At 41.6% G+C, this 144,179-nt stretch overlaps 2 protein-coding genes and 2 long non-coding RNA genes across 16 annotated transcripts; 2 read left to right on the top strand and 2 right to left on the bottom strand.

Annotated features, from left to right (window-relative positions):
* Window positions 1–5,137: 5,137 nt before the first annotated feature.
* On the bottom strand, window positions 5,138–13,817 carry LOC309693741. Its single transcript, XR_014272698.1, has 3 exons — window positions 13,583–13,817; window positions 11,476–11,569; window positions 5,138–7,400 (listed from the first exon to the last, which is right to left on the bottom strand). It is a non-coding gene; the product is annotated as an uncharacterized lncRNA (long non-coding RNA).
* Window positions 13,818–36,910: 23,093 nt separating this feature from the next.
* Window positions 36,911–45,513, bottom strand: inhbab (inhibin subunit beta Ab). 3 transcript variants are annotated; one of them, XM_082513245.1, is made up of 5 exons: window positions 45,081–45,513; window positions 44,049–44,172; window positions 41,933–42,092; window positions 40,063–40,772; window positions 36,911–38,296 (listed from the first exon to the last, which is right to left on the bottom strand). In XM_082513245.1, the coding sequence occupies exons 4-5, from the start codon at window positions 40,460–40,462 to the stop codon at window positions 37,521–37,523; spliced, it is 1,176 nt and encodes a 391-aa protein (XP_082369371.1). In that variant the 5' UTR covers window positions 40,463–40,772; window positions 41,933–42,092; window positions 44,049–44,172; window positions 45,081–45,513; the 3' UTR covers window positions 36,911–37,520. The 3 variants fall into 3 exon arrangements, with proteins under 3 accessions (XP_082369371.1, XP_082369373.1, XP_082369372.1); XM_082513247.1 differs by having other exon boundaries at window positions 40,063–40,425; XM_082513246.1 differs by lacking the exons at window positions 44,049–44,172; window positions 45,081–45,513 and adding an exon at window positions 42,465–42,911.
* A 2,376-nt stretch (window positions 45,514–47,889) lies between these two features.
* amph (amphiphysin) lies at window positions 47,890–96,867 on the top strand. 11 transcript variants are annotated; one of them, XM_082513233.1, is made up of 22 exons: window positions 47,890–48,030; window positions 48,466–48,546; window positions 49,571–49,625; window positions 52,697–52,791; window positions 52,882–52,977; window positions 53,055–53,162; window positions 53,288–53,373; window positions 66,234–66,309; window positions 66,402–66,484; window positions 71,844–71,982; window positions 80,426–80,536; window positions 80,618–80,701; window positions 81,119–81,145; window positions 81,267–81,290; window positions 85,853–87,679; window positions 88,815–88,847; window positions 91,661–91,951; window positions 92,508–92,552; window positions 93,072–93,122; window positions 95,136–95,324; window positions 95,444–95,545; window positions 95,653–96,867. In XM_082513233.1, the coding sequence occupies exons 1-22, from the start codon at window positions 47,962–47,964 to the stop codon at window positions 95,755–95,757; spliced, it is 3,777 nt and encodes a 1,258-aa protein (XP_082369359.1). In that variant the 5' UTR covers window positions 47,890–47,961; the 3' UTR covers window positions 95,758–96,867. The 11 variants fall into 11 exon arrangements, with proteins under 11 accessions (XP_082369359.1, XP_082369366.1, XP_082369365.1 ...); XM_082513240.1 differs by having other exon boundaries at window positions 80,417–80,536; window positions 85,853–86,095; XM_082513239.1 differs by having other exon boundaries at window positions 80,417–80,536.
* A 3,701-nt stretch (window positions 96,868–100,568) lies between these two features.
* Window positions 100,569–119,057, top strand: LOC309693451. Its single transcript, XR_014272649.1, has 2 exons — window positions 100,569–101,530; window positions 102,710–119,057. It is a non-coding gene; the product is annotated as an uncharacterized lncRNA (long non-coding RNA).
* The last annotated feature ends 25,122 nt before the right edge of the window (window positions 119,058–144,179 follow it).

Genomic DNA, 144,179 nt, shown 5'->3' with positions numbered 1-144,179 from the left:
CAGCAAACGCCCTCTCTCCCTTTGTCTTTAACTTATACCTGGGAACATCTAAAAGCATCAGATCGGCTGACCTCAAAGATCTCCTGGGGCGATAAGTACTAAGGAGTTCTGACAGGTAAGAAGGTGCAGTGCCATTTAAAACCTTAAAAGCCAGCAGTAAGATTTTAAAATCAATCCTAAAAGCAACTGGGAGCCAGTGGAGAGAGCAGAGAACCGGTAAGACTTGACTTTGGCTAAAATCCGTAAATGATAAAAAGATCCCTTAACTACAGAGCTGATTAAGTGAAAATAACACTGTATATGTTGTTATTTTTACCTTTATGCTTTGTGTGAACAACTAAAGTAAGTAAGTAAAGTTTATTCATTAAGCGCTTTTCACAGACAGGCAGTCACAAAGCGCTGCACACAAATATTAAAATAAACAATACAATCAATAGACATTATACACAATGTAAAAGATCAAATGTAAATAATGTAAAGAATATAAAATACGTACAACAAAAGGCTTGTTTGAAAAGAAAAGTTTTTAACTGCTTTTTAAAAGAATCCACGGAGCAACTAAGGTGTGTTGCTTATGAAATCCACGAAGTGCTACAGAGAAAATTACCTTTTATTTATGTAATTAACACATTTTGAACTCTTAAAGAAATATAACCAAAGGAAAGACGCTGAACTAAAATGATCCAGCAGACAAAAGCTGCTGTGAGCCACCCTCATATCGCCTTTGTGCTTTTGGAGCCTTGACCTGACTTTTAAAAAATAACTGGAAAAAAGTACTATGCTGCTAAAAATGAAAAATGGATATTTGCAAAATTCTACCTAAATATGTATTTTACCTGGTTAATGTGTGTGGCGGGGCGTGGTCTGCAGTGCCGCTGCATGGAAGTCGGACGCACCTGAGCGGCACCCGCAATCACGCCTCGCCGCCTTAAAGTCTGTGCTCTCTCTGCTGTTGTGTTGGTGTGTGTCGGGCTGTGAGCTGCAAAGCTACAGCCGGCTGTATGTGTACAGCAACCGTGTGTGAAAAGCGGTCAATAAAGAGATGCTGAAAAGCTTGTTCATGCAAGCATCGTCGGGTCTGCTGTGATATGTTTACAATGAGACTTGTGGTCCTGAACCTCTGCGCACAGCGTCTGCAAAACGAGGCTTTCATCTTCACGCAGGACTGTAAGCTGTCATCTGTGAGGCGTGAGCGGTGTTTGTTTTTAACGTAGTTCACGGTGGAGAACAGCTGCTGACATAATGTGGATCCGAAGATCCATAACTGGCCCACCTGGGGTTGAAAGTCTCGATAAATGCACAGCGTTTCGGCGGCTACACCGGCTTCCGCGAGTGTGACGCTTATTTTGAGCGATGAAAAAAATAATACGATATAATTTTATTTTTATATTTCAAAATCACAGTAATCTCCCAATTTAGAACTACAAGTTAAAAAGAACTAAACACAAATAAAATACACTTCAGCTAAATACTTCTAATTTATTTTCCCAAACCACCCGGAGCCGCAAAATAAGGACTAAAGAGCCGCGGGTTTCCGACCCCTGGTGTAAAGCAAAGCAAGTTTATTTATATAGCACAACACAGCAAGGTGATTCAAAGTACTTTACAGAGACATTAAAAAACAAAAACAAATAAAAAGCATTTAAAATGGGATAAAAGAAGAAGAAAGGAGCAGTAGATAGAATCAGTAGTTAAAATGTAAGTTTTGAAATTTAAGCTTAAAAGTAGAACAGTGCAGATTTGGTGCTTTATTCAAATGTAGCTGAGAACAGGTGAGTCTTCAACCTGGATTTAAATAAACTGAGTGTTTCAGCTGATCTGAGGCTTTCTGGGAGTTTGTTAGGGGGAGCTATTGACAAGCTCATTGACTGAACCTTTGGGCAGGCCAGATGCTAATGGGAAGACCTGGTTAAAGATCTCACTACTGTATTCAGTTATACACCGTTTTGTGATCACTGCTGCTGACATATTTGTGTGGGCTGAAATTTTACTTTCAACAAAAACACAGTAGCCTAATGGTCAGACAGGCCCACATCAGACACAGTAACCTTTGAAATGCTCAGGCCCTTGGAGATCAGTAGGTCAACAGTGTGTCCTCTATTATTATATTATTATACTATTAGTATTTCACTATTAATCACAGTGTTACTAAATAAAAGGATCTGGCTTGCATCAGTCACATGACTAACATTAACCAATGATCACCCTTGACGTCAGCGCACACTGGTTAACTGGGAACGCGCTCACAAAGAGCATGCGCATTTCCATACTGCCTGATTGGTGTAGAGCTGTGAACTGGGAGACTGGTCCGATTAGCCCTTATCTTTTTTTACTTTGCACCCAAATTCTTGCCTCTCATATTTCGAATAGCCCTGTGAAAGGTATAAACATAGCAGACAGAGAGATTGTCATCAGTCAATTGGCAGATGATACCACAATTTTTCTTAAAAATGCCAGCCAAGTGCCAATTGCTTTACGTGTAATAGAGGATTTCTCAAAAGGGTCTGGATTGGTCCTAAACTTAAATAAATGTCAGTTATTACCTGTCAAAGAGTGTAATGTTCAGAGTATTTGTAATATAACAGTTAAAAATGAAGCAACATATTTAGGTCTGATTATCTGCAAAGATCCAAAAGACAGAATTTTACTAAATTTTCCCCCAATTATTAAAAAATCTCAAACCAAATTAAATCAATGGTTGCAGAGACATTTAAGTTTAAGAGGAAGGGTATTGCTCTCAAAAGCAGAAGGTCTGTCTCGACTGACTTATGCAGCAATTTCTCTGCATGTGGACGGCAAAACTTGTAAGGATATCGACCGAATGCTCTTCAACTTCCTTTGGAAAAACGGGACACATTACATCAGAAAAAGTGTATTGATGAATGACTATGAACACGGTGGTCTCAATGTTTTGGATTTTACTACTCTAAACAATACATTTAAGATTAATTGGGCTAAACATTTTCTTAAAAATCAGGTATCCATCTGGAATTTTATTCCTCACTACATTTTCTCTAAGTTTGGGGGTCTAAGTTTTGTCTTAGGTTGTGATTGTAATATAGATAAGCTTCCAGAAAAGCTGTCGACGTTTCACAAACAAGTTCTATTAGCTTGGTCCCTTATATATAAACACAACTTTACACCCCATACGTGTCCAATTTGGAATAACAGGAACATAGTGCATAAAAATAAATCATTATTTTTTTCTAGGTGGGTTGAGAAACGGATTGTTTTAGTGAATCAGCTGTTTAATCCTAATGAGCAGCTTATGTCTTATTCAGAATTTTTAAACACCTATAAATTTCCAGCCACACCCAAAGAATATGTTGTATTATTTGATGCAATACCTCCGCGTATTATAATGCTTTTTAAAGGTATTCAACCTTGCATATCATTGTTTCTCTCCCCAACCCTTTAGATTCACACATAGGAAGAATCTGTCTAACAAACCACAGTAAAAGTAATAAGAATATTCGTGCTTTGTTCCAGACAGAATCTCTAACTATCCCACATGTGGTCTCTTACTGGGATTCCTTTGTCAGTGACATTAACTGGAAAAGAGTATGGACAATTCCTAACAAGTATCTGGTAACGAATAAAGTGAAGGAAGTCTCATTTAAAATACTGCATAAATGTTATCCTGCTAATCATTACATGACGAAGTTCAAAAGGGACATAAATGTGAACTGTGGATTTTGTGGAAGCCATCCTGAGACTGTGCAGCACCTCTTCTGGATCTGTTCATACACTGGAACATTTTGGAAAGACTTCAGTAGATTCATTGCTGGACATCTCTACAAAGACTTTACTGTGAAATGGGAAAATGTTGTATTTTGTTTCTTTTGAAGGCAAAAAAAAGAAGATGTTTACTTTATAATACACTTGTTAGTTATCTTAGCTAAATTTTATTTTCACAAATGCAAATACAGTAACAAAAAACCTAATTTTAAACATTACTATAATGATGTTTTATGTTACATAAAATTGATTCGTGGATCAATTAACGAAAAGGCTGTGAAAACTATTACTGTTTGTAGTAATTACAAATTATTGAATGTATGTAATTCTTTGTATTACACCCCCTGGCATATGTTAATTTTGTTCTGATTGTATACATGTTCTGTATACTGTTTCTTAATAAAGTTTAATATTTAAAAAAAAACCCAAAAAAACCCCAAAAAAAAAAAAACTGGGAGACTGGTGCGACACAAACCAGTCAACACTGTAGCCTATAGCACACAGCAGTATCAGCTTATTATGGCCACGTTGTGTTGTGTAGACTGACGAATTGACTCAAATGAGCGTGCTGTGTGTGCAACAGCGCGACAAACATTACCTGTTACCTTTTATTAGCTGCACAGGTGTCTGGGTCATTAGCTGCTAGCTAACTGGGTAAGCCTGTCATGTCTCAGGAACATATTTAGTTTTAAAGTAAGTTACAGGGCTTTCCCTGACTTTCTGGGGGGGGGGGGCTTATATTACACTAAAAACTATCTAATATCCTCATCAATATAATTATGAACTATTAAAAAAACACTATTTTTAAAGAAAATACATTACGATTTATATTAGATTTATATTTCAAATATGACAAAATGCTGATTTTACAGCAGCCACATGATCGCTACAGTTTAAACATTTAATCAGCTTTCTGCCTATGTTCAACTATTTTATATTTAACACTTTAGTTGTTTTATTCTTATGACTTTATTATTACAGCAGTAGGAATAAAGGGAAGGATTCTGGATCAGCACCATGATGCAAACTTGTGGCTACAGTATATACAGTATACTGGATTGTGTGTGTGTGTGTGTATACTATGACCATCCCTACTAATATTCCAGTTTCAGTTTATTTCCCACAGTTTTCTAATCTTTATGTTTCCGAGCGCTGTCACCAACCTTTGCATGTTATTGTCTGACAGCTCGCGTCTCTCCTGTGGAATCGGCCTCAGATCAACACAGCCTGCCCTCCAACAGTGTACCAACCAGGTAAAACACACCTGATGACAGTGATACAGTGTGATCTGATTCATGTTAGAGTCTTGATGAATGTGTGTTGTTGTTCTTCAGCCTGGGTCGAGCACCCACCCCTCAAACATCTCTGCACGGCCCTGCTGAAAACTGATTTAATGAGGCCACACTCGGCAGGTTAATTATAAACAACAATCAATTCCTGACTGATGACTCGAGTTTTAAAATGTGTCACCTCTATAAAGGTGAAAAATAAATTTAACTGCAGTCACACCACGAGGAAGCTGCTGCAAACACACTGCATGAAACTGTTTCTTCATGTTTAGAGAATTCGAAAATGACTCCAGCCTGACCATGGCAAACTCAACAAATGGCCTCCAGGCTTACAGACCAATGACTGTAGAAAACATGGACGACGCGACAGCGCCCCAAAAATGAAGCCAAAACGTCTCTATCGCCCCCTGGTGTCTGGCTGCAGTATAGGTCATAAACCCCGCCTTCTCCATGTTAGCGGATGGGACTGGGGTCAGACTAAAATTAATTTATTCTCCTCAGATAATTTTTTTCAAAAGTTTCTTTCTTTTGTTTTCAATAGTTCTCATCATGCTGATTTATGTCCAAGAGGTCTCCTTTCCCATAAGTTTGATTCTAATTCCTACCGCTGTGATGTTAAATTGGGGTCAGCGTTTACTTTACGAAAACACGACCGAGTGTTTTTACCTGACAGCCTGAGGTGTTCTTCAGTAAACTGGACTACCCGACAGAAGGACCCGAGACCTCGCTGCACTTTTTCGGTAAGTTAAACATGTTTGTAAGCTAATCCGTAACTACCGTCCTTAGCTCGGTCCTCAGACCTAGCTAGCTAAGATGAGCACTCGGCTGTCAGGGTTCGTTTCAAGAGCATCTGGCTGCAGCCACTGGGGAGCGCCATATTGCGACCTCCACACTAACCGGAAACACGTAATTCAGTTAAATCGACTTTGACAGCTAAAATGAAATTGTGTATTTTTTACTATTCATGCTGCTGATAAATAAATTTGTTTCTAAGTGTTTTTTTTAACACTCTGGGTTTATTAAAAAAAAAAATCACCATCCCTTCAGCTTGTTTGTGGCAAAAGTGTCCATGTGTTATGTTTTTGTTTGTTTGCTACTTTTTCTGCATAAAGGTTTTTTCATAAATATAAACTAGTCATTACTTTTTACATTTTTAATCCTTCAAACACTTTTTTCTAGTACAATGCACGTGTTTGAAGACAACCTCAAAACTCACCATTTCATATATCAGCAGTGCTACTAGAAATTATTGTACAGTGGTCCCTCACTATAACCCGGTTCACCTTTTGCGGACTGTTTCACTGATTTATTTTATTTTATTTTATTTTTTTACAGTACATTGTGTTGTACGTTCTGATTGCTGTAGACCAACCTAGTACAGTGTCTCCTGTACACCGTTGAGTCGGTTTCCCTGGGTCTTTTCCCGTGTTGTGGTCGAGTGTCTAATTTTGAAAGAACTATTTACGCGTTACCATAGCGACCAGAGAGCATCAAGAAGCAGAGAGGAGGACGTTACTCACAATGTTTTTAGCGCATTTCAGGAGGACGCTGCTCATAAAGTTTCACAATGACACAGTCCTCTTTTCAAGGAAAGAGGGTCACCAAGAGAGGGAGCGTGGGGATTAGAGAAATATTTTGCTGCTATTGTTTATAATCATCATCATTACCATTGCATTAATAATTAATATTGATATTGCATTCAGATGTTTAAACATATTGGTACCCAATTAGCCTTTATTACAGGTGCAGTTATAACCACTTTAAACTGTTGAGTTAAATCTATAATCTTAAATGTTTATATGCAGATTATATTGCATTATAAAAGAAAGGCCTAACTCTGAGTACACTCTGTGCCGCAGTAGACAGGAAGCGCAGGCTTTTGCAGAGCGTGCTTGTGAAAGTGAAACTAACGCAGAGTCTAAGTGTAAGTTACTTTGAGGAGCTGTTGGGAGGATGCTATTTGAATAACCAGGTTATTCATTATTGTCTTTTATTCATTTATATCTTTTGATTAAGCTTTTAGTAGAGATTCTTGATTAAAACATTTATTCAGTATATTACACATATAGTTTCAGTTAGGTTGTTACACATAAGGATGAGCCTCTGGTCTGGTGGAAAGGTTACAAGGTTTAGCTGGTGAGGTGAGAGGTGAAACTGAGTGCATTTCAGGTTAGAGAGATACTCCCATACAGCTTATGACAAAATTTGATCCGATTTGATTGATGACCCAAATCATGACCTTTTGACCTCCCCCCTCCCCCCAGAAGTGTATAATTTAATCCCCTAAGCGTGGCGAATTGCATCCGGAGAAGGGAGGGGGAAATCCCCGGTGCATCCGGAGAAGGGAGGGGGAAATCCCCAGAAGCGCGCCACCTGTTGTTGGAAAAAAAGAAAAACGTTTTTAGAGGGAGGAGAATAAAAGCAGAGAGGAGGCCGTCACATTTTCTAAGGCAGAGACGCAAGATGGATTCTTTCATTCTGCAGCCCAGCAGCAGTTGACTCTGTGCTGTATAGAGAGACAGAGCGGCAGTTAGTTTTCCGCAAACTCATAGTTTGAATTCTGTTTCAATATTATGACAATTTTCTCTGTATTTTTTTTTTTTTTTTTACAATAGCGGATGTAATTTTACTTTCTTAAGCTGCACCGGCGCTTGTAATGGGAATAAAGAGTGACTTCCTGTAGAGAACCGTTTCTTTCAATAGTATTTTATTTTCCTATAATACAGACGCAGTAAAAAACCTTTAAGATGATCAGCCTAGCAACAAATTGCATTTTTAGGCTACACCATAGCTTGTGATGAAAAGAAGAACTTTCTATCCGCTTGTAACCTACAGGCTGCCTACCCCGTATGTGTAAAAATGAATAAATATCCCTTAGTGAATACTTTTCTTTGAATACTACTTTTCCTTTTGAGAGTCCCTTTTACAAGGGACTGAAAAACAAACCATAATTACCGTGACAGGCGATCTTGTTTCACACACACACACACACACACACAGCGGGTCAAGGAGGAATGAGACAGCGGTAGAGTTTTTTTCTTCAATACTTTTACAATGGGTTTTCTCAATAGACAGAAAATGATGACGCTGAGGAGTCAACAGTCGATATTATCGTTGCTTGTAACCCGGTAAATAATTTCGTACATCTCCCCATAAAATAAGCCTTAGTGGAAAAAAGCTCATATTCGAATAAGTTTATTCCCCTCTGTGGGAAAGAGTTTTTTTTCTCAGAGTCAACCATGAGGCGAGTTTTGTCAACAGCAAGAACAACTGTTGCCCATAAAGTAAAACAAATATCCGCCTCTAAGTCGTATTTTACCGTTGCAGAATGTGGAAAACAGACAGCCCTCACAGGAGGCACCATAGTTAAAATATTTAAATTTCAACTAAATTTGTAGTAATGATCGGATTTCCTCACTTATCTACACCACACTCCTTGTCCTTGATTTCTTATCGTTTCTTATCGTTCCTCTGTCCCTTAATAGAAACCACATATATAGAAACTATCCTCCCTTTCAGTTGTCTTTTGCACTTCCATATCGCAAAGCAGTTACTGTAGGTTATTTTCTGCTTATGCATTAATGTAATTAATTAACTTATTTATCCTTAAGTAAGGTAATGACTTGAGTTCTAATGCTTTTTGTCTCTTGAGTTAGCTGTCAATGTGGGATTTTTTTTCCCCTTTTGTCCAGTTAAAGCTGCCTTTCATTCTTCAACACAGTTTAAACTCTAATAGGTAAGCTTTCTTGTAATTTCTTAGTTCTGCAGGCTTCTTGAAAGACATCCGAGACTCTTCTTTGGATGCTGGCTGCCTTTTGTTTTGTTTTCTGTCAAGATGATCCCACACTGCTTCGATTATCTTGAGGTTCGAACCCTGGAGAGATCAATCCATGACTGATGCGTTGTTTCATCCAGGCATACTTTGACTACATTGGCAGTATGTTTGCGATCATTGTCGTACTGAAAAATGAAGTTGAAGCCAATCAGACACTACGTGGTATTACATGGTCGATCAAAATCTGGTGGAACTTTTCTACATTCATAATTTGATTAATTTGGATAAGAGCTCCAACAACACTGGCTGAAATCCAGCCTCAAAGCACGGTAGAGTATCCACGCTGTGTTAAAGACGGCTATAGACATTCACTGTTGTATCTCTCTTCGGACCTCTTCCATGCATATTTCAAATTTGGATTCATTACTCCATAAGACATATTACAGCTGATTTCTTTTTCCAGTCAATTTCTTGTGTAATTTGGCACACCTCAGCCTTATTTTTCTCTGTTCTCCTTCCTTAAGAATGGCTTATTAACAGCCACCCTTCCAACTCAGATAACTTTTGATGAGGTTTCATGAAATGTTTACAGCACTTGAGTTACTCGCCACGGCCATCCTAAATGCTAAAAACACTAAACTTTAATTCTAAATTACGTAATTAACGTTAACCAGAAAAAACAAGCCAAAGTCGAAATGTTGCTGAGCTGACCTGTGGTATGCTATGTCTTCTAAAGCACGTATAATGTAAACAGAACTGGTCTTTGCACAGAAGCCTGTGGAGCTTCATAATTAACCTCAGTGTGTGAAGAGGACTCTCCATTTAATAATAGCTGTAATAAAATGTTATGGCCGACGGTGTTAAACGCTGCACTTGGGTCTAGCAGGGAAGATTTCAACTTTTCAATATGAATGAAGGCTGAAAACCAGTGGCGTGTCTAGAAAATTTTTGTTGGGGGGGCCAGGTAGGGGCACAGATTTGGAGAAGGGTGGCAGATGTAATTGGCAGATAATGTTAAAAACAATTCTATTAACCATAATTCAATAACCCTGTAAACCTAATAACCGAATGCGCTTTTAACTCTTATTAGAATGAGATTTTAACCACTACGGTGCAAAGTTTTTAGATACTGCGTTGCTAAAGGACAAGAGATACAATCAGTGTTTTGTCAGTGTTTACTCAGCATTCAAGGACATCAATATTTGCATAGTATTTTTACTGACATATAGTACACATATGTTTTGGGCAAAAACATTTTTTAATATTAAAATATGAACATTTGTAACAAACAATTGACAAATTAGCCAATGCAAAACTTTCTCTGCCTGTTAAAAAAAGAAGATAATCTTCTCACAAACTGGTGTTTGATTGTGAAACAGGAAAAAAGTGGGGAAACAACTGAAAAGACTAACATTTGAATAAAACCTAAAGGCAAGTAAATACTTTCTATGCTGCCTTATGGTAAACTTTGGTAATATTGATCAAGAACAACACTGGCTGATGATGAAATACAGTCAGCTGGCATGGTGACACTGCCAGTATTAACCTGCAGGGCTGGACTGGGACAGAAAATCGGGCATTTTGACTACAGACCGGCCCACCAGGTATTAAAGCCATAAAGCCTTTGACTGAAAACAAATGCTGTTGTGACAGTGATGTACAGTCTTGTTGGTATATGTATGATTTCTATACATTTTACATCAGATAAAAACTTTGGTTGTAAGATTTAGATAATTATTTAATAAAAGCTAGACATTTTAAATGAGAATAAGAAAGAAAAGTATTTCTTTGTGCCCCACCTTTCCCTGTTAATGCCCTACCTGGCCCCCTGGCAACACTTTGCTAGATCCGCCCCTGCACAGTTACCAGCTGTCAGCTACTTAGAAAAGGATCCTGGTGTTATTTGTCTCTCAGAAACAGTTCATAACTTCAACTCATTCATGTCACCTAAAGGGTAAACCTGTTTCTCCATCACCTGTTCAGCTCTGATGATTCAGTAAGGACATCTCCTGGTTTCATCTTCATGTTTCCCTCTCACCACATATCCAAACCGACATCATGACCAGCAGCTTTACAGCTGTGGCTCCAGCAAACATCAGCTGATACTAGAAATTAATATTAAATAAATTCTAACAACAGCTGATCAAGCTTAAACGTGCTGCTGTTGTTTAGCGCGACATCTGCTGGTTTCCTCTTTCTGGTGCAAAGTGGGCGGTAAACAAACAAGAGAGACGATCAGCTGATCATTGATCAGTTTCATGATTGAAGTAGCAACAGGAGAGGGAGGGGGAGAATGAGAGAAGAAGAGGCAGCTGTGCAGCATAAACACACAGAATAAATCCAGCTTTGTGTCTTTTTCCATTCTAGCTAAAGTTCGGGACAAACTGCGTCTCTTCTCAGCTCAATACGAAACGCGTAATATTTTCTCTGATTGAGGGACCATTCCATTTTTTTAAGGAGCCGTTGGCAACTCTACTAACTAACCTTATGAATAAAATAAAGTTCACTATCAGTAACATCATAGCACCCACCCACCTAAAAACTCCATCAAGCTGGCTAGAACGCAGTACGAGTTATTGCAACTGAGGGTAAAAAGTCAGGATAACGAAAATAAACTCCACCTAAACTTGGTTCATATCTGACCCAGATAGACTGCAGGTTATAACTTCTTACCTGAAGTTCAGTTCACCTGACACTCGGACTGGCGGCTGCCTCGGGGCTCTCCTCCTGCCTCCCCTTCCCTCATCCACCTAGGGTTGCCAACTTCCTGAAAAATAAATAAGGGACACCTCGTGGCCAGGGCCAGGCGACCCAGTTGTCTTCACCCTTCCCAGTGTGGTGAATTTTCTAGCTCTTTTTTTTAACCATTTGACTTGAAGTTGATTTAAGTAGATATGTTCTACTTAAATCCTATTCTATTCTTTGTGATATGAACACATGTGAAACAAATGATCATTTAGCCATTTATTTTTAGCTCAAAATGACAACATTAACACAGTAAAACAGGTCTCTTTCTTAAACAGAAGCCTGTCATGCTTAACTTTTGAGAATATAAGTAAATCTTTCTTTAAAAGAACTCTGTCCTGCTTAACTTAAAATTATATAAATTAATAGAAAACAATAGAACAAAAATATTCTTGTAACTGTGCACATTTAGTGCATTTAGTACAATTGGCTTCAGCTGAGGTATTATTTCAGCTTTTCTAAAGCTAATCAGCTGCTCCTGTTTGTAAACCCGCTTGTTCCTATGATTACGCATCTTAACTCATCATCATTATTCATCGATGTATTACTTTTATGTATTAGTGATCTATTTGTTGTAATCATCTATCCTTGCAGTTGTTTCTTACACAAAATAAGTTATATTATCACACTTCTGGCCACATAGCGCTGATATTCACTGCACATGCCCATATTAACTTTTTCCAGCCAGGTGTTTTCCTTTTCCCATTCTTCCCTTTCTCTGAGGGGAACAAACATTGCTGCTCTAATGCTGGGCTCACACTGTGCGGTTTTAGGCCCATTTTGAGCCGATTTTTGAGTCGTGCGACCGTTTTGGTGATCGGTCCGTTTTTTGGCCTTCGTCGTGCGTCGTGTAGTATACGCGGGGTAACGAGAAGCGATTAACACCTCGAGCAGCTCCCGATCATCAATCGCTCGTGAGCCGCTCACACTGCTCACGCGCAAACACGTAAACGTCGGTGAAAAAGACGGAGCAGCACGGCTGTGCAGCGTGTGATCTGGACACAAGCGATGGAGGCACAACTTGTAGAACTTTGGAAAGCTCATCCGAGCCTTTTCGATGTGGCCTCACAAAATTATCACGACCACAACAACCGTGAAAATAGTTGGATTTACACTGCTGCTCAATCACAGCTGCCTGATCATGTTTTTCATTAGCAATTTAGCAAAGTTGATGGTGGTGGTGTGTCTGTGTGAGTGAAAGACAGAGAGCGACAGATTTTCTGCTATAACCTTCATTTTATGGAGGCACAGTGTGAGCACTCAGGTCGCATCAGAGCATCGGGCGGTATAGTGTGAGACCTGCATCGTGACCTATGAACTTCTAACCCCTGCGAGTCAATCGTGCAGTTTGAGCAGGAGCTGAATAACGTGACTGAAAAAAAAAATCGCACACTGTTTGCCCAGCATAAAGCTGGGCAAACAGTGTGCGATAAGTGTGCTGTCAGCTCATTGGTCACAAAGCAGGAGAGGGGCTGGGAATTATGTTTTCAAACAAAGTGTTAATTCCATTAAAAGTTATAGACTACTTTTGAGTCTCACTGTATTACGGGACAAAGTGCGTCCCTTATTAGCTCAATACGGGACGTGTACTTTTGTTTCGAAATACGGGACGATTCCGTATTTTAAGGGACGGTTGGCAACCCTACATCCACCTGCTGGCCTCTGTGGAAGCCCCGCCATAGCCACCACCAAACAACTGAGTCATTTTTACACATCGACCTGCATCTGGCCAATCCACCACCTCTCATTGTTCATGCCATTACAAAAAAAAAATAATAATAAGTCACCGGGCATATGCCCGGTATGCCCGATGGCCAGTCCAGCTATGTTAACCTGCAACCAAATCTGCAGCTCCATACAGCAATGTTACGACTTAGATTATATCTTATAACTCATAACTCTTATGTTAGCTGCCCTCTGTAGCAAACTGTCTGAAATATTCCACAGCTGCAATAATTCTTTAAGTGTTATTTTTTTCCTTGGTATTCTAATTTCACCGAAGTTTACTAAACTCAACAAACTTGATATTACTTACCGGGACATTTATTCTGTCCTCATTTTCTTTCACCGAAAAATTGTTTCCTGCAGTGCCGTCTTTCTGCTTGGCTCTCCTACCTTTGCTAACGTGATGCACATAGCGCAGAAGCCGATGCTGCATTCATTTACACTCGGATATCTGAGCTTCACCGTGAAAACATAATCGTACATTTGATATTTGATTGAATTTTATTGTTTTGCCTTTGGGGTGGCACCTGGGGTGGCCAGTCTGGTTGGGGGGGTGGCCTGTGCCCCCCCAGGCCACCCCGCTGGACACGCCATTGCTGAAAACTGATTAGATTAATGTCTGATGATCTTTTCCGTGCTTCTTCAAGTTTGTAACACCAAACATATTAAAGGATGATGTAAGGCTCACAGGAAGAGTTTAATTAGACACACATTTACTATTTTTCTTTATACTCTTTCTTTCTTGACATGTTTAATATGATTACTATCAGAGGAGAAAATGAACCTTGTGTAGTCTAAAAACTTTTTTATTTAATCAAACTGTAATGTTGTTGAACTCTGACGGACGTGTCTTTTAATCTTGTCAACAAATCCTTAATCATCTAAATCTGCCATTTATCATCTTGTAAAATGTTCCCTCTGCTTCTGTTGCACATCTCCCCCCGACACTCTCTGCTTCACCAGCCCTGTGCAGGTGGTCCAACCCCTGCCTGCCTCCTTAAACTGGGGTGTTTAAATCTCTTTACCTCTGTTGTGAACTTCACACAAAGTTTGTGGTAACAAAATCAAACTGACGAGGATCTCGTTTGAAAAACACACACTCACGAGACAAAATAAAAACAGACTGCTCAAAGCAAAAGCAGAGCCCTCACAGCTGGTAGTACAAACACAGTGACAACATGCGTATTAGATACCCTCAGTGCCAAAAGCATAAATATGAAAAAATGTGATCACCAAGAATATCCTAAAAATGGCATTGAGGTGCGTGTTACAGTAAAGAAAAAAAAAAAGTAGCCAAATTTTCATCGGAAAATGTTGAATTTTAGTAAAAACAATGCTCTGTAGTTTGATACTGTCGTTACAGACAAAGCAGATGTTTAAAGCCTTTGGACGCTCATTTGAAATGCACTCATTCTCCTTATCAGCTGGAAACATTAAAGCCGTAAAATGACTTTTTCAAACGGATAAAAACTATTGAACAGCAGCAATGTTGAGCCTGTTCCAAAATTTGAATGTACATGTGTTGAAGGTGCGGGTCTTGTTGAATTATTAAACATACTTTCTTTAATTTTTCGAGCCACAAAAACAACAACTTTTAATTTTCTTCTGCTTGAGTATCGGCCTCGGGTAGCTCTACTTATCATTGCTCAGTCAGTCGTTTGTTTGTGCTACTTTTTTTCAAGGAGCAGTGGATTATTGGTAAGGGTGACTTTATGTGTTTAGCTTCTTAAGTGGAAGTACTGTGGAAAGTTTTACCTTACATACATAGATCTACCAGTACAGCTTCTGAGGTATCTGTTTACAAAATGTTATAATCTATTCAAAGGTTCTTTGCAATTTTACATTGATAAACATTATCCTTAACACATTTGGCCCACATAAAGTACTATGGCCATCACACGGTCATTTAGAATTGTTTAAATAACTCGTGTCTTAAGTCTTTCCATCAAACAGAAAATTTAAAAAAAAAAAAAAAAAAAAAACATGGTTCACTTTTATATCACAAAATGTTAGAAATATAAGCCGTTCATAACAACCTGAAAGGTTGGGAGTTTAAAATGCAAACCGATGGAAGCAGAAGTAGAAGACTATAATGTCTCAGAGCACACGGTGTCTATTAATGTGTAGACATGTATAAATAAGAGCTTAATAAAGATGCTTAATTTCTTAAGAAATAAACAGGTGGAGTGATCTTTATCAAAAGTGGATGTTGCATCTGTGGCTAAACCACTGTACCCCAAAAAACTTTAAAAATCTACTGTGTGTGAGGCTGTGTAAGTAAAGCTTGCCCTTCACACCTGCGTGTAATAAACCATTTGTTGGGGGTTGTGGATTTGGCACCTCAGCATTGTGAAAGTGGGGAAACATGTTTCTGGCTGTGCATAAGATTTCTGCTTACAACTTAGAATCTCAGTTCTAAATGTAATTCAGATGTTTTTTTAAGTATGGCTAATGTATTATTTGACTTCTAAGGCACACACACACACACACACACACACACACACACACACACACACACACAAGAACAACACAGAGAAGAAGAAGAGGGGGTCGTTTTACTACACATCATAAAAACGCAATCATTCATCTTCCAACTGTATCTTTCTGTTCTGGCTTTAGAATCATTGGTTGTTTACTGAGCCGTACTTTGGGAGTCATACTATTGTGATACTGGGGAGAAAAGGGTAAGGTTTGATAGACTAAACCATTACACACACAAAACTTGAAAAACCTAAAGAGTGTGTAGACTGCTAGCTGTGTTGTTCAGCATTAAACTCATCTACAAATGTGTTAGTAAAGAGCGACTTGTACTTCTGTCCCATTAAGCAACGGTTTAACAAATTTCACTGCAAACTATAAAAGGAATCTGGATTTATATAGAACATAGTAGTGATGGATTAAGTGCAGGAAACACTAGTATAAGGTGTCTATGGAACAAATCTCCTTCAGCGTTCAAAATGACCAAAGTGAGGCCTACAGGCGTTTCTCTCGGTTGGTTGTGTTCAGGGAAAAAGCAGCTAAATACACTGAGACTGCTCCACATTGTTAGTGAGTTAACTCTGGATATCTGTAGGTTTTGTCAAACTTGGAGTGAACAAAAGCAGAAAAACAGTAAAAGATGCAGACAGTGAAAGTCTGGTTTATTTCATGAACACAATGAAACATTTTACAGTCCACAGAGCAAAGTAGCATACATGATAAATAGATACACATAACATGAGAAGTAAAACTCGTCGTCTTACCACATGTTATATTCTGTAAACTTAAAATAACCACAGAAATCAGAGTTTAGTGTTTTAAGTCATCTATTAAAAAACATGAGTCAACATTACTGAAGTGACGCTTTAACGATGCGTCTTATCACCGTGTTTATGATGATAAAACATGTTCTCTCGTTAGTAGATGTCAGCGCTGTCACTTGTCATGAAAATGTCCAGAGCCAGGGTTCCTCTTTAATCACCATTGATCATTAATAGGGTCACAAAAGATTTGTCACATTATCCCCATAAACAAAATGCTTTTATAGAAATCATTGTGATACAAATATTTAGATTCTTGATTCACAATGTGCACGAACTCAAAATCTTTAGCTTCATATTTATAAAGTATCGCAAATAATACATTTATACCATTGTATGAGCTACACTTCTTGTAAAAAACTGATTGAAAAAAGCTCCTGTCGTGACCTTCCTTCTGTGAGGACACACACACACACAGAGAGAGAGAGAGAGGGGGAAGATCATTAGGGTTGGAGGCATTTTTGGATTTTCACTTATTGTTGGCTTTACAGTCACATAAAATTCATTCCAATTTTTTTGCCTTTGCTTCAATTAAGGTGTTTCTTTAAATCTACAGCAGCTTCCTTTTCAAAAAGTTTACTGACATAGTAAGGAAGTAGCTAGGGAACTCAGTAAGTATGAGCAACAACAGCTTAGGGACTGTTTCTACAATAAAGAGGAATTCATCATCATCTGCAGTTCATCAAAAAAAAAAAGCGCCATTAAAAACAATTCAGCAGATCCTCAAAGTATGGATACAATCTGTTTTCAGCTGTAGAGGTACGCTTCATGTACTTATCAACATGCAGTTTAGAGGCTTGCATTAGAGTGCTTTGGTACTTGGGCCTCTTTTATTTAGCACGGTTATACCATTGTGTATTTAGCTATATAAATATGCTCAAGAGTCTATTGTATGTTTGTCATGCAATTAAAAATTCAAAAATATAATTTTTTAATTGCAAAGTTACTGATTTAAAAATTATATTTTTGAATGCTTAGGGACAGGTGGCGCGCTTCCGGGGTTCCCCCTCCCTTCTCCGGATGCAATTCGTCACGCTTAGGGGATTAAATTATACACTTCCGGGGGGGAGGGGGGAGGTCAAAAGGTCATGATTTGGGTCATCAATCAAATCGGATCAAATTTTGTCATAAGCTGTATGGGAGTATCTCTCTCAGGTTGACACATACACACACTGTAGATAGACTCACTTATAGGTGAAAGTGTAATCATATTTTGCTTGTGACTGAAAAATTGTCCTTGCATGTTATGGCCCGTCTAGGTGCGGCCAGACCACAACATAAAGGGTGATCCATCCCCGTCCAACCCCAAGCAGCACGTCACACACTTAACATTTTGTGACAGTGATTTATTTACCACAAGTGCAGTTAAACAAAGGAAGGGAGCATCATAACTTCAGGGTGAACCCAAGGCCAAAACAACAAACAAAAGGTAACCTATCTCAGGAATAAACACAACTTACCTACTCAAAAGAACTAAACCAAACCACAATCACTTTCCTCCCTGCCTAACAAAAACAGGAGAAAACCGATCAAACAAAAAGGTGGTCCACCCCTACATAGAATAGAATAGAATTCAACTTTATTGTCATTGCACATGCACAGGTACAGGGCAACGAAATGCAGTGTGCATCCATCCAGAAGTGCTTTAGTGATATAGATATATTACAATATATATTAGCAATAATATAGATATGTGAGTATATTACAGCAATGGGTCTATTATGGTATGTTATAATGTACACGGTATGAAGTATGTTGTGAATATTCTATAACTATAAGTATGAACAACAGACTGGACTGGACTCATAACTCAGACGCCCTCTACAGGAAAGGGCAGAGCAGGCTGTACCTGCTGCGGAGACTCAGGTCGTTTGGGGTGGAGGGCCCACTCCTGAAGACCTTCTATGACTCTGTTGTGGCTTCTGCTATCTTTTATGGTGTGGTCTGCTGGGGCGGCAGCATCTCTGCTGGGGACAGGAAGAGACTGAACAGGGTGATCCGAAGGGCCAGCTCTGTTCTAGGATGCCCTCTGGACCCAGTGGAGGTGGTGAGTGACAGGAGAACGGCGGCTAAGCTGTCATCCCTGTTGGACAACGTCTCCCACCCCATGCAGCAGACTGTGACAGCACTGAGCAGCTCCTTCAGTGGGAGACTGCGGCACCCACGGTGTGGGACGGAGAGATTTCGCAGGTCTTTCCTCCCCACTGCTGTCAGACTCCACAACAAAGACTTTAACTGAAAAACATACACATCCACACATATGCAATAATACTAAGTGCAATAATCTTTTCTGGCATCGTTGTATTTTTACTCAGTTGTATATAGCATTCGTATTCTATTTTTATCTTATTGTATATTTTTATTCTATTTTATTCTACTGTATATAGTATATTTTTTTATTCTATTCTGTACAGCTGTGTACTGTATTTATTCTTATTGTATTCTAATTTTTGCCTCATAACTTTTGCACTGTCCACTTCCTGCTGTGACAAAACAAATTTCCCACGTGTGGGACTAATAAAGGTTATCTTATCTTATCTTATCTTATCTTATCTTATCTTATGTACAGGCTGTAGTGAGTACAAGCTATGTACAGGCTATGAACAGGATATAAATATGAAAAACTATACAGAATATGAAATAAATAACTTTACAGAATATGAGATATACAGTTATACAGAAATGGGAACTATGCAAGTTGTAAACAGTTGTAGGATTAAAGATTATCGAATGTACAGAATGATTATTTACACAGAGCTATACAGTAGTGCAGTTAAGATAAGTGAGGGTGTAGATAGTTTCTACAGAGGTATATAAAGTGCTGGTGGTTGTGAGTGGTGGTTCAGTCCATGTTATTATTGTGTGTTTGAGGGTACAGTTGTCCATTGTGTGTGTGTGTGTATGTTCAGTCCATGAGTTAACGTGGGTCAGATGTCAGGAGGCAGAGTTCAGGAGTCTGACAGCTGTGGGGAAGAAGCTGTTCCGGTACCTGGTGGTCTTAGTCCGGAGGCTCCTGTAGCGCCTCCCAGAGGGCAGGAGGGTGAAGAGTCCATGTGATGGGTGACTGGGGTCTCTGATGATTTTCCCAGCCCTTTTCAGACACCGCTTCCTGTAGATGTCTTTTATGGCAGGAAGTGGTGCTCCGGCGATGCGCTGGGCAGTTTTCACGACCCTCTGCAACGCCTTCCGGTCCGAGGCAGAGCAGTTCCCGTACCAGACTGTTATACAGTTGGTCAGGATGCTCTCGATGGTGCAGCGATAGAAGTTCACCAGGATGTCTGAGGACAGGTGGTTCTTCCTCAGAGTCCTCAAGAAGAAGAGGCGCTGGTGAGCCTTCTTGACCAGCTTGGAGCAGTTGGTCGTCCAGGTGAGATCCTCGGAGATGTGGACTCCCAGGAACTTGAAGCTGCTCACACGCTCCACAGCCGTCCCCTTAATGTGGATGGGTGGATGTGGGTCAGCATTCCTCCTGTAGTCCACGATGAGCTCCTTGGTCTTCTCGGTGTTAAGCAGCAGGTTGTTTGTGTCGCACCACTCAGCCAGACGATCCACCTCCTCCCTGTAGGCCTCATCGTTGTCACTGATGAGGCCATGCTCTTACATTAACATAATATAGTGACACAGTGAATGGTCTGCCGGTTGGGTTGGGCCAAGGATGAATGAATTGGCAGTCCCTGGCGGTCTCTTTTTATCCGCTGCCTCCCAGTCCTCAGCCAATCGGTGTGAGCCATCCACCCTGGATGCACCAATCCCGGAGGAGCACCTGGACACTCAAATTCACACATGATTACGATCACAGTCGTAACACTGCAAAAGAACAGTTTGTTGCAGAATGTGTGCCTGATGTTCCAGACGATAAGCGAGTGTCCGGCAGCGACAGGAAGACACCTGGGATGAGGCGATGTTGCTTTTTCAAACTGTGCTAAAAGTCATTGTGGTTTTGATTTGACGTATGCATATATTGTATCTGCTTAACGCATGAAGGGGCGTTATAAATTTCCCTGATGATATAAAATAACTGTTTTGTGTATTGTTAAGAGAGATCTACAGCTGATGTTTTGCAGTGTACATCTCCCACACGTGTGTTCATTAAAATCATCGTTTGACTCCACCCGGCCGGATCAGTGTTGTTATTTGGATTGCCTCCTGTATCCCTCCTCAATATTTGAATCCTTAACACGGCTAATCTAGCAAACGAATTAACAACAGAGCGATTTTAGATGTTTTAGAGCTATAAGATGATAAGCTGTGTGTCTTTTTTTATAACAGTGACATGGTTGTATTTACCTTAATTAAACGAGTCGTGGTAAACCAGCAAAAAACTCAAGCCGCCAGGCTACGTAAAAAGTGTAGGGGGGCGTGTTTGCGGTCACGTCCAGCAGGTGCGTGGGCGGGAGCGTTACACAGTCGCCCCACCTCAAGTCATTACTGCGCAGACTCTGGCTCCAAATTTGCAAGATGGCAGCCTCCACAAGAGGGATATTTTGGCTTCATTTTTGCACAATGGTAGGAGGTGCTGTCGCGTCGTCCATGTTTTCTACAGTCATTGTTACAGACACTGTGGTCGTGGTTCGTGAGGCAAACCGTGTGCAGACACATGGAGGTGGGGGTGGGATAAACAAAAGGCAAGCCTTTATTGTTTGGCTGAAAAAAACACAAACAAAAGGTGAGGAATAACTAGAAAGGAACTAACAAAACTTAAAATAAAGAACACGAGGAACAGTGGAAAATGTTTCCAAAAACCTCACAAGCGGGAATGAAGAGACAGAGACACAAAACACCGGGAACGACAAACAGACGATCCGACGAGGGACGCAGGGAACGAGGAAATAGCAAACGGGAGGGAGACACAGCTGCGACTTACCAGACATGACGAGACAGGGAGGAAGCAAAACAGAAAACTTCGACGTAGGACACAGACTGTCAAAGTAAAACAGGAAGTTGACCGGGGAGACAGAGGGAGTGAGTTACATGGAGCACAGGAACACAGGAACAAAAACCAAAAGACAAATATTGAAGTCAAAGACGATGATTCAGAAAAACAGTGCATCAAAGACCCGGGACCGCCTGCATCACCTCAGAGCGACTCTCTGTAGAGACAGAGCTCTACAGGTGTGATGTTTGCTCTGACAGCTGATGGAGAAGGTCAGGAGGAATGTTACTGTCTTTGTCGATCAGAGAAAGCAGATGATTGGCTGCTGAGAGAGGAACCGTAGTAATGCATGAGGAAGTCAGGAGTGGCAAACAAGTCTGTGAGGAGTGACACATGGCTTCAAGGTGGGATTACATCAGGGATCTGTCCTTCTCATTTGCAGTGCTGACGGACAGACTGAAGGCGTCTCTGTGGTGAGAGCGGGTGGAGGAGAGCCTGCAGAGGTGGAGGTGTGCTCTGAAGAGAAGAAGACTGAAAGTCAGTAGAAAGAAGACAGAATACGGGTGGACAGGTGAAGCTACAGGTAGCAAAGAGAGGCAAATACGTCGGGTCAAGCAGAGAGGAGAAGAAGAGAGTGCAGGCAGGGTGGGTTATAAAATCCTTTACACATATTAAACTCATATTAGACTCGGGAATTCATCTGACTGTGGCACAAACAAACAGTGACTACCAAAGATGACTTTAAAATATGAACAAAGTCAGTATGTACACGAGTATTTAAGAAGAGTAATTATTTAAAATGATGCTCCAGTTATAGAAGTGTGTATAAAATGGCCGTAATTCCTGAAGAGTTCATTTAACATTAACTGATCCCGGGAGGTTGATTCTGTTCATCTGGATGTTTTCAGTGGGAGAAACCTTTGTCTGTCACAGTCGTGGATCCTTCAGTCTCAGCTGACTGCAGGTTTCTAACCTTATAAACAGGACAACCAGCCCACTGTTCATTCAGTGGAGCAGTCATTGTGCAAATGTCCTGTTTCTAAGGTTGGGGAAACCTGCAGGCAGCTGAGACTGAAGACGTCACCTGATGATGATGAAACGTTTCTCCCACTGAAAACATCCAGATGAACAGAATCAACGTTGGGATTTACTCACCTGATTGAACGAGTATTAAGACATTTACTGTTTTATTGATAAAAACTGAAAGTGTGCACATCAGTCTCAGCTTGATTGATCAGTTTAAAATCCCCTGTGGTGGATCACAGAGGCAAAACTACAAATAATGTGTCGTTCAACTGGATGAGAAGCTGGAGAGGTCTGCCGGCCGGACGCTGCCTACAGAAAGAGTCTGAGCCGGCTCAGATCCTTCAGTGTGTGCAGCTCTGAAGCTCCCAGCCTGGAGGAGGTGATCAGTGACTCCCAGTTTCAGCAACAGGTTCCTTCAGCCTGGCTGTGTGAGGGAACAGGAGCTCGTTCCTTCTGCTGCTGTCATTCATCCACTGGTGTCAGATCCACACATGTGGAACGGGATTAGTCACACCTCATAGTTATCTATCAATATCTCTGCTTCTACGCTCGTTTTATACGAGCGCTTGTTGTTGGTTATATATTTGTTGCTATGACAACTCAATTTCCCTCTGGGATTGATAGTCTCTCTGATTCGGACTCTGTTATCCAAAAACGAATGGCCCTGACTCAGTATAACACCAACCCATCAATCATTCGATCTGATCTACTTACTGTGGAGGTTTTAAATGCAGAAACATTTAAAACAATAAAAAAAAAAGGATTAAAAAGCTGAAACGCTGGTTTCTAACCGGAACTCTTCAGTGGGGTAGAAGCATACAAGCAGACAGCTCACTCTGTTGGTGAGATCTTTATGAAGTGAAGCACGGGACCCACGTCCTCGCTGTTTACTAACGTGCTTCAGCGACCTTTAAAATGTTAGGCTGTTGTAATGAGCAGGTTTGTCCTCTGGGTGGTGCTCTCGTTGTTTGGGTGCAGGTGTGGAGTTCAGAAACAGCACAGGCTCATAAAGCCCGTTCCTATCCAAGACCTGCCTGCTGATAACATCCTCCAGTCCTGTGACGATGAGGAGCGACTGCAGCAGGTGTCTGGTGATGAAGACCCGATGATATCACAGAGCCTGATATTTCTCCCAAACGTTGGTGCTCCATATGTGGTCCCCACAGTCACCTGTTCACAGGTGTCATCTGTCATCCTCTCTTTCAATGCAGCCTTAAACCAAATGTGCAGTGAATCCGTGACGGCAGAGCTGACACCTGAATCTGTTCTAACAGACTGAGCATGTGCGCAGCAGCACTGACCTCAAACATGAGATTCACTCTTTGATGCACGGCCGAGCTCTCAGGCCTGAGTCTGCTTAGAAAGGAGTGCAGAGGTCTCGCCGAGGCTCAGGGATTAAAGCTGGCACCGTGTAATCTGAGACGCGCTGCAGCCCACCTGCACACTTCACACACTCTTCACCAGAACTGGGAAGTAACAAAGTACAAATACTTACTGTACTTAAGTAGAATTCTCAGGTATCTGTTCTTAAGTAATTTTTCCTGACTACTTGTTACTTTTTTAAACTAGTAGCTGTACTTTCTACTCCTTACCAGAGGTGGGTCGAGTATCCAAAAATTGTACTCAAGAGTAGCGTCACTTTAAAATATTACTACTCAAGTAAAAGTGACAGGTAGTTGGTGAAAAGACTACTCAAGCACTGAGTAACTGGTTGTAATGTCTGATTTATTTTTTTTAAATAAACAAAAATAAATAAAAATACAAATTGTAGTATTTTCAAAAGGAACATACGTAAAAACATCCAGATTAAGTTTTTCACAACCTAAAGCTTTTATAACCAATAGCTACAGTAAATGACATACAGTGGCTTGCAAAAGTATTCTGCCCCCTTGAACTTTTCCACATGTTGTCACATTACAGCCACAAACATGAATCAATGTTATTGGAATTCCACGTCAAAGACCAACACAAAGTGGTGCACACGTGAGAAGTGGAACGAAAATCAGACATGATTCCAAACATTTTTTTACAAATAAATAACTGCAAAGTGGGGTGTGCGTAATTATTCACCCCCTGAGTCAATACTTTGTAGAACCACCTTTTGCTGCAGTTCCAGCTGCCAGTCTTTTAGGGTCTGTCTCTACCAGCTTTGCACATCTACAGACTGAAATCTTTGCACATTCTTCTTTGCAAAATAGCTCCAGCTCAGTCAGATTAGATGGACAGCGTTTGTGAACAGCAGTTTTCAGATCTTGCCACAGATTCTCGATTGGCCCACCTCCACCTTTCCATGGAACACCAGCTTCCTGATGGACAGGCAACAGCAGGTGAGACTGAGGAGTATCACATCCCACACCAGACCATCAGCTCTTCTCCCTCTACACCAGAGGTGGGCAACTCCAGGCCTCAAGGGCCGGTGTCCCTGCAGGTTTTAGAAGTGTCCTTGAACCAACACAGCTTATTTAAATGGCTAAATTAGCTCCTCAACATGTCCTGAAGTTCTCCAGAGGCCTGGTAAGGAACTAATCATGTGATTCAGGTGTGTTGACCCAAGGTGAGATCTAAAACCTGCAGGACACCGGCCGTTGTGGACTGAGATTGCCCACCTCTGGTCTAGCCTCCTAACGCAGGCTGTTTAAACCTAATAAGCTGCTGTTTGACATAATAAACCCTGTCAACCGCAGTATTGCCTTCTGTTTTAACAGTTAGAGCAGTAGAGACGAGCTGTGCTTACATGTGTGTGGAACTTTAGCTTCATTAACCAGGCTAGCTGTTAGCTTGTAGCTCATGCTAGCTAACCAGTGAGAGGTTAAAAGGACGGCCAAAGCTGCGGACACAACACCCAGAAACGTATCTCACCACAACGTAGCGCCGAAAATATGATGTGATTCTAGCTCAATCAAACTGATTGCAGGAGGAAAACCGCCTCCATATCCTCACAGTCATGTGACAGACCTCTCCACATGAGAGAGGTGGACAGGGTCCAATCCTTGAGGCCCAGTGTCCTGAAACTATTAAATGTCCTCACCACAACACACCAGAATAAAATTATTAGGTCATTAGTGGGACTCTATAGTACTTGACTGCATGCTGAGGTGGCAATTCAGCCATTTAATTCATGTGTGTTGGACTACGGCAACATGAAAACACAACATTAGACTGACATCCACCTAACCACAGTTAAAAAGAAATTTAGAGTAAACTTACCGTGACGCGGTTAGACGAGTTTTTTCATGCTGAAATGTCGGTTTGTTTTGGCTCACACTGAAGACGCGTTATATAGCTGTTCTTTTGTTCTACATTTAAGTGAAACATGCTTTGTATTTGAGGCCAAGGGTGTTCATCCTCTTCAGTTCTAGTGGAGACGGTTGCCTCTGCCATGTTTTTATGTGTTTCTTCTTTCTTGGGTCGCTCTGCCCGCCATAGTGTATAACTGGTCGTGTAACTGCATGGCTACATCTGATTGGTGAAACTGCACTGGTGGCATGATCTATTATTAGTAGCATTATCTAATGTGTGAAATTAATTATTTTAACAAGTTGAATATTGCCAAATATAGTGGAGTAAAAGTAATGTTTCTTCTTCACAAATGTACTCAAGTAAACGTAAAAAGTATGGTGCAATAAAAGTACTTTTAGAAGTACTTAAAAAAAACTTTTTATAGGAATTCATTCATATGAATTTTACATTTGCTCAAATCTGGATGAATCCAGGTGTGTACATCCACAGAGAGCAGCAGGTCAGCTGATCACAGCCTGCACACTAAGAAACTACTGGAGCTCTCAGTGGAAATGACTTTCAGTCTTTCCCCCACACTGAGACATGACAGCTGATTTAAAGGTTCCTCCACCTGCTGAATCCACGTTAACCTCTGACTGTACACATATTCCTGTTTGGAGACAAAGTCCCCCTCTACAATGTAGGCAACAGGAAATAGAGACTTGTTTTTATTTCTATGCTTTTTATTCTGATTCAAGCTGAGAACAATTAGAATAAACAAAGATAGACTAAAGTTTGTATTCCCATCTATCTATCATTTAATAATTATGTTAATGTAGCACAAGGTTCAGTTAGCTTTGCACAGTAAGATCCTCCAGAGAACTACTTTTTACTTTGTTACTCTGAGTACATTTCAGAGCCAGTTCCTTTTTATTTTTACTGGAGTAAAGAAGTTGAATCAGTACTTCAGCCTTTACTGGAGTATTTTTCAACAGTAGTATTTCTGCTTCAAGTTAATTAGAAAGGTACTCTTTGTCTCAGCTGGAGCCCCCCACACATGTATGTACGTACGTACGTCTGGTGTTGCTTTGCTGCTTACCCTAACCATAAAAATGAATGCTTAAGCCTGAGCCTAACCACAGTCATAACCCAGCTGTAGCCCTGAAATCACATTTCATTGTGAAAAAGCCTTCAGCTCTCATGGGGACCTGGGTTATGGTCCCCGTGAGTAGAGTACATTTCAGATTTTGGTTCCCACCATGACAGGGAAAACCAGTTAACAGATACAAACACACACACAGTATTTTCATGGCTCTGCTGTTTATATGCGCTCAGGCCAATTAAAGGCTCCTTCTGCAGAATTTCAAACATCTCTGAAATGCTAAAGTCAGACGGCTTCTCTCCTCCTCCTGACGCTCGTGAGTCATCTGTCACTCTGTTCTGTGGGCGTCTGAACAAACTGACTCGCTGCTGAGGCCAATTTGAGGCGAGAAGAAAGATTCTCGCCATCTGAATGAAAACACGGATCTGAGCGGAGTCGGTAGACCAATCAGTGAGTCTATGAGCGGGAGAGCCCGCACACCACACCTCCGACCTCTACAGCCAAGTCAGGTCACGTTAGTGGACTCGTGTAGCACGACTTAGAGGGCCAGGCTCGAGACCGTCACACATGTTCGTTTAAATCCTGCAGATGCGATCGTCACCTCAAACCCAGCGTCAGAGCAGTGGGGAAATAGTCCCCTGTGACAGCTGTTTGACTCCACCCTGTAAGGACTCATCTTCAGACCATGTGAGAACACGCAACATTAAAAAGTTAAGAGGTCACAAACATGATTTATGGATAAACCTCTTCCATTAATAAAGTTCTGACGCTCCATTTAAATGAGAGTCTCAGGTGAGCTCAGGTGTTCAGGAAGTTTACTCTGTACAGGAACATGCTCGTTGATTTGGTAAAATCCCAGTTGCAGGTTTTTGTATCAGGTCTAAACTGCTCAAAAGAAACACATGAACAAGTAATGTAATGTAGACAGACATCCTTTTATTGTTGATGTATTTTTAATAGATATTCAGTCAAATTCAGTGTTATTTATGTTACATAAATAACTAATAATAATTATAATATAAATAATAATTATGTAGCACTCGCCTCAAGGTGCTTTATATTATAAAAGAAGTGATCCACAGTGGGTACTGGTACTGTACTGTTGAGGATGGTGAGCCGGGGTTCTCCTAAAGTCAGCCGCCATCTCCACAGTCTTGAGTGGGTTCAGCTCCAGGTGGTTCTGACTGCACCAGTGGACCAGCTGCTCCACCTCCTGTCTGTATGCAGATTGCATCGTTCTGGACCAGACCAGTAACAGTGGTCTCCCTAACCCTTCACGAACTTCAGGTATTCTCAGATGGTTCTTCTGAGGTGCAGTCGTCAGTGTAGAGCAGGGGTGGGCAATTCCAGGCCTCGAGGGCCGGTGTCCTGCAGGTTTTAGATCTCACCTTGGATCAACACACCTGAATCACATGATTAGTTCCATACCAGGCCTCTGGAGAACTTCAGGACATGTTGAGGAGCTAATTTAGCCATTTAAATCAGCTGTGTTGGTTCAAGGACACTTCTAAAACCTGCAGGGACACCGGCCCTTGAGGCCTGGAGTTGCCCACCCCTGGTGTAGAGGGAGAAGAGCTGATGGTCTGGTGTGGGATGTGATACTCCTCAGTCTCACCTGCTGTTGCCTGTCCAGCAGGAAGCTGGTGTTCCATGGAAAGGTGGAGGTGGGCACAGTGAGATGGGTGAGCTTTCGATGGAGGATATCTGGGATTACGGTGTTGAAGGCCGAGCTGAAGTCCAGGAACAGTATCCCAGGTTGGTTGGGGCGATGCAGTTGTGTGTGTTGGAGTCCCAAACTAACTGCATACTCGGCCAACCACTGTGCCCAGTTTCTCCTCGGGGTTGGCTTCCAGCTTCCTGGTTGGGTTGTTATTCCTGAATGTGGAAACAGTCTTGATCTGCACACACAAGTCCTCAAAAACATGGTTTCATGATGTCACAGTTCTATACCTCCACCCTGTACGCTGTCTCATCCCCATCAGAGATGAGCCCAAACATGGCGGTGTCATCGGCATACTTGACGATGAAGTTGGTTGGGTGGGTAGGTGTACAGGGTGTACATCAGGGGCTGAGAACGCAGCCCTGTGGGGATCCGGTGCTGACAGTGGGGGGAGGTGGGGGCCAAGTACTTACAAATAATTAGTAATGCATATTAATATCATCATTATCAACATGATGACTAGGATAATGAAAGACACCAGGTACAGCGATTGTCTGAATCCACTGTTATTTGTACAATCTCATCATCAAGTTTGCTGATGACACCACAGACTCATCTCCCTTTGAGATGAGGCAGCCTACAGAGAAGAAGTCCTGAAGTTGGCAGCCTGGTGTTCAGAGAACAACCTGGCACTGAACACCAAGAAAACCAAAGAGGTCATTGTCAACTTCAGGAGGTACAGCACTGACTTAACCCCCTTTACATCAACAGGGAGTGTGTGGAGAGGCTCCACAGCTTCCGGTTCCTTGGTGTCCTCATCTCCACTGACATCTCCTGGACAGACAACATCTCAGTGGTCGTTAAAAAGGCACAACAGTGGCTGCACTTCCTGAGGGTCCTCAGGAAGTAGAAGCTGGACTCAGACCTATCTTTTACCGCTCATTCGTGGAGAGCCTGCTTACACACTGCATCACAGTATGGTACAGCAACTGCACTAAGGCGGACAGAGTGAGGCTTCAGCTGCCCTCTCCCCTCCTTGATGTACATTTATTCCTCCCGCTGCCTCAGCAGAGCAGCAAACATTATCAAGAACAGCTCCCACCCTGGTTTCAACATGTTCAGCCTGCTTTCCTCAGGGCAGCACTACAGGTGCATCAACACAAAACCCCACAGACTCAAAAACTGTTTCTTTGCAAGAGCCATAACCACCCTGAACTCACACATGCACTGACAACACAGCTCCAGCCCCCAATCCAAGGACTACTATACACAGACAACACAGCTACCATCAGCACTGTGCAATACTGAGTTACGTGCAAAAACCCACACTGTAAATACATAACATTATGTATTTTTTCCCCCAATATTTGTATATTTGTACTTGTTATATGTTTGAATACTGTTCATATGTATGTAGTGCTGCAGAACTTTTGCCTCATGTCTGCACTGAGCAGGAGATGCTCTGAATCTCATTGTACATGTGTGTGTAGTGACAAAAAAGGCATTCTATTCTATTCTATTCTATTCTATTCTATTCTATTCTATTCTAATAAAAGATTTTTCCTCTCTGTCTGTTTCTGTAGTATACAGTGAGCATGTATACATGGGGATTAAACAGGCTTAGGTTTCTTCCAGCTCCTTTTTGATTATGTTATTTATTGTGATTGTTGTTTGTATAGTTTATGTTTTAACATGTTTGAAATAAGCCCTCACAGACAGAAAACACTGTCTGCTTCTTGGGGATAACAGGAAAACCTGAACTCTGGGTCTCACATACGATCATGTAGGTCATCCTGTCATCATCATGAATAAATAAAAAGTGAAATTTTCTGATTCTTTTCACCTGCTGACACAAAGCGACTCTTCCGCCAGAGGACTCATCTTTCTCACATCTAAATAAAAGAAGAGTCCCTGAGCTATGAGTTACAGATGACAAATGAAGTCAGGTTTAATTTAGCTGCAGCGGAGTGTGAGTGAGTGAATCTGTGGGGGTGAATGCCTTTGAATAGCAGCAGTGAGTCTGCGTTCAGTGATAGAGTAGCAGTTTGTAGTGGAGGTGGTGTCGAGGTTATTGGGGCTTCTAACAACACTGACGTGTCCTGCAGCCTGCCCACACAGAAAAAATAGATCTTTCAGTTTGACTCACACGATGATCCTCCACCTCTCATCACGTTTCTCTGGACGTCTTCCCTCCTCGCAGCCCGTCTGCACGTTCATGTCGTCACTGCCTCCGTCAGACTGTATGCACGTTTGATCAAAAACACCTCACCTGTAAAAATAAACTAACAGTCCTGATGGAAGGAGAAGGTCCTCACCAAGAGTTTAGCAGGGATAAATTTAGCCAGCGCGGACAGAACAAGCTTCATTAGATTACATCATGAATAAACCCATGAGGGCACCATCTGCGTCATTTTGGTCTAACTTCATCCGCACTACTGGCACTGCAAACTTATGCAGCACAGAAACTCTGAGGAGCTGCTCTTTCACCAAAAAGTGACCCTTGATGAGTTGCTCGTTACACCTGGTCAGGAGAGTTTTGTGTTGGAGGGCATCATAGAGGATCTAAGGTTTCATATTGTCCTCCTGCTAACTGCATCTAGGTTTCAAACCTGTGCAGCATTTCCTGTTGTGGACAACGGATACTCCACTGGCTTGACCTTTGGAGTCCACCTCCTGTGGACTTATCAAACACAGAATAGTCAACCTCATTGGGGGTGAGACTGGGGAGCTTTTCGTTTGAGTTTAATTATTTCAGCATTGTGCAGAATACTTTGAGGAGTTCCACAAAAGACAGCGTTTTCTTTGGATTAGTGGGTTTCATTACTTTTGTTTGGTTAGCTTTAGTGGATGTCCAAATCCATGTATTGAAGACATAAAAAGTCCTTTGGGTCAAGTTTGCATGACCTCTGCATCCCTTAGGTATGGCTGATCTGCCAGGTTTCCTCCTAAGTGCAGTGGAGAATGTGGGTGATGCCTCAGGAACATTTTCCTGATTTATAGGGTGTAACCGGTTTCTGCTTATCGTCTGGTGCAAGTCTAATCAAGTACCTACCACAAGTATCTGTCTAGACTAGGATTGAAATTTATTCTGGATATACTGGCACAGACTCTGTGGCATTATCGTTACTGCTGCACTTGTTCTGGTACAGATGTCTATGGATTTGTGGCCTAACAAAGTACCTGGTTGGAATAATGAAATGCTTGTTTGGTTAACATGGCTAACATGACAGGAGAGATTACAAGGAGGCACAAGAAGGTCCATAGACCGTGACAGGAAGTTTTATTCTGGCAGCTTCTCTGTAGGCACCTTAGCTGTGTTCTGAGTTTTTATGAGAGCTTTGTTGAAGCTTGGTTCCTTCTTTCTTGGCATCTTGGGGATGTTTTGCTGGACTAGAGAATCTGGAGGAACCTTTAGGTATGCCACTTTGGTTGGCGCTTATACATTAATTCTAGATTTGTTATTGGTTGCTGGGCTTTTGATAAAACATTGTGGTGATTTTTTATTTTTGTTGCTGCAGACCATGTGATGTTAGACATTTGTGATGACCTCTGGCAGTCACTCTGCGACCAACGTTTTGATTTGGTCGCAGGGCTTAACAACTTCTTACTGAAACTAGCTGCAAGGATAGATCTGCCAGATGGGGCAAGACACTCCTTGCACTCTTCTGCATCAGTTATACAGTTGGAAACATCTTGTAACATGCACCAGATGTGCCATAGCAAAAACCATATCTGCCAGTCGTGTACTTCCCTTTACCAGTGGGTCCCTCGTTCTCAATGTGATCCTTTTCTTTAAGGCTCCTGGGTGTGGGACCTGGACCTGCTGAGATCGGTGGGGCTGCTTGGTAGAACAGACTCTGCGTGGTATGAAGTTTCATGTAATGGGACATTTACCATGTATTATGTCATCATAACCCCTGCTTTGTGAATAAATCTGCCTTCTTTTACCTGACAAATAATGACAGAGCTCATTTTTTAGTGTCCTAAGCCAATACTGAAAGACCAGGTGGGGATGACTGAAACATGTGAAACAGGCTCTGTGACCATCTGTCCTCCAGTCAACCCAGTGTAGTGATGCTTCAGTTTCTGACTGCAGTGACTGCCTGTCACCCACTTAAACCAGTAAACCCAGTGAAACCAGTGTGTGGGTCCAAACATTGCTCAGTTAACATTTCCGGCTGCAGAGATGCAGTGAATGAACTCTGACTATTTGCTCAGTCTCTTCCTCTCCAACTGATTTTATCTCTCCGAACAAACTGAGCTAGTTTGAGGTCAGCCCTGCAGTGAACTCCAGCTGATCTGTACTTGGTTCACGTCCGGTCACCCAGGGCCTCCCCTCGCTAATGCTCATCCTGATGTAACAGCTGATGGTGGAGATTGTGTGCTTTGCTGTGATACTGGGAGATGCTGCTCAGTGTGTACTTCACTGTGTGGTTTACTGTGCCAAGGGCTGAAGATGAATGTGGGAATAAAGAAACATCATTGACTAACTTTTTGTTTATATTGTGCCACCAACACATAATCCATCCACTTCACTGTGCTGTCATCAGCTTAAAGTCACTGAACCTGAGGCAGGTGACTATGAAGAACGTTCATCACAGCCGGGCCTTTTCAGTGTTAGCTGGTTCGATAAAACAGCCCAGTCAGAGATGAAGGGTATCACTGTGATGGTGAATAGGCCAGCAAACACATGTTAACTGGGGAAAGGAAATTCTGATAGTCATTGTTTTTAAAATGAATGTTAACCATGTAGGTATTGAAAAATGACCAAACCAGGAAAGTGGTACGTATCATAATGCTGTGTGAGTCAAGCAGGATACATATATATACATACACACACATATACATATACACTCACACACACACACACACACATTTATACATACAAAAAACACCCAGCACGCCCCTGCGGGCGGTTTATCCTTCAAGCTCGGGTCCTCTACCAGAGGATATATATATATATATATATATATATATATATATATATATATATATATATATATATATACATATACCCTATACATATACATATACCCTAACCCATATATATATATACACACATATATACATACACACACACCACAACTAAAAGGAACATTAACAGGACAGAACACTCAGCATTAAGGGCTCAGGGACATTGTGACAACGGACCACAGGAGTCACAGACAATATATACACAAGAAAGAATCAGGGCAGAGAAGAAACATGTGAGGAACACAGCTGAACACAGTGTGACTGATGAGATGGGAAGCGGAACAGAACACAATGCACACAGGAAGAGTGCCATGGCAGGGATCACCGGTGTGTTTTTAGAGTGGACCCAAAAGCAGAAATGGAAGAAATGAACTGAAGTTTAAACAAAAGCGAGCCTTTATTGTGACTGATGCAAAAAAAAACAGATAAGGAAGGCGAAAACAAAGGCGGACCTAAACTACAACTTAAACTGGGAAAAGACATGAATATGAAACTGAACGGGAACATGCAAAAATGTAACTGTGCAATAATCAAAACAGCATGAACAAGAACCTGAACAGTAGGGAAAAAAACTCTGTGACCTGACGTGAAGACAAAGAACAAAGGAGACAGACGACTCAAATACACAGGAGGATAATGATGGAAGTGGAAACACCTGGGGAGACACAGCTGACACTAATGAACATGACGCCATAGGAGGACCAAAACTATACACACTGGACATGGAAACACCAGACTCTTCAAAATGAAACAGGAAACATGGAGCGACGTAAACATGACAGCACAAGCCGGACAATTAGAACATGGAACTGAGGAGAGACTAACGGACATGCATTACTGAAAGAAAAAACACTGAAGACAAGAAAAGACTCATACATCAGGACATGTGCTAGACTCAAGTACTCCCTCAACTTAACCTATTTCTAATATAACATAAGAAATCAAAAATACAAAATAAACTCAAACTGCTGGTGCACAGAGCCAGCGCCTGACAACGGGAAACTGAAAAGATAACACAGGAAGTACGAGAGACACACTGAGGCTCAGACTGACCACATACAGAGGGCACGAGCACAGATAGACATCAATAACACAGGAAACTAGACCCAAGATGACAAGGAAACAGAGGAGGAATGATAACAAACTAAGAATACAAATATTAAACAGGGATCACAACTATTGCATCGAAATCAGGGAAAGAATCGGAATCGAAACACCCTGAGTCACAGACAGAGTTTCAGTAGTTTACAGTGTAATTAATCAGATCTGCCATTCAGATATTCCAGAGTACATGTGGCCTTTAGCCTTTAATACTTGTAAAATACATTTACAGTGTGTATTATCGTAGGGTCTTTACCTTACAATAAGGCTCATCAAACACAGTGAGGCAACTGTCGTCATGATATAAATTCAATTCCTTTTTTCAGCTCAATAAAAATGAATTGAACTGATGCCCGATGTAGACCTGTGGAAACCAAACATGAATTCTCACTAACGTTATATATAATGTCATTAATTATAAACAAAACCTTCAGGAATGATTTCTGTTTTACAGGCAATACATCTATCTGTTATCTGTCCCGTCAACTCTTTCATACAGCACAGCTTTAGTAACCAAAGGGTATCCCACTAATTTCTAATGGTAATAATGTATTGTTTTATACAGAGGAAACATGCTACACATTTCACAAGAACACACATTTTAACCAAGTGTTAATAGAAATATAAAGGCTCAGAGCAGCGTTGACTCCTGTTTTTTTTTTACAGTATATGTTCTGCCTGTTCATGATGGTTTGTGTTATTGGGGATCTAACCCGTCAGTTGTAAGGATCTCACTTTGTTTAGAACAAAGACAATGGACTGATGTTATTGGTGGTTTTCTCATGTAATTGCCATCTAAACCATATCTCTGTTTGTGTGAATTTAAACAATTTAAGCTAAAAGTTAAACTCTCACAAATTCCACAAGTTCAAACCTTCCAAATAGTACCTCTCTGAGCTGAAGCTGGTCATTGTCCAAAGAGTTTCATCAGTGCCCAGAGTGCTGATAAGCCTGATAACCTCAGTAACTGCTGGAGTCTCTCCCAGGATTCAATGGGTGAGGGTACTGGCCCTGTTTCCAGCCAATCACAGGCATCTTAGCTTAAATGTTTCTGCATTCTGTTTGGTTTTTTTCTGTACTTTTGTCTACAACCCTTTTTCTCAGCCTGCAGCTCTGTGGGCACGTTTGAAACTGACTCCTGATGTTGTGTTTCAGGCTCTTTTCATCAAGTGTTTCTGTGCTCCAGTACCCAGAATTCTTTGGGTTTGCCTCAACAGTCTTTGTGGTTCTTAAACCAACTTGTTAACTCAGCGATGAGTTTGTAGGTCAGTGAACAAACAGAGCGCCACCATGCCAGCTGGCTGCTCCGCTGCTTTCAGCCTGCGAAAGGTTTAACTTTACCACTGTCAACAGCCAATCAGGGGGCAGAACAGACAGAGGTGAACGTGAAGGAGCCTCTCAGTCTGCCAGCCATCGCTCCCATTTTTACCTGAAGACAAAGAGCTGGCTCTCAGATTTCTCCATCGCTCTGAATGGCTTTGTGAATGTGTGAAAACAGAGTTCAGCTCAGAGCTGAGGGGCTGGGTGTCTTTGAACACATGCGTCAGGAGTCCAGCCTGCATGTCCAGGCCAAGATACTGAACCCATCAGGGTGTCAGTGTGTTTGTGGATGTTTGAAAGGTGCTTGAGTATAGAAGAAAAGTATCTGTATGAATGAAGCTTAGAGGAAATGTGCTTAGAGGAGAAAAGAGCTATTTAAGAACAAGTCTGTTTACCATTTACAGCATGAATACCATCAGAGAGTAGCTGCCTGAAAGTTTCCCATAAGCACGTCTTCCTCTGAAAAGAGTTAGGGTTCGAGAATCAAATAAAGGCTGGTTGCAAAAAAAACCCCACTTTGAAACCTGAAAACCGAGCGGCTGGGTGCCAGCAATCACACCAAATCTGAAATAAAATGACTGATCTGCAGTAAATGAAATCACTTCCTGCTTTTCAGATCTTCATTTTGCTTTAGTTAGGATACACTTTAGTGATGTTTGAGCCAGCCCAAATCTGTGATATTAACTCATGATTGACCTTAATAAACCTTTTAAAACGGGTGGGGAACTCCAGGCCTCGAGGGCCGATGTCCTGCAGGTTCTAGATCTCACCCTGGGTCAACAGAGCTGAATTACATGATTAGTTCATTACCAGGCCTCTGGAGCACTTCAGGACATGTTGAGGAATCAGCTGACACATCTAAAATCTGCAGGACAGCGGCCCTCGAGGCCTGGAGTTCCCCACCCCTGTTTGAAAGAGTTCATAATGGCTGAGCTGTTCTCATATTTGCAGTGCAAGGTTTGTCCTGAGGGTGGCACGAACTCTCAGAGAGTCATTGAAATGCAAAGACTTGTGTTATTTAGAGTTTTCCAAAGACAGAGACAAAATGTGGATTGGTAGTCCGTTTAATGAGAAAACAATCAATGGAAATAAATTACAGAAACAACATATATTACAATTAAAGATTGATGTGAAGAGAAATGTCTTCAGTTTGTTTTTGTTTCAGCAGATTAAAGGTTTAATCTGACACAGGTGGATTTCAGCCGTTTGTCTCTCAGGAAAATAAACCAAACGTTTGTCTTTGGCTTTCATCTGAATCCAAACTGCGGCAATGCATCTAGAAATACCTATTACTGTGCAAATATCTACATTCAGTGTGTTTCATAACAATAACGAAAATAACGTTTGGCTTCAGCAACCAGATTAACTACTTTCAGCTGGAACATGCTAATAATGTGGAAATGTTCTCTGAGCAGCAGAAAACCAACACTGATGAAGCACACAGAGACATCCACGTTGCATAGTATCCTCAGCACATTCCAATGTGGAAAAGTCTCTCCCAGTATGAAACACAAAAATTCACTGAACACAGGAGACTGTCTTTCCTGGGAAAGAGCATATCAGATGTTTCTTCCTGCAGGTTGCAGGTTTCATAGAATATTTCTCAGAGGTTCTCTGACAGTTTCCAGAGTCTTTTCCACGTCTGGTAGAAGCAGCAGAGCAAAAGCCAGCTGTTCACGAGCAGCCGCACTCCTCCACGATCATATTCTGGATGTCCTTCTTGATAATCTTCTGCTCTTCGTTGTAGTAGAGCATTGACATTGCTCGCAGCCTCGTTGGCACGCAGCACGACTTGATGTTTTGAAATGGGCTGTAGCCTCTCATGCGATAATGGTTGATGACCGTTGAATGGAAAGACAGCGGTGAGCTTCCAATGCTTGCCATGTGGTTTGGACAGTCGCCTTCGCAGTAGTTGGCGTGGTAACCAGCCGGAGCGATGATCCAGTCACTCCAGCCGATGTCTTTAAAGTTCACGTAAAACTCTCGCTTGCAGCAGATGCGTATTTTCCCATCGCACTGCAGAGCTCGTTTAGCTCGGCGCTTAGCCACCTCCTCTTGAGCTCGAAGCGCCACCATGAGGAACGGCCGGTGTGACTGATCTCGTCCCGTGGCCGGTTCACCGTTTGCAGGCGTCAGGACGGGAGCGGCACCTGCTTCGAGACACAGAGGACAGGAAACCCGTAACCTAAGAGGACTGTTGCCGCCGTCCAGTAGATTCTGAACAGTGCGAGGAATGGCGAGGGTGTGCCAGCCACTACGACGGGTGTCCGCCATCTTCTCTGAAACACAGTCCTCGTCATCATCGTCACGATAAAGCCGCAGCATCACTTTGCTTCTCAGGCGGTTCATCTTTGACATTTTCAGGAAGATCCAAACGTTTGCCTGCTCCACCACAGACGAGCCACTGCCCTCCCTCGAAATGTCAAAGGTCACCGCGTTTGGCCCGTCGCCTGTGAAAGAGAATAGTTAGGACATTAGCGCTGTGTCCCATTTACTACACAGAGTCAGAAAATTTCAGTCTAAAACAGTGCGATCTCTGACCCTTGACAATGACAGAGGGGCGTTCAGAATTCAGTCTGATAGTCTTTGACCTTTGACCTCTCAGATTGTATTTTAAGTGGAAACTGGATGGGTTAATGTGGATTAGGGTTGGTGTGTCTGAGTTTGGGAAGATATCAAATGAAACGTGCTGAAGACGCCTTAGGAAAGACCAACTTCATCTGGCAGTTTGTTTTTCCCTGAAGGGAAGGGAACAAACGAGGAACTTGAAACCATGACCCCGCTGACGCCCCCAGATAGAAATTTTAATGAGTGAACAAAGTCGATGTTCTTAACAGTGAAAGCTTGAATGGAGCTTCAGCCTCTAAATATATTCAATATGAGGAAAGGCACTAAAAAAAGACCAGGCCTGATTTCAGGGAATGATGTTAATGATGTTAACAAGCCTGGTCATATAGGACACTAACTCCGCCCCCACCCACCCGACACCACCCCAACAAAAAAAAGGCCCGTCCTGTCTCAGCGCTTCCTTCTTTGTCTCCTGTTAGAGAATAATTAGTGAGGCCCAGATTTATCTGAATGAACAGATTATTTACGCGCTAAGATCACTTGGTATGCTCGCCCAAATTACTGTGCACTAATTTGGGCGAGCATCCTTTGAGGGGCCTTTTGATAGAGACAACTATTTATAGAACAAAGCAAAGCAGCAATGTAACGGGTCCGTATTCACAGGAGATTTTAAAGGCTTTGCAACCATCATCATCTTCAGTAAGTCACAGTGGATTGAGAGCAGGTTAATGACAAGCAGCAAAGGTTCTGCCAGCAAAGATCTACTGCTGTTCAGACCAATGTTTCCCTCATCTTTCATCTGTTGAGACTTTCTCCAGCTGTTGTTCTCAGTGAAAATACTCTGTGGATTTAAGATGTTCTCATATTGATTGTTACTCTGAGTCTTTGTGAGCCAAACCAGCAGATCATTCGAACATTCCTGTTTGAAGTAAAGTTTGTCCACTAATTGGTCACCAGTCTGTCTGATGGACATCGTCAGTGACTGTTTGAACTTTGATGAGAAGTTGATTTGTTAGTTTACATTTTGGGGTTCAGAAATGAAAGAAACAAGGCTGTCGTTCCATCAGAGAACCCTTCCTTGTTTCTGTCAACAGAACAAACACGTTTATTTCACTCGGAGACAAACTGGAAGTTTCAGCACTGCAGTCAAACACATGAATGTGAGCTGAATGTTCTGACCTGAACATGAAAACCTGTGGCTGAAATCTGTAAACACACTTTGACCTCTTTGGATTATTGTGAATGAGCTAAAAGAGCAAACAGACAGTCTGACATCACTGACGGTCAGTGAACCTCTGAAGAGTCTGACTCTACAGACTCCACTGAGTCTGGATCTGCTGACGTTAATAACCGAACCCTAACCCAGCCAAGAGAAAATGTTCCCTACAGACACTCTTTAATCCATCCTGAATGTCAAAGGCTCATCGTGTCTTCAGTTCTTACATTAAAGGGTTTTTTTCTGCCAGACGCCTCCTCGCAGAATTAGCTTTAACCAGTCAGAGGGCTCAGTGGTGAGCCTGAAAACTTTCTACGGCTGTATTTAACCAGAGCTAATAACACTAATAACACTGACCCTGAACTCAGAAACTGGATGTGTTCTCTGTCAGGACAAGAAGATAAACCACGCCTGACGTGCCGTGGGACTCACCTGGCTCTCCAAAGGTGATTATTTCAGATGGCGGTTCGGGTGGTGCTGAATTGTCTGTGCCCTGGCCCTCCTCCTGGATCTCCACACTGCCGTCTTCAGCCACATGGGCCACGTGAAGTTTCTTGATGGCGTTGAGCAGAGCGGCACGAGGAACTGGCTGTGTCAGGTTGGGCCGGGCGCTCAGGTGCAGCATGTTGAGAATGTGACGCTTCACTGCCTCCACCATGTCACTCTGAGCTCCGGACGAAGACGAGTTCCTCCTCAGCTGAGGCAAAGAGCACGAAGGACAGTCAGAGGACACCGCCGAGTCCTGCAGCCGTGGTGCCGGAGAGATGGTCGGAGAGGCATCGATGAGAAGCCATGCTGAGATGGAAAAGACCACGGCAGAAAGAGAACACATAATGGTTGGCGGTCTGATGCAGAGTAAAAGACAGAGTTTTTATTTGAAACAGGTTTGAGATTCTTCAGATGAAATCCTCTGAAATTCAAAAGACTTCAGGGCGGAAACTAGAAACTCTGACGTGAAGTTGCTGCAGGTCTGATGCGCTGTGAGGGATGTTCTGGTGTTGTTAGTCCTCCTGGTGCTGGCCCGGTGGTCCTGAACTGAACGAACAGTGTGCAGGGTCACTCTACTCTTCCTCTCTGCTCTGTTACAGTAATTATACCTCTCAGCCTGTTTAATCCCTCCCTCCATCCACAGAGGTATTTCCCTGTGAGTCACACACACACACACACACACACACACACACACGCACACGCACACACACACACACACACACAGTGAGCAAAGTCTCTCAGAATACCTCAGGACTGTTTGTGGAGTTTCCTCCTGAATGAACGTCACGACATAAGAGGAGGAGGAAGGAGGAAAGAGGAGGTAGTGTCCCTGATTCATTCACCACACACACACACACACACACACACACACACACACACACACACACACACACACACAGATGAGTCAGCGCAGCGTCATCATCACCTCACGTGGAGGAGAGACTGTCGGTGTGAAATAAATTTTTAGAATGGAGAGAGTTTGTTCTAAAGACCAGTCCTGCACAGAGCAGATGGAGCGTGCTCAAAACAGACTACCACACACGCACACACAGTGACATCAGCACGCCCTCTGCTGGTGGGAGTCAGGACCTACAGCGTCCTCTTCACCTGAGAGGGACCCTCTGAGTCAGTGGCTCCTATAAGTTCACACAGGTCTGTCAGCTCTGCGGCAGGAAGGAGAAACATCGGGAATATCCATGTGTGGATGTCAGTGAACTGACCGCAGATGTCTGACCTGAACGGCTGTAAAGCCTACAAATGTGACGCCGTCATAACACAGGTCAAGCGTCAGCTGAAAATGTCACACAGTCACTCGTTTGTTTGATCAATTCAAGATGTCAACTGGCAAGAAGTGCTTTTTTTTGACAAAATTCAAGTGGATGTGAATTTTTGATTGATCTCACTTTTAAATGACGTAATGCTGTTACGTCATTTAAAGCAGAAGCTGTTTGAAGCATCCTGTATAAAGATGAGATCAGCAGATGATTGGACTAAAGCAGGGTTGGGGAACTCCAGGCCTCGAGGGCCGGTGTCCTGCAGGTTCTAGATCTGACCCTGGGTCAACACACCTGAATCACATGAGTAGTTCAACACTAGGCCTCTGGAGAACTTCAAGAGGAGGTCATTTAACTGTTTAAATCAGCTGTGTTGGATCATGGACACATGTAAAACCTGCAGGACACCGGCCCTTGAGGCCTGGAGTTCCCCACCCCCTGGACTAGAGCAATGATGTCAGTGCTGAGACTGACAGTGCGGAAAAGCGATGAAAAAGAACAGAAGCAGCAGTTGAGCGATTACAGATTATTAAACTTACACATAAGCTTCATTTCACTTGCTGGCCCACGTCCTCATTTTAGGTTTGACAGTGTTTTAGTCGATAAAGGTGAATGGCTTGAACATGAATTGAGCTGCGGTTTGGGGAAGGCCTTGATGGGGACTGGCGCCGGCTCCCGGGCCTGGCAGTTCCCCATGCACTAAATAGAAGAGAAGAAGTTAAAGAAAAGGGAAGGGAGGGTGGGGCACATAGACGAGAACGAAAAGCATGTAGAACTGAGGTAACATACAGTGGGGCAAAAAAGTATTTAGTCAGCCACCGATTGTGCAAGTTCCCCCACCTAAAATGATGACAGAGGTCAGTAATTTGCACCAGAGGTACACTTCAACTGTGAGAGACAGAATGTGAAAAAAAAAATCCATGAATCCACATGGTAGGATTTGTAAAGAATTTATTCGTAAATCAGGGTGGAAAATAAGTATTTGGTCAATAACAAAAATACAACTCAATACTTTGTAACATAACCTTTGTTGGCAATAACAGAGGTCAAACGTTTACTATAGGTCTTTACCAGGTTTGCACACACAGTAGCTGGTATTTTGGCCCATTCCTCCATGCAGATCTTCTCGAGAGCAGTGATGTTTTGGGGCTGTCGCCGAGCAACACGGACTTTCAACTCCCGCCACAGATTTTCTATGGGGTTGAGGTCTGGAGACTGGCTAGGCCACTCCAGGACTTTCAAATGCTTCTTACGGAGCCACTTCTTTGTTGCCCGGGCGGTGTGTTTTGGATCATTGTCATGTTGGAAGACCCAGCCTCGTTTCATCTTCAAAGTTCTCACTGATGGAAGGAGGTTTTGGCTCAAAATCTCACGATACATGGCCCCATTCATTCTGTCCTTAACACGGATCAGTCGTCCTGTCCCCTTGGCAGAAAAACAGCCCCATAGCATGATGTTTCCACCCCCATGCTTCACAGTAGGTATGGTGTTCTTGGGATGCAACTCAGTACTCTTCTTCCTCCAAACACGACGAGTTGAGTTTATACCAAAAAGTTCTACTTTGGCTTCATCTGACCACATGACATTCTCCCAATCCTCTGCTGTATCATCCATGTGCTCTCTGGCAAACTTCAGACGGGCCTGGACATGCACTGGCTTCAGCAGCGGAACACGTCTGGCACTGCGGGATTTGATTCCCTGCCGTTGTAGTGTGTTACTGATGGTGACCTTTGTTACTTTGGTCCCAGCTCTCTGCAGGTCATTCACCAGGTCCCCCCGTGTGGTTCTGGGATCTTTGCTCACCGTTCTCATGATCATTTTGACCCCACGGGATGAGATCTTGCGTGGAGCCCCAGATCGAGGGAGATTATCAGTGGTCTTGTATGTCTTCCATTTTCTGATGATTGCTCCCACAGTTGATTTTTTCACACCAAGCTGCTTGCCTATTGTAGATTCACTCTTCCCAGTCTGGTGCAGGTCTACAATACTTTTCCTGGTGTCCTTCGAAAGCTCTTTGGTCTTGGCCATGGCGGAGTTTGGAGTCTGACTGTTTGAGGCTGTGGACAGGTGTCTTTTATACAGATGATGAGTTCAAACAGGTGCCATTCATACAGGTAACAAGTGGGGGACAGAAAAGCTTCTTACAGAAGACGTTACAGGTCTGTGAGAGCCAGAGATTTTCCTTGTTTGAGGTGACCAAATACTTATTTTCCACCCTGATTTACGAATAAATTCTTTACAAATCCTACCATGTGGATTCATGGATTTTTTTTTCACATTCTGTCTTTCACAGTTGAAGTGTACCTCTGGTGCAAATTACTGACCTCTGTCATCATTTTAAGTGGGGGAACTTGCACAATCAGTGGCTGACTAAATACTTTTTTGCCCCACTGTATATAGATAACAACTGGAAGGAGCGTGTTTGGAGATGTGGTCCCGCTCCAGAAATTCAGATACTTTATCTCCAGTTCAACATGGCTGTTGAGTGACTGGCAGAGTCATCAGCTGCACACCTGCAGAAACATTAGGACCCGCACGGCACAGAAAATAAATCTTACTGGACAGAAATGATCATGTGACTTCTTTGTAAGTGACTCATTTCCCCACTGACACTCTACATCTGAACTTCAGGTTTCCCCCACCAGACACACTGACCTGTGGAAAACAGCACTCAGGAGGTAGTGGGGTTTTGTGGTGTTTGGAAGGTTGGTGGTTAGAATCCAATCTGCATGTTGAAAGTGGTCAAAGTGCCCCAGGTGCACCCATCGAATTTACACGTCTGCATGAAAACTGAATGAGGGTAAATGTGCGAATACAGACTGCAGGGTTTAACATGCTGTGAGTGTTCACTGTGGAGAAGCGCAACATGAAACCCACTGATGTCTGAACACGGTTGGCGTGGAACGAATAATTAGCAGCTAACTAACCCTATGAACTACATAACTGTACTCAGTATTCTTACAGTGTCACAACAAATGTAACCTTTATAAGACAGAACTGAAGAGAAGGGGCTCTGAAACAGAGCCTGATGATCAAGAGTAAATTTAAATAATGTTCTAAGCTGGAAACGATCTTTTACTTCAACAACACACAAACAGAACCGCGACAAAAGCAAGACTCATGGAAACAATCCGGTCATTAAGTCTGATGTCATCAGCCGTGCCTGAGCCCAAACTCCGCTGCAGGTCAAATGAACACTGCAGCATCACTGAGAGTTAAAAGCTGTCTAAATTTTTCATCTTTAATAAAACGATCAGCGTTGCTGCTTTACCAGGTGTAACAATTAAGTTTAACATCCAGGCTTCCATGAAAATAAAAATTATTAAATTTATCAGAGTTAGAAGTTAGCAGGAAGTTAGCTCGCTAGCTTCCATCTAAACATGATATAGCATGTTCTGACTGAGAGATTTATGAAACAATTCAAACGTACAGCTCTGCTATCACGTCCAACATAAATGAAGACAGAAAACTAAACGGCAGTGACGTTTGTAGGGTTACTGAAGTTGGGCTAGCTGGTATATAATGATGTGCTACGTGATCGCTAGCGACACAGCTATGTTAGCATAACATTAGCACAGTGAAGCTGGAGGATGAACGCTAACTTTTTTCCACTCGATAAAAGTTAACGTGAGGGTTCAGAATAGTTAGGGACAAATGCAATCGCATGGCAGGATGCTGTAAACGGACCAAACTTCAGTCAGGAGAACAACCGAGATAATCCATCCACAATACGAGGTTAGTCATTAATATACTGCTGCATGGGCTGTAGTTACATCGGAAGGTTTTAAAAACTGAGCTTTAAAATGAACAGTGGTAATAAAAACTGAGAAAAGCTGACAGTGATCACTGACTGTTTTTAGGGGCTTGTTGAGATTAAATAGAACAAGATACAAAACATTAAAACATGTTAAAAACACAAAAGCCTTATTAAGCGTAGAGTAGTTTGGGCCCGGAAGCAGGATTCATCTCGTCATCACTTAAAGACAAGATAGTCTTCTCCAACATGTAGTTTGAGGCTCTGCTGCCCTCTGCTGGTTTTTTCTGGACATTAAATTCAATCAGTTCAGCTTTAGTAATACAGCACCAAGCGATAATCAATCGATAGGGGCCTCAAGGTGCTTCATGCTGCCCTGACAGGTGTTACAGGCCTGGACAGGGGCAGACATTGTTGGCGACACATTGACAAACTGGTCTATAAAGCAGCGGCCCCCAACTCCCAGGCCACGGACTGGTACTGGTCTGTGAGTCGTTTGGTACCGGGCCTCAAGAGTTGAGGCTCGGGTGTGAAATGTATGGTTTTCGGGGTTTTATCGTTAACTCGGCTTCCCTGGGTCTTTTCCCGTGTGTTATGAATAAATTTTCTAAACAATTTAGTGAACTTTATATTTCTTTTGTAGTTGTGTGTCTTTACTTGAAAGAAATATTTACGCGTTACCATAGCAACCAGAGAGCATTAAGGGGCAGAGAGGAGGATGTTACTCTCAATGTTTTTTCAGGAGCACGCTGCTAATAAAGTAAAACATTTACACAGTGAATTCACATTTATTATTATATTTACAAAATACCACAGTTTTTGTTTTGGTCGTATCATTTTATTTTGTTGTATTTATCTCCCACACCTTAAAGGCCGGTCCATGAAAATATTGTCTGAATATTAAACCAGTCTGTGGCGCAAAAAAAGGGTTGGGGACCGCTGCTCTTAAACACAAGCCAGAAAACAAAGTGAGGCAGAAATGATGTCAGCGGGATCACAGACATTTACCTCAAAGAGATCAAAGTCAGCAAATACAGGTATACATTTCCCAGCATGCTGTCTTTTTTTGACTTATTAAATCAAAAAATCTATCTAAATTGTGGTAGACCATTGTTTCATCTGCCTCCACAATAGCATCTCTCACCTTTTCAACAAAATCCAATGTGCTCTGGATGTTCAGGTGTTCAGAGCTGCCTACCAACGGGCTGAGGATCGAAGCCAGAAGGAAGAACTCCCTTTAAACACAAAGTGGCCCATACCTGCTTCATACCCTGGAGGACGGGGCTGTGGCTCCCCACACTCCCTAGCAGATCGTTACATGGAGAAACCTTTGGAATACAAGCATGCTGATCCACACAGGTATGCACACAGGTGTACACACGGGTATTCACAGACGCGGACTACAGCTTTCTTGGCTGCTGCCTCAAAGCACATTGTGCGCTGTCTATCTTGCGTGCTGCACAATATCGTTTATTATTTAGTATCTACTGATATCTACTGCTAGCTAGTTTATTGTGATGGTGCTGTTTTTTTTATTATGTTGCTCTTTGTTGTTTGCTTTCTCTTCTGTTTTTTTTCTCCATACAGGTGACCCAGGTGTTTTGTTTGTTTGTTTGTTTTTTTCTTTCTTCCCCCCCTTCTCACCGTCTCTTCTCCCCTCTGTTTTTCTTTCTCTCCCTCTCTTTCTTTCATTCTTTCTCCCTGTCCTATCCCCCAGTCATGTCTGTCTCGTTTGTAGCAACTGAAAATAAAATAAATTCATAATTATAATAAAGGTCAATCAAATGGACCAATATGGCAAGGCCATGATGATCCACTTGGTAAAATAAATCCGCTTGGCATCTTTCTTGGCCTTAAGACAACAATTCTGATGGCTAAAGTTCCAAACGGGACACAAAAACCCCCCCCAAAAAACAAAAACCACAAAGTGGCCCCACACAGGTTAGGGTTTGAGTGCCACTCAGATGTAATTATACACACAAACACACACACAGGGGATTGAATAAAATAAAATAAAATATTCATTAAAGGTGTTTTTTAGCTTTGATTATTCTATTAACTTTGTGGTGAACATTGTGTGTGTGTGTGTGTGTGTGTGTGTGCGTGTGGGGGGGGGTCAAGATCTCTGTCTAAATAAATAATTAATGTGGGTAAATACCCAGATGACGAAACATGCAACTATTTTCCTGGTAATAACTGAAATGAGTAAAGAAAATCAACAGCCTATTTATGCAAGATCATTCATAATTTTATTGTGGGGGTTATATTGGCTGGGTCGGATTATTGGGGGGGTCATAACCCACCTGGAAATTACGCCCCTGGATCACTCTGCTGCTACACAACCAATCACTCCTTATTGATTATTGATCAGAGATCATGACCCATTAGTCCAGACCTGGTTGTTAGGGTTAGCTGTCACACCTGTCACAGCTGAAGGAGCTTCTATGCGAGGGTCAGGAGTTTAGCCCATATGCGCTGTCAGGCCTTAACGTTTGTTCACCTAGAAAAAGAACGTTTTGTTGCTTAATGACGTCAGGACAGGCTTTAGATCACTTCCTGTTTACTGTAGATTTGAGTTAAAACCTGAAATAGCTCGTGAGTAAGCTGCTCCACCTGCAGATTAACCCGTGACAGTCTGAAAGCTTCGCGGACACACACACACACACACACACACACACACACACACACACACACACACACACACACCGTCCAATCAGAGGAGCAAAGAGTCCTCGGCCCCGCCCCACTACACTTACACACCCCTCCCCCTCCCGTGTCTCCGGTAATCCTCCGCTCTCTCTCGGTGCGGTCGTCATGGCGGAAATTAAAACGGGAATCTTCGCTAAGAACGTGCAGAAGCGCCTGAACCGAGCCCAGGAGAAGGTGAGAGGGGGAGGAGAGGAGGAGCAGGTGATGGAGGTGATGCGGAGGGCGGATGGAGAAGCGGTGCTGGAGGCTGCAGGAGGCCCGGTCACCGCCGCTCTCTAATCCGATCGCTCACACATGAGGATCGATGTATTACTGATCATCCGCTATTGAGCCGCTCGGAGGTCACGTGATTAGCTACGGGCTGAGGAGAAAAATCATCAGAAACGGAGAAATCATCAAAAACAAATAGAGCACGTTCTGATTGGCTGAAGCAGATCGTGATGTCACGTGTGCGGTAAAACGCGTCACGCACGTTTTCCTCTTGAAAATTAAAGACGTTAGTGACGTATTTCCCAGGTCCAAGGTCGACAATGTTGTCCACGACGTGATGACGTCATTGTGCTACCTTAGTTTTATTTATCAGGCGCTTTGATGTGATTTCTCTTTCAGGTTCTGCAGAAGTTGGGAAAAGCAGACGAGACCAAAGATGAGCAGTTTGAACAGGTGGTCATCAACTTCCGGAGGCAGGAGGTAAGACGATACCTGGGATAACTAAGTGAAGTGCTTTACAAATACAGGCCATTTACCAGGTCAACTTGGCTTAGTTTACTTACAGATTTTATACAGAGCTGGAAGGTCGAAGACTTCAATGCTCTGCTCTGGATGTACAGCTCTCACTGACACTTGAAGACAAAGGCTGGATAATTACTGACAAATTGGTTAATAAGCTGAACTTGACTGTCTCCATATTTGACCTCATTATAAACCACTGCTGGTGGGAGCAGGTGTCACAGTCAGACAGTGTATATGTAAAAACTCCAATGTTTGATCACTGTTTAATCAGCATTCACATTAATTTCAAAAATTCAAAGACTTTCAATTTTATACAGATGTAAATGTGTAACATAAGAGTTGCTTTCAAAATAAAAGCAACAAAATTACATTGTGATTTTCTGGTAAACGGTAAGCCATTCTCTGATGGGGAGAAACTGCATGATATATGCTTTAACAAATTTCCCTTTGACCTGAAAGGGGCCAGGCAGCCACGTGACCAGGTGTTTTTAATGCCCAGGCGTGCTGTAGATGAGATCTCAGCCATTCTAACAGATCTGCAGTGGCCTTATTTTCCAGAGATCTGATTCGTTAGTTGGCAGTTAACAGAATATGTGAGGCGAGTACAGCACCACTTACCATGGCAATGTAACCTGGTAAGACGTAAACACTCTGTGTAACCTTGAAAACACAGAGTTAAACTTTAAGTTACCTGGATTCCAAATCCTGTGTCGTAGAGAGCTCAGTTCATGCCTTTAGTGTGAAAAACCTCAGTTTATGTTTGATTTGATTGATATTGTGCATAATCACAACAACGGTTGCCTCAAGGCACTTTATATTGTAAGATAAAGACCCTATAATATAAAGAGAAAACTCAGACAAGAAACTGGTGACAGTGGGAACGAAAAACTCCCTTTGAACAGGAGGAAACCTCTGCAAAATGTGGAAACCAAATTCCTCCAGTGTAAAATAACTGATATCACGTTTGTGTGTGCTTTGCCAGACTGAAGGTTCTCGGCTGCAGAGGGAGATGAAGGCCTACATGTCTGCCATTAAAGGTCTGTATGGTTCATTATCTACGTGATACAAACCTCAAATGAAAGAAACGTCTTCAGTGACACTTTGCATGATTCACAGTTTATAATGATCTTTCATTATCTAATGCTGCAACCTACTTGGAAAGTCAGAGCAGCCACAGAAGTAAACAGTCCAAGATGGCGGCAGTCAACTTTGAATCTGTACTGCCACTGTGGTGTATTTGTGACTCACTAAATAAGACATAGAGAGTACTGACCAGGCTCTATCCATGAATGTGCTGCAGGGGAGTTTTTAAGTACAAAAAATATTATTATGCTGTATTGTCAGTAATAACTGAAGGACTCTATCTTGCTAAGAACCAAAACAAATCCTGTTTTGTTTTCTCACATTGCAAACTTTCTTACTGAAACATATGAACTCAGGAGTGATGCCACTGCTGAATTACGAGGTACCTGGAATGTGGCATCAGTTCATCCTCTGTCTTAAAAAAGCTTTTTTAGTTTCTTCCCCTTCAAGACTACTTTGTTATGATTGGCTGCCCCTCACTAGGATTCTATTCAATATTCAATTCAACTCATCCATCCATCCATCCATCCATCCATCCATCCATCCATCCATCTTCATCCGCTTTATCCGAGACCGGGTCGCGGGGGCAGCAGCCTAAGCAAAGAGGCCCAGACCTCTCTCTCCCCAGCCACCTCCTCCAGCTTATCCAGGGGAACACCAAGGCGTTCCCAGGCCAGCCGAGAGATATAATCTCTCCAGCGTGTCCTGGGTCTGCCCCGGGGCCTCCTCCCGGTGGGACATGCCTGGAACACCTCACCCAGGAGGCGCCCAGTTCAGTTTTATTTATACAGCACCAAATCACAACAACAGTCGCTTTAGGGTGCTTTATAACTAGGGCTGGGTATCGTCACTGATTTCTAGAATTGATTTGATTCCGATTCACAAGGTCCTGAATCGATTCGATCCACGATTCGATTCAATTCGATTTGAATCTGGGAAATTTTGCCTCAGACAGCCAGAAATATTATAATTCAGATCAGTACATTTACATATTTTTGTATCTATAAAAAGGAAGCTGACACTTGCGAGACTTTATCACAGGTGTGAGCATCACAGCAGAGGCCTTTGTGTCAAAGCAGCTGAAGATAAAACACAGAAAACATGGAGGTGATTTTCCTGGCCTGAGATTTTATAAAAATATTCTGCAGTAGATCAAAAACGAAAGAAAATCATTAATCAACTTATGAACATCACCTCTGAAGTTACAGCGGTTTTATTAGAGACACAGCTGAGCGTTTTGCATTTTGCATAATTTTAAAAAGTTTAAATTTGTTCAGAAGCCTGTTGAACGGCAGAAATTAGGTTTTCTTTTTGGAAGTAAGTAAAAGGAAAAAAAAAACAGCGGCCGACAACGCTGTAAACAACGGTAGACGGTGCGTAACAAGCAAGCGAATAATGCAGAAAACAGATTTCAGGGATAGACGGGAAACTGTTCTTGAAGTATACAGAGAGAGAGAGAGAGAGAGCTGTGCATGAAGTGTGATTTTATTGTGGTGGAAGCAAAACAGCAAAAGTCAGAGGGAGTCCATGACGATGTTTATGTGAAGCGTAGTTTGGATCTTCTTTTGCTGCTGGTTCAGTCAATATTGTCTGGAGAGAGATCAAACTAACAGCTTTAGAATCAGCGCAAAAAGGGCGTAAACACAAAGCGCGGACCCGCCGACACATCAGAATCAGCGAGCTGTTGGCTTTCAGCCCCGACCGTGTCCGTGCCGTCAGGTAAGAAAGGCGACATCTCACTGATTCTGATCCGCAGGTCCGCGCTTTGTGTTTACGTCTTTGTGCAGAATCCGTGTTCCTGCTCTCATTTACTGTTTTAAATGTTTGGTGGTTGTTGAAATTTTGTGACGTTCTACCTGAGATTCTGGAATTTTGGGCAAAATACATTTATATAAAAAAATCGATTCAGGATTTTAATGAATCGATATTACATTATCCAAGCCAGCATCCATTTTAATCGATGAATCGATTATTAAAACCCACCCCTATTTATAACGCCTATGAGCAAGCACTTTGGTGACAGTGGGAAGGAAAAACTCCCTTTTAACAGGAAGAAACCTCCAGCAGAACCAGGCTCAGGGAGGGGCGGGGCCATCTGCTGTGACAGGTTGGGGTGAGAGAAGGAAGACAGGATAAAGACATGCTGTGGAAGAGAGACAGAGGTTAATAACAGATATGATTCAATGCAGAGAGGTCTATTAATACATAGTGAGTGAGAAAGGTGACTGGAAAGGAAAAACTCAATGCATCATGGGAATCCCCGGCAGCCTACGTCTATTGCAGCATAACTAAGGGAGGATTCAGGGTCACCTGGTCCAGCCCTAACTATATGCTTTAGCAAAAAGGAAAGTTTGAAGCCTAATCTTGAAAGTAGAGATAGTGTCTGTCTCCTGAATCCAAACTGGAAGCTGGTTCCACAGAAGAGGGGCCTGAAAACTGAAGGCTCTGCCTCCCATTCTACTTTTAAATACTCTAGGAACAACAAGTAGGCCTGCAGAGCGAGAGCGAAGTGCTCTAATAGGGTGATATGGTACTACAAGGTCATTAAGCTAAGATGGGGCCTGATTATTTGAGACCTTGTATGTGAGGAGCAGGATTTTGAATTCAATTCAGGATTTAACAGGAAGCCAAAACAGGAGAAATCTGCTCTCTCTTTCTAGTCCCTGTCAGGACGCTTGCTGCAGTATTTTGGATTAACTGAAGGCTTTTCAGGGAGTTTTTAGGACTTCCTGATAATAATGAATTACAGTCGTCCAGCCTGGAAGTAATAATTGGTGACTGTTATGATTTGGTGCTGTATAATTAAAATGGAACTGAATTAAATTGAACTACAACTCCTGAGTAAACTAACATAGCCTCACAGAAAAGGTTTCAGTTAGATGGCGCAGGTGGGCAGAGCTCTGACCTCACTATTTAAAATTTCCGGACAGGACGATAGAGAAAAGCTTATCTTCTTTACGCAGTGAGTAGCAAAGTTAAATGTTGCCATTGTGACCACCAGCTGAAATTGTACTGTCATTGGCAGGGATGCAGCAAGCATCCATCAACCTGACTCAGTCTCTGCACGAAGTCTATGAACCCGACTGGCATGGAAAGGATGACGTCCTGACCATCGGGAAGGTCAGAGTCATAAAAACATCCCAGAGTACAGAAGAACACCAAAATCCACCTGAAATATGTACCATAAACCTAGGTTTCTATTTTCTGCAGGACTGTGATGCATTGTGGGAAGACTTCCACAACAAGCTGGTGGACTCGACACTGCTAAATCTGGATGCATACCTGCAGCAGTTTCCAGATCTCAAGGCAATCAACAGTTTGGTTAGGGAATGATTTTCTGAAATGGATGCATGTCATGAAAGCTCAACTTCTTTTCGTTTCAGACCCGTGTCGCCAAAAGAAGCCGCAAACTCATTGACTATGACAGTGCCCGACACCACATGGAAACCATGCAGACGTCTGGGATGAAGAATGACCGCAAGATGATCAAAGTGAGTCATTTCATGTGTAGACGGACATTCACAAGATAAAGGATTAGCTGTTTCCTGTTACCTGTGCAGCTGTTGTATCTGTGCAGGTGTTTTGTAGTTGATTTAATCATGAACTTTGTCTGTAGGCAGAGGAGGAGCTCAAAAAGGCACAGAAGGTGTTTGATGAGTTGAATACTGGTCTACAGGAAGAACTGCCAACTCTTTGGGATCGGTGAGTTTTGACATAGCATGCTAGGTTTGAGTGGGCAACTAAAATTTCAGGGTGAGTAACTTATAAGAAAAAAGGTTAAAGCTCCTGAACAACGAGCTCCTGGTTTGAGTCTGGATTTTAATACTGACATCTTAGAGAAGACTGCTTTTGTACATGATCCCTGATAGATTGAACAAGTTATTATTAAAACACTGATTAGTTCCAGGCCATATGTAGCAACCTGCGATGGTTTCTACAGCTACTCTTAGTACCATTGATGTTAAGTTAGACTCTTTTTCTCCAATTGATCTTTCTGAGTTAACTTCAATAATTACTTCCTCCAAACCATCAACGTGTCTTTTAGACCCCATTCCTAGAAAAACTGCTCAAAGAAGTCCTGCCATTAATTAATGCTTCGATCTTAAATATGATCAACCTATCTCTAATAATCAGCTATGTACCACAGGCCTTCAAGCTGGCTGTAGCCCTTGTGATGTCCTCCCGATTTGCATACAATGCAGTTCATCAGGGGTCAAAAATGTCCCCACTTCATTTGACTGTTTTTTAAAGTATAAAGTATAAATTGACAATCAATTCAGTGTTACACCTTAGTTTTACTTAAGACCAACACATTAACACAAAATTTACTCAACATTTTACATTTTAGGGCCACCAGACCTTGTTTACAAAAAATACACCCTGTTTTTTAGCGAAAACAAATTGAGAAAATAAAATATTTAATTGTTTAGATAATTTTGACTATCTGAATAACTAGAGAGTGCTGTATGTTGAACTTTAGTGAGAAAGTTTTTTTTCAAGCGTTTATAAATTTTTAATGGCAGCACATAATCACACTGGTGGTCCTCAGGGGTCAAAAATGTCCCCACTTCATTTGACTGTTTTTTTAAAGTAAAAAGTATAAATTGTCAATCAATTCAGTGTTACACCTTAGTTTTACTTAAGACCAACACATTAACTAGAGATGGCACGATACCACTTTTTTATGTCCGATACCGATACCGATATCATAAATTTGGATATCTGCCGATACCGATATGAATCCGATATAGTGTTTTTTAATCAACAAAACTGTTTTTTAAATATCTTGCTGCATTTTGTATAAGTTCATACTCAAGTTTAAAACAACAACTACACTAAAGCTATTCTGTTATACCTGTATGCAAAAAAAAATATTTCATAGTTCAGCAATACTGATCAATCTAATAAACTTAAACCTACACCATCCTCCCTATTCTGGTATTTTAAAGAGTACTTAGCATAAATATTAAGCAACCTAACTAATAGGGTTCCAACTCCCAGCAACAACAAAAATAAAAAAATAAAAAATAGGGAACCACCCCTCACGCTCCACCTCATGATGCTTAATCGACGTAATCAACCTTAATTTGATGCAGTGTGAAAAAAAATGCACAGAAATCAATTATTTTTCAAGAAATATTAAATAGATTCAACATCTTTCTTCAACAAAATTGCAGACTGCACAGATGGTACCTTCCCAAAGGGAAAAAGTACTATAGCTTACTAGGGTATATATATTAGACTTAATAGTTACTATATACAGTAATTGACTTCTATTCATTTTACATCAAATTAAAACTTTGGGTGTCAGATAATTATTTATTAAAAGCTCGACATTTTAAATGAGAATAAGAAAGAAAAGTATGTCTTTGTGCCCCCTTTTCCCTGTTCATGCCCTATCGGCCCCCCTGGCTAAACTTTGCTAGATCCGCCCCTGCACAGTTACCAGCGTCAGCTACGTAGAAAAAGATCCTGGTGTAGAAAGTAATATTAAATACATTCTAACAATAGCTGATCAAGCTTAAACGTGCTGCTGTTGTTCAGCCGCTGGTTTACTCTTTCTGGTGCAAAGTGGGCCAAAAACAAACTAGAGAGACGGACTCGCGACAGAAAAGCCGATCAGCTGATCGTTAAGCAGTTTCATGATTGAAGTAGCAGCAGGAGAGGCAGTCGCTCCATATATCGCTTGTTAAGCTTAACGCAGGAATGCTTTACATTCAGAGATGGACTTACACACTTGCTTTACTTCTCTCGGGATAACTTTGTCGGAGATGAAATGCCGGGTTGCTAGCGAAGCTCCAAATGCTATCCAGACCACCGACAGGTCCCGCATGCCACAGCCGCTCTATCACGTGATGCATACTGCTCTGACGTGCTAACGTTCTGAGGTGAGTTACGGCGTGTTGCAAGTTTTGTGAGGTGCTTTCGTGATATTTAATGGATCGGATTACATTTTTTATTTTTCTCCGATATCCGATCCAGTAATTTAGGTCAGTATCGGACCGATACCGATACGTAATATCGGATCGGTCCATCTCTAACATTAACACATAATTTACCCAACATTTTACATTTTAGGGCCACCAGACCTTGTTTACAAAAAATAAACCCTGTTTTTTAGCGAAAACAAATTGAGAAAATAAAATATTTAATTGTTTAGATAATTTTGACTATCTGAATAACTAGAGAGTGCTGTATGTTGAACTTTAGTGAGAAAGTTTTTTTTCAAGCGTTTATAAAAATTTTTAATGGCAGCAAATAATCACACTGGTGGTCCTCAGGGGTCAAAAATGTCCCCACTTCATTTGACTGTTTTTTTAAAGTAAAAAGTATAAATTGACAATCAATTCAGTGTTACACCTTAGTTTTACTTAAGACCAACACATTAACACATAATTTACCCAACATTTTACATTTTAGGGCCACCAGACCTTGTTTACAAAAAATACACCCTGTTTTTTAGCGAAAATAAAACAAGAAAATTAAATATTTAATTAAATTAAATATTTAAAAAAAAATAAAAATTAAAAAAAGAATTCTCACTAAAGTTCAACATACAGAGTGCTGTATGTTGAACTTTAGTGAGAATTCTTTTTTTGAACCATTTATAAATTTTAAATGGCAGCACATAATCACACCTGTGGTCCTCAGGGCTCAAAAATGACCCCGTTTGCTTTGACTGTTTATAAAGCAACAAGTATAAAATATCATCCATCTCTGTGTTTCAAGGTTTTATTCAACTTTATTCCAACTCATTGCCTGACAGTTTTCTATATTTTGGCATGGTAGGAGGGCATGAGTCTGAGTGAAGGCAAACTTTCATGAGGACAAAGGCGTGTCCATATTTGACCCAAGTGCAGGAGGAAGCTCAGGTTTATTCCTCTGCACTGGTCCCATCATGGACAGCATTCTTTCTGCAGTTGCAGGCCAAGGGTCATATACAGTAAACAAGCTGTTACAGGTGATTGTTTTCTTTTGGAAACCTGCAATGTTAGGGACAACTCGCGTGTCCTGACTGCAGGACAGACGGTTTGCCATCGCACAAGAGCATGTTCCATGTACAGCTGGACCTGCATCACATGCTGCCCATGTTTTTGTCTCAAAGTTCCCTGGTTTACTTGGATGTTCTGTTGGAGGGGACAGAGTCCTTTGAAGGGGACTTGGTGCTCATACAGTCACATCAGTACCAGGATCTTACATCACAGCAGGAGGAACACCCACTTGTGTTTCAAGTCAAGTCAACACCAACACACACCATACACCTCAAATGGGAGCACGTTTGTGTCATGAACGACGATCATCTATTGTGTCTTTATCAAGAAATTATGTCCTTTTTGTGCTTCTATGATTAATCTTGTGTCACCTTTAAAACTTCTCTACCAGACTCAGGATGTCATAAACTGGCCGTAGCGACTCTACTGGATGCACGGCAGTAAGAATCAACACACCCACATATGCCTACAGCTGCATTCGGTCCATTTTTCTTCCTCTCTCGTTGTCCCTCCTTGTTCGTCATCGAGTTGGCTGTAGAGCAGGTCATCTGCTAATTGGATGGTTGTTGGTTCAATCTCTGTGTGCTCTAGTCTGGAGTTCTTACCAAGGTGTCATTGGGCAAGTTACTGAACCCCAACTTGGTCTCTGATGCATCCATTGGCACGTGAACGTTAAAAAGCAGAATACAAGCAGAATACACTGTGTATAATGCTTTCAGTACTCGAGTAGAAAAGCCACTGAAGGAGTATGGGACCTGGCACATGTGCTTGGACTGTGGTAGATCATCTTTCTCTGAGGCACATGAGAGAGTCAGGCATCGTCTGTCACTGGGAAGGTTAGAAGACCAGATCAGTGTTTCCTCACGTTACTGCAAATATTCCTCTGTCTCAGCTGATTCCTCTTTCCTGCTTGATTCTTTGTCTTCATCACGAAGAAGTCAAAAAACTCAAAAGAAATTGCAGGGCAGCAGAAAGGAGGTGGAGGAAAAATAAAAATACTATCAACCATCAAATATTTTGCGAGCAACTTAAAATGTACAATAATACATTAAGGAATTCAAGAAATTCATACTTCGCCAAAATAATCAGTAATAACAAAAATAATCCCAAGGTCCTCTTTTCCACCATAGATCATTTATTTAACCCTGATTTTAACAGCTCCCAAAGAACCCCCACAGACTCACTCTGTGAGCAGTTTGCAGACCACTTCAGGGGAAAAATCAGCGCCATCAGATCTGATATTTTATCTAATCGCGATATGATTGTAAACACATCTGAGGGCTCGATTGTACCTGAGGAGACACTGGACAGCTTTGTCCTGGTTAATGCTGAGAACCTTCAGAAGGTTTTCTCCACAGTGAGACCCACCACATGTCTTTTAGATCCAATCCCTTCTTCACTCTTTAAAACACTTTATGGATTTTTTGAGGCTGAGCTTTTATACATGATGAATTGCTCTCTTCAGTTGGGTGTCTTCCCTGCTGCCTTTAAAACGGCGGTGGTGAGGCCCCTTCTGAAGAAGAGCAATTTGGATTGTAATGATTTTAATAACTACAGACCTGTATCCAACTCACCATTTTTAAGTAAAATCTTAGAAAAACTTGTTTTTACTCAGATTACTGATTTTCTCAATGATAGACAGATCCTGGAGATATTCCAGTCTGGATTTAGGGTGAACCACAGCACAGAGACGGCTCTCCTAAAGGTTTTAAATGATCTTAGATGTAACTGGGACGCCCAAAAGCTCTCAGTCCTGGTGCTGCTGGATCTAAGCGCAGTCTTTGATACAGTAGACCACGCTATTCTTTTAAACAGACTGAAACACATGGTGGGCCTCTCTGGTGCTGTACACAACTGGTTCACTTCCTATCTCTCTGACAGATCTTTTATGGTGAGTATGGATACATGCTCCTCTAAGATCCATAAAATGACATGTGGTGTGCCTCAAGGGTCGGTTTTAGGCCCTGTACTTTTTAATTTGTATATGCTCCCTCTCGGCGGTGTCATCAGGAGGCATGGAGTGAACTTCCACAGTTACGCTGATGACACTCAGCTGTACATCTCCGTGTCTCCTGATGACACCAGACCAATGGATGCCCTTTTTAACTGTATCTTAGATATACGATCTTGGATGGCAGAAAACTTTTTACAGCTTAACCAGGACAAAACTGAAGTTTTAATCGTCGGTCCCAAGGCTCAGAGAGAGAAACTCTTGTCTAAATTAGAGGCATTTTCACTATGTCCTTCGCTACAAGTGAAAAACCTGGGTGTTATTTTTCACTCTGAGCTTGGTTTTATCCCACATATTAAACATGTGACCAAAATTGGATTTTATCATCTAAAAAATATAGCCAGAGTCCGCCCTATTCTCTCTTGGGCCAACACAGAGATGCTGATGCATGCTTTTATTACCAGTCGCATTGATTACTGTAATGCCCTGCTCTCTGGTCTTCCTAAGAAGAATATTTCAACTTTACAACTTTTGCAAAACTCGGCAGCTCGTGTGCTGACGAAGACCAGAGGGCGGGCCCACATTACACCGGTTTTAGAATCGCTGCATTGGCTCACCGTGTGTTTCAGGGTCGATTTTAAAGTTCTTTTATTGGTTTTTAAATGTCTTAATGGTCTTAGGCCTTCTTATCTCTCAGATCTGCTTTTACCATACGAACCCTCGCAGACCCTGAGGTCCTCTGGTGCTGGCCTTTTAATTGTCCCTAAAGTCAGGACACATACTCACGGAGAGGCAGCTTTTCAGTGGTATGGTCCTCGTCTGTGGAACAGCCTGCCGGAGGAGCTCAGGGCCGCAGAGAACGTACATGTTTTTAAGAACAGGCTCAAGACCCACCTTTTTAATTTAGCTTTTACTTAGCGTTTATTTATTTTATGCTTATTTATTCTATCCTGTTATTCTATTATTAATTTAGACTTTACCTAATATTTATTGATTTTATTCTTATTCATTTTTTAATCTTCTTACTCTATTTATATTTATATTGTATCCTGTTCTTATTTACTTTATCGTTTTACCCTGTATATATCCTATTGTGTCATATCTCCAGTGTTTCCTCAGAGGGTGCTCTCTGCACCGGGGCTGTGATCGACTGGCTGCTGGGTCTCTGAGGGTCCTCTTAGCCTGGCTGGGGGGCTCCTTGGCCTCCCTCCTGCTGTGTGCCCAGCCTGGAGGCTGCGGTCTGTGACCGGCTCCCGGTGCAGACGGCTCCCTGTTATAGTGTTTCCTCACTTGGCTCATGCGAGCCCAGCCCAATTTTTACTCTTTAAGTGTGCGCGTGTGTGTGTGTGTGTGTGTGTGTGTGTGTGTGTGTGTGTGTGTGGGGGGGGGGGGGGGGTATGTGTGTATTCACATCATTTATGTTAATGAGAGTGTGGGGAGTGAGTTGGAGGGTGGGGTGGGCTGCTTTTAACTATGTAAAGCACTTTGTGCTACATTTTTTTTGTATGAAAAGTGCTTTATAAATAAAGATTGATTGATTGATTGATTGATTGATTGATTGATTGATTGATTGATAATTGAAATGGATGATGTGTAGTCCTCTGACACATCTTCTATTTCAGTTTCACATTCTGAAAATTCAAGAAACTTCAAGAAGCCCAGTCACTTTCTCTCCAAGCTCCTCAGACTACCATGTCCTGGATGCCTGAGAACCTACTTGAACATAGTTCAGATTCTTCATCACTTTTCTTCACTTCATAGCCTTCTTCCACTTCTGCAGGTGGCTGATGTGCTTTTTCAGAGAAAGGGTAGCATGTGCTCTAAATATTGACAAATATTTTCTATATCTTCTAACCCTGGATCTTCCTGAACATTGATTCTCCCTCCTCATTATACTAGAGGACAATATCTGCTTTGTCCTACTGGTCATTGCTTTGCACAACATGGTAAAAAAAAGTATGCTCATCAAAGTATGCAAATCTCCAGTGCAATGGAGGCTTTTGAGGATACTTTCTGTGTATGTATTATTGTAGAGTCTACCTTACAATACGAAACACTTTGATGCGGCTGTTGTTGTGATTTGGCGCTGTATAAATAAAATTTCATTGAATATAGAGCACCTGCCTCCTCATTGTGCTGCCTGTTGTGGTTGTTATGACCAGTGCTTGACCCCACACATCAGTGATCCAAGATCAAAGATGTTTGAAAGCAGTATGGTGTGAAAATACGGCTCTTTGCAACACTTTGTACTTTGGGGTCATTTTTGTCCTACGAGGACCACCAATGTTATAAAATTCAATAAAAACCACATAAATAAATCAAATTACTTAAAACTTATTCCAATCATTCATAGTATAGTAATGAATAACTTCTGTTATTTTCAGACCATTTGATGAATAAAAAACACATTTTTGATAGCAAAAGATTTCTTTAGAGGACAAAAATGACCCGTGGACATCACAAGGGGTAGTTAAACCTTTACTCAAAAAGCATCTCTAGACCCAGCAGTCTTAGCTAATTATAGGCCAATCTCCAACCTTCCTTTCATATCAAACATCCTTGAAAGAGTAGTTGTCAAACAGCTAACAGATCATCTGCAGAGGAATGGTTTATTTGAAGAGTTTCAGTCAGGTTTCAGAGCTCATCACAGCACAGAAACAGCTTTAGTGAAGATTACAAATGATCTTCTTATGGCCTCTGACAGTGGACTCGTCTCTGTGCTTGTCCTGCTAGACCTCAGTGCAGCGTTCGATACTGTCGACCATAATATCCTATTAGAGCGATTAGAACATGCTGTAGGTATTACAGGTAATGTCCACAAGGCTGCAGGTCCTGATGGCATCCTCGGGCGTGTTCTCAGAGCGTGTTCTGGGGAGCTTGCAGGAGTGCTGACAGACATATTCAACCTGTCCTTGGCCCACGCTGTGGTACCGGCCTGCTTCAAATCCACCTCCATTGTCCCGATACCCAAAAACTCCAACCCATCTAGCCTCAATGACTACCTCCCAGTAGCACTCACCCCCATCATCACTAAGTGCTTAGAGCAGCTGGCCCTAGCACACTACAAATCCTGTCTCCCCCCACCCTGGACCCCCACCAATTCGCATACCGCCAGAACAGGAGCACAGAGGATGCAGTCTCCATCGCACTGCACTCTGTCCTCTCACACCTGGACAACAACAACACCTACGCCAGAATGCTGTTTATAGGGCTTTGGAGTTGACGTCACGCCGCAATGCATTGTGGGAGCGCAGCTCCATTTTCGGGGTCTACGAATCAAAACAAACACACTGTGTTGGAACGACGACGACAAGAAACATGCTTAAAAGCAGCTCAAAAGAAAACGGACGGTATAGAGACCGATTGCGTCCAGAGGCGAAGCAGCGGTACTTGAAAAAAAATAGAGTGCATCGCAAATCTGGACCCATTTGAAATACGGCAGTGGAGTAAAGACCCAGACGACTTACCGCCACTGTCCTACCCCGATATCTTCACGTATCTTGTTTGTGGAGTAAGCGCTTACACAGCGAACCAGTTTCGTAATTACAAGTCACTGGAGGCGCACATCCAATTTACAAATGGCTGGGTGCAAGATTTGGCTATTTTCAAGCCGCCAAACTCTGAGTACGTCATCAAAGTAAGTCAGCTGGAGTGCATCGAGTGAAATAGCCATTTTCCACCCCCCACCATAATTAATGTTACACATTTATCATTTAACTGCTAAAATATCGTTATCATATTATATGCCCATAATTGTAAAGTACATGCAAATTAACACATTGATAATCGGGTAAATTATTAACGCCAATTTGTGTCCTTCCTGTCTCATTTCATTTATTGTCTTTACATCAACCAATCAAGTCACTCCATTCTATGTTTGATCGCAATTTCTATAAGTTCCGAGACGATGATATTATTCAGCTATAAAGTGTGATGTGAACATATTTAGAACTTACCGGAATGAAAATGTCTTGAGCACACCAGCTGATATCTGGAGACGTAACAGAACATGATATCAGCTCGTCTCACGGCTGCTATCCAGGCTAGACGCCTTCGTTTGGTAATATCCGATACATGAGCTCCTTCATGTTGCTTCCAGGTTGGGAAAGCATAAAAAGACAATCCAAACTTATTCCCGTGCCGGTCGTAAGATCGAACATTGCAGCCGACCACACAGCAAGTACGAACCATGGCTATGATTTCGCTCCTTACTTAGACCCCCAAAATGGCGGATCGGGCCAAAATCCTTTCCACGCCCACCCCCGTGACATCACGCTCCAAAGTCCTATAGACTTCAGTTCAGCATTCAATACAATCCACCCCTCACAACTCATCAGGAAACTGACAGACCTGGGCATCAGTTCCCTCATGTGCAAATGGTTACTGGACTTCCTGACCAACCGCCCCCAACATGTCCGGCTGGATAACCACTGCTCATCTACCATCACAATGAACACCGGTGTACCACAAGGCTGTGTGATGAGCCCTTTCCTCTACTCCCTCTTCACCCACGACTGTGCAGACCTGCTGATGGTTCCAACACCATCATTAAGTTTGCAGATGACACCGCGGTGATTGGCCTCATCAGTGACAACGATGAGGGCGCCTACAGGGAGGAGGTGGATCGTCTGGCTGAGTGGTGCAACACAAACAACCTGCTGCTTAACACCGAGAAGACCAAGGAGCTCATCGTGGACTACAGGAGGAATGCTGACCCACATCCACCCATCCACATTAAGGGGACGGCTGTGGAGCGTGTGAGCAGCTTCAAGTTCCTGGGAGTCCACATCTCCGAGGATCTCACCTGGACGACCAACTGCTCCAAGCTGGTTGGCTCACCAGCGCCTCTTCTTCTTGAGGACTCTGAGGAAGAACCACCTGTCCTCAGACATCCTGGTGAACTTCTATCGTTGCACCATCGAGAGCATCCTGACCAACTGTATAACAGTCTGGTACGGGAACTGCTCTGCCTCGGACCGGAAGGCGTTGCAGAAGGTCGTGAAAACTGCCCAGCGCATCGCCAGAGCACCACTTCCTGCCTTAAAGGACATCTACAGGAAGCGGTGTCTGAAAAGGGCTGGGAAAATCATCAAAGACCCCAGTCACCCATCACATGGACTCTTCACCCTCCTGCCCTCTGGGAGGCGCTACAGGAGCCTCCGGACTAAGACCACCAGGTACCAGAACAGCTTCTTCCCCACAGCTGTCAGACTCCTGAACTCTGCCTCCTGACATCTGACCCACGTTAAACTCATGGACTGGACATATACACACACCCACAACCACCTACACACACAATGGACAACTGTACCGTCAAACACACAATAATAACATGGACTGAACCACCACTCACAACCACTAGCACTTTACATACCTCTGTAGAAATTATCCACATATCTCACTTATTTTAACTGCACTACTGTATAGCTCTGTGTAAATAATCATTCTGTACAATATGATAATTTTAATTCTACAACTGTTTACAACTTGCATAGTTCCCATTTCTGTATAGCTGTATATCTCAGATTTCTGTATAGTTTTTCATATTTATATCCTGTTCATAGCCTGTACATAGCTTGTACTCACTACAGCCTGTACATATAGTTATAGAATATTCACAACATACTTCATACCGTGTACATTATAACATACCATAATAGACCCATTTCTGTAATATACTCACATATCTATATTATTGCTAATATATATTGTAATATATCTATATCACTAAAGCACTTCTGGATGGATGCACACTGCATTTCGTTGCCCTGTACCTGTGCATGTGCAATGACAACAAAGTTGAATTTTATTCTATTCTATTCTATTCTATTCTATTCTATTCTACTGTGCTGCAGTGGTTTGTATCATATCTATCTAATAGACTCCAGTTTGTGCATGTAAATGGAGAGTCCTCTTCACACACTGAGGTTAATTATGGAGTTCCACAGGGTTCAGTGCTAGGACCAGTTCTGTTTACATTATACATGCTTCCCTTAGGCAGCATCATTAGAAGACATAGCATACATTTACACTGCTATGCAGATGGCACCCAGCTCTATCTGTCCATGATGCCAGATAACACACACCAATGAGTTAAACTGCAGGAATGTCTTAAAGACATAAAGACCTGGATGGCCGCTAACTTTCTGCTTCTTAATTCAGATCAAACTGAGGTTATTGTACTCGGCCCTGAATATCTTAGAAATATGGTATCTAACCAGATTCTTACTCTGGATGGCATTACCTTGGCCTCCAGTAACGCTGTGAGGAACCTTGGAGTCATTTTTGACCAGGACATGTCCTTCACCGCACATATTGAACAAATATGTTTAATTGAATTGGTAATTGATCAGACTATGGATCAGTGACTCATTCCTGCAGTTCCTCTATTCAATTCAATTTTATTTACACAGCACCAAACCACAACAACAGTCGCCTCAAGGTGCTTTATATTGTAAGGTAGACCCTACAATAATGGATACAGAGAAAAACCCAACAATCATATGACCCCCTATGAGCAGCACTTTGGCAACAGTAGGAAGGAAAAACTCCCTTTTAACAGGAAGAAACCTCCGGAAGAACCGGCTCAGGGAGGGGCGGGGCCATCTGCTGCGACCGGTTCGCGACTCAGAATCGAGCGCAAAAAAAGACGTAAACACAGCGCCGACCCGACGCATCAGGATCAGTGAGCTGTCGGCTTTTCAGCCCCGATGCCGTGTGAGGGCCGTTGGGTGAGAAAGCCGAGGAAGAGAAAGCTGATTCGGATGCGTCGGGTCCGCGTTTACGTCTTTGTGTGGCATCTGTTTACGTGCTCTCATTTGCTGTTTGTTGAAATAGTTTTGTGAGCTTTAACCTGAGATTCTGTCATTTCTGGCAAAATCCATTTATATTTAAAAGTTGATTCAGGATGTGAATATGAATCGATATCGCTTTATTCAAGCTACTCACCTCTGTCTGTCTGCCCGCCCTGGACTTTCAAACATACACACGGATTACATGAATATCTGGACCACGACCAATCAGAGAGGTCCCGCCCCTGACTATCTTTGATTGGTTTAGACCATGATAGGGGCACAATGTGTGTCTGCTGTTGACCACACGGAGACTTTCAGAGTTGCGGAGTATTTTTTATTTAATTTTTTTGTTACTCGAACAGTTGGTCGCACCAGTATTGCTCTCGTTTTCTTGTTTTCTTTTTTCTTTCTCAACAGGTAATCCAGGTGATTGATAGATGTATTTTTTGTCTGCTTATTTAGTTGGTTTTTGTTTTTTGCCCTTTATCCCCGTCCCTCTTCTCCGCTGTTTTTTCCCCCTCTTCCTTTCTCCCTTTTCTTTTCCTCATTCAAGTCTGTCCCGTATTTAGCAAGTGAAAATAAAAAATAAAATAAACAATAAAAGGTGAATCAAATAGACCATTACGGCAAGGCTGGGATGGTCCATTTGGTAAAGTAAATCCGTTGGGCATCTTTCCTCGCCTTTAGACAATAATTCTGATGGCAAAAGAGCCAAACGGGACAGGCAAAAAAAAAAAAAAAGAGAAGAGAAGAGAACCTTCACAGCCCCAAATTGTAGTATTTATAAAAACAACAACAACCAAGTTTTACTTTTGTGTTCTGCAGCCGAGTTGGCTTCTACATCAGCACCTTCAAGAGTGTAACGAATCTTGAAGCAAAGTTTCATCGTGAGATCTCACTGGTGAGTTTTTCATTTCCTAAACCAACAGGGTTGCTTTTCTTTTTTTCTTCGAAATCATTTGAACTGAAAAATGTCTCTTTTAAACCATCCAGGTGTGCAGAGAACTGTACGAAGTGATGACCAAACTGGGAGAGCAGCACTCTGACAAGATATTCACCATCCAAGGGGCTCCGAGGTCAGTACAAGCTTTTTCCATAACTGAGGAAAACGAAGGTAGATCAGCGTTTGGTTTCAGTGTCTTAAACTGATTGTACAATGTGATGGCAGCAATGGGTTTAGAAAAAATCAATTTTATTATTCTGTTTTTAGTTATTCTTTCAACATAAACCAATCAAACTAGAGTTTGGGTGGCTGGGATTTAAAGATAATAGTCCAGTTTCCTTCCACAGTTCAAACACATGCATTTTAACTGGTCATCTAAGGAGCTTGGAAAGAAAAGCATCTGGACTACGATAACCTGGATGACTGAGAACCTTCACAGATTTATTAACTGGTCATTGTAAAGTACCCATAGAGTTTTAATCCACTCATCATGGACATGGATGTCATGGTAATTTGGGGCTTTTAATGATTTCTTTGAACTGTTCTTTTTCCAGAAAGTTCTTCAGAATTTATTTAGGATTAAGACAGTGTTTCCCAAACCTTTTTTGCTACGCCCCCCTTTGTTTTACAAGAAAAATGTTCGCACACGCACGCACAAACACATCCTCCAACCTCACACACCCTTATTTTGCTCCATCGTGGTTTATTTCACACTTCAAACATTTAGTAAACAATTAAACAAATACAAGTAACCTGCAATAAATTACAGGTATTAAGGAAATAAACTACTAACTCTTTTACGCTGTGTCCGCACCTACACGGGTATTTTTGAACACGCAGCTGTTTCGTCCACATAAACGGCGTTTCGAATCACAGAAAACTGAAATTTTTTTAAACTCCTTTTTTGCGTTTACGTGTGGACGAGGAATACAGAGTTCGTCACGCAACGTCAAAGGTATGTGCCTTTTTCCACGTCACGCTGTGGCCACGTTATTGTTTACATGAGATGAATTGCAGAATAGCAGATAGAGACAAAATACTGTTAATCTGACTGTCTGCAGGTTTTACACGCAGTTACTTTCCCTCCATTTACAAAGGCAGAGGCGTCACGGTGTCATTATTTTACGTGTAGTTGTTTTTTCCTGTGTAATAATGTTCAACATTGCTGTCAATACATTTTTCAAAAAAAGGCTCTCTGTGAAAAATGGGTTCAAAAACATAAACAGCTGTGGAATCCTGTTTGCCTGTGATTTGAACTGGGGGAACAAATCGTGTCAGGATCAGCCTGATGTTATTTGTATCCCGCTGTAACTTTACTGTATAAAGAGCAAACATCTCCAACATGTCAGGAGTAGTTAGTCATTACAACAAGTGTTTGTGAACTAAAAATCAAGAATGTGGGATCCTGTTTGTCCGTGATTTGGAGAGCTCAGCGCTGCTCCCGACGAACGGAAAATTAATCCTGCAGGACACTGGTGCAGGTGAAGCCAAAGGGAAGATTTGCTTCACCATATTTTCTAGTCTTTGGCTTAGAATGAAGTTGGTTTGGAAACATATTCAGCGATGCTTCATTTCCTGCTTTGCGTTTGTGGGCGCCCCGTGCTAGCAGTGTCCAAGCGTTCAGGTTTTTTTTTTCCCTTTTCATACCGCGACCCGCTGTAATGGCGCTGCGCCCCCCCCTAGGGGGCGGGCCCCACACTTTGGGAAGGATGGAATGGCTTCTGACACTAATTACTTGCATAAGTCCTTTCTTTGTGGCTCAGACAGCAAAAATATATATATATATTTTTTCCCCAGGAATTTTGCTCTGTCCTCAGGAGAAGACGTGTCTTCTGAATATAAACTAGCAATATAAAACTAGAAAGTTTCAGAAGAAATTTTAAGTGTGCCTATGCTGCTGCCAATGAGTGTTGTTTGCCATTGCCGGCTACAGGGAGCAAAACTCAGCAGAGCAGCCCTTCTCCACCATGAACTACGGTAAAAACAAACACTGCTCGCGCCTTACAGATGACAGCTTACAGTCTTGCATAAAGATGAAGTGACTTCGTACAGCCCCGATTTGCAGACGCTGTGCGCAGAAGTTCAGGAGCAAAAGTCCCATTGTACCACGGCAGACATGATGATGTTTGCATGAACACGCTTTCTTAAAGCCTTTGAATGAAAACAAAAGGCTTTAAGTCAGCTTACATCACTGTCATACATATTCCTGTTGGTATATGTATGATTTCTATACATTTTACGTCAGATAAAAACGTTGTTCGTAAGATTCAGATAATTATTAAATAAAAGCCAGATATTTTAAATGAGAATAAGAAAGAAAAGTATTTCTTTGTGTCCCCCTTTCCCTGTTAATGCCCTGCCTGGCCCCCTGGCAAAACTTTGCTAGATTCGCCCCTGCACAGTTACCAGCTGTCAGCTGCTTAGAAAAGGATCCTGGTGTTATTTGTCTCTCAGAAACAGCTCATAACTTCCCTTCAACTCATTCATGTCACCTAAAAGGTAAACCTGTTTCTCCATCACCTGTTCAGCTCTGATGATTCAGTAAGGACATCTCCTGGTTTCATCTTCATGTTTCCCTCTCACCAGATATACAAACCAATATCATGACCAGCAGGTTTTATAGCTGTGGCTCCAGCAAACATCAGCTGATATTAGAAATTAATATAAAAAAAATTCTAACAACAGCCGATCAAACTTAAACGTGCTGCTGTTGTTTAGCGCGACACCCGCCGATTTCCCCATTCTGGCGCAAAGTGGGCCAGATGTAAAGGTGATGACTGAAATTAGTCAATTAGTCTGTATCTGCTCAGTTTGAATCCAACAATAAGATGCTGTGCCCCAAAAGCTAAAAATAGTCTCTATCTCTTACTCACACACACACACACACACACACACACACACACACACACACACACACACGGTGTCATAGTCTATTAATTGGTAGCTTAAAAAAGAAGCTGAGGTCCATATTAGAAAAGCTGCTAAAATCATAAAACTTTACAGAATTGTAATAAATTAGCAATATAAATTGCTGGTCTGTGGTAGTGTATTAATTCGTAATGGAAAACAATAAGGTTGAACCAGGTGGAATCAAACCCACAATGTTTGGTCTGCAGACCCGTGTCATTACCAATTGCGCCACTGACAAGAGCAAGGGGTGCCTGGAAACCAGAGTGATGAGCAGTCAGAATTAGATCGCACTGAGAGGCGAAAAACGCCGTTTTTTTTGGTGTTACAAAACGTCGTGTAACTCAAAAAGTAGTTGGGATAGAAGAATAACTCTTGTACTGGGTCTTGGCATAGGCACACTTATGCACACTAACCCTAACCCTAATAAGAAGAATAAATCTGACAAATAGTAATAAGTATAAATCTGACGAATAGTAATAAGTGTGCCACTCGGCATAGGCACACTTAATAATGAAATTATCAATGTACTAAACATGGTGCATTCAGACTCAATGTCCCCAGCCACCCTTAGAATGCTTGTCCAAGCTCTACAACAGGTGGGAGTTGAAGCTCTGACGTACCAGGGCATCTCCCACTGCTACTGCACCATCACTGAATGTTTAGGTGAAGCCGGTCTGTCCAGCGTACTCCCCCACCACCTGATCCAACTCGCCACCAGGTGGTGATCCGCTCCTCTCTTCACCCGAGTTCCCAGAACATATGGCTGCATAGCTGATGATATGATTACAAAACTGATCATCGAACTGTGACCTAGGGTGTCCTAGTGCCACCTGCACTTACGGGCATCCTTATGTTCGAATGTGGTGTTCACTTTGGACAAACTGTAGTTTGCACAGAAGTCCAGTGTGGGCAGTTGCAAGTTGAGTTTAAAGGTGTTGATTATGGAGCAGGGGCTTCTTTCTTGGATGGCACCCTCTTAGTTCCTGAGATGTTTCCAGTTCATGGCAAGCTTGAGCCTTGGTGGTTCCTGGGTATTCTTGAACCAACCAATTTCCTCTGAACCTGAGGGGGACAGTTTGGGTCTTCCAGACCTAACAAAGTGTTGACTGATCCAAATAACTTCTACTTAGTAATGTAAAGTTAAAATACCTTACCTTTTAATGTTAAAAGACATTCAGCACCACTTATTAAAAATGTAAGCGGGTGTATGTATACTTTTTTCCTATGTGGATTGTAGAGAATAAAATTTCTGGTTCTTTTTTTTTTTTAGGTTACATCCTGGAAAAAGAACAGTTCAGAGAAATGATGAATAGCACAAAATTACCCTAACATTCATGGCCATGATTAGTGGATGAAAACTTCTGACTGCAGCTGTTGTCGTGTTCAAATTTTTCAGAAGGGATTCAGGAGAAATTTCTGTCGGTTAAAAAGATTTAATTTGCTTCAGCAGTTGAAATTACAAGTTGAAGCATTGAACCTCTGTGTGAACCACTGGTCTGCTACTCAGAAAGGATGACTGTCACAAATCACTGAGGACTCACATGCAGGACGCTCCAACTTGAGAAGGACACAGTGGAATTTTTTACACGTTCCACCAAGTGTATGTACAGACAGCGTAGGGAATAGTGCCATATACAAAGGTGACAGGGGTGTGGGCTCCAGGGAATCCAAGGTGGGGAGGATGGGGGGAAAACACTCGCTCCTCTTCGATCACTCACTGCTCGCCACCGGCCACTCTACAATCACTCGCTACAAGGAATCCTCTCAGGGAACACAGGGACGGGTCCGGGAATTTATATACAGAACATACACGTTAGCACAAAGGCACAGAAGTAACAAAGGCTTTATACTTTGAGAGCCCGGCTACACTGACGCGAGTCACACAATGATCCAGCGATGAATAGCCGCCATCCCTCGGCTTAAATGCTAACAGCGTAAGGGTTCAGCTGTTTCCTCTTCACGGGTGCGTAGCCGAGGGCATGAACCCACATTGAGTTCCGCCCCGGCGAGAGAGAGACAACAGTGCTACTGATCAGCTACCTGCTGATCCAAAGGGCCCTGACAATAATGGTGAAACGGGCTGTCCAGCTTATATACTGTGACAATAACAAAAGATTATTATGGCCATCTTCTCCCAACACAAATGCGGCAGTGTGCTCCTCCCATCCATTCACTTCCGACCTCCCATCTGCTCTGATTCCTGGAAGACACAGACACATAAATACACCCTACGTATCCTTGGCTATCTGCTCTTATTGTTATGCTGATTTCAGTTCAGGACATCTTTTTCGGACTTCCTGACCCAGAGACTATTCTAACCATTATCATGTATGTAAGCATGCTGCAAAAACGCTCTGCACTCTACGTGTGCAAATTTTCAAATCCAGACAACAGCGCTGAATGAAGCTCTCAACCCTCAAACACGCGCCAACACACTTATGAGAACATTTGCATTGTTTATATATTAACATAATAAAATGGCTTCATTTAATTATTTTATAAACAATTTAACAAATTTTCAACACTAAGTTTGAATGTGAGTGTGACAGAAGTCTTTGCTTAGTTTCTGTCCTGTTCATCAGTGATTCAGGACCTCTACGACTCGCGAGAACCCCATCACCACCAGAAGACGAGAGTCCACCTGATAGTCCAGATCTCAGCACCAATCATATGCTCCGTCCCATCTCACCTGGACCGCCTCGACCCAAATCTCCAATGCAGGTAAGTGTCAGGTCCCATGTAGATGTTAGTCACTGGATCTAGTTGTGTATCTGGACAAAATAATAATTTTCATTGTTTGTAAAAATGTAAATGTAGTAATTAGTTTTGCACTTGAATATTTGACCGAAGTTAATTTCATAGGTGCAAGTGTCAAACTCCAGTCCTCGAGGGCTGTGGTCCTAAACTTTTCCATGTGTCCCTGCTGCAGCACACCTGAATAACATTAGCAAGACTTTATAGGACTTGACTGCAAGCTGAGGAGGCAGTTCAGCCCTTTGATTCGTGTAACAGCAGCTCATGAGTGAATGAACATGGTGCAATAAAAGTACTTTTAGAAGTACATTTTTCAAAACCCTTTACTTCACTCTAAGTTACTTGAGTAGGGTTAGGGGTTGCAGTCAAACTTTATAGAGTCTTGCTAATTAGCCACTAACGTTATTCAGGTGTGTTGCACCATGGACAAGCTTCAGGACAGCGGCCCTCAGTGACTGGAGTTTGACAGCCCTGGATTTGGATTGTGTTTTTAAAAACATGAAAATTTTAATAATTTTAAACACCCGACCTCACTCACAGCAGTGATCGATCACATGGCCTCATTACCAAAGCATTCAGGTGTTTCCTTTAAAAACAGAACTCTGTGGCAGTGCTGCTAACCAACTTTTGTCCTCCGCTGTTGACGGCGGAAATCTCTTTGCTGTTCCAACCTCAAAGGCTGCGAATAGGAATTTCTGTCAGTGATCAATAATGTCAAAGTCACAGCTCACCATTGTCTTTAACTGCAAAACTCGACCTGATCAGACTGAACAATAATAACAAGCGATCGATGGGTATGCATGACTGATAGTGGTGTGTTTGTTTGAACTTCACGGTAACTTTCTGGGACTGTTTTTTCTTTGCTGCACACTTTTGTCTGTTGATTTGGTGAGTGAACAAGAGCTGTCTGTCCTGTGTCTGTGCCTCTGTCTGTAGATCACTACAGCAGTGTTATATACAGTCTGCAGATCATATATAACACAGTAGAGCCCGAGAGTAGAACATCACCTAGTTTCTACTGATGTTCATGAGATCTGACCTTTCCTAACATTTAACGTTCTGTACATGTCAGTGTATGTTGGTGTGTCTGTAATGTCATGGCAAGTTTCTACAACACTGGTTGAGTTTGCTAAGGTGCAGTGCAAGAGCTGATATCTTAACCAGGAAATAGTGTAAAAACACCAAAACACGGAGGATCTCAATTGTCAGCCAGCCCATATGAGCTGCTGCTGATACTGAAATGTCATCAGACACCTTAAGACAAAATACAGGAATATCTGAGCATTGGTTCATTGACTCAAATAAAGACGCTGGCTGTGTAATGTGCAGATTCTTATGTATGATGTACAATAATAATTAAGTTTGTTGGTGTACAAATGATCAAAAACATTTTTACAAAAACGAAATACAACCAAAATTAAAGAAAGGAGATTTATCATTTCTAAAAAACATTTGTTGTCTAATTTTAAAATAGAGCCACGGCAGACTAGAGCACACTCTGACCATACTAACGAATGAAAACAAGTCATCACATCTCAGTGATGACTGAAAGAAAAGGAGCACTCTGCTGTTTTTTCTTACTTACAGAACTTTGAAGGAGGGTTAAGATCCACACATGAGTCAGGGTCGGGTCTGAATCCTCCTTGTCAGTCTGACATGGTGGGGGTTCACATTATAATCATGTCATAGACATGGTAAATGGACTGTTTCTTATATACAACCATTCAGTAAAGCACTGTTTTTTGTTTTAAGTGCGTTCTGACATTCACACACTGCTTCAGAGAGCAACATGGGGTGGTATCTTGCCCAAAGATTTGGTATGCAGACTGGGATCAAACCACCAACCTTCCGGTAAGTAGGTGACCTGCCCTACCACTCACCCTGTGGGTGGGTGCAGAACTAACTGAAAATACCAAACAGTTAAATCTAAACAGGCTGAAAGGTGAAACTAAAAAAACTAACCCAAAAATGCTACCACATAATCAGCAACATTCATTGTACACTAACCATTAACTAAGGTACCCAGCACACACACTTAAAAGTTAAGAACAAGTGTCCCGTCCAATCCCCCACATAGTTTCAAAGGAGCCCAGTCTATCAGTCAGAGAATAAAAAGCATGCTCTACTCTCAGACGGGATGCCAACAGGCCCTTTAGACTTTGCACAACATCAGTCCAACCCTGACCTAGCATCTGGTTCTTCCTAGTCTTCCATATTGCCAGCTTAGCTGTGCCAGACAAAAAATTAATCAGAACCAAGGTCCGTCTTTTCTGCACTGAATACTTAGGGCCAAAGACAAACAAAGGTACGGAGAAAGTCTCCCCTAAAGATTCCACCCACTCCTGCAACAAAGAAAATAAACCCACTAGCCGCGGACAACAGACCACTAAGTGCTCCAGCGTCTCCCTTTCTGAACAAAAAGGACAACCCTCCCCAGTGCTTGGGTCCAGGTGGGCTCTGTGTCTGTTCGTGGCTATTGCTCCATGTATAATCCTCCACTGGAGGTCAGCCATCCGTTTCTCAACAGGAGGCTTATACAGGACACTCCACCTGCCTTTAGGGGTAGAAACCGAAGCAAAAAACTCAGTCCATTTTGACTCCCAGATTCCAACCAGAGAGTGGAAATTCAGCACCTTAACACAGCAGAAATAAAGCTGCTTCTTGCCACAAGAGCTGAAACTATCCAGCACTGGTGTCCCCAGGGAGAGAAGCATGCCACTCCCCTCAGGCTGCTCCTCAAAGGCAGGACTGACCATCAATGAAGGGAAAACATATTCACTGTCATCAGCCCTTTGATCAGCTAGGACACGATCACCAGCAAAGTCTCTCAGTGATGGCGACAGAGATTGCCAAACTTCCTCCATAATTCTCTCCGGCACTCTGTAGGACTTAATGCCTGTGACACCACCAAGTGCACCCAGAGACATCCTTGTAAGATGACCCAGTTTGACAACGCCAGCCTCCACAAACTTGGTCCGTATTGTAGCAGAAGAAAATACAGTGCTGGGAAAAAAGTCATTAATAAACAGTGGCTCCTCGAAAAGCCACATCCCAGGTCTGGGGTCAGGAGTACGTGCAACCTTCAGCGTCCGCCAGGCGTTCATCACCGAGCTGTAAAATGGCACAAGTCCAGACAGATCCACCTGATCCAACTTCAGAAGAAAGAGGTGTTTATCCAATCCAAGCCGGCCCGCTCTCCTAAGCAGCAACTGAGCAGAAGTCATCCAGCTGTGACCACAGCCATACAGCAGCCTCTGTGCCGTCTGCAGTCTAAAGGTTGCTGTTCTGCACAAAACATTTATCAGGCCTTGTCCCCCCTCCGCCACAGGAAGATACAGGCCCGCCGCACGAAGCCAATGCTGACCCGACCAGACAAACTTCACCAGAAGCCGCTGCACCTCTTCCAGAAGACCGCGTGGTGGCACTTAAACAAGCAATCTGTGCCATAAAAATGAGGCAACTAGATTGTTAGCTACTAGAACTCTACCCCTGTAGGACAGGTAGGGGAGCAACCGGTTCCATTTAGACAGCTTAGCCTCCACCTTTTCCCGCACTCCCTCCCAGTTCTGCTGCACAAAGTCATCACTCCCCAAGTAAACCCCAAGAGTTTTAATGCCCCTTTGACCCCAGCGAAGGTTCCCAGGAAGCTTGGGAATACTCGAGAAGTTCCACTGCCCCACCAAGCAGGCCTCACTCTTATCCCAATTAACCCTAGCTGAGGAAGCGTTTCCATACAAAACCAGACATTCCTGCAATTCCTGCACATCCCTTTGATCTGTAATAAAAACATTAACATCATCAGCATATGCTGACATAACGACAGGAGGGCTCTGAACCAGATCTGGCAAAGAGAAACCCTTCAACTTGCTTCTCAGTCTACAGAGAAAAGGCTCAATAGCAATGCTATAAAGCTGTCCAGAGATAGGGCAACCTTGTCTAATCCCTCTCCGAACCGGCACAGGACAACTCAACCCTCCTCCCACCTTCACAACACAGCAAGCATCGCTATACAACAGCTTCACCCAAGTCAGAAACCCCCACCCAACACCAAAGGTGTCATGGTCCTGGGCCATGTGGGCCCAGTATTCTTAGTTTTCGTGTATTTTTGTATTTTGTTCTTTATTTAGGCCATGCTTCCTGGGTTGATCTGTTACATTGTTCCTTATGTGTTTTCCCTTCGTGACTCTTACCCCCTGTGTGCCCCTCTGTGTATTTATGAGCCCTCGTCTCTCTTTGTGCTTTATTCTATGTTTTCCCCAGCCCGTTATGTCTGCGTTCTCCCCGTGCTCTCTCTCCTCCTGTTTGAACCTCTGTGTACTTCCTGCTTTACTTTGCCCATCTCCCATCAGTGTTACGTTCACTCCTGCCGTGTCTTGTTATGATTATCAGTGTCACCTGTGTTCCCCGTGTGCATCCACTTCCCCTGATCATCCCTCATGTGTATTTAGTCTCTGTGTTTCGTACAGTCTGTGTCGCGTCGTCTGTGTTCTCACCTCCATGTTTTCACGGTCAGTCCTTGCAGTGATCATCATAGTCTGAGTTTTCTTAGTTTGTCGCAGTATTAGTTTTCCCAGTTTAGTTATAGTCTAGTCACGCCATCCCTGCTTTGTTTGTGCACTTTGTCTTCAGCCATAATAAAGGCTCGCTTTCTGTTAAGTCCACTCCCGTCTACTAACTTGTGTATGCACCTGGGTCCATCACACACACCACCGCACGGCCTGTCTCTGCAGACCGTGACAAAAGGTCTTCAAGGTGGAAAAAAGAAAATCATGGTCCACACGGTCAAATGCCTTCTCCTGATCAATAGAAACGATGCCAACTTTAGCATTGTACACTTTGCAAATATCAAACACATCTCTCATTAAAAATAAGTTATCAATCACAGACTGATCCAGAATACAGTAAGATTGATCCAAACCAATCAGTAGTTCAATGACCATTTTCAGTCTGTTCGATAAAACCCTGGAAAGAATCTTGTAGTCCGCACATAAAAGGGCCACTGGTCTCCAGTTTTTAAGAAGGGTTAAATCTCCCTTCTTTGGTATGAGAGAGATAACTGCATGCCTGCAGGAAGCTGGAAGTATCCCTTCTATAAAACATTCCTTAAACACGTCCAGTAGGTCCCGACCCAGAAGACTCCAGAAGTGCTTAAAAAAGTCTGATGGTAAACCATCTATTCCTGGAGCTTTGCCTAAAGCCATCTGAGACACCGCCGCAGACAGCTCATCCAAGGTCATATCCCTGTTCAAAACGTCCCGATCCCCTGGGCACAGCTGAGGAAGCCTCTGCAGAAGATCCAAAGCAGAGTCCACATCGCAGCTATCCGCACTAAACAAGGCAAGGCAAGGCAAGGCAAGTTTATTTGTATAGCACAATTCAACAACAAGGTGATTCAAAGTGCTTTACAGAGACATTAGAAACAAGAACAAATAAAAAGCATGATTTAAAATTGATTAAAACAAGCAAATAAACTAACTAACTAATTAACAAACAAACAAAACAGTATATAAAATCAAAACAGATAAAATCAGAACAGTAGATAAAATCAGTAGTTAAATGTAAGTTTTGAAATTTAAGCTTAAAGTGTGGATTTGGTGCTTTATTCAAATGCAGCTGAGAACAGGTGAGTCTTCAACCTGGATTTAAATAAACTGAGTGTTTCAGCTGATCTGAGGCTTTCTGGGAGTTTGTTCCAGATATAAGGAGCATAAAAGCTGAATGCAGCTTCTCCGTGTCTGGTTCTGACTCTGGGAACTGATAAAAGACCGGATCCAGATGACCTGAGGGATCTGGATGGTTCATACTGGGTCAGGAGGTCATTGATGTATTTTGGTCCTAAACCATTCAGAGCTTTATAGACCAGCATCAGAACTTTAAAGTCTATCCTCTGACGGACAGGCAGCCAGTGTAAGGACCTCAGAGCTGGACTGATGTGGTCCACTTTTTTGGTCTTAGTGAGGACTCGAGCAGCAGAGTTCTGAATGAGCTGTAGTTGTCTGACTGATTTTTTAGGTAGACCTGTAAAGATGCTGTTACAGTAATCAAGCCTACTAAAGATGAATGCATGGACTAGTTTTTCCAGGTCCTGTTGAGACATCAGATCTTTTATCCTTGATATATTCTTGAGGTGATAGTAAGCTGACTTTGTTATTGTCTTAATGTGTTTTTCTAAGTTTAGGTCTGCATCCATCACTACACCCAAATTTCTCGCCTGGTTTGTGGTTTTTAGATGTATAGATTGAAGTTCTCTGGTGACCTGTAATCGTTTTTCTTTGGCGCCAAAGACTATTACCTCAGTTTTGTTTTTGTTTAGCTGGAGAAAATTGTGGCACAACCAGTCATTGATTTCCTCAATGCATTTACCAAGAGCCTGTACAGGGCCTCGGTCTCCTGGTGACATTGTGATATATATTTGTGTGTCATCTGCAAGTCCGTGTAAAAGGCCACTGCATGCCTTCTCATCTCAGCCAGATCCGTGGTCACCTTTCCATCCGAAAGCTGAAGACACACCATTTGCTTTCTGTGAACCACAGACTTCCCCAAATTAAAGAAAAATGTGGTTGGAGCATCCATGTCCTGGAGCCTGGCGAAACGTGCTCGAACCAAAGCTCCTTTAGCTCCCTCATGTAAAAAATGGTTAAGCTCTTGCCTTTTAGAATGTAGACAATCATTATTCTGCTGACCTAACTGTCAACCAGACACATTCTCCATATGTGTTATCTCTTTTTCAAGGTCCTGCACAGTTCTCATGATATTGGCTGTTAAAAAGAAAACTAGATCGCTGACAAAATACATGAATTTGGGACTTTTCTACCTCCCACCATTGAGTAAGGGAATCAAAATCAGCCTTTCTTGATCTCCAGTAATCCCAAAAAACTAAAATTGTCACAGAATATCGATCATGCAAAATTTTTATATTAAACCGCCAAAAAGATTTGGAATTGCTGGTGGTAGATAGAAACGGGTCCATTAAAGCTAAGCGATGATCTGTAAAAACAACAGGAAAACACTGATGGTTAAAAATTCGAGCAGTAAATGAAACAGACACATAAAACCTGTCTAATCTCGCTGCACTAATCCTGCCATCAGTCACTTTCACCCAGGTATACTGCCTGGATGAGGGATGCTTCATCCGCCACGCATCAACCAAATTAATTTTCCGTAGGACATCTGATAAAGCAGAAGATGACTGAAGATGCGGCTCCGCCCCAGTCCTGTCCAAAGTAAAGTCAAGACAACAATTCCAGTCCCCACCCAACACAATACAGTCCCCTTAAGCAGCACCACTTAATTTTCCTTTTAATGTTTTAAACAAAATCTCACGTTTAGACCCTAAGGTTGGTGCATAGACAATAACAAAAGTAAAACTAAAACCTTCAATTTCAGCCTTCACCAAAAGGACTCTGCCCTTTACCATCTCTATGCTGAAAATATTTCCATTTAGAGAAGGAGAAAATAAAACAGCAACTCCTGCGCTAAAATTTGTCCCATGGCTAAGAAACTTCTGCCCTCCCCACCACAGATCCCAGTCTATTTCATTTAAACTGTCAGTATGTGTTTCTTGGAGAAAGACTATATCTAGTCTCTTCTGTTTGATCACCTCAGCTAATAAGGCTCTTTGATTTGCATCCCTGCACCCATTCACATTCCAGGAGGCCGCCCTCACTAAGAACTGAGTGAAGTATGCGAGTTAATCTAAAGGATGATGTTGTTTCTCCATAGCAGAGCCACATCAGCTACGTCTGCCACCAAATGTTTAATCAGTGATGCACCAGTCAAACTTTCTAAACACCAGACCGAGCCCTTCTCAGGTCTCTTTCACTTCACCTCATCGTGCTTTCCATCAGGGCCGAGGCAAATGGTAGAGTGCGTCTCCAATTCCTGGAAAGCACAACAGTTCTGAAGATGTCACAGGAACCAGTGTTGTAGAATCTGCCGTCTGCCATCAGAACAGTTGAAGGTTTTCTTCAGACTGGTTTATTTTGTACTTGTGTGATAAAGGTCTCAGATCTCAGACATAAACTCTGTGTGATCTGTACGCACGTAGCAGCTATCACTGTCTAACCTATGAACAAATTCAAAAACGGTATCAAAATTAAAATAAGTATTAATCATCTATTGAAGTAAATTTGGCTTCATACTTTTACAATTTAGCTGAAAAGTAAACATGTTATGGTGGAGGAAAGTTCCCCAGCCCTGTTTTAAAGGTTGGTTTAGTGCTTCAGCCTCTATCCATTTTCTGTGGGATTCTTGTGTTTTATGTCCAGTGGCAGTGATTAGACACATAATGCTGGTGCAGACATTGAAACAGTTTGTCAGAAGGTGTCTGTCTTTGGCAGCATGTTTTTATTTATTTATTTTTTTCACAATGATCGTTAACAGCTCGCTGTGTTCGTTGTAGCTTAAAAAGGGGCCACCGGTGCCTCCTCCACCAAAGGTCACACCAACCAAGGAGGTGGCAGAGGAACAGATCATCGACCTCTTTGGTGGAGAATTTTTACCTGCTCCTTCGCCATCACAGGTATGAGTCCATGTGAATAATGACGGCAGATGTCGTGTGGGTGACAGACTTGCTTACTTGTTTTTGCACTGTCATCTGCAGCCCAATGAACGGCCCGGCGAATCTCTTCTTGATCTGGACTTTGATGCTTTTCAACCAGATGAAAGCGTTTCACCAGTACCACAGGTTCCCTTTATTACCCGAAAGCATCCACACATACACCTGAAAACCATAGCAGTGCACAGGTCTTATTTCTGACATCTCGGCAGGAGCGATTGAGAGCTGAGTCTTCACTTACTGTAATGATGACAATGGGAAGCAAACTGATAAATAATTCACCTGCTATCAGCTAACAGACTAGAAGACAGGTGGCGTTTCAGCTGCTGACACACCTGTTAGTAGCTCTCTGGTCCTTAATTCTCAGATTAGATTTTTGTATTTCTTCTTGTTGTAGTAAAAATTACTTCTGAAGATAAGCAGTTTTATATGGATTTTCTTAAACTGTAATATATTTGACAAATCAAACAGTCCAAACATTGTTCCTTTCTTCTTGCCAGTACCTCACAAACTGTGTTAGTTATTCAGTATTTTTGCTCCTTTCAGACTGCTGTACCATGGGACATGTGGTCGGTGAGTAACTAACCCTAACCCAACTACTTCTTATTCTACAGCTTGATTTAATGAGAAAACGATCAAGTAAATCTATAAATCCAGATTGCAGTGGTAAATTCAGTTTTATCCCCTTTTTAAGGCAAATACTCAAGCTGCTCAGCCTGTAAGTAAACTCGCATAGTTCACTCTGTAATACATCATTTATTAATAAAGTTATTCACTCCATCAGATGGTCTTGTTAATCCAGTATAGTCTGCACAAAGTCAACGCTGGTCAACAAATGGATCTTTCTGGGTCAGTTTTTCTTTCTTTGGAAATGTAAATCATTATTTTACTCAGTCGTGTTATCGCTGAAGAGCTGTTGCCACATATTTACAATTTCCACAGTTTAAAAAAACATTATCAAAAAGAGGAGCTGGAGCAGTTAGTTAAATTCAGGAAGCCCCACAAAATTTATTCTGTACATCTGGATGCATCGTTCCAAAATACCGTGTCCAGAAGAACAGAATACATTTTCTGGGCTTTCCTGACATAGATAATTGAGCATTTATCAAGACCAAGACTTATGGGAGATTTCCCCAAGGCTGGTTGTCTTACCCCTGTTTAGTTTAAGACAAAAATATATTAACCACTTATACACCAAAACACAGCATAGGTTCTCGGAAGCTGTAATCTTATAGTGTTTACATGTGTAGTGGTACTAGTAGTATAACCTTTTTAAAATTAGTTTGGGGGAAAAAATCATATAACTGGTTTAAATTAAAACCCCATCATCTCATATTTAACTTTCTCTAAAATGGATTCATTCATGTTGTGAATTTTAGGTGTGTGGATTAAAAAAGAAACAACACAAACAAACACATACCTAGAACCACCGACTAATTCATTTTGACCCCAAAGAAATTAATGCACAACAGTTGCAGCATGCCTGGTTGCCAAGCAACACTCTTTATTTGCACATGAAGACTGTTTGACATGAAGACTGCTGTATCAGAACAGCTGAGACATGGTGTCTCTTTCAGACCCCAAAATATGCCACTCCAAAAATTTGTCCACCCCAGGGATTGGGTCCCCTGACACAAACAGAGTAACATAGTGTACGCTGTTAAGTACCAGGAGGATTGCCAGGATTTATACATCGGGGAAACCAAAGAACCTCTGGCGAAGCGGATGGCACAACACAGAAGAGCTACCTTGTCAGGCCAGGACTCTGCAGTCTATTTACACCTACAGGCCAGTGGACACTCTTTCAATGATGAGGATGTAACATCCTGGACAGGGAGGAATGCTGGCTTGAGGGTGGAGTCAAGGAGGCTATTTACGTGAAAAGGGAAAGACCATCTCTGAATCGAGGAAGTGAATGGCATGTCATGGCCATTGACCAAAGGTCATGACAATTTGTATGTTGTTAATGCCATAACCACATTAACGTGGCAAATCCCTGTTAGCGAGTTATCGCGGATCGGCCCGTGCGTGGGGCTGCACGGCGTCAACGCGTTATTGTGGTTAGATCATTAATGTGTTGATAGTGACTATACACAGTGCAGGTAGAACACAGTTTCCCCCTCCTGAGTCACCTGACGATTTGCCAGAATCTCTCTGAAAGTCTTTTTCCATGGCCTCTCCAAACTCCTGCTACACAAGTTTTTGCTTCTTCCACTGCCTGAGCTGCATTACGCTTGGCCTGGTACGTATCAGCTGCCACAAATTCCACAGGCTAACTGAGCCCGATAGGATTCCTTTTGCAGCCTGGTGGCTCCCTTCATCTCTGGTGTCTACAATTTGGTTTGGGGGTTACCACCATGACAGGCACCAACCACGTTGTGGCCACAGCTCAGTGCAGTGGCTTTGGCAATGGAGGTGCTGAACATGGTCCATTCAGACTCAATGTCCCCAGTCTCCTTCAGAATACTGCCGGAGGTATATGTCGAAGATCTCACGGGCCTGGGCCTCTGCAAGGCGTTCACTCACTATATGAGTTTGTCTAGCGTCCTCCCCTGCCGCCTGATTGAACTCACTACCAGGTGGTGATCAGTTGATGGCTCAGCAGCTCTCTTTACCAAAGTGTCCAGAACATATGGCCTTAGGTCTAATAATACGATTACAAAATTGATCATCGACCTGCAGCCAAGAGTGCCCTGGTGCCTGGTGCACTTATGGATACCTTCACTTTGTTTGTTATGGACAAGCTGTGATTTGCACAGAAGTTCAACATCAAAAATACCACTCAGGTTCAGATCCAGGAGGCCGTTCCTCCCGATCTAGAGTCATTTCTTTATCCAGAGTTGCACTAACTCAGGCTTCTTTCAAGACAGATGTGACATGTCCCAACTGCTAGTCTTGGTAGCTGAGGATTGGTCAGACAGGGCCTCCGCTACTGGCTGCAGCCTGACACCCAGCTCCTACGGCACTTCCTGCAGTTGGTGGGTCTACAAGAGGACGGGCCCATGTCCCTTTTGTCGGGTTGTGCCCCGCCAGGCCCCATGAACTAAGGCCCAGCCACCAGACCCTTGCCCTCAGGCACCATCCAAAGGCCTGCCTTCAGGGTGAGACCCCAGTAACCCTATCCAGGGCAGGGTAAACTGTTCCCTTAATGGTATACTACCATTGGGGCCCTGCAAGGGGACATAAGCCCACCTGACAAAATAACCCCTAGGATCCCTGGGACACACAAACCCTTCCACCATGATAAGGTAGCGATTCATGGAGGGGAAACAAATTAGGCATAATATCAGAAAGTATATTTAAAAAGAAAGCTCTTGAAAGAGCCATGTTGGGTGTTTTGAAGCTTTTCCTAATGGCATGTAAATCAATTCCTGGAATCAGATACATTTCTAAAAGGTATATAAAAGGAAAGATGGGAAAAGGGAGGATATTCTAAAGTTAACCAGAAACTTGGGAAAAAATATCAATACCAGTGGAAAAGTACCTCCTCTTTTTCCTTCAGAGAGTTTGGATGGGAGAACTTTTCAGAGCTTCAGTGCAATGTAGGTTTCTCCACGGGGAACTAACTTGCTGGAGATCCTGAGGTGAAAAGCATAGAAACCACTTCCATATTTTCTGGTCTTGCCCACAAATCAGCACATACACAAGACATTAGAAAAAAACATTTAAAGTAACAATTCTGTTATCATTTGATACCCTGTACTTAGTTTCCAAATTTCCAACTCTGGAGGGTGATAAGAAGTATTTGTTAGTAGCCGGTAAGAAAGCACTCAACAGGAAGTAACTAATTAAATCTCCCCTTCAACTGAAGTCTGGGTTGATGTGATTTACAATATTTATGTGATGTGAGAAGCTGACTCTTATTTTGAGACAGGAGTTGGAAAAAAAATCACACTCATCTGGAAACCCTGAACTCACTACACCAGATCCTCTAAGATTTGAATTTTAATAAATAAATAAATTTATTAAAATGAACAGATAATTTTCTTATCTCGAGTAAAATGCTAGTCACTATTCTCCACTGGTTTATTAGTTTTGTTTTCGTCTTTCCTTCTCTGTTTTGTTACGCTAATGATAATTATGGACCAAAAGTGCATTCAACTCAATTGTAACACTTATATTTTCTGAAAGAAAACTTGAATAACACACATCTATCTATCTCCTAGACTTCAGGAAACACAGCCTGCCTCTCCATATCAATGTCACTGGGGTGAAAAGAGCTTATGGCCACACATTCCTTGACATTCACATGTCATGGACCCCTGAGGTGGATGTAAATGCCACAGTGACAATGGGCCAAGCAGTGGCATTATTTCTTCAGGGTGTTTAGGAAGGAACCGGCTGCTTCATCACTAAAGCCTACAGAGGACTGGTGGAGAGCGTTGTCATTACTAGCGCCATTGTATGTTATGAAAAACACCACTCAAGCATAGAAGGCTCTCAAGAGAGTCATAAAGGCTACAGAGAGAATTATAAGAGCTAATCCTCCATCAATTGACTCAACATACACACAACTCTGCAAGAAAAGAGCCCAAAACATCATCAGAGACAGTTATCATCAGGGGTCACACGTCCTCAGACCAAAACAATCATGGATCGCATGCAGCTCGAGATGCAGGAGAGTGGACGTGCTGATCACGAGACGCTCTCACAACTGCTTCTTTCCTACTACAGTCAGACTGATGGCAAAAACTAAATAAGGACTAACACAAAATCTAAGTTACTCAGTGTGATATATATTTCAATGTGCAAACCCTGTGAAAATGGTCAGGTACAAGGCACTAGAATAAAAATGCAGCAGCTAATGTCTAATGGGACTATGGGTCAGAGTCCCATTGAAATTAAAGTTATGGCTATATCTGCATTCATTAAAAAAATAATCATCTACTTTACATCTAAGATGACTGCTGAGTTGTACACGTTGCTTCTTCAGGGACCTGACCGATTCTATAGACTACAGTCAAATGAAGGCAAAATGCCCCCCAAAAGTCCAACAGTTTGACTAGAAGGTTTCTAATCTAGTGGTTTTTTTTTCTTTGATTGTTTATTTTAAAACTTCCCCTTGAAGTTACATTGAAGCAGTGCAGGTGCTTCAATCAGAAAACTGAAACAGTTTGATCAGCTGTGACTGGTCATCTTTGTGCAGACGACACTGTATTCTCATTTCCTTCCATGAAACCACATGTCTGCCTGATAACATGCTGTGTTGCACAACCTTGTACTGAGGTTAGAGTGGGGAGGGGCAAACTTTAATTCATCATTCGCTACCTGTCCAAGCAGGCTGCAGATACCGGCTTTGTCGCTGACTGGTCTGCTGATTTTGGTTCAGTGTCAGCCAACGGAGAAGATGCTTCAGGAGCTGAGGAACCTGCTATCCCTGGAGGTCCGACTGTGGGGCAGGAAGGGGCACAAGAAGGGGTGCAGGGTGAGACTCGGGGCTGGCCCCAGGGAGAAGGGATTCAGCCAGGTGGAGAATCAACAGCAATCACCCGGGACAGTGAAATCACACCAGCTGAAGATGAGGTTAGCTGCTGGGAATCTCAACCTAACTCCAACCTTCATTCCTCCCTGTGCTGTGGAGAGGATGATAGTACAGGGCAGGCAGATTCAGGGGCAGATGAATTAAGGAAGGAAGATCGCAGAAAGTCTACCCCGGGACTTATATTCACCAATGAATACGGTGAACAAATTGAGGAAATTGCAGAGGACAGAGGAGACAAATGGTCCAGGTCTCCTGAAGGGTCAGGATCTGAATATGAAACTGCTGAGGAGTGGGGTGATGGTGGTCAGGGAGGAGGCTGGGCAAGTGCTGATGATGAGCTTTCATATGATGATCGAACCCAAGAGAAGAGCCAGAAGGTTCAGACAGGTGGAGCTGTCCCAGGAGATTGTCCTCAAACAAGAGAAGTTGTTTCCGATTGTTCTAGTATTGCAGCCAAAAGAAACAGAAATAATTCATCCGAAGCAGTGCCAGAGAGACCAGATGTTTATCAAGATCACTGTGAAACTGAAGGAGAAACAGATGAAAGAGTTTATTTCTCTGAAACACAGGGAGGTGCGTTTGATTTTGATCTTATCTCAGAAAAACAGGGAGGAGGTGCGTTTGATTCCGATCTACTTGCAGAAACTTGTGGAGGAGGTGCGTTTGATTCCGATCCTTTTGCAGAAACACAGGGAGGAGGTGCATTTGATTCCGATCCTTTTGCAGAAACACACGGAGGAGGTGCGTTTGATTCAGATCTTATTGCGGAAACAAAGGGAGGAGGTGCGTTTGATTCCGATCCTTTTGCAATAACTCAGGGAGGAGGTGCGTTTGATTCTGATCCTTTTGAAGAAAAACTGGGAGGAGGTGCGTTTGATTCTGATCCTTTTGCAGAAACACAGGGAGGAGGTGCGTTTGATTCAGATCTTATTGCGGAAACAAAGGGAGGAGGTGCGTTTGATTCCGATCCTTTTGCAGAAACAAAGGGAGGGGGTGCGTGTGATTCAGATCTTATTGCGGAAACAAAGGGAGGAGGTGCGTTTGATTCCGATCCTTTTGCAATAACTCAGGGAGGAGGTGCGTTTGATTCTGATCCTTTTGAAGAAAAACTGGGAGGAGGTGCGTTTGATTCTGATCCTTTTGCAGAAACACAGGGAGGAGGTGCGTTTGATTCCGATCCTTTTGCAGAAACACAGGGAGGAGGTGCGTTTGATTCTGATCCTTCTGAAGAAAAACAGGGAGGAGGTGTGTTTGATTCAGATCCTTTTGCACAATCACATTGTGGAGACAAAATGGGTGGTTTTGAATTTGATCCATTTGCTGAGACTTCAAAGAAAGCTGAGGCTGTGTTAACTGGGGATAGAAAGAGTGGGTGGGATTTTTCCAACAGTTTCTCAGCCATCTCTTCAGGGACCGGGGCTCCTGCTTCCAGCAATACCTCCTGGCAGGAAGGTAGTGGCAGCAAAAATTCTGCATCCATCTGTGGAACAGCAGCAGCAGGAAATAAAGAAGTAAACAATCCCCGAATTCACAAAGAACCAGAAAATTCAGACATGTCCGAAGATGAGGCGGCAAACCGGAGATTTGGAAAGTTGTACCAAGAGCTAGATACAGAAAAGGAAGAGGTACTTGACTCCCTTCCTTTTGTAGTTGAATGGTAGATTAGAAAAGAATAGAAACAAATTTCAAACAGACCTTTCCTGTCTACCACCCTCCCAGAGACTGAGAAACAGTGAAAGTCCTAAAACCTGGACCTCAGCCTGAGCTCCTCCTGCCTCTCCTTTTGCTTGCCTCCATCTCTTACTATCCTCTGCTTGTTCATTCCATGTTTACACCCATTTCAAAACGAGTCCATCTTGTTATTAGATTGGTCTTACTTGAAGGCTTCTAATATTATTAATACTAACATATATCTCTGGAATTCAATTTAGGTGACCAATACATTTAATGGATTTTCACAGGTAATTTTATTCTAAGCTTAAAGTAATTGGATCCAAAACACTGAAATGAATCGAGTTGTTGTGATTAGTGTCTGGGTTTTGGTAGAAGATCGTTCTTACTAAGTCAACTGAAAGTTTGGGTTTCACCAATGATTCGCTCTAATTCATTGTCATTTTTACTATTTTCTCTAGTTTCTACAAACAATTTTCAGACTTAGAGTAGAACAACGTAAAAAGATTAGAAGCAGGAAGGGGTCAATGCAGAGTTCAGAGATCACTGCCAGAGACTAGTGACTTTGAAAGTAGATGGCGAACCCAACAGCTTACTTCCACAAAGCCAAGAAGCCTTTATTGTCCAAGTAATGTTAGTCTCCTCTCCAAGTGTCTCTGTTCTATGTCACAACAATGTTTGATGAGAGTGTTCTGCAGATGTACTGAAAGTAAAGCAACAGCACTCCTGCTACATTTGAATTTTTCAAACGTAGCTCCTTAAACCTGCATTTGAGTTAAATCTGGAGATGGTTGCTTTCTCCAAAGATTCTAACCATAGCATGTTAGAGAAGAAATCTGAGAAAACTTTCACGGGGGGAAATTCTCTATGTATGATAACTCTGTTGAAATCATGGATCTCACACTTTAAGTGGCCTCATAGGACCATAATTTTTGAAGGTGCAGTTGCAGAACTTTGATTGCATCTTATCCTACATCCCCATCTCTTAAATATTTCCCTTTTATTTGTGAATGCTAAAAAATGATGCAATTCTCAGTCAGTCAGTTGTGACTTGTTTTTCTCTTTTTATTAAACACATGCACTCTTAAGGATCCATCATTTTTCGCAGATTTTGATAAGATGGTGAGTTTTATAAACATTTGTGTAAACCCCCCCCCCCCCCCCCCCATCTTCCATCTAACTAAGTATCTACACACCTATTTACAGTTCTGTGAAAAACTGAATCCACCTCATTTTTCAGCAGCAGTAACCTGCTGTGATGCTTTCTGTGGGACTTTCTCTGTCACTGTGAAGGAGTTTATGTCCACTCACTTATGCACAGCCTTCTGAAGGTCCAACCACAGCATCTCACTCAGGTTGAGCTCTGGACTCTGACCAAACCATCGTAGTTGCTCCATTCGTTCCTGTTTCAGCCGTTCTGTTGGATGTTTGTGCTGCTGCTGATGGTCCGAGCTTCAGCTGTGGGACAGACGGCCTCACACTGACTCTAGAACACTTAGACAAGAGTTCACGGTGCACTAAGATCATCGTCCCTCCTCCACCGTGCTGACAGCTGCTCTCAGGTGTTTTTGCTGATATGCTGGGTTTGATTTTGTGCGTTATGGACAAACATCTCCACTTTGGTCTTGTCTGTCTGAAGGATACTGCTCCAGGAGGCTTTCTTTTTAGACAGAAGAAGCCTTCCCCGGCAGTCCTGCATGCTCAGGCTTTTTTTTAGTCATACTGTCATGAAGTTTAAGTTTAAACCTGCAAACTGAAGAGTCTGAGATGGAGCTCTTGTATTTTTTTGGAGTTTCCCACAGTAAATGATAAATGGACTTGTAGTTGCATACTGCTTTTGTGCTTTAGCTGACCACTGCAGGCTTTTTGCTTACAAGCCGTATTCACCATAGCTGGACTGGCCATCGGGCATACCGGGCATTTGCCTGGTGGGCCGATGTTTTTTTTTAAAGTTTTTTTTTATGCTGGCCGATGTGTAAAAATAAGTCGGTTGTTTGGTGGTGGCTATGGCGGAGCTTCCACAGAGTCAGCAGGTGGATGAGAGAAAGGGGAGGCAGGAGGAGGAGAGACCCGAGGCGGCTGCCGGTCCGAGTGTCAGGTGAACTGAACTTCAGGTAAGAAGTTATCACTGCAGTGTATCTGGGTCAGATATAAACCAAGTTTAGGTGGAGTTTTTTTGCGCTGTGCTGACTTTTTACAGTCAGTTACAATAACTCGTACTGCATACTAGCTAGCATGACGGAGTTTATATACAGCTGGGTGGGTGCTATGATGTTACTGATAAGGAATTGTATTTTACTCATAAGGTTAGTTAGTAGAGTTGCCAACCATCCCGTAAAAACGGAATCATCTCGTATTCAGAGAAAATATTACGTGTTTCGTGTTGAGCTGAAAAGGAACAGTTTGTCCCGGACTTCAGCTAGAATGGAAAAATGACACAAAGCTGGAGTTATTCTGTGTCTTCACGCTGTCAGCTGTTTCTTCTCTCATTCTCTCGCCCTCCCTCTCCTGTTGCTACTTCAATCATGAAACTGATCAATGATCAGCTGATCGTCTCTTTTTTTGTTTATCGCCCACTTTGCGCCAGAAAGAGGAAACCAGCGGATGTCGTGCTAAACAACAGCAGCACGTTTAAGCTTGATCAGCTGTTGTTAGAATTTATTTAATATTAGTTTCTAGTATCAGCTGATGTTTGCTGGAGCCACAGCTGTAAAGCTGCTGGTCATGATGTCGGTTTCGATATGTGGTGAGAGGGAAACATGAAGATGAAACCAGGAGATGAACAGGTGATGGAGAAACAGGTTTACCTTTTAGGTGACATGAATGAGTTGAAGGGAAGTTATGAGCTGTTTCTGAGAGACAAATAACACCAGGATCCTTTTCTAAGTAGCTGACAGCTGGTAACTGTGCAGGGGCGGATCTAGCAAAGCTTTGCCAGGGGGCCAGGTAGGGCATTAACAGGGAGAGGAGGACACAAAGAAGCACTTTCTTATTCTCATTTAAAATGTCTCACTTTAATATATAATGATCAGAATCTTAAAGACCAAAGTTTTTATCTGATCTAAAATGTATAGAAATCATACATATACCAACAAGACTGTACATCACTGTCACAACAGTGTTTGTTTTCATTCAAAGGCTTTATGGCTTTAATACCCGGTGGGCCGGTCTCTAGTCAAAATGCTCGGGCTGATTTTTTTGTCCCAGTCCAGCCCTGTTATCCACCCACTCACACACACATTCATTAAAGTGGGTTTTTTGTTTGTTTGTTTGTTTGTTTTAAAAGCCAAAATCCCTTGTTAAACACTGTAATGCATGCATTGGAGGAAAATTCAGTATCTTGGCCAGGGATACTTTGACATTAAGGCTGAAATAGCTGTGGAATCGTCCATTGACCTCCAGACTGCTAGACAACCCACTGAACCACAGCCATCCTATGATCTAACGTTGGGGTGGGGTAAATTTGCTGTGATGTCCACGCCAGGGAAGATTGTGTCATTGTGTTAACATACACCAGAATGGTGCAAACCAGCAAATTTCCAGAAGATCTGCTCTTACAGAGGTGCTCACACTTGATAAGCAACCATAACTGGTGCATTTTCTTCAGCATCTGGCTGCTATGGAACCTCCTAATTCCTTAATTAAGGGTGTACTTAGTTTTTCACAGAGCTGCATATGTATGTACTTATCACCTACATAGGTAACTACGTACTTTTTTTTTTACATCATGTAAATATATGATATCAGTCCTGAGATGTATTTATTTCTGCCAGTGAAAAGTGTTAGACTGACCTAAAGCCTAACTTGTAATCATATAACTGTTTAAATGCTGGGAGCTCATATTATGAATTCTGTGGCGTTTAATGAACATCATACTAAATATTGTGAAATGAAGTGGGACATTTAAAGTTAAATGCCATCTTTCTCTGAAAAAGAATGAAGGAAACAGTGAATCAAATGACGCTCTGGAAGCTGCAGAGGCCCAAGCTGCAGGTTCAAGTGAGCCTGCAGCAGAAGACAAACCTCCATCTCTCACTACTGGAGGAGAGGAAGATGAGTGCCCACCTCTTTTTGCTGGAGAGGAACCTGTATCTTCAACTGCAGGAGCAGAGATGGAGGAACCTCCAGCTCCCCCTGCTGGTGAGGTGGAAGAATCTGGAGCTGCTCCAGCTGGTCAGGACGATACAGACACACATTCAGACAGCCTGAAGGAGGAAAAGCCTGCTGTGAGTGGATAACCTTGTAAAAATGCTGCCTTTTGTGATAACCTAATCATCATCTCATCAATATCATCACTGTGACCTCCATCTCATCGTATCATCATCATCACTGAATGAGAAAATCATTGAACTCCACACTGGAGATGTGTCAGTGTGGAAATCATTCTTCTGTTTTCAGCCTGTATCCAGTGCGCATGAAATGTCTTTTTGTGTAAGGATTTTAACCCTTTGCCCTTCTCATTTCATGCCAACAAACCCATACCCCAATCTTTACCCTACCCCATCCACTTTATGACACAAAATGAACTCAATCTCATAAAACACTGCTGCTTTTTGAAACAAAACAAAAACAAAAGCCTTTTCAATTAGCATCACTGAGTTTAAATCGTTATATTCTACTGTTTTCCCAAAAAGTTGACTATGTCCATAGCGTTTCCAGTGGGATGACAATAAAATGTTTCTCCCACTGAAAACGTCCAGATGAACAGAATCAACTTTTTGGATTTTCTTACCTGGATGATTGAGCAGGTATCAACGCAAAATCTATTTTATTTTCCCAAAGTCAACAGTGGTATCTCCAGGCTCAGAACAGGCAGAGGTCAGTGAGGTAGGATACTCCACTTCTTCTGTTTGTTTGCTTTCACTGTCATTTTTACTGTTTATCGGCAACAATTATTGAACAACATAGGTGTGAATGTGAGTGCGAATGCTTGTCTGCATCTGTGTGTTAGCCCTGGGACAGACTGGCGACCTGTGCAGGGTGTACCCTGCCTCTCACTTGAAGACAGCTGGAATAGGCTCCAGCCCCCCCATGACCCTGAAGAGGATGGATGAAGTGTTGAAATGAAATGATGAGAATGAATGCAGCTCTCTGAAAGAGACCTTGAAGAATAATGGTTTGACCCCTACGTTGGTCGTTTTTTGAAACAAAATTCATTTTTTTCTGTGATTTTACACATGCTGAATTCAGGGTGGTGGTCACTGTTTCATATCTCTTTTCTCACATGTGAACAGGGAGGTCAAAGTTCTAATTTTACAAGAGCAAAAGTTATTATTAAATGTTTGTTCAAACATTCAATGGCCACACAAATGTTCTCAAATGGAAATGATTTCTGTCTGTAAACAGATTCCTCCTGCTGAACAGGCCAAAACTTCTCCCAGTGAAGCAGCTTCATCGGTGAGTCTAGCATCATCACTTTAGATTCAGAAGAAATCATGAAACTTAACTCAATGCCCGTGTGTGTGTGTGTGAGAGAGAGTGGCTGAAATTGTCGTATCAGCGTGCTCTACAAACATACAAATTGTTCCTTAATTTAGATTGGACAATAAGATCTGATTGAAGTGCAGACTTTCAGCTTTCATTCAAGGGGTTTAACAAAAGTAATGCATTAACTGTTACACAACTTCCCATTTTCACTGGAGGAATTTGTCTAAACCAGGGGTCGGCAACCCGCGGCTCTTTAGTCCTTATTTTGCGGCTCCGGGTGGTTTGGGAAAATAAATTAGAAGTATTTAGCTGAAGTGTATTTTATTTGTGTTTAGTTCTTTTTAACTTGTAGTTCTAAATTGGAAGATTACTGTGATTTTGAAATATAAAAATAAAATTATATCGTATTATTTTTTCATCGCTCAAAATAAGCGTCACACTCGCGGAAGCCGGTGTACCCGCCGAAACGCTGTGCATTTATCGAGACTTTCAACCCCAGGTGGGCCAGTTATGGATCTTCGGATCCACATTATGTCAGCAGCTGTTCTCCACCGTGAACTACGTTAAAAACAAACACCGCTCACGCCTCACAGATGACAGCTTACAGTCCTGCGTGAAGATGAAAGCCTCGTTTTGCAGACGCTGTGCGCAGAGGTTCAGGACCACAAGTCTCATTGTAAACATATCACAGCAGACCCGACGATGCTTGCATGAACAAGCTTTTCAGCATCTCTTTATTGACCGCTTTTCACACACGGTTGCTGTACACATACAGCCGGCTGTAGCTTTGCAGCTCACAGCCCGACACACACCAACACAACAGCAGAGAGAGCACAGACTTTAAGGCGGCGAGGCGTGATTGCGGGTGCCGCTCAGGTGCGTCCGACTTCCATGCAGCGGCACTGCAGACCACGCCCCGCCACACACATTAACCAGGTAAAATACATATTTAGGTAGAATTTTGCAAATATCCATTTTTCATTTTTAGCAGCATAGTACTTTTTTCCAGTTATTTTTTAAAAGTCAGGTCAAGGCTCCAAAAGCACAAAGGCGATATGAGGGTGGCTCACAGCAGCTTTTGTCTGCTGGATCATTTTAGTTCAGCGTCTTTCCTTTGGTTATATTTCTTTAAGAGTTCAAAATGTGTTAATTACATAAATAAAAGGTAATTTTCTCTGTAGCACTTCGTGGATTTCATAAGCAACACACCTTAGTTGCTCCGTGGATTCTTTTAAAAAGCAGTTAAAAACTTTTCTTTTCAAACAAGCCTTTTGTTGTACGTATTTTATATTCTTTACATTATTTACATTTGATCTTTTACATTGTGTATAATGTCTATTGATTGTATTGTTTATTTTAATATTTGTGTGCAGCGCTTTGTGACTGCCTGTCTGTGAAAAGCGCTTAATGAATAAACTTTACTTACTTACTTTAGTTGTTCACACAAAGCATAAAGGTAAAAATAACAACATATACAGTGTTATCTTCACTTTAGATTTCAAAAAGTATTCCCAGCTCCCAGTGTTTTCTTTTGCGTGGAAACCGGGTCCAAGTGGCTCTTTGGGTGTTAAAGGTTGCAGACCCCTGGTCTAAACCAAGGCTCAAAACTGAAAAACTGACATAATTTCAGATATAAGAATTGTTTTTAATACTTGAAAGCAAATCATTTGCAGTTGGTAACGGCCTGTAGAATCATTACACTAGAATGTTGTTTGCTTTTTGAGATGCTCTGCGGGTCTTTACTGCAGCACAATCAGCTGCTGCTTGTTTGTGGCTCTCTGCCTTCTGTTTTGAATTTATTAACTGTAAAAGTGCCCTGCTGGGCTGAGATCAGCTAAGTCTTTCAGCCATAGAAAAATATTGCGAAATTAAGTGAGACATTTCATTTTGCAAGATGCTCTGCAGCAGTAACCTGCTGTGATGCTGTAAATATGAAATGAAAGTTTTTAGATGTGATCACTAAATGCTCAATGTCCTCTGCAGGAAAATATGCCAATCCCTTCTGTTGTGATTGAGCCTGCCTCAAGTAACGAAGGTGATGATGACCGAGATGCTGACATCATCTCTCCCACTGCAATCAGTGACAATGGGGTGACAACTGAAAACCAGAACATCAAGCATATCAGTCCTTCTGGGGGAGCGTCTGGACTTCCTGATGATTTCCTTTACAAGGTGAGGCTTCTTAGTAAAAGCAAATATTTTATGCTATCAATTGAGGAGGAAAAAGACTTTTCTAATGAACTGTTAAAATGTGGAGTCTAATGTCTGTAAACTATGATGGATACCTGCAGGTGGAGACCATACACGACTTTGAGGCTGCAAATTCAGATGAACTTGACCTGAAGAGAGGCGATGTGGTTTTGGTGGTTCCCACTGCCTCAGTGGAAGATCAGGTGATAATAGCTGGTCACACAGAAATGTAATAAATAAAAGTTCTTCACCAACATGACAAACAACATCTTAACAGGATTGTTCTGATGTTTTTGTGTGTTTGCTGCAGGATGCTGGCTGGCTCACAGGGATCAAGGAAAGCGACTGGTTAACATTTGGAGCTGGTGCTCAAAAAGGACTTTTCCCAGAAAACTTTACTCAACATTTGGAGTAAGATGTTCCCTGACATGGCAAAATGATAAGTAGAAACATGAGTAATCTGTGTCCCAGCCATTGAATCAGCATGTAGCCATTCCTTTTCTTGTACGTTGTACCTGCTGCAGCTGTCTGCTGGACAAACAATAAAGTTTCTCTGGCAGGTGAAACTGTACTAAAATGAAATGTTATTGTTAAAAAAAAAAGGAAAAAAAGAAGAGAGAGAGTAGTACTCTTCCGAGTTCCCCTGATGATTTAAGCATGGTGTGGTAGTATGTTCCACCCTCCTGTGGAAGTAAGATATGCCTTTTGTTTAAATAGAAATTATATATAAAACAATAATAACTCAACAACAAAAAGCTTGAAGTGACCAGGTGAAAACAAAGGAAAAAGATAAAACTGTCTTTGCACTGTGTGGTAATCATTTTGTTTTGCTATGAAAGACTACAGAAACTTTAATGCTGTGATTTGTTTGTGAGTGCAACATGAAACTTGGGTTTCTTTTTTCTGACACGTTGTAACTGTAACTCTTGAATCACTGTTGATGTTTTCTGTGTTATCATTATTGGGTGTGTGGTGATTGATCTTTCATTTGTAATATGTGATGATGAACTAACTCACTGACCCGTGTTGCTTTGGTTCTGCTAAGGGGATACTGATGTTTATTGTCTGGGTTTTGGCACACAAAGTAGTGCAAATGCTGCATGAAAATCTTAAATATTCAAAGTACATATACTAAAGATGACAAATAAAGAATTTCTTGTGTGTTACGCATAGATTTGTGTATGGCATATCATCTGAAAATTTGGTTACAAGAAAAAAAAAAAGCAAATAAGGAAATTTTTTGTCAGCGGTTTAAGTGTTTCATCAAATAGAAGGTATTAACAAACCAGTCTGCAATTATTTTTTTAGGCTTCAGAAAAATTACTCTTATACTCTAGAAAATGTAAACCTTCATCAAACTGGTTTTGATAGCCAGGTGAAGCCTCCCAGTAGACCTTTATGTGATGCACACAGCCTTGAGATAATATTGGTGTAATGAATTAAATAGTAAATTCCATGTTTGATATTGTATATGGTTCTATGCTAATAAAATAAATAATAAAATATTAATGTTTCAATCAAGTAATTGGACCAAATGGTATCTTTAATGTTTAGAAATCAGTCAAAAGATAAAAAAGGGTATGCTATTAGAATTATGTTTTAATTATTCTTTAAAGATTTAAATGGTTTACATTAGGCTATAGCCAGCTCTAAAACGGGGTTCACTGGAAATGACTGAATAACCCTAACGCCTAGAATCCACAAATTCTGTGGCATCCTGGTAGCAGCATGCACCTGCCTGCCAAGTTTGGGCCAAAATGTGAGTTTTTAGGGGTTAAGTATTGTCATGTCTAGGGTTCAGGTGATAACAGGCCACCAGGGGCCTGACTGCACTGTCCATCAATGGGGGCCGAGGAGCCTCTGCCCGGCGGTTCCAAAAATTACCCATGTCTAGGGTGTAAGAGCTAGTGGGCTGTCGCGACGTTTCGGCATAGAAGTGCCTTCCTCAGGCGAGCCCAGTTAAATATGAGGTCTTCCTTTATACAGGCTTTCTTTTACAGGTAAGTATTTTTTTCTTTATTTCCTTTATACAGGCTTTTTCTTTACAGGTAAGTATTTTCCTTTCTTTAGGTTTTTTCTCTGGTAAGTATTTTCCCCTCTTGTTTCTTTCCTTTATACAGGCTTTTTTTTAAACAGGTAAGTTTTTTTAGGGTTTTTCCTCCGCTCTTTTCTCTTTTTTTAAGGTTTTTTAATTTTTAATTAACCCCCCCTGGTTAGGAGAAGGTAAGATGAGGACTCGATTGCCGAAGGCAGGGTTAGGGGAAATCAAAGTTGGGAGCACGGTCCCCGAAGGGGGCCGTGCTCCAATGCACAGACCATACCTGCTCCCTTCTCAGGCGTCCAGGACCCCACCAGTGGGGTTTCAAACTCGTGTCCAATCAGATTGGCAAATGGTTAGGCTTAGGGCAGGAGGCCAATTATTCTGGGGGTCACTGAGGTTAGGGTTTGGGGAAAGAAAGGGGTCCCAGGCAGAAGTCTGGGTCCCCTGGTGCACGCTCACTCGACTGGAGTGGGCATTGATGCCCCCTGATCAAAAAATTACCCATCTTGGGTTATAGTTGCTAGCTGCTTGCGTTATTGAGCCCGTCGCGACGTTTCGGCGTTGTTTCGCCTTCATCAGGCTGGGCTCAATGATGTAGGGACTGTCTTGTCCTCTATTTATATGTTTCCCTTAACTTAGTTTTTCTCTGTGACTTTCTTGTCTTCTATTTCTCTGTTTCTTCTTACTTAGGCTTTTTTCTGCACTTTCTTAGCTTTTTCTGTACTTTTTTCTGTTTTTCTCAACCCTGCTTGGGGAGTTCTATTTTTCTGTTTGTCTCAACCCTACTTGGGGAGCTTTTCTTTTATGTGCTTTCTTCTTAGCTTTCTCTGTACTTTTTTCTTAGTTTTTCTCTATTTTTCCTCTCTGTGTACCCTTTGTGACTCTCTTGTCATCTATTTCCATTTTTCCTTGTTTTTATTCATGGCACCCCCTATTCCTTAGTCCACTCTTTCTTTCATCTTTATATTTCTGGCACCCCCATCTTTAGTAACCACTCTATTTAGGCTTCTTTTTCTGTTTTTCTATTTTTCCATTTTTTAGGCTTTTTTTCTGTTTTTCTGGGGGGTGGGGGGGAGGGAGGGGGGATAGGTTAGGATTAGGGTAGGAGATATGGGCAGGGGCATCACCCACTCCACCGGGACCTGGCTGGTTAGGGTGTGGAAAAGGAAACAGGGTCCCAGCAATTGCTGGTCCCCTGTTGGTGCACGCTCACTCGACTGGAGTGGGCATTGATGCCCCCTGATCAAAAAATTACCCATCTTGGGTTATAGTTGCTAGCTGTTTATGATTGAGCCCGTCGCGACGTTTCGGCGTTGTTTCGCCTTCATCAGGCTGGGCTCAATGATGTAGGGACTGTCTTGTCCTCTATTTATATGTTTCCCTCAACTTAGGTTTTCTTTGTGACTTTCTTGTCTTCTATTTCTCTGTTTCTTCTTGCTTAGGTTTTTTTCTGCATTTTCTTAGCTTTTTCTGTGCTTTTTTCTGTTTTTCTCAACCCTGCTTGGGGAGTTCTATGTTTCTGTTTGTCTCAACCCTACTTGGGGAGCTTTTCTTTCATGTGCTTTCTTCTTAGCTTTCTCTGTACTTTTTTCTTAGTTTTTCTCTATTTTTCCTCTCTGTGTACCCTTTGTGACTCTCTTGTCATCTATTTCCATTTTTCCTTGTTTTTATTCATGGCACCCCCTATTCCTTAGTCCACTCTTTCTTTCATCTTTATATTTCTGGCACCCCCATCTTTAGTAACCACTCTATTTAGGCTTCTTTTTCTGTTTTTCTATTTTTCCATTTTTTAGGCTTTTTTTCTGTTTTTCTGGGGGGTGGGGGGGAGGGAGGGGGGATAGGTTAGGATTAGGGTAGGAGATATGGGCAGGGGCATCACCCACTCCACCGGGACCTGGCTGGTTAGGGTGTGGAAAAGGAAACAGGGTCCCAGCAATTGCTGGTCCCCTGTTGGTGCACGCTCACTCGACTGGAGTGGGCATTGATGCCCCCTGATCAAAAAATTACCCATCTTGGGTTATAGTTGCTAGCTGTTTATGATTGAGCCCGTCGCGACGTTTCGGCGTTGTTTCGCCTTCATCAGGCTGGGCTCAATGATGTAGGGACTGTCTTGTCCTCTATTTATATGTTTCCCTCAACTTAGGTTTTCTTTGTGACTTTCTTGTCTTCTATTTCTCTGTTTCTTCTTGCTTAGGTTTTTTTCTGCATTTTCTTAGCTTTTTCTGTGCTTTTTTCTGTTTTTCTCAACCCTGCTTGGGGAGTTCTATGTTTCTGTTTGTCTCAACCCTACTTGGGGAGCTTTTCTTTCATGTGCTTTCTTCTTAGCTTTCTCTGTACTTTTTTCTTAGTTTTTCTCTATTTTTCCTCTCTGTGTACCCTTTGTGACTCTCTTGTCATCTATTTCCATTTTTCCTTGTTTTTATTCATGGCACCCCCTATTCCTTAGTCCACTCTTTCTTTCATCTTTATATTTCTGGCACCCCCATCTTTAGTAACCACTCTATTTAGGCTTCTTTTTCTGTTTTTCTATTTTTCCATTTTTTAGGCTTTTTTTCTGTTTTTCTGGGGGGTGGGGGGGAGGGAGGGGGGATAGGTTAGGATTAGGGTAGGAGATATGGGCAGGGGCATCACCCACTCCACCGGGACCTGGCTGGTTAGGGTGTGGAAAAGGAAACAGGGTCCCAGCAATTGCTGGTCCCCTGTTGGTGCACGCTCACTCGACTGGAGTGGGCATTGATGCCCCCTGATCAAAAAATTACCCATCTTGGGTTATAGTTGCTAGCTGTTTATGATTGAGCCCGTCGCGACGTTTCGGCGTTGTTTCGCCTTCATCAGGCTGGGCTCAATGATGTAGGGACTGTCTTGTCCTCTATTTATATGTTTCCCTCAACTTAGGTTTTCTTTGTGACTTTCTTGTCTTCTATTTCTCTGTTTCTTCTTGCTTAGGTTTTTTTCTGCATTTTCTTAGCTTTTTCTGTGCTTTTTTCTGTTTTTCTCAACCCTGCTTGGGGAGTTCTATGTTTCTGTTTGTCTCAACCCTACTTGGGGAGCTTTTCTTTCATGTGCTTTCTTCTTAGCTTTCTCTGTACTTTTTTCTTAGTTTTTCTCTATTTTTCCTCTCTGTGTACCCTTTGTGACTCTCTTGTCATCTATTTCCATTTTTCCTTGTTAGGGTTTGAATTGAAGAAAAGAAACTGTCCCTCCCGAAGGAGGAACAGGGCGTGCACGGGCCATCAACCCCGATGGTCCGCAGCCTCACATCCCTCTACCACCATAATTGTTTTTTAATTTGAAAGGTAAGTATTTCTTTTACAGGTTTTTTTCTTTCCAGGTAAGTACGGTTTTTGTTTTAAATTTCAAAAGGTAAGTATTTGTTTTTTACAGGTTCTCATTGTCCGTGTCCGTTACTTTGGCTCGTTTCCAATAAAGTATTTTCAATCCCAATTTGTTTTCTGTGTGGTTTTTTCATTTAGTTTTGATGTATCTCTGATTTGAGTTTTTAAGGAAAATCAATAAAACATGAATCAAAACATGAAATAAAATCCCCCAAAATAACAAACTAAAACAACAAACTAACGTAAAATTGAAAAAATTAAATGAGTATGCCCTTGTCGCGACGTTTCGAAGTTGTTTCTTCTTCCTCAGGCGAGGGCATACTGAAGAGCACTGGGTTTGAGGCTCCTATTTATACTCTCCCCTCTGATCCCGCCTCCTTGGCTTTCTTTGGCTTTCTTGTAATATCTTTTTTTAGCTGTTTGCTTTTTTCCAATTCTGCCAGACTTTTTGGCTCTCATTTTTCCTTTTTTCTTTCTTTCTTCCTTTCCAGTCTTCTCCTCTTTCCCCTTTGACTTTTCCTTTTTCATCATCCTTTTCTTCCCTTCTCTTGACCTCTGCCCTTTACCCTTCCTTTTGGCCTACATCTGACCTCTTTCTCTTCCGAATTTTGGGCTACTACAATGCCGACTTGGCTTTAATACTACACTCTCGACCCTGCTTGGGGAGGACTCAACCCGACTTGGGGAGTAAATTTAGAAAGGAGATGTGACTTTGGGTTAGGCTTTAGGTTTTAGCTGGGATTAGGATTACTTGGGTTTCAGATCCAGTACTTGGGTAAGGTTTAAGATTTAATTTCCAGGAAAGAAGTAGAGTTAAGGATCAAAATTTCAAATTGTTTAGGGCCAGATTAGATCAGGGGGTATATACAATAGGGCTAAAATCCAAATTTAGGGTGGGTAATTTGAGATAAACAAATTGGTTAGGGTTAGGGCAAATGACTGGGGTAGGGCATAGATGCTAGATTGAGCTTTAACTAGGAGTGAGACCCAAAGACCAACCGGAGCGAGGCACTGGCTGGTTAGGATTGAAGAAAAGAAACTGTCCCTCCCGAAGGAGGAACAGGGCGTGCACGGGCCATCAACCCCGATGGTCCGCAGCCTCACATCCCTCTACCACCATAATTGTTTTTTAATTTGAAAGGTAAGTATTTCTTTTACAGGTTTTTTTCTTTCCAGGTAAGTACGGTTTTTGTTTTAAATTTCAAAAGGTAAGTATTTGTTTTTTACAGGTTCTCATTGTCCGTGTCCGTTACTTTGGCTCGTTTCCAATAAAGTATTTTCAATCCCAATTTGTTTTCTGTGTGGTTTTTTCATTTAGTTTTGATGTATCTCTGATTTGAGTTTTTAAGGAAAATCAATAAAACATGAATCAAAACATGAAATAAAATCCCCCAAAATAACAAACTAAAACAACAAACTAACGTAAAATTGAAAAAATTAAATGAGTATGCCCTTGTCGCGACGTTTCGAAGTTGTTTCTTCTTCCTCAGGCGAGGGCATACTGAAGAGCACTGGGTTTGAGGCTCCTATTTATACTCTCCCCTCTGATCCCGCCTCCTTGGCTTTCTTTGGCTTTCTTGTAATATCTTTTTTTAGCTGTTTGCTTTTTTCCAATTCTGCCAGACTTTTTGGCTCTCATTTTTCCTTTTTTCTTTCTTTCTTCCTTTCCAGTCTTCTCCTCTTTCCCCTTTGACTTTTCCTTTTTCATCATCCTTTTCTTCCCTTCTCTTGACCTCTGCCCTTTACCCTTCCTTTTGGCCTACATCTGACCTCTTTCTCTTCCGAATTTTGGGCTACTACAATGCCGACTTGGCTTTAATACTACACTCTCGACCCTGCTTGGGGAGGACTCAACCCGACTTGGGGAGTAAATTTAGAAAGGAGATGTGACTTTGGGTTAGGCTTTAGGTTTTAGCTGGGATTAGGATTACTTGGGTTTCAGATCCAGTACTTGGGTAAGGTTTAAGATTTAATTTCCAGGAAAGAAGTAGAGTTAAGGATCAAAATTTCAAATTGTTTAGGGCCAGATTAGATCAGGGGGTATATACAATAGGGCTAAAATCCAAATTTAGGGTGGGTAATTTGAGATAAACAAATTGGTTAGGGTTAGGGCAAATGACTGGGGTAGGGCATAGATGCTAGATTGAGCTTTAACTAGGAGTGAGACCCAAAGACCAACCGGAGCGAGGCACTGGCTGGTTAGGATTGAAGAAAAGAAACTGTCCCTCCCGAAGGAGGAACAGGGCGTGCACGGGCCATCAACCCCGATGGTCCGCAGCCTCACATCCCTCTACCACCATAATTGTTTTTTAATTTGAAAGGTAAGTATTTCTTTTACAGGTTTTTTTCTTTCCAGGTAAGTACGGTTTTTGTTTTAAATTTCAAAAGGTAAGTATTTGTTTTTTACAGGTTCTCATTGTCCGTGTCCGTTACTTTGGCTCGTTTCCAATAAAGTATTTTCAATCCCAATTTGTTTTCTGTGTGGTTTTTTCATTTAGTTTTGATGTATCTCTGATTTGAGTTTTTAAGGAAAATCAATAAAACATGAATCAAAACATGAAATAAAATCCCCCAAAATAACAAACTAAAACAACAAACTAACGTAAAATTGAAAAAATTAAATGAGTATGCCCTTGTCGCGACGTTTCGAAGTTGTTTCTTCTTCCTCAGGCGAGGGCATACTGAAGAGCACTGGGTTTGAGGCTCCTATTTATACTCTCCCCTCTGATCCCGCCTCCTTGGCTTTCTTTGGCTTTCTTGTAATATCTTTTTTTAGCTGTTTGCTTTTTTCCAATTCTGCCAGACTTTTTGGCTCTCATTTTTCCTTTTTTCTTTCTTTCTTCCTTTCCAGTCTTCTCCTCTTTCCCCTTTGACTTTTCCTTTTTCATCATCCTTTTCTTCCCTTCTCTTGACCTCTGCCCTTTACCCTTCCTTTTGGCCTACATCTGACCTCTTTCTCTTCCGAATTTTGGGCTACTACAATGCCGACTTGGCTTTAATACTACACTCTCGACCCTGCTTGGGGAGGACTCAACCCGACTTGGGGAGTAAATTTAGAAAGGAGATGTGACTTTGGGTTAGGCTTTAGGTTTTAGCTGGGATTAGGATTACTTGGGTTTCAGATCCAGTACTTGGGTAAGGTTTAAGATTTAATTTCCAGGAAAGAAGTAGAGTTAAGGATCAAAATTTCAAATTGTTTAGGGCCAGATTAGATCAGGGGGTATATACAATAGGGCTAAAATCCAAATTTAGGGTGGGTAATTTGAGATAAACAAATTGGTTAGGGTTAGGGCAAATGACTGGGGTAGGGCATAGATGCTAGATTGAGCTTTAACTAGGAGTGAGACCCAAAGACCAACCGGAGCGAGGCACTGGCTGGTTAGGATTGAAGAAAAGAAACTGTCCCTCCCGAAGGAGGAACAGGGCGTGCACGGGCCATCAACCCCGATGGTCCGCAGCCTCACATCCCTCTACCACCATAATTGTTTTTTAATTTGAAAGGTAAGTATTTCTTTTACAGGTTTTTTTCTTTCCAGGTAAGTACGGTTTTTGTTTTAAATTTCAAAAGGTAAGTATTTGTTTTTTACAGGTTCTCATTGTCCGTGTCCGTTACTTTGGCTCGTTTCCAATAAAGTATTTTCAATCCCAATTTGTTTTCTGTGTGGTTTTTTCATTTAGTTTTGATGTATCTCTGATTTGAGTTTTTAAGGAAAATCAATAAAACATGAATCAAAACATGAAATAAAATCCCCCAAAATAACAAACTAAAACAACAAACTAACGTAAAATTGAAAAAATTAAATGAGTATGCCCTTGTCGCGACGTTTCGAAGTTGTTTCTTCTTCCTCAGGCGAGGGCATACTGAAGAGCACTGGGTTTGAGGCTCCTATTTATACTCTCCCCTCTGATCCCGCCTCCTTGGCTTTCTTTGGCTTTCTTGTAATATCTTTTTTTAGCTGTTTGCTTTTTTCCAATTCTGCCAGACTTTTTGGCTCTCATTTTTCCTTTTTTCTTTCTTTCTTCCTTTCCAGTCTTCTCCTCTTTCCCCTTTGACTTTTCCTTTTTCATCATCCTTTTCTTCCCTTCTCTTGACCTCTGCCCTTTACCCTTCCTTTTGGCCTACATCTGACCTCTTTCTCTTCCGAATTTTGGGCTACTACAATGCCGACTTGGCTTTAATACTACACTCTCGACCCTGCTTGGGGAGGACTCAACCCGACTTGGGGAGTAAATTTAGAAAGGAGATGTGACTTTGGGTTAGGCTTTAGGTTTTAGCTGGGATTAGGATTACTTGGGTTTCAGATCCAGTACTTGGGTAAGGTTTAAGATTTAATTTCCAGGAAAGAAGTAGAGTTAAGGATCAAAATTTCAAATTGTTTAGGGCCAGATTAGATCAGGGGGTATATACAATAGGGCTAAAATCCAAATTTAGGGTGGGTAATTTGAGATAAACAAATTGGTTAGGGTTAGGGCAAATGACTGGGGTAGGGCATAGATGCTAGATTGAGCTTTAACTAGGAGTGAGACCCAAAGACCAACCGGAGCGAGGCACTGGCTGGTTAGGATTGAAGAAAAGAAACTGTCCCTCCCGAAGGAGGAACAGGGCGTGCACGGGCCATCAACCCCGATGGTCCGCAGCCTCACATCCCTCTACCACCATAATTGTTTTTTAATTTGAAAGGTAAGTATTTCTTTTACAGGTTTTTTTCTTTCCAGGTAAGTACGGTTTTTGTTTTAAATTTCAAAAGGTAAGTATTTGTTTTTTACAGGTTCTCATTGTCCGTGTCCGTTACTTTGGCTCGTTTCCAATAAAGTATTTTCAATCCCAATTTGTTTTCTGTGTGGTTTTTTCATTTAGTTTTGATGTATCTCTGATTTGAGTTTTTAAGGAAAATCAATAAAACATGAATCAAAACATGAAATAAAATCCCCCAAAATAACAAACTAAAACAACAAACTAACGTAAAATTGAAAAAATTAAATGAGTATGCCCTTGTCGCGACGTTTCGAAGTTGTTTCTTCTTCCTCAGGCGAGGGCATACTGAAGAGCACTGGGTTTGAGGCTCCTATTTATACTCTCCCCTCTGATCCCGCCTCCTTGGCTTTCTTTGGCTTTCTTGTAATATCTTTTTTTAGCTGTTTGCTTTTTTCCAATTCTGCCAGACTTTTTGGCTCTCATTTTTCCTTTTTTCTTTCTTTCTTCCTTTCCAGTCTTCTCCTCTTTCCCCTTTGACTTTTCCTTTTTCATCATCCTTTTCTTCCCTTCTCTTGACCTCTGCCCTTTACCCTTCCTTTTGGCCTACATCTGACCTCTTTCTCTTCCGAATTTTGGGCTACTACAATGCCGACTTGGCTTTAATACTACACTCTCGACCCTGCTTGGGGAGGACTCAACCCGACTTGGGGAGTAAATTTAGAAAGGAGATGTGACTTTGGGTTAGGCTTTAGGTTTTAGCTGGGATTAGGATTACTTGGGTTTCAGATCCAGTACTTGGGTAAGGTTTAAGATTTAATTTCCAGGAAAGAAGTAGAGTTAAGGATCAAAATTTCAAATTGTTTAGGGCCAGATTAGATCAGGGGGTATATACAATAGGGCTAAAATCCAAATTTAGGGTGGGTAATTTGAGATAAACAAATTGGTTAGGGTTAGGGCAAATGACTGGGGTAGGGCATAGATGCTAGATTGAGCTTTAACTAGGAGTGAGACCCAAAGACCAACCGGAGCGAGGCACTGGCTGGTTAGGATTGAAGAAAAGAAACTGTCCCTCCCGAAGGAGGAACAGGGCGTGCACGGGCCATCAACCCCGATGGTCCGCAGCCTCACATCCCTCTACCACCATAATTGTTTTTTAATTTGAAAGGTAAGTATTTCTTTTACAGGTTTTTTTCTTTCCAGGTAAGTACGGTTTTTGTTTTAAATTTCAAAAGGTAAGTATTTGTTTTTTACAGGTTCTCATTGTCCGTGTCCGTTACTTTGGCTCGTTTCCAATAAAGTATTTTCAATCCCAATTTGTTTTCTGTGTGGTTTTTTCATTTAGTTTTGATGTATCTCTGATTTGAGTTTTTAAGGAAAATCAATAAAACATGAATCAAAACATGAAATAAAATCCCCCAAAATAACAAACTAAAACAACAAACTAACGTAAAATTGAAAAAATTAAATGAGTATGCCCTTGTCGCGACGTTTCGAAGTTGTTTCTTCTTCCTCAGGCGAGGGCATACTGAAGAGCACTGGGTTTGAGGCTCCTATTTATACTCTCCCCTCTGATCCCGCCTCCTTGGCTTTCTTTGGCTTTCTTGTAATATCTTTTTTTAGCTGTTTGCTTTTTTCCAATTCTGCCAGACTTTTTGGCTCTCATTTTTCCTTTTTTCTTTCTTTCTTCCTTTCCAGTCTTCTCCTCTTTCCCCTTTGACTTTTCCTTTTTCATCATCCTTTTCTTCCCTTCTCTTGACCTCTGCCCTTTACCCTTCCTTTTGGCCTACATCTGACCTCTTTCTCTTCCGAATTTTGGGCTACTACAATGCCGACTTGGCTTTAATACTACACTCTCGACCCTGCTTGGGGAGGACTCAACCCGACTTGGGGAGTAAATTTAGAAAGGAGATGTGACTTTGGGTTAGGCTTTAGGTTTTAGCTGGGATTAGGATTACTTGGGTTTCAGATCCAGTACTTGGGTAAGGTTTAAGATTTAATTTCCAGGAAAGAAGTAGAGTTAAGGATCAAAATTTCAAATTGTTTAGGGCCAGATTAGATCAGGGGGTATATACAATAGGGCTAAAATCCAAATTTAGGGTGGGTAATTTGAGATAAACAAATTGGTTAGGGTTAGGGCAAATGACTGGGGTAGGGCATAGATGCTAGATTGAGCTTTAACTAGGAGTGAGACCCAAAGACCAACCGGAGCGAGGCACTGGCTGGTTAGGATTGAAGAAAAGAAACTGTCCCTCCCGAAGGAGGAACAGGGCGTGCACGGGCCATCAACCCCGATGGTCCGCAGCCTCACATCCCTCTACCACCATAATTGTTTTTTAATTTGAAAGGTAAGTATTTCTTTTACAGGTTTTTTTCTTTCCAGGTAAGTACGGTTTTTGTTTTAAATTTCAAAAGGTAAGTATTTGTTTTTTACAGGTTCTCATTGTCCGTGTCCGTTACTTTGGCTCGTTTCCAATAAAGTATTTTCAATCCCAATTTGTTTTCTGTGTGGTTTTTTCATTTAGTTTTGATGTATCTCTGATTTGAGTTTTTAAGGAAAATCAATAAAACATGAATCAAAACATGAAATAAAATCCCCCAAAATAACAAACTAAAACAACAAACTAACGTAAAATTGAAAAAATTAAATGAGTATGCCCTTGTCGCGACGTTTCGAAGTTGTTTCTTCTTCCTCAGGCGAGGGCATACTGAAGAGCACTGGGTTTGAGGCTCCTATTTATACTCTCCCCTCTGATCCCGCCTCCTTGGCTTTCTTTGGCTTTCTTGTAATATCTTTTTTTAGCTGTTTGCTTTTTTCCAATTCTGCCAGACTTTTTGGCTCTCATTTTTCCTTTTTTCTTTCTTTCTTCCTTTCCAGTCTTCTCCTCTTTCCCCTTTGACTTTTCCTTTTTCATCATCCTTTTCTTCCCTTCTCTTGACCTCTGCCCTTTACCCTTCCTTTTGGCCTACATCTGACCTCTTTCTCTTCCGAATTTTGGGCTACTACAATGCCGACTTGGCTTTAATACTACACTCTCGACCCTGCTTGGGGAGGACTCAACCCGACTTGGGGAGTAAATTTAGAAAGGAGATGTGACTTTGGGTTAGGCTTTAGGTTTTAGCTGGGATTAGGATTACTTGGGTTTCAGATCCAGTACTTGGGTAAGGTTTAAGATTTAATTTCCAGGAAAGAAGTAGAGTTAAGGATCAAAATTTCAAATTGTTTAGGGCCAGATTAGATCAGGGGGTATATACAATAGGGCTAAAATCCAAATTTAGGGTGGGTAATTTGAGATAAACAAATTGGTTAGGGTTAGGGCAAATGACTGGGGTAGGGCATAGATGCTAGATTGAGCTTTAACTAGGAGTGAGACCCAAAGACCAACCGGAGCGAGGCACTGGCTGGTTAGGATTGAAGAAAAGAAACTGTCCCTCCCGAAGGAGGAACAGGGCGTGCACGGGCCATCAACCCCGATGGTCCGCAGCCTCACATCCCTCTACCACCATAATTGTTTTTTAATTTGAAAGGTAAGTATTTCTTTTACAGGTTTTTTTCTTTCCAGGTAAGTACGGTTTTTGTTTTAAATTTCAAAAGGTAAGTATTTGTTTTTTACAGGTTCTCATTGTCCGTGTCCGTTACTTTGGCTCGTTTCCAATAAAGTATTTTCAATCCCAATTTGTTTTCTGTGTGGTTTTTTCATTTAGTTTTGATGTATCTCTGATTTGAGTTTTTAAGGAAAATCAATAAAACATGAATCAAAACATGAAATAAAATCCCCCAAAATAACAAACTAAAACAACAAACTAACGTAAAATTGAAAAAATTAAATGAGTATGCCCTTGTCGCGACGTTTCGAAGTTGTTTCTTCTTCCTCAGGCGAGGGCATACTGAAGAGCACTGGGTTTGAGGCTCCTATTTATACTCTCCCCTCTGATCCCGCCTCCTTGGCTTTCTTTGGCTTTCTTGTAATATCTTTTTTTAGCTGTTTGCTTTTTTCCAATTCTGCCAGACTTTTTGGCTCTCATTTTTCCTTTTTTCTTTCTTTCTTCCTTTCCAGTCTTCTCCTCTTTCCCCTTTGACTTTTCCTTTTTCATCATCCTTTTCTTCCCTTCTCTTGACCTCTGCCCTTTACCCTTCCTTTTGGCCTACATCTGACCTCTTTCTCTTCCGAATTTTGGGCTACTACAATGCCGACTTGGCTTTAATACTACACTCTCGACCCTGCTTGGGGAGGACTCAACCCGACTTGGGGAGTAAATTTAGAAAGGAGATGTGACTTTGGGTTAGGCTTTAGGTTTTAGCTGGGATTAGGATTACTTGGGTTTCAGATCCAGTACTTGGGTAAGGTTTAAGATTTAATTTCCAGGAAAGAAGTAGAGTTAAGGATCAAAATTTCAAATTGTTTAGGGCCAGATTAGATCAGGGGGTATATACAATAGGGCTAAAATCCAAATTTAGGGTGGGTAATTTGAGATAAACAAATTGGTTAGGGTTAGGGCAAATGACTGGGGTAGGGCATAGATGCTAGATTGAGCTTTAACTAGGAGTGAGACCCAAAGACCAACCGGAGCGAGGCACTGGCTGGTTAGGATTGAAGAAAAGAAACTGTCCCTCCCGAAGGAGGAACAGGGCGTGCACGGGCCATCAACCCCGATGGTCCGCAGCCTCACATCCCTCTACCACCATAATTGTTTTTTAATTTGAAAGGTAAGTATTTCTTTTACAGGTTTTTTTCTTTCCAGGTAAGTACGGTTTTTGTTTTAAATTTCAAAAGGTAAGTATTTGTTTTTTACAGGTTCTCATTGTCCGTGTCCGTTACTTTGGCTCGTTTCCAATAAAGTATTTTCAATCCCAATTTGTTTTCTGTGTGGTTTTTTCATTTAGTTTTGATGTATCTCTGATTTGAGTTTTTAAGGAAAATCAATAAAACATGAATCAAAACATGAAATAAAATCCCCCAAAATAACAAACTAAAACAACAAACTAACGTAAAATTGAAAAAATTAAATGAGTATGCCCTTGTCGCGACGTTTCGAAGTTGTTTCTTCTTCCTCAGGCGAGGGCATACTGAAGAGCACTGGGTTTGAGGCTCCTATTTATACTCTCCCCTCTGATCCCGCCTCCTTGGCTTTCTTTGGCTTTCTTGTAATATCTTTTTTTAGCTGTTTGCTTTTTTCCAATTCTGCCAGACTTTTTGGCTCTCATTTTTCCTTTTTTCTTTCTTTCTTCCTTTCCAGTCTTCTCCTCTTTCCCCTTTGACTTTTCCTTTTTCATCATCCTTTTCTTCCCTTCTCTTGACCTCTGCCCTTTACCCTTCCTTTTGGCCTACATCTGACCTCTTTCTCTTCCGAATTTTGGGCTACTACAATGCCGACTTGGCTTTAATACTACACTCTCGACCCTGCTTGGGGAGGACTCAACCCGACTTGGGGAGTAAATTTAGAAAGGAGATGTGACTTTGGGTTAGGCTTTAGGTTTTAGCTGGGATTAGGATTACTTGGGTTTCAGATCCAGTACTTGGGTAAGGTTTAAGATTTAATTTCCAGGAAAGAAGTAGAGTTAAGGATCAAAATTTCAAATTGTTTAGGGCCAGATTAGATCAGGGGGTATATACAATAGGGCTAAAATCCAAATTTAGGGTGGGTAATTTGAGATAAACAAATTGGTTAGGGTTAGGGCAAATGACTGGGGTAGGGCATAGATGCTAGATTGAGCTTTAACTAGGAGTGAGACCCAAAGACCAACCGGAGCGAGGCACTGGCTGGTTAGGATTGAAGAAAAGAAACTGTCCCTCCCGAAGGAGGAACAGGGCGTGCACGGGCCATCAACCCCGATGGTCCGCAGCCTCACATCCCTCTACCACCATAATTGTTTTTTAATTTGAAAGGTAAGTATTTCTTTTACAGGTTTTTTTCTTTCCAGGTAAGTACGGTTTTTGTTTTAAATTTCAAAAGGTAAGTATTTGTTTTTTACAGGTTCTCATTGTCCGTGTCCGTTACTTTGGCTCGTTTCCAATAAAGTATTTTCAATCCCAATTTGTTTTCTGTGTGGTTTTTTCATTTAGTTTTGATGTATCTCTGATTTGAGTTTTTAAGGAAAATCAATAAAACATGAATCAAAACATGAAATAAAATCCCCCAAAATAACAAACTAAAACAACAAACTAACGTAAAATTGAAAAAATTAAATGAGTATGCCCTTGTCGCGACGTTTCGAAGTTGTTTCTTCTTCCTCAGGCGAGGGCATACTGAAGAGCACTGGGTTTGAGGCTCCTATTTATACTCTCCCCTCTGATCCCGCCTCCTTGGCTTTCTTTGGCTTTCTTGTAATATCTTTTTTTAGCTGTTTGCTTTTTTCCAATTCTGCCAGACTTTTTGGCTCTCATTTTTCCTTTTTTCTTTCTTTCTTCCTTTCCAGTCTTCTCCTCTTTCCCCTTTGACTTTTCCTTTTTCATCATCCTTTTCTTCCCTTCTCTTGACCTCTGCCCTTTACCCTTCCTTTTGGCCTACATCTGACCTCTTTCTCTTCCGAATTTTGGGCTACTACAATGCCGACTTGGCTTTAATACTACACTCTCGACCCTGCTTGGGGAGGACTCAACCCGACTTGGGGAGTAAATTTAGAAAGGAGATGTGACTTTGGGTTAGGCTTTAGGTTTTAGCTGGGATTAGGATTACTTGGGTTTCAGATCCAGTACTTGGGTAAGGTTTAAGATTTAATTTCCAGGAAAGAAGTAGAGTTAAGGATCAAAATTTCAAATTGTTTAGGGCCAGATTAGATCAGGGGGTATATACAATAGGGCTAAAATCCAAATTTAGGGTGGGTAATTTGAGATAAACAAATTGGTTAGGGTTAGGGCAAATGACTGGGGTAGGGCATAGATGCTAGATTGAGCTTTAACTAGGAGTGAGACCCAAAGACCAACCGGAGCGAGGCACTGGCTGGTTAGGATTGAAGAAAAGAAACTGTCCCTCCCGAAGGAGGAACAGGGCGTGCACGGGCCATCAACCCCGATGGTCCGCAGCCTCACATCCCTCTACCACCATAATTGTTTTTTAATTTGAAAGGTAAGTATTTCTTTTACAGGTTTTTTTCTTTCCAGGTAAGTACGGTTTTTGTTTTAAATTTCAAAAGGTAAGTATTTGTTTTTTACAGGTTCTCATTGTCCGTGTCCGTTACTTTGGCTCGTTTCCAATAAAGTATTTTCAATCCCAATTTGTTTTCTGTGTGGTTTTTTCATTTAGTTTTGATGTATCTCTGATTTGAGTTTTTAAGGAAAATCAATAAAACATGAATCAAAACATGAAATAAAATCCCCCAAAATAACAAACTAAAACAACAAACTAACGTAAAATTGAAAAAATTAAATGAGTATGCCCTTGTCGCGACGTTTCGAAGTTGTTTCTTCTTCCTCAGGCGAGGGCATACTGAAGAGCACTGGGTTTGAGGCTCCTATTTATACTCTCCCCTCTGATCCCGCCTCCTTGGCTTTCTTTGGCTTTCTTGTAATATCTTTTTTTAGCTGTTTGCTTTTTTCCAATTCTGCCAGACTTTTTGGCTCTCATTTTTCCTTTTTTCTTTCTTTCTTCCTTTCCAGTCTTCTCCTCTTTCCCCTTTGACTTTTCCTTTTTCATCATCCTTTTCTTCCCTTCTCTTGACCTCTGCCCTTTACCCTTCCTTTTGGCCTACATCTGACCTCTTTCTCTTCCGAATTTTGGGCTACTACAATGCCGACTTGGCTTTAATACTACACTCTCGACCCTGCTTGGGGAGGACTCAACCCGACTTGGGGAGTAAATTTAGAAAGGAGATGTGACTTTGGGTTAGGCTTTAGGTTTTAGCTGGGATTAGGATTACTTGGGTTTCAGATCCAGTACTTGGGTAAGGTTTAAGATTTAATTTCCAGGAAAGAAGTAGAGTTAAGGATCAAAATTTCAAATTGTTTAGGGCCAGATTAGATCAGGGGGTATATACAATAGGGCTAAAATCCAAATTTAGGGTGGGTAATTTGAGATAAACAAATTGGTTAGGGTTAGGGCAAATGACTGGGGTAGGGCATAGATGCTAGATTGAGCTTTAACTAGGAGTGAGACCCAAAGACCAACCGGAGCGAGGCACTGGCTGGTTAGGATTGAAGAAAAGAAACTGTCCCTCCCGAAGGAGGAACAGGGCGTGCACGGGCCATCAACCCCGATGGTCCGCAGCCTCACATCCCTCTACCACCATAATTGTTTTTTAATTTGAAAGGTAAGTATTTCTTTTACAGGTTTTTTTCTTTCCAGGTAAGTACGGTTTTTGTTTTAAATTTCAAAAGGTAAGTATTTGTTTTTTACAGGTTCTCATTGTCCGTGTCCGTTACTTTGGCTCGTTTCCAATAAAGTATTTTCAATCCCAATTTGTTTTCTGTGTGGTTTTTTCATTTAGTTTTGATGTATCTCTGATTTGAGTTTTTAAGGAAAATCAATAAAACATGAATCAAAACATGAAATAAAATCCCCCAAAATAACAAACTAAAACAACAAACTAACGTAAAATTGAAAAAATTAAATGAGTATGCCCTTGTCGCGACGTTTCGAAGTTGTTTCTTCTTCCTCAGGCGAGGGCATACTGAAGAGCACTGGGTTTGAGGCTCCTATTTATACTCTCCCCTCTGATCCCGCCTCCTTGGCTTTCTTTGGCTTTCTTGTAATATCTTTTTTTAGCTGTTTGCTTTTTTCCAATTCTGCCAGACTTTTTGGCTCTCATTTTTCCTTTTTTCTTTCTTTCTTCCTTTCCAGTCTTCTCCTCTTTCCCCTTTGACTTTTCCTTTTTCATCATCCTTTTCTTCCCTTCTCTTGACCTCTGCCCTTTACCCTTCCTTTTGGCCTACATCTGACCTCTTTCTCTTCCGAATTTTGGGCTACTACAATGCCGACTTGGCTTTAATACTACACTCTCGACCCTGCTTGGGGAGGACTCAACCCGACTTGGGGAGTAAATTTAGAAAGGAGATGTGACTTTGGGTTAGGCTTTAGGTTTTAGCTGGGATTAGGATTACTTGGGTTTCAGATCCAGTACTTGGGTAAGGTTTAAGATTTAATTTCCAGGAAAGAAGTAGAGTTAAGGATCAAAATTTCAAATTGTTTAGGGCCAGATTAGATCAGGGGGTATATACAATAGGGCTAAAATCCAAATTTAGGGTGGGTAATTTGAGATAAACAAATTGGTTAGGGTTAGGGCAAATGACTGGGGTAGGGCATAGATGCTAGATTGAGCTTTAACTAGGAGTGAGACCCAAAGACCAACCGGAGCGAGGCACTGGCTGGTTAGGATTGAAGAAAAGAAACTGTCCCTCCCGAAGGAGGAACAGGGCGTGCACGGGCCATCAACCCCGATGGTCCGCAGCCTCACATCCCTCTACCACCATAATTGTTTTTTAATTTGAAAGGTAAGTATTTCTTTTACAGGTTTTTTTCTTTCCAGGTAAGTACGGTTTTTGTTTTAAATTTCAAAAGGTAAGTATTTGTTTTTTACAGGTTCTCATTGTCCGTGTCCGTTACTTTGGCTCGTTTCCAATAAAGTATTTTCAATCCCAATTTGTTTTCTGTGTGGTTTTTTCATTTAGTTTTGATGTATCTCTGATTTGAGTTTTTAAGGAAAATCAATAAAACATGAATCAAAACATGAAATAAAATCCCCCAAAATAACAAACTAAAACAACAAACTAACGTAAAATTGAAAAAATTAAATGAGTATGCCCTTGTCGCGACGTTTCGAAGTTGTTTCTTCTTCCTCAGGCGAGGGCATACTGAAGAGCACTGGGTTTGAGGCTCCTATTTATACTCTCCCCTCTGATCCCGCCTCCTTGGCTTTCTTTGGCTTTCTTGTAATATCTTTTTTTAGCTGTTTGCTTTTTTCCAATTCTGCCAGACTTTTTGGCTCTCATTTTTCCTTTTTTCTTTCTTTCTTCCTTTCCAGTCTTCTCCTCTTTCCCCTTTGACTTTTCCTTTTTCATCATCCTTTTCTTCCCTTCTCTTGACCTCTGCCCTTTACCCTTCCTTTTGGCCTACATCTGACCTCTTTCTCTTCCGAATTTTGGGCTACTACAATGCCGACTTGGCTTTAATACTACACTCTCGACCCTGCTTGGGGAGGACTCAACCCGACTTGGGGAGTAAATTTAGAAAGGAGATGTGACTTTGGGTTAGGCTTTAGGTTTTAGCTGGGATTAGGATTACTTGGGTTTCAGATCCAGTACTTGGGTAAGGTTTAAGATTTAATTTCCAGGAAAGAAGTAGAGTTAAGGATCAAAATTTCAAATTGTTTAGGGCCAGATTAGATCAGGGGGTATATACAATAGGGCTAAAATCCAAATTTAGGGTGGGTAATTTGAGATAAACAAATTGGTTAGGGTTAGGGCAAATGACTGGGGTAGGGCATAGATGCTAGATTGAGCTTTAACTAGGAGTGAGACCCAAAGACCAACCGGAGCGAGGCACTGGCTGGTTAGGATTGAAGAAAAGAAACTGTCCCTCCCGAAGGAGGAACAGGGCGTGCACGGGCCATCAACCCCGATGGTCCGCAGCCTCACATCCCTCTACCACCATAATTGTTTTTTAATTTGAAAGGTAAGTATTTCTTTTACAGGTTTTTTTCTTTCCAGGTAAGTACGGTTTTTGTTTTAAATTTCAAAAGGTAAGTATTTGTTTTTTACAGGTTCTCATTGTCCGTGTCCGTTACTTTGGCTCGTTTCCAATAAAGTATTTTCAATCCCAATTTGTTTTCTGTGTGGTTTTTTCATTTAGTTTTGATGTATCTCTGATTTGAGTTTTTAAGGAAAATCAATAAAACATGAATCAAAACATGAAATAAAATCCCCCAAAATAACAAACTAAAACAACAAACTAACGTAAAATTGAAAAAATTAAATGAGTATGCCCTTGTCGCGACGTTTCGAAGTTGTTTCTTCTTCCTCAGGCGAGGGCATACTGAAGAGCACTGGGTTTGAGGCTCCTATTTATACTCTCCCCTCTGATCCCGCCTCCTTGGCTTTCTTTGGCTTTCTTGTAATATCTTTTTTTAGCTGTTTGCTTTTTTCCAATTCTGCCAGACTTTTTGGCTCTCATTTTTCCTTTTTTCTTTCTTTCTTCCTTTCCAGTCTTCTCCTCTTTCCCCTTTGACTTTTCCTTTTTCATCATCCTTTTCTTCCCTTCTCTTGACCTCTGCCCTTTACCCTTCCTTTTGGCCTACATCTGACCTCTTTCTCTTCCGAATTTTGGGCTACTACAATGCCGACTTGGCTTTAATACTACACTCTCGACCCTGCTTGGGGAGGACTCAACCCGACTTGGGGAGTAAATTTAGAAAGGAGATGTGACTTTGGGTTAGGCTTTAGGTTTTAGCTGGGATTAGGATTACTTGGGTTTCAGATCCAGTACTTGGGTAAGGTTTAAGATTTAATTTCCAGGAAAGAAGTAGAGTTAAGGATCAAAATTTCAAATTGTTTAGGGCCAGATTAGATCAGGGGGTATATACAATAGGGCTAAAATCCAAATTTAGGGTGGGTAATTTGAGATAAACAAATTGGTTAGGGTTAGGGCAAATGACTGGGGTAGGGCATAGATGCTAGATTGAGCTTTAACTAGGAGTGAGACCCAAAGACCAACCGGAGCGAGGCACTGGCTGGTTAGGATTGAAGAAAAGAAACTGTCCCTCCCGAAGGAGGAACAGGGCGTGCACGGGCCATCAACCCCGATGGTCCGCAGCCTCACATCCCTCTACCACCATAATTGTTTTTTAATTTGAAAGGTAAGTATTTCTTTTACAGGTTTTTTTCTTTCCAGGTAAGTACGGTTTTTGTTTTAAATTTCAAAAGGTAAGTATTTGTTTTTTACAGGTTCTCATTGTCCGTGTCCGTTACTTTGGCTCGTTTCCAATAAAGTATTTTCAATCCCAATTTGTTTTCTGTGTGGTTTTTTCATTTAGTTTTGATGTATCTCTGATTTGAGTTTTTAAGGAAAATCAATAAAACATGAATCAAAACATGAAATAAAATCCCCCAAAATAACAAACTAAAACAACAAACTAACGTAAAATTGAAAAAATTAAATGAGTATGCCCTTGTCGCGACGTTTCGAAGTTGTTTCTTCTTCCTCAGGCGAGGGCATACTGAAGAGCACTGGGTTTGAGGCTCCTATTTATACTCTCCCCTCTGATCCCGCCTCCTTGGCTTTCTTTGGCTTTCTTGTAATATCTTTTTTTAGCTGTTTGCTTTTTTCCAATTCTGCCAGACTTTTTGGCTCTCATTTTTCCTTTTTTCTTTCTTTCTTCCTTTCCAGTCTTCTCCTCTTTCCCCTTTGACTTTTCCTTTTTCATCATCCTTTTCTTCCCTTCTCTTGACCTCTGCCCTTTACCCTTCCTTTTGGCCTACATCTGACCTCTTTCTCTTCCGAATTTTGGGCTACTACAATGCCGACTTGGCTTTAATACTACACTCTCGACCCTGCTTGGGGAGGACTCAACCCGACTTGGGGAGTAAATTTAGAAAGGAGATGTGACTTTGGGTTAGGCTTTAGGTTTTAGCTGGGATTAGGATTACTTGGGTTTCAGATCCAGTACTTGGGTAAGGTTTAAGATTTAATTTCCAGGAAAGAAGTAGAGTTAAGGATCAAAATTTCAAATTGTTTAGGGCCAGATTAGATCAGGGGGTATATACAATAGGGCTAAAATCCAAATTTAGGGTGGGTAATTTGAGATAAACAAATTGGTTAGGGTTAGGGCAAATGACTGGGGTAGGGCATAGATGCTAGATTGAGCTTTAACTAGGAGTGAGACCCAAAGACCAACCGGAGCGAGGCACTGGCTGGTTAGGATTGAAGAAAAGAAACTGTCCCTCCCGAAGGAGGAACAGGGCGTGCACGGGCCATCAACCCCGATGGTCCGCAGCCTCACATCCCTCTACCACCATAATTGTTTTTTAATTTGAAAGGTAAGTATTTCTTTTACAGGTTTTTTTCTTTCCAGGTAAGTACGGTTTTTGTTTTAAATTTCAAAAGGTAAGTATTTGTTTTTTACAGGTTCTCATTGTCCGTGTCCGTTACTTTGGCTCGTTTCCAATAAAGTATTTTCAATCCCAATTTGTTTTCTGTGTGGTTTTTTCATTTAGTTTTGATGTATCTCTGATTTGAGTTTTTAAGGAAAATCAATAAAACATGAATCAAAACATGAAATAAAATCCCCCAAAATAACAAACTAAAACAACAAACTAACGTAAAATTGAAAAAATTAAATGAGTATGCCCTTGTCGCGACGTTTCGAAGTTGTTTCTTCTTCCTCAGGCGAGGGCATACTGAAGAGCACTGGGTTTGAGGCTCCTATTTATACTCTCCCCTCTGATCCCGCCTCCTTGGCTTTCTTTGGCTTTCTTGTAATATCTTTTTTTAGCTGTTTGCTTTTTTCCAATTCTGCCAGACTTTTTGGCTCTCATTTTTCCTTTTTTCTTTCTTTCTTCCTTTCCAGTCTTCTCCTCTTTCCCCTTTGACTTTTCCTTTTTCATCATCCTTTTCTTCCCTTCTCTTGACCTCTGCCCTTTACCCTTCCTTTTGGCCTACATCTGACCTCTTTCTCTTCCGAATTTTGGGCTACTACAATGCCGACTTGGCTTTAATACTACACTCTCGACCCTGCTTGGGGAGGACTCAACCCGACTTGGGGAGTAAATTTAGAAAGGAGATGTGACTTTGGGTTAGGCTTTAGGTTTTAGCTGGGATTAGGATTACTTGGGTTTCAGATCCAGTACTTGGGTAAGGTTTAAGATTTAATTTCCAGGAAAGAAGTAGAGTTAAGGATCAAAATTTCAAATTGTTTAGGGCCAGATTAGATCAGGGGGTATATACAATAGGGCTAAAATCCAAATTTAGGGTGGGTAATTTGAGATAAACAAATTGGTTAGGGTTAGGGCAAATGACTGGGGTAGGGCATAGATGCTAGATTGAGCTTTAACTAGGAGTGAGACCCAAAGAGGGTTAGGGTTAGGGTTAGGATTGAAGAAAAGAACCTGTCCCTCCCGAAGGAGGAACAGGGCGTGCACGGGCCATCAACCCCGATGGTCCGCAGCCTCACATCCCTCTACCTCCATAATTGTTTTTAAATTTGAAAGGTAAGTATTTTCTTTTTTACAGGTTCAAGGTAAGTATTTTCTTTTTTTGCAGGTCCTGATTCACCGTGTCCGTTACTTGGTTTGGTGTTAATAAAGAATTTTTAATCCCAATTTGTTTTCTGTGTGGTCTTTTAATTTAGTTTTAACGTGTCTCTGATTTGAGCTTTTAAGGAAAACCAATAAAACATAAATTAAAACATGAAATAAAATCCCCCAAAAATAACAAACTAAAACAACAAACTAACGTAAAATAGAAAAAATTAAATGAGTATGCCCTTGTCGCGACGTTTCGAAGGTGTTGCTTCTTCCTCAGGCGAGGGCATACTGAAGAGCTCTGTGTTTGAGCCTCCTATTTATACTCCCCCTCTGATCCCGCCTCCTTGGCTTTCTGTGGCTTTCTTATAGTATGTTTTTCAGCTCATTGCTTTTTTCCAATTCTGCCAGACTTTTTGGCTCTCATTTTTCCCTTTTTCTTTCTTTCTTCTTTTCCAGTCTTCTCCTCTTTCCCCTTTGACTTTTCCTTTTTCATCATCCTTTTCTTCCCTTTTCTTGACCTCTGCCCTTTACCCTTCCTTTTGGCCTACATCTGTCCTCTTTCTCTTCCGAATTTTGGGTTCCTACTAATGCCGACTTGGCTTTTACTACAAACTCTCAACCCTGCTTGGGGAGGACTCAACCCGACTTGGGGAGTAAATTTAGAAAGGCGATGTGACTTTGGGTTAGGCTTTAGGTTTCAGCTGGGATTAGGATTACTTGGGCTTCAGATCCAGTACTGGGGTGAGGTTTAAGATTCAATTTCCAAAAATGAAGTAGAAATGGGATTATTCAAAATTGTAAAGATTTTAGGGCCAGATTAGATCAGGGGGTATATAAAATAGGGCCAAAATCCAAATTTAGGGTGGGTAATTTAAGATAAACAAATTGGTTAGGGTTAGGATAAATGACTGGGGTAGGGCATAGATGCTGGATTGAGCGTTAACTAGGAGTGAGACCCAAAGACCAACCGGAGCGAGGCACTGGCTGGTTAGGATTGAAGAAAAGAACCTGTCCCTCCCGAAGGAGGAACAGGGCGTGCACGGGCCATCAACCCCGATGGTCCGCAGCCTCACATCCCTCTACCTCCATAATTGTTTTTAAATTTGAAAGGTAAGTATTTTCTTTTTTACAGGTTCAAGGTAAGTATTTTCTTTTTTTGCAGGTCCTGATTCACCGTGTCCGTTACTTGGTTTGGTGTTAATAAAGAATTTTTAATCCCAATTTGTTTTCTGTGTGGTCTTTTAATTTAGTTTTAACGTGTCTCTGATTTGAGCTTTTAAGGAAAACCAATAAAACATAAATTAAAACATGAAATAAAATCCCCCAAAAATAACAAACTAAAACAACAAACTAACGTAAAATAGAAAAAATTAAATGAGTATGCCCTTGTCGCGACGTTTCGAAGGTGTTGCTTCTTCCTCAGGCGAGGGCATACTGAAGAGCTCTGTGTTTGAGCCTCCTATTTATACTCCCCCTCTGATCCCGCCTCCTTGGCTTTCTGTGGCTTTCTTATAGTATGTTTTTCAGCTCATTGCTTTTTTCCAATTCTGCCAGACTTTTTGGCTCTCATTTTTCCCTTTTTCTTTCTTTCTTCTTTTCCAGTCTTCTCCTCTTTCCCCTTTGACTTTTCCTTTTTCATCATCCTTTTCTTCCCTTTTCTTGACCTCTGCCCTTTACCCTTCCTTTTGGCCTACATCTGTCCTCTTCCTCTTCCGAATTTTGGGTTCCTACTAATGCCGACTTGGCTTTTACTACAAACTCTCAACCCTGCTTGGGGAGGACTCAACCCGACTTGGGGAGTAAATTTAGAAAGGCGATGTGACTTTGGGTTAGGCTTTAGGTTTCAGCTGGGATTAGGATTACTTGGGCTTCAGATCCAGTACTGGGGTGAGGTTTAAGATTCAATTTCCAAAAATGAAGTAGAAATGGGATTATTCAAAATTGTAAAGATTTTAGGGCCAGATTAGATCAGGGGGTATATAAAATAGGGCCAAAATCCAAATTTAGGGTGGGTAATTTAAGATAAACAAATTGGTTAGGGTTAGGATAAATGACTGGGGTAGGGCATAGATGCTGGATTGAGCGTTAACTAGGAGTGAGACCCAAAGACCAACCGGAGCGAGGCACTGGCTGGTTAGGATTGAAGAAAAGAACCTGTCCCTCCCGAAGGAGGAACAGGGCGTGCACGGGCCATCAACCCCGATGGTCCGCAGCCTCACATCCCTCTACCTCCATAATTGTTTTTAAATTTGAAAGGTAAGTATTTTCTTTTTTACAGGTTCAAGGTAAGTATTTTCTTTTTTTGCAGGTCCTGATTCACCGTGTCCGTTACTTGGTTTGGTGTTAATAAAGAATTTTTAATCCCAATTTGTTTTCTGTGTGGTCTTTTAATTTAGTTTTAACGTGTCTCTGATTTGAGCTTTTAAGGAAAACCAATAAAACATAAATTAAAACATGAAATAAAATCCCCCAAAAATAACAAACTAAAACAACAAACTAACGTAAAATAGAAAAAATTAAATGAGTATGCCCTTGTCGCGACGTTTCGAAGGTGTTGCTTCTTCCTCAGGCGAGGGCATACTGAAGAGCTCTGTGTTTGAGCCTCCTATTTATACTCCCCCTCTGATCCCGCCTCCTTGGCTTTCTGTGGCTTTCTTATAGTATGTTTTTCAGCTCATTGCTTTTTTCCAATTCTGCCAGACTTTTTGGCTCTCATTTTTCCCTTTTTCTTTCTTTCTTCTTTTCCAGTCTTCTCCTCTTTCCCCTTTGACTTTTCCTTTTTCATCATCCTTTTCTTCCCTTTTCTTGACCTCTGCCCTTTACCCTTCCTTTTGGCCTACATCTGTCCTCTTTCTCTTCCGAATTTTGGGTTCCTACTAATGCCGACTTGGCTTTTACTACAAACTCTCAACCCTGCTTGGGGAGGACTCAACCCGACTTGGGGAGTAAATTTAGAAAGGCGATGTGACTTTGGGTTAGGCTTTAGGTTTCAGCTGGGATTAGGATTACTTGGGCTTCAGATCCAGTACTGGGGTGAGGTTTAAGATTCAATTTCCAAAAATGAAGTAGAAATGGGATTATTCAAAATTGTAAAGATTTTAGGGCCAGATTAGATCAGGGGGTATATAAAATAGGGCCAAAATCCAAATTTAGGGTGGGTAATTTAAGATAAACAAATTGGTTAGGGTTAGGATAAATGACTGGGGTAGGGCATAGATGCTGGATTGAGCGTTAACTAGGAGTGAGACCCAAAGACCAACCGGAGCGAGGCACTGGCTGGTTAGGATTGAAGAAAAGAACCTGTCCCTCCCGAAGGAGGAACAGGGCGTGCACGGGCCATCAACCCCGATGGTCCGCAGCCTCACATCCCTCTACCTCCATAATTGTTTTTAAATTTGAAAGGTAAGTATTTTCTTTTTTACAGGTTCAAGGTAAGTATTTTCTTTTTTTGCAGGTCCTGATTCACCGTGTCCGTTACTTGGTTTGGTGTTAATAAAGAATTTTTAATCCCAATTTGTTTTCTGTGTGGTCTTTTAATTTAGTTTTAACGTGTCTCTGATTTGAGCTTTTAAGGAAAACCAATAAAACATAAATTAAAACATGAAATAAAATCCCCCAAAAATAACAAACTAAAACAACAAACTAACGTAAAATAGAAAAAATTAAATGAGTATGCCCTTGTCGCGACGTTTCGAAGGTGTTGCTTCTTCCTCAGGCGAGGGCATACTGAAGAGCTCTGTGTTTGAGCCTCCTATTTATACTCCCCCTCTGATCCCGCCTCCTTGGCTTTCTGTGGCTTTCTTATAGTATGTTTTTCAGCTCATTGCTTTTTTCCAATTCTGCCAGACTTTTTGGCTCTCATTTTTCCCTTTTTCTTTCTTTCTTCTTTTCCAGTCTTCTCCTCTTTCCCCTTTGACTTTTCCTTTTTCATCATCCTTTTCTTCCCTTTTCTTGACCTCTGCCCTTTACCCTTCCTTTTGGCCTACATCTGTCCTCTTTCTCTTCCGAATTTTGGGTTCCTACTAATGCCGACTTGGCTTTTACTACAAACTCTCAACCCTGCTTGGGGAGGACTCAACCCGACTTGGGGAGTAAATTTAGAAAGGCGATGTGACTTTGGGTTAGGCTTTAGGTTTCAGCTGGGATTAGGATTACTTGGGCTTCAGATCCAGTACTGGGGTGAGGTTTAAGATTCAATTTCCAAAAATGAAGTAGAAATGGGATTATTCAAAATTGTAAAGATTTTAGGGCCAGATTAGATCAGGGGGTATATAAAATAGGGCCAAAATCCAAATTTAGGGTGGGTAATTTAAGATAAACAAATTGGTTAGGGTTAGGATAAATGACTGGGGTAGGGCATAGATGCTGGATTGAGCGTTAACTAGGAGTGAGACCCAAAGACCAACCGGAGCGAGGCACTGGCTGGTTAGGATTGAAGAAAAGAACCTGTCCCTCCCGAAGGAGGAACAGGGCGTGCACGGGCCATCAACCCCGATGGTCCGCAGCCTCACATCCCTCTACCTCCATAATTGTTTTTAAATTTGAAAGGTAAGTATTTTCTTTTTTACAGGTTCAAGGTAAGTATTTTCTTTTTTTGCAGGTCCTGATTCACCGTGTCCGTTACTTGGTTTGGTGTTAATAAAGAATTTTTAATCCCAATTTGTTTTCTGTGTGGTCTTTTAATTTAGTTTTAACGTGTCTCTGATTTGAGCTTTTAAGGAAAACCAATAAAACATAAATTAAAACATGAAATAAAATCCCCCAAAAATAACAAACTAAAACAACAAACTAACGTAAAATAGAAAAAATTAAATGAGTATGCCCTTGTCGCGACGTTTCGAAGGTGTTGCTTCTTCCTCAGGCGAGGGCATACTGAAGAGCTCTGTGTTTGAGCCTCCTATTTATACTCCCCCTCTGATCCCGCCTCCTTGGCTTTCTGTGGCTTTCTTATAGTATGTTTTTCAGCTCATTGCTTTTTTCCAATTCTGCCAGACTTTTTGGCTCTCATTTTTCCCTTTTTCTTTCTTTCTTCTTTTCCAGTCTTCTCCTCTTTCCCCTTTGACTTTTCCTTTTTCATCATCCTTTTCTTCCCTTTTCTTGACCTCTGCCCTTTACCCTTCCTTTTGGCCTACATCTGTCCTCTTTCTCTTCCGAATTTTGGGTTCCTACTAATGCCGACTTGGCTTTTACTACAAACTCTCAACCCTGCTTGGGGAGGACTCAACCCGACTTGGGGAGTAAATTTAGAAAGGCGATGTGACTTTGGGTTAGGCTTTAGGTTTCAGCTGGGATTAGGATTACTTGGGCTTCAGATCCAGTACTGGGGTGAGGTTTAAGATTCAATTTCCAAAAATGAAGTAGAAATGGGATTATTCAAAATTGTAAAGATTTTAGGGCCAGATTAGATCAGGGGGTATATAAAATAGGGCCAAAATCCAAATTTAGGGTGGGTAATTTAAGATAAACAAATTGGTTAGGGTTAGGATAAATGACTGGGGTAGGGCATAGATGCTGGATTGAGCGTTAACTAGGAGTGAGACCCAAAGACCAACCGGAGCGAGGCACTGGCTGGTTAGGATTGAAGAAAAGAACCTGTCCCTCCCGAAGGAGGAACAGGGCGTGCACGGGCCATCAACCCCGATGGTCCGCAGCCTCACATCCCTCTACCTCCATAATTGTTTTTAAATTTGAAAGGTAAGTATTTTCTTTTTTACAGGTTCAAGGTAAGTATTTTCTTTTTTTGCAGGTCCTGATTCACCGTGTCCGTTACTTGGTTTGGTGTTAATAAAGAATTTTTAATCCCAATTTGTTTTCTGTGTGGTCTTTTAATTTAGTTTTAACGTGTCTCTGATTTGAGCTTTTAAGGAAAACCAATAAAACATAAATTAAAACATGAAATAAAATCCCCCAAAAATAACAAACTAAAACAACAAACTAACGTAAAATAGAAAAAATTAAATGAGTATGCCCTTGTCGCGACGTTTCGAAGGTGTTGCTTCTTCCTCAGGCGAGGGCATACTGAAGAGCTCTGTGTTTGAGCCTCCTATTTATACTCCCCCTCTGATCCCGCCTCCTTGGCTTTCTGTGGCTTTCTTATAGTATGTTTTTCAGCTCATTGCTTTTTTCCAATTCTGCCAGACTTTTTGGCTCTCATTTTTCCCTTTTTCTTTCTTTCTTCTTTTCCAGTCTTCTCCTCTTTCCCCTTTGACTTTTCCTTTTTCATCATCCTTTTCTTCCCTTTTCTTGACCTCTGCCCTTTACCCTTCCTTTTGGCCTACATCTGTCCTCTTTCTCTTCCGAATTTTGGGTTCCTACTAATGCCGACTTGGCTTTTACTACAAACTCTCAACCCTGCTTGGGGAGGACTCAACCCGACTTGGGGAGTAAATTTAGAAAGGCGATGTGACTTTGGGTTAGGCTTTAGGTTTCAGCTGGGATTAGGATTACTTGGGCTTCAGATCCAGTACTGGGGTGAGGTTTAAGATTCAATTTCCAAAAATGAAGTAGAAATGGGATTATTCAAAATTGTAAAGATTTTAGGGCCAGATTAGATCAGGGGGTATATAAAATAGGGCCAAAATCCAAATTTAGGGTGGGTAATTTAAGATAAACAAATTGGTTAGGGTTAGGATAAATGACTGGGGTAGGGCATAGATGCTGGATTGAGCGTTAACTAGGAGTGAGACCCAAAGACCAACCGGAGCGAGGCACTGGCTGGTTAGGATTGAAGAAAAGAACCTGTCCCTCCCGAAGGAGGAACAGGGCGTGCACGGGCCATCAACCCCGATGGTCCGCAGCCTCACATCCCTCTACCTCCATAATTGTTTTTAAATTTGAAAGGTAAGTATTTTCTTTTTTACAGGTTCAAGGTAAGTATTTTCTTTTTTTGCAGGTCCTGATTCACCGTGTCCGTTACTTGGTTTGGTGTTAATAAAGAATTTTTAATCCCAATTTGTTTTCTGTGTGGTCTTTTAATTTAGTTTTAACGTGTCTCTGATTTGAGCTTTTAAGGAAAACCAATAAAACATAAATTAAAACATGAAATAAAATCCCCCAAAAATAACAAACTAAAACAACAAACTAACGTAAAATAGAAAAAATTAAATGAGTATGCCCTTGTCGCGACGTTTCGAAGGTGTTGCTTCTTCCTCAGGCGAGGGCATACTGAAGAGCTCTGTGTTTGAGCCTCCTATTTATACTCCCCCTCTGATCCCGCCTCCTTGGCTTTCTGTGGCTTTCTTATAGTATGTTTTTCAGCTCATTGCTTTTTTCCAATTCTGCCAGACTTTTTGGCTCTCATTTTTCCCTTTTTCTTTCTTTCTTCTTTTCCAGTCTTCTCCTCTTTCCCCTTTGACTTTTCCTTTTTCATCATCCTTTTCTTCCCTTTTCTTGACCTCTGCCCTTTACCCTTCCTTTTGGCCTACATCTGTCCTCTTTCTCTTCCGAATTTTGGGTTCCTACTAATGCCGACTTGGCTTTTACTACAAACTCTCAACCCTGCTTGGGGAGGACTCAACCCGACTTGGGGAGTAAATTTAGAAAGGCGATGTGACTTTGGGTTAGGCTTTAGGTTTCAGCTGGGATTAGGATTACTTGGGCTTCAGATCCAGTACTGGGGTGAGGTTTAAGATTCAATTTCCAAAAATGAAGTAGAAATGGGATTATTCAAAATTGTAAAGATTTTAGGGCCAGATTAGATCAGGGGGTATATAAAATAGGGCCAAAATCCAAATTTAGGGTGGGTAATTTAAGATAAACAAATTGGTTAGGGTTAGGATAAATGACTGGGGTAGGGCATAGATGCTGGATTGAGCGTTAACTAGGAGTGAGACCCAAAGACCAACCGGAGCGAGGCACTGGCTGGTTAGGATTGAAGAAAAGAACCTGTCCCTCCCGAAGGAGGAACAGGGCGTGCACGGGCCATCAACCCCGATGGTCCGCAGCCTCACATCCCTCTACCTCCATAATTGTTTTTAAATTTGAAAGGTAAGTATTTTCTTTTTTACAGGTTCAAGGTAAGTATTTTCTTTTTTTGCAGGTCCTGATTCACCGTGTCCGTTACTTGGTTTGGTGTTAATAAAGAATTTTTAATCCCAATTTGTTTTCTGTGTGGTCTTTTAATTTAGTTTTAACGTGTCTCTGATTTGAGCTTTTAAGGAAAACCAATAAAACATAAATTAAAACATGAAATAAAATCCCCCAAAAATAACAAACTAAAACAACAAACTAACGTAAAATAGAAAAAATTAAATGAGTATGCCCTTGTCGCGACGTTTCGAAGGTGTTGCTTCTTCCTCAGGCGAGGGCATACTGAAGAGCTCTGTGTTTGAGCCTCCTATTTATACTCCCCCTCTGATCCCGCCTCCTTGGCTTTCTGTGGCTTTCTTATAGTATGTTTTTCAGCTCATTGCTTTTTTCCAATTCTGCCAGACTTTTTGGCTCTCATTTTTCCCTTTTTCTTTCTTTCTTCTTTTCCAGTCTTCTCCTCTTTCCCCTTTGACTTTTCCTTTTTCATCATCCTTTTCTTCCCTTTTCTTGACCTCTGCCCTTTACCCTTCCTTTTGGCCTACATCTGTCCTCTTTCTCTTCCGAATTTTGGGTTCCTACTAATGCCGACTTGGCTTTTACTACAAACTCTCAACCCTGCTTGGGGAGGACTCAACCCGACTTGGGGAGTAAATTTAGAAAGGCGATGTGACTTTGGGTTAGGCTTTAGGTTTCAGCTGGGATTAGGATTACTTGGGCTTCAGATCCAGTACTGGGGTGAGGTTTAAGATTCAATTTCCAAAAATGAAGTAGAAATGGGATTATTCAAAATTGTAAAGATTTTAGGGCCAGATTAGATCAGGGGGTATATAAAATAGGGCCAAAATCCAAATTTAGGGTGGGTAATTTAAGATAAACAAATTGGTTAGGGTTAGGATAAATGACTGGGGTAGGGCATAGATGCTGGATTGAGCGTTAACTAGGAGTGAGACCCAAAGACCAACCGGAGCGAGGCACTGGCTGGTTAGGATTGAAGAAAAGAACCTGTCCCTCCCGAAGGAGGAACAGGGCGTGCACGGGCCATCAACCCCGATGGTCCGCAGCCTCACATCCCTCTACCTCCATAATTGTTTTTAAATTTGAAAGGTAAGTATTTTCTTTTTTACAGGTTCAAGGTAAGTATTTTCTTTTTTTGCAGGTCCTGATTCACCGTGTCCGTTACTTGGTTTGGTGTTAATAAAGAATTTTTAATCCCAATTTGTTTTCTGTGTGGTCTTTTAATTTAGTTTTAACGTGTCTCTGATTTGAGCTTTTAAGGAAAACCAATAAAACATAAATTAAAACATGAAATAAAATCCCCCAAAAATAACAAACTAAAACAACAAACTAACGTAAAATAGAAAAAATTAAATGAGTATGCCCTTGTCGCGACGTTTCGAAGGTGTTGCTTCTTCCTCAGGCGAGGGCATACTGAAGAGCTCTGTGTTTGAGCCTCCTATTTATACTCCCCCTCTGATCCCGCCTCCTTGGCTTTCTGTGGCTTTCTTATAGTATGTTTTTCAGCTCATTGCTTTTTTCCAATTCTGCCAGACTTTTTGGCTCTCATTTTTCCCTTTTTCTTTCTTTCTTCTTTTCCAGTCTTCTCCTCTTTCCCCTTTGACTTTTCCTTTTTCATCATCCTTTTCTTCCCTTTTCTTGACCTCTGCCCTTTACCCTTCCTTTTGGCCTACATCTGTCCTCTTTCTCTTCCGAATTTTGGGTTCCTACTAATGCCGACTTGGCTTTTACTACAAACTCTCAACCCTGCTTGGGGAGGACTCAACCCGACTTGGGGAGTAAATTTAGAAAGGCGATGTGACTTTGGGTTAGGCTTTAGGTTTCAGCTGGGATTAGGATTACTTGGGCTTCAGATCCAGTACTGGGGTGAGGTTTAAGATTCAATTTCCAAAAATGAAGTAGAAATGGGATTATTCAAAATTGTAAAGATTTTAGGGCCAGATTAGATCAGGGGGTATATAAAATAGGGCCAAAATCCAAATTTAGGGTGGGTAATTTAAGATAAACAAATTGGTTAGGGTTAGGATAAATGACTGGGGTAGGGCATAGATGCTGGATTGAGCGTTAACTAGGAGTGAGACCCAAAGACCAACCGGAGCGAGGCACTGGCTGGTTAGGATTGAAGAAAAGAACCTGTCCCTCCCGAAGGAGGAACAGGGCGTGCACGGGCCATCAACCCCGATGGTCCGCAGCCTCACATCCCTCTACCTCCATAATTGTTTTTAAATTTGAAAGGTAAGTATTTTCTTTTTTACAGGTTCAAGGTAAGTATTTTCTTTTTTTGCAGGTCCTGATTCACCGTGTCCGTTACTTGGTTTGGTGTTAATAAAGAATTTTTAATCCCAATTTGTTTTCTGTGTGGTCTTTTAATTTAGTTTTAACGTGTCTCTGATTTGAGCTTTTAAGGAAAACCAATAAAACATAAATTAAAACATGAAATAAAATCCCCCAAAAATAACAAACTAAAACAACAAACTAACGTAAAATAGAAAAAATTAAATGAGTATGCCCTTGTCGCGACGTTTCGAAGGTGTTGCTTCTTCCTCAGGCGAGGGCATACTGAAGAGCTCTGTGTTTGAGCCTCCTATTTATACTCCCCCTCTGATCCCGCCTCCTTGGCTTTCTGTGGCTTTCTTATAGTATGTTTTTCAGCTCATTGCTTTTTTCCAATTCTGCCAGACTTTTTGGCTCTCATTTTTCCCTTTTTCTTTCTTTCTTCTTTTCCAGTCTTCTCCTCTTTCCCCTTTGACTTTTCCTTTTTCATCATCCTTTTCTTCCCTTTTCTTGACCTCTGCCCTTTACCCTTCCTTTTGGCCTACATCTGTCCTCTTTCTCTTCCGAATTTTGGGTTCCTACTAATGCCGACTTGGCTTTTACTACAAACTCTCAACCCTGCTTGGGGAGGACTCAACCCGACTTGGGGAGTAAATTTAGAAAGGCGATGTGACTTTGGGTTAGGCTTTAGGTTTCAGCTGGGATTAGGATTACTTGGGCTTCAGATCCAGTACTGGGGTGAGGTTTAAGATTCAATTTCCAAAAATGAAGTAGAAATGGGATTATTCAAAATTGTAAAGATTTTAGGGCCAGATTAGATCAGGGGGTATATAAAATAGGGCCAAAATCCAAATTTAGGGTGGGTAATTTAAGATAAACAAATTGGTTAGGGTTAGGATAAATGACTGGGGTAGGGCATAGATGCTGGATTGAGCGTTAACTAGGAGTGAGACCCAAAGACCAACCGGAGCGAGGCACTGGCTGGTTAGGATTGAAGAAAAGAACCTGTCCCTCCCGAAGGAGGAACAGGGCGTGCACGGGCCATCAACCCCGATGGTCCGCAGCCTCACATCCCTCTACCTCCATAATTGTTTTTAAATTTGAAAGGTAAGTATTTTCTTTTTTACAGGTTCAAGGTAAGTATTTTCTTTTTTTGCAGGTCCTGATTCACCGTGTCCGTTACTTGGTTTGGTGTTAATAAAGAATTTTTAATCCCAATTTGTTTTCTGTGTGGTCTTTTAATTTAGTTTTAACGTGTCTCTGATTTGAGCTTTTAAGGAAAACCAATAAAACATAAATTAAAACATGAAATAAAATCCCCCAAAAATAACAAACTAAAACAACAAACTAACGTAAAATAGAAAAAATTAAATGAGTATGCCCTTGTCGCGACGTTTCGAAGGTGTTGCTTCTTCCTCAGGCGAGGGCATACTGAAGAGCTCTGTGTTTGAGCCTCCTATTTATACTCCCCCTCTGATCCCGCCTCCTTGGCTTTCTGTGGCTTTCTTATAGTATGTTTTTCAGCTCATTGCTTTTTTCCAATTCTGCCAGACTTTTTGGCTCTCATTTTTCCCTTTTTCTTTCTTTCTTCTTTTCCAGTCTTCTCCTCTTTCCCCTTTGACTTTTCCTTTTTCATCATCCTTTTCTTCCCTTTTCTTGACCTCTGCCCTTTACCCTTCCTTTTGGCCTACATCTGTCCTCTTTCTCTTCCGAATTTTGGGTTCCTACTAATGCCGACTTGGCTTTTACTACAAACTCTCAACCCTGCTTGGGGAGGACTCAACCCGACTTGGGGAGTAAATTTAGAAAGGCGATGTGACTTTGGGTTAGGCTTTAGGTTTCAGCTGGGATTAGGATTACTTGGGCTTCAGATCCAGTACTGGGGTGAGGTTTAAGATTCAATTTCCAAAAATGAAGTAGAAATGGGATTATTCAAAATTGTAAAGATTTTAGGGCCAGATTAGATCAGGGGGTATATAAAATAGGGCCAAAATCCAAATTTAGGGTGGGTAATTTAAGATAAACAAATTGGTTAGGGTTAGGATAAATGACTGGGGTAGGGCATAGATGCTGGATTGAGCGTTAACTAGGAGTGAGACCCAAAGACCAACCGGAGCGAGGCACTGGCTGGTTAGGATTGAAGAAAAGAACCTGTCCCTCCCGAAGGAGGAACAGGGCGTGCACGGGCCATCAACCCCGATGGTCCGCAGCCTCACATCCCTCTACCTCCATAATTGTTTTTAAATTTGAAAGGTAAGTATTTTCTTTTTTACAGGTTCAAGGTAAGTATTTTCTTTTTTTGCAGGTCCTGATTCACCGTGTCCGTTACTTGGTTTGGTGTTAATAAAGAATTTTTAATCCCAATTTGTTTTCTGTGTGGTCTTTTAATTTAGTTTTAACGTGTCTCTGATTTGAGCTTTTAAGGAAAACCAATAAAACATAAATTAAAACATGAAATAAAATCCCCCAAAAATAACAAACTAAAACAACAAACTAACGTAAAATAGAAAAAATTAAATGAGTATGCCCTTGTCGCGACGTTTCGAAGGTGTTGCTTCTTCCTCAGGCGAGGGCATACTGAAGAGCTCTGTGTTTGAGCCTCCTATTTATACTCCCCCTCTGATCCCGCCTCCTTGGCTTTCTGTGGCTTTCTTATAGTATGTTTTTCAGCTCATTGCTTTTTTCCAATTCTGCCAGACTTTTTGGCTCTCATTTTTCCCTTTTTCTTTCTTTCTTCTTTTCCAGTCTTCTCCTCTTTCCCCTTTGACTTTTCCTTTTTCATCATCCTTTTCTTCCCTTTTCTTGACCTCTGCCCTTTACCCTTCCTTTTGGCCTACATCTGTCCTCTTTCTCTTCCGAATTTTGGGTTCCTACTAATGCCGACTTGGCTTTTACTACAAACTCTCAACCCTGCTTGGGGAGGACTCAACCCGACTTGGGGAGTAAATTTAGAAAGGCGATGTGACTTTGGGTTAGGCTTTAGGTTTCAGCTGGGATTAGGATTACTTGGGCTTCAGATCCAGTACTGGGGTGAGGTTTAAGATTCAATTTCCAAAAATGAAGTAGAAATGGGATTATTCAAAATTGTAAAGATTTTAGGGCCAGATTAGATCAGGGGGTATATAAAATAGGGCCAAAATCCAAATTTAGGGTGGGTAATTTAAGATAAACAAATTGGTTAGGGTTAGGATAAATGACTGGGGTAGGGCATAGATGCTGGATTGAGCGTTAACTAGGAGTGAGACCCAAAGACCAACCGGAGCGAGGCACTGGCTGGTTAGGATTGAAGAAAAGAACCTGTCCCTCCCGAAGGAGGAACAGGGCGTGCACGGGCCATCAACCCCGATGGTCCGCAGCCTCACATCCCTCTACCTCCATAATTGTTTTTAAATTTGAAAGGTAAGTATTTTCTTTTTTACAGGTTCAAGGTAAGTATTTTCTTTTTTTGCAGGTCCTGATTCACCGTGTCCGTTACTTGGTTTGGTGTTAATAAAGAATTTTTAATCCCAATTTGTTTTCTGTGTGGTCTTTTAATTTAGTTTTAACGTGTCTCTGATTTGAGCTTTTAAGGAAAACCAATAAAACATAAATTAAAACATGAAATAAAATCCCCCAAAAATAACAAACTAAAACAACAAACTAACGTAAAATAGAAAAAATTAAATGAGTATGCCCTTGTCGCGACGTTTCGAAGGTGTTGCTTCTTCCTCAGGCGAGGGCATACTGAAGAGCTCTGTGTTTGAGCCTCCTATTTATACTCCCCCTCTGATCCCGCCTCCTTGGCTTTCTGTGGCTTTCTTATAGTATGTTTTTCAGCTCATTGCTTTTTTCCAATTCTGCCAGACTTTTTGGCTCTCATTTTTCCCTTTTTCTTTCTTTCTTCTTTTCCAGTCTTCTCCTCTTTCCCCTTTGACTTTTCCTTTTTCATCATCCTTTTCTTCCCTTTTCTTGACCTCTGCCCTTTACCCTTCCTTTTGGCCTACATCTGTCCTCTTTCTCTTCCGAATTTTGGGTTCCTACTAATGCCGACTTGGCTTTTACTACAAACTCTCAACCCTGCTTGGGGAGGACTCAACCCGACTTGGGGAGTAAATTTAGAAAGGCGATGTGACTTTGGGTTAGGCTTTAGGTTTCAGCTGGGATTAGGATTACTTGGGCTTCAGATCCAGTACTGGGGTGAGGTTTAAGATTCAATTTCCAAAAATGAAGTAGAAATGGGATTATTCAAAATTGTAAAGATTTTAGGGCCAGATTAGATCAGGGGGTATATAAAATAGGGCCAAAATCCAAATTTAGGGTGGGTAATTTAAGATAAACAAATTGGTTAGGGTTAGGATAAATGACTGGGGTAGGGCATAGATGCTGGATTGAGCGTTAACTAGGAGTGAGACCCAAAGACCAACCGGAGCGAGGCACTGGCTGGTTAGGATTGAAGAAAAGAACCTGTCCCTCCCGAAGGAGGAACAGGGCGTGCACGGGCCATCAACCCCGATGGTCCGCAGCCTCACATCCCTCTACCTCCATAATTGTTTTTAAATTTGAAAGGTAAGTATTTTCTTTTTTACAGGTTCAAGGTAAGTATTTTCTTTTTTTGCAGGTCCTGATTCACCGTGTCCGTTACTTGGTTTGGTGTTAATAAAGAATTTTTAATCCCAATTTGTTTTCTGTGTGGTCTTTTAATTTAGTTTTAACGTGTCTCTGATTTGAGCTTTTAAGGAAAACCAATAAAACATAAATTAAAACATGAAATAAAATCCCCCAAAAATAACAAACTAAAACAACAAACTAACGTAAAATAGAAAAAATTAAATGAGTATGCCCTTGTCGCGACGTTTCGAAGGTGTTGCTTCTTCCTCAGGCGAGGGCATACTGAAGAGCTCTGTGTTTGAGCCTCCTATTTATACTCCCCCTCTGATCCCGCCTCCTTGGCTTTCTGTGGCTTTCTTATAGTATGTTTTTCAGCTCATTGCTTTTTTCCAATTCTGCCAGACTTTTTGGCTCTCATTTTTCCCTTTTTCTTTCTTTCTTCTTTTCCAGTCTTCTCCTCTTTCCCCTTTGACTTTTCCTTTTTCATCATCCTTTTCTTCCCTTTTCTTGACCTCTGCCCTTTACCCTTCCTTTTGGCCTACATCTGTCCTCTTTCTCTTCCGAATTTTGGGTTCCTACTAATGCCGACTTGGCTTTTACTACAAACTCTCAACCCTGCTTGGGGAGGACTCAACCCGACTTGGGGAGTAAATTTAGAAAGGCGATGTGACTTTGGGTTAGGCTTTAGGTTTCAGCTGGGATTAGGATTACTTGGGCTTCAGATCCAGTACTGGGGTGAGGTTTAAGATTCAATTTCCAAAAATGAAGTAGAAATGGGATTATTCAAAATTGTAAAGATTTTAGGGCCAGATTAGATCAGGGGGTATATAAAATAGGGCCAAAATCCAAATTTAGGGTGGGTAATTTAAGATAAACAAATTGGTTAGGGTTAGGATAAATGACTGGGGTAGGGCATAGATGCTGGATTGAGCGTTAACTAGGAGTGAGACCCAAAGACCAACCGGAGCGAGGCACTGGCTGGTTAGGATTGAAGAAAAGAACCTGTCCCTCCCGAAGGAGGAACAGGGCGTGCACGGGCCATCAACCCCGATGGTCCGCAGCCTCACATCCCTCTACCTCCATAATTGTTTTTAAATTTGAAAGGTAAGTATTTTCTTTTTTACAGGTTCAAGGTAAGTATTTTCTTTTTTTGCAGGTCCTGATTCACCGTGTCCGTTACTTGGTTTGGTGTTAATAAAGAATTTTTAATCCCAATTTGTTTTCTGTGTGGTCTTTTAATTTAGTTTTAACGTGTCTCTGATTTGAGCTTTTAAGGAAAACCAATAAAACATAAATTAAAACATGAAATAAAATCCCCCAAAAATAACAAACTAAAACAACAAACTAACGTAAAATAGAAAAAATTAAATGAGTATGCCCTTGTCGCGACGTTTCGAAGGTGTTGCTTCTTCCTCAGGCGAGGGCATACTGAAGAGCTCTGTGTTTGAGCCTCCTATTTATACTCCCCCTCTGATCCCGCCTCCTTGGCTTTCTGTGGCTTTCTTATAGTATGTTTTTCAGCTCATTGCTTTTTTCCAATTCTGCCAGACTTTTTGGCTCTCATTTTTCCCTTTTTCTTTCTTTCTTCTTTTCCAGTCTTCTCCTCTTTCCCCTTTGACTTTTCCTTTTTCATCATCCTTTTCTTCCCTTTTCTTGACCTCTGCCCTTTACCCTTCCTTTTGGCCTACATCTGTCCTCTTTCTCTTCCGAATTTTGGGTTCCTACTAATGCCGACTTGGCTTTTACTACAAACTCTCAACCCTGCTTGGGGAGGACTCAACCCGACTTGGGGAGTAAATTTAGAAAGGCGATGTGACTTTGGGTTAGGCTTTAGGTTTCAGCTGGGATTAGGATTACTTGGGCTTCAGATCCAGTACTGGGGTGAGGTTTAAGATTCAATTTCCAAAAATGAAGTAGAAATGGGATTATTCAAAATTGTAAAGATTTTAGGGCCAGATTAGATCAGGGGGTATATAAAATAGGGCCAAAATCCAAATTTAGGGTGGGTAATTTAAGATAAACAAATTGGTTAGGGTTAGGATAAATGACTGGGGTAGGGCATAGATGCTGGATTGAGCGTTAACTAGGAGTGAGACCCAAAGACCAACCGGAGCGAGGCACTGGCTGGTTAGGATTGAAGAAAAGAACCTGTCCCTCCCGAAGGAGGAACAGGGCGTGCACGGGCCATCAACCCCGATGGTCCGCAGCCTCACATCCCTCTACCTCCATAATTGTTTTTAAATTTGAAAGGTAAGTATTTTCTTTTTTACAGGTTCAAGGTAAGTATTTTCTTTTTTTGCAGGTCCTGATTCACCGTGTCCGTTACTTGGTTTGGTGTTAATAAAGAATTTTTAATCCCAATTTGTTTTCTGTGTGGTCTTTTAATTTAGTTTTAACGTGTCTCTGATTTGAGCTTTTAAGGAAAACCAATAAAACATAAATTAAAACATGAAATAAAATCCCCCAAAAATAACAAACTAAAACAACAAACTAACGTAAAATAGAAAAAATTAAATGAGTATGCCCTTGTCGCGACGTTTCGAAGGTGTTGCTTCTTCCTCAGGCGAGGGCATACTGAAGAGCTCTGTGTTTGAGCCTCCTATTTATACTCCCCCTCTGATCCCGCCTCCTTGGCTTTCTGTGGCTTTCTTATAGTATGTTTTTCAGCTCATTGCTTTTTTCCAATTCTGCCAGACTTTTTGGCTCTCATTTTTCCCTTTTTCTTTCTTTCTTCTTTTCCAGTCTTCTCCTCTTTCCCCTTTGACTTTTCCTTTTTCATCATCCTTTTCTTCCCTTTTCTTGACCTCTGCCCTTTACCCTTCCTTTTGGCCTACATCTGTCCTCTTTCTCTTCCGAATTTTGGGTTCCTACTAATGCCGACTTGGCTTTTACTACAAACTCTCAACCCTGCTTGGGGAGGACTCAACCCGACTTGGGGAGTAAATTTAGAAAGGCGATGTGACTTTGGGTTAGGCTTTAGGTTTCAGCTGGGATTAGGATTACTTGGGCTTCAGATCCAGTACTGGGGTGAGGTTTAAGATTCAATTTCCAAAAATGAAGTAGAAATGGGATTATTCAAAATTGTAAAGATTTTAGGGCCAGATTAGATCAGGGGGTATATAAAATAGGGCCAAAATCCAAATTTAGGGTGGGTAATTTAAGATAAACAAATTGGTTAGGGTTAGGATAAATGACTGGGGTAGGGCATAGATGCTGGATTGAGCGTTAACTAGGAGTGAGACCCAAAGACCAACCGGAGCGAGGCACTGGCTGGTTAGGATTGAAGAAAAGAACCTGTCCCTCCCGAAGGAGGAACAGGGCGTGCACGGGCCATCAACCCCGATGGTCCGCAGCCTCACATCCCTCTACCTCCATAATTGTTTTTAAATTTGAAAGGTAAGTATTTTCTTTTTTACAGGTTCAAGGTAAGTATTTTCTTTTTTTGCAGGTCCTGATTCACCGTGTCCGTTACTTGGTTTGGTGTTAATAAAGAATTTTTAATCCCAATTTGTTTTCTGTGTGGTCTTTTAATTTAGTTTTAACGTGTCTCTGATTTGAGCTTTTAAGGAAAACCAATAAAACATAAATTAAAACATGAAATAAAATCCCCCAAAAATAACAAACTAAAACAACAAACTAACGTAAAATAGAAAAAATTAAATGAGTATGCCCTTGTCGCGACGTTTCGAAGGTGTTGCTTCTTCCTCAGGCGAGGGCATACTGAAGAGCTCTGTGTTTGAGCCTCCTATTTATACTCCCCCTCTGATCCCGCCTCCTTGGCTTTCTGTGGCTTTCTTATAGTATGTTTTTCAGCTCATTGCTTTTTTCCAATTCTGCCAGACTTTTTGGCTCTCATTTTTCCCTTTTTCTTTCTTTCTTCTTTTCCAGTCTTCTCCTCTTTCCCCTTTGACTTTTCCTTTTTCATCATCCTTTTCTTCCCTTTTCTTGACCTCTGCCCTTTACCCTTCCTTTTGGCCTACATCTGTCCTCTTTCTCTTCCGAATTTTGGGTTCCTACTAATGCCGACTTGGCTTTTACTACAAACTCTCAACCCTGCTTGGGGAGGACTCAACCCGACTTGGGGAGTAAATTTAGAAAGGCGATGTGACTTTGGGTTAGGCTTTAGGTTTCAGCTGGGATTAGGATTACTTGGGCTTCAGATCCAGTACTGGGGTGAGGTTTAAGATTCAATTTCCAAAAATGAAGTAGAAATGGGATTATTCAAAATTGTAAAGATTTTAGGGCCAGATTAGATCAGGGGGTATATAAAATAGGGCCAAAATCCAAATTTAGGGTGGGTAATTTAAGATAAACAAATTGGTTAGGGTTAGGATAAATGACTGGGGTAGGGCATAGATGCTGGATTGAGCGTTAACTAGGAGTGAGACCCAAAGACCAACCGGAGCGAGGCACTGGCTGGTTAGGATTGAAGAAAAGAACCTGTCCCTCCCGAAGGAGGAACAGGGCGTGCACGGGCCATCAACCCCGATGGTCCGCAGCCTCACATCCCTCTACCTCCATAATTGTTTTTAAATTTGAAAGGTAAGTATTTTCTTTTTTACAGGTTCAAGGTAAGTATTTTCTTTTTTTGCAGGTCCTGATTCACCGTGTCCGTTACTTGGTTTGGTGTTAATAAAGAATTTTTAATCCCAATTTGTTTTCTGTGTGGTCTTTTAATTTAGTTTTAACGTGTCTCTGATTTGAGCTTTTAAGGAAAACCAATAAAACATAAATTAAAACATGAAATAAAATCCCCCAAAAATAACAAACTAAAACAACAAACTAACGTAAAATAGAAAAAATTAAATGAGTATGCCCTTGTCGCGACGTTTCGAAGGTGTTGCTTCTTCCTCAGGCGAGGGCATACTGAAGAGCTCTGTGTTTGAGCCTCCTATTTATACTCCCCCTCTGATCCCGCCTCCTTGGCTTTCTGTGGCTTTCTTATAGTATGTTTTTCAGCTCATTGCTTTTTTCCAATTCTGCCAGACTTTTTGGCTCTCATTTTTCCCTTTTTCTTTCTTTCTTCTTTTCCAGTCTTCTCCTCTTTCCCCTTTGACTTTTCCTTTTTCATCATCCTTTTCTTCCCTTTTCTTGACCTCTGCCCTTTACCCTTCCTTTTGGCCTACATCTGTCCTCTTTCTCTTCCGAATTTTGGGTTCCTACTAATGCCGACTTGGCTTTTACTACAAACTCTCAACCCTGCTTGGGGAGGACTCAACCCGACTTGGGGAGTAAATTTAGAAAGGCGATGTGACTTTGGGTTAGGCTTTAGGTTTCAGCTGGGATTAGGATTACTTGGGCTTCAGATCCAGTACTGGGGTGAGGTTTAAGATTCAATTTCCAAAAATGAAGTAGAAATGGGATTATTCAAAATTGTAAAGATTTTAGGGCCAGATTAGATCAGGGGGTATATAAAATAGGGCCAAAATCCAAATTTAGGGTGGGTAATTTAAGATAAACAAATTGGTTAGGGTTAGGATAAATGACTGGGGTAGGGCATAGATGCTGGATTGAGCGTTAACTAGGAGTGAGACCCAAAGACCAACCGGAGCGAGGCACTGGCTGGTTAGGATTGAAGAAAAGAACCTGTCCCTCCCGAAGGAGGAACAGGGCGTGCACGGGCCATCAACCCCGATGGTCCGCAGCCTCACATCCCTCTACCTCCATAATTGTTTTTAAATTTGAAAGGTAAGTATTTTCTTTTTTACAGGTTCAAGGTAAGTATTTTCTTTTTTTGCAGGTCCTGATTCACCGTGTCCGTTACTTGGTTTGGTGTTAATAAAGAATTTTTAATCCCAATTTGTTTTCTGTGTGGTCTTTTAATTTAGTTTTAACGTGTCTCTGATTTGAGCTTTTAAGGAAAACCAATAAAACATAAATTAAAACATGAAATAAAATCCCCCAAAAATAACAAACTAAAACAACAAACTAACGTAAAATAGAAAAAATTAAATGAGTATGCCCTTGTCGCGACGTTTCGAAGGTGTTGCTTCTTCCTCAGGCGAGGGCATACTGAAGAGCTCTGTGTTTGAGCCTCCTATTTATACTCCCCCTCTGATCCCGCCTCCTTGGCTTTCTGTGGCTTTCTTATAGTATGTTTTTCAGCTCATTGCTTTTTTCCAATTCTGCCAGACTTTTTGGCTCTCATTTTTCCCTTTTTCTTTCTTTCTTCTTTTCCAGTCTTCTCCTCTTTCCCCTTTGACTTTTCCTTTTTCATCATCCTTTTCTTCCCTTTTCTTGACCTCTGCCCTTTACCCTTCCTTTTGGCCTACATCTGTCCTCTTTCTCTTCCGAATTTTGGGTTCCTACTAATGCCGACTTGGCTTTTACTACAAACTCTCAACCCTGCTTGGGGAGGACTCAACCCGACTTGGGGAGTAAATTTAGAAAGGCGATGTGACTTTGGGTTAGGCTTTAGGTTTCAGCTGGGATTAGGATTACTTGGGCTTCAGATCCAGTACTGGGGTGAGGTTTAAGATTCAATTTCCAAAAATGAAGTAGAAATGGGATTATTCAAAATTGTAAAGATTTTAGGGCCAGATTAGATCAGGGGGTATATAAAATAGGGCCAAAATCCAAATTTAGGGTGGGTAATTTAAGATAAACAAATTGGTTAGGGTTAGGATAAATGACTGGGGTAGGGCATAGATGCTGGATTGAGCGTTAACTAGGAGTGAGACCCAAAGACCAACCGGAGCGAGGCACTGGCTGGTTAGGATTGAAGAAAAGAACCTGTCCCTCCCGAAGGAGGAACAGGGCGTGCACGGGCCATCAACCCCGATGGTCCGCAGCCTCACATCCCTCTACCTCCATAATTGTTTTTAAATTTGAAAGGTAAGTATTTTCTTTTTTACAGGTTCAAGGTAAGTATTTTCTTTTTTTGCAGGTCCTGATTCACCGTGTCCGTTACTTGGTTTGGTGTTAATAAAGAATTTTTAATCCCAATTTGTTTTCTGTGTGGTCTTTTAATTTAGTTTTAACGTGTCTCTGATTTGAGCTTTTAAGGAAAACCAATAAAACATAAATTAAAACATGAAATAAAATCCCCCAAAAATAACAAACTAAAACAACAAACTAACGTAAAATAGAAAAAATTAAATGAGTATGCCCTTGTCGCGACGTTTCGAAGGTGTTGCTTCTTCCTCAGGCGAGGGCATACTGAAGAGCTCTGTGTTTGAGCCTCCTATTTATACTCCCCCTCTGATCCCGCCTCCTTGGCTTTCTGTGGCTTTCTTATAGTATGTTTTTCAGCTCATTGCTTTTTTCCAATTCTGCCAGACTTTTTGGCTCTCATTTTTCCCTTTTTCTTTCTTTCTTCTTTTCCAGTCTTCTCCTCTTTCCCCTTTGACTTTTCCTTTTTCATCATCCTTTTCTTCCCTTTTCTTGACCTCTGCCCTTTACCCTTCCTTTTGGCCTACATCTGTCCTCTTTCTCTTCCGAATTTTGGGTTCCTACTAATGCCGACTTGGCTTTTACTACAAACTCTCAACCCTGCTTGGGGAGGACTCAACCCGACTTGGGGAGTAAATTTAGAAAGGCGATGTGACTTTGGGTTAGGCTTTAGGTTTCAGCTGGGATTAGGATTACTTGGGCTTCAGATCCAGTACTGGGGTGAGGTTTAAGATTCAATTTCCAAAAATGAAGTAGAAATGGGATTATTCAAAATTGTAAAGATTTTAGGGCCAGATTAGATCAGGGGGTATATAAAATAGGGCCAAAATCCAAATTTAGGGTGGGTAATTTAAGATAAACAAATTGGTTAGGGTTAGGATAAATGACTGGGGTAGGGCATAGATGCTGGATTGAGCGTTAACTAGGAGTGAGACCCAAAGACCAACCGGAGCGAGGCACTGGCTGGTTAGGATTGAAGAAAAGAACCTGTCCCTCCCGAAGGAGGAACAGGGCGTGCACGGGCCATCAACCCCGATGGTCCGCAGCCTCACATCCCTCTACCTCCATAATTGTTTTTAAATTTGAAAGGTAAGTATTTTCTTTTTTACAGGTTCAAGGTAAGTATTTTCTTTTTTTGCAGGTCCTGATTCACCGTGTCCGTTACTTGGTTTGGTGTTAATAAAGAATTTTTAATCCCAATTTGTTTTCTGTGTGGTCTTTTAATTTAGTTTTAACGTGTCTCTGATTTGAGCTTTTAAGGAAAACCAATAAAACATAAATTAAAACATGAAATAAAATCCCCCAAAAATAACAAACTAAAACAACAAACTAACGTAAAATAGAAAAAATTAAATGAGTATGCCCTTGTCGCGACGTTTCGAAGGTGTTGCTTCTTCCTCAGGCGAGGGCATACTGAAGAGCTCTGTGTTTGAGCCTCCTATTTATACTCCCCCTCTGATCCCGCCTCCTTGGCTTTCTGTGGCTTTCTTATAGTATGTTTTTCAGCTCATTGCTTTTTTCCAATTCTGCCAGACTTTTTGGCTCTCATTTTTCCCTTTTTCTTTCTTTCTTCTTTTCCAGTCTTCTCCTCTTTCCCCTTTGACTTTTCCTTTTTCATCATCCTTTTCTTCCCTTTTCTTGACCTCTGCCCTTTACCCTTCCTTTTGGCCTACATCTGTCCTCTTTCTCTTCCGAATTTTGGGTTCCTACTAATGCCGACTTGGCTTTTACTACAAACTCTCAACCCTGCTTGGGGAGGACTCAACCCGACTTGGGGAGTAAATTTAGAAAGGCGATGTGACTTTGGGTTAGGCTTTAGGTTTCAGCTGGGATTAGGATTACTTGGGCTTCAGATCCAGTACTGGGGTGAGGTTTAAGATTCAATTTCCAAAAATGAAGTAGAAATGGGATTATTCAAAATTGTAAAGATTTTAGGGCCAGATTAGATCAGGGGGTATATAAAATAGGGCCAAAATCCAAATTTAGGGTGGGTAATTTAAGATAAACAAATTGGTTAGGGTTAGGATAAATGACTGGGGTAGGGCATAGATGCTGGATTGAGCGTTAACTAGGAGTGAGACCCAAAGACCAACCGGAGCGAGGCACTGGCTGGTTAGGATTGAAGAAAAGAACCTGTCCCTCCCGAAGGAGGAACAGGGCGTGCACGGGCCATCAACCCCGATGGTCCGCAGCCTCACATCCCTCTACCTCCATAATTGTTTTTAAATTTGAAAGGTAAGTATTTTCTTTTTTACAGGTTCAAGGTAAGTATTTTCTTTTTTTGCAGGTCCTGATTCACCGTGTCCGTTACTTGGTTTGGTGTTAATAAAGAATTTTTAATCCCAATTTGTTTTCTGTGTGGTCTTTTAATTTAGTTTTAACGTGTCTCTGATTTGAGCTTTTAAGGAAAACCAATAAAACATAAATTAAAACATGAAATAAAATCCCCCAAAAATAACAAACTAAAACAACAAACTAACGTAAAATAGAAAAAATTAAATGAGTATGCCCTTGTCGCGACGTTTCGAAGGTGTTGCTTCTTCCTCAGGCGAGGGCATACTGAAGAGCTCTGTGTTTGAGCCTCCTATTTATACTCCCCCTCTGATCCCGCCTCCTTGGCTTTCTGTGGCTTTCTTATAGTATGTTTTTCAGCTCATTGCTTTTTTCCAATTCTGCCAGACTTTTTGGCTCTCATTTTTCCCTTTTTCTTTCTTTCTTCTTTTCCAGTCTTCTCCTCTTTCCCCTTTGACTTTTCCTTTTTCATCATCCTTTTCTTCCCTTTTCTTGACCTCTGCCCTT

Source organism: Aulonocara stuartgranti, assembly GCF_965226115.1.
Source record: "Aulonocara stuartgranti genome assembly, chromosome: 18".
Lineage (NCBI taxonomy): Eukaryota > Metazoa > Chordata > Actinopteri > Cichliformes > Cichlidae > Aulonocara > Aulonocara stuartgranti.
Note: the sequence above shows the minus strand (reverse complement) of the source record. Positions and strands in the feature narration are given on the sequence as shown.

Bases quoted from the DNA above. Each gene is read 5' to 3' on its own strand.
- amph (XM_082513239.1), top strand. From the start codon at position 47,962: ATGGCGGAAATTAAAACGGGAATCTTCGCTAAGAACGTGCAGAAGCGC. The intron at 52,792-52,881 runs GTCAGAGTCATA...TATTTTCTGCAG, and splicing joins ACGTCCTGACCATCGGGAAG to GACTGTGATGCATTGTGGGA. The intron at 52,978-53,054 runs GCAATCAACAGT...TTTTCGTTTCAG, and splicing joins AGCAGTTTCCAGATCTCAAG to ACCCGTGTCGCCAAAAGAAG.
- inhbab (XM_082513245.1), bottom strand. From the start codon at position 40,462: ATGTGTTCTCTTTCTGCCGTGGTCTTTTCCATCTCAGCATGGCTTCTC. The intron at 38,297-40,062 runs GTGAGTCCCACG...TCTCTTTCACAG, and splicing joins AATCACCTTTGGAGAGCCAG to GCGACGGGCCAAACGCGGTG.